This window comes from Pelodiscus sinensis, chromosome 13 (genome assembly GCF_049634645.1).
Source record: "Pelodiscus sinensis isolate JC-2024 chromosome 13, ASM4963464v1, whole genome shotgun sequence".
NCBI classification, from domain to species: Eukaryota; Metazoa; Chordata; order Testudines; family Trionychidae; genus Pelodiscus; species Pelodiscus sinensis.
In genome coordinates, this window is record NC_134723.1 from 46,801,980 (window position 1) to 46,944,079 (window position 142,100).

A 142,100-nucleotide genomic window follows, 5' to 3' on the forward strand; every position below is an offset into this window, starting at 1 on the left:
CTTCATGAATGTACCTAGCTCTTTTTTGAACCCTGTTGAAGTCCTGGTCTTCACAATATCCTCTGGCGAGGAGTTCCACAGGTTGACTGTGCACAGCGTGAAGAAAAACTTCCTTGTGTTTGTTTCAAACCTGCTACCTCTTAATTTTGTTTGGTAAGCCCTAGTTCTAGAAGTTATAAAAGAACTATAAACAGGCAAGGAAACAGACTCGAAAGGCCATCACAAGATATTAATATTCTATTTAGGATATCCACAAATGCCATGTGGTTAAGCAACATTTTGAATCAACAATATATTCCTCAGCTCCCTGCAGTTACATTTTCCCACTAAGTTTTAGTCCCACCAGGAAATATCTAGCTGGCAATAAAAAAAGATTTCTGACAGCCGCATACATTTTGTTATCTGAAAATTTCCACTGAGAAATCGACTGCAAGCCAGCCAGCATGGCAGGGAAGGGAACGGAGCTGAAAGCGCGGCCCTGGGAAGATGCCCAGATGAGTGGCTGAGGAACGGCTAGCTCTCCCAGGGCAGAATCCCAAAAGCAGACACAGAGCGCTTGCAAACAGCCAGTCAGCTGACCTACCTTGCTGACACCGAGCTTGTTACACAGAGTCAACGAGAACAGAAACAGAACATCCCTGGCTGAGAAACCGTCCGCGCTTGCCAGCCCGCTGAGACAGGGTAACCCCCCCCGCCCGGCCGGGGAAGCACACAGGCGGCTGCAGTGCTGCTGACCCCGGCCAGCGCAGAAGCGGAGGGAGGCTGGCTTGGAGAACAGCGCGCACCACCAAGCAACGTGCGCAGCAGTGTGCACGGCGGCACACTGGCTTGGGAGGGACTGGAAGGGCAGGGGGAGACACGCACGGCGACGGGAAGCGCACAAAAGAAAAAAGACGCCTTTAAAACGAGTGCAATCCGGTCTGGGGGGCGGGGGGATCCCGGGGTCATTACGGTTCGAGCGCAGGGATTGTGACGCTGGTTGTTCTGTTCCCTCGGCAGCGGGGGTCTGTTCTCTAGTCAACTGGGCGGGTTAGGCCGGACAGTCTCTCTCTCCCCGCCAGCGATATGAGAAATTGGCCCCCCGCGGCCTCTCACGCTGGCACCACGACTCAGACTCTCCGCTCTGGGGCGGGAGGAGTCACACACGGCCCCCCTCTCCTGAAGCCACCATGCCCCCAAGCAGCAATGGGGCCAGGCAGCCCGGGGCTCCCCAAGTATCATCCTGAGAAGAGGCAGGGGGGCTGGAGATGTCCCTACCGGGTGTGGGGACAGAGGCCTCCGAGACCGACGGCTTGTACGGGGGAGGGGGGAGGGAGCAAAAGGCTTGTCAGGCCCCCAGGCAAGAGGGGGCAGCTCTTCACTCCCTGAAGGGGCGGGCCTGGGGCAGCCCCCAGCACCGCCCAGAGCACAGGGCACTGCTCCCCCTCCCTCGCGCCACCCGGCCGTCCTCAGAGCAGCCCGGAGCACGTGGCATGGTGCTCCAGCAGCAACTTAAAGGGCCCAGGGCTCCAGCCACCGCCAGGGCTGTGGTAGCAACGGCCGGGAGCCGCGGGCCCCCTGTAAATGGCCTGGCCACACTCCCCCTCCCCAAGAGGCACCGTGGGAGCTGGGCCCAGACTTGGGATGCACCTCGAAGCGCAGGGCGGCCGGGAACCCCCCTCTCCAGCCCTTCGCAGAGGGGCGCTTGGGCCTAGATTCCGGGCGGGCCCCTCGCTCAGGGTGCAGGCTGGCTCCCAGGCAGCTCTGTAAGACGCCCAGGAGCCTGCCCCACTGCCTCTGGAGGCCAGAAGGCCAGGCCGAAGGGTGGCTCAGCCGCTCTCGTGCGTCTCTTAGCCCTCAGCGCTTTTGCCTCACCCATTCCCATCAACAGAGGGGGCCCGCGAGGGAACGCATTGAGCTCCCCGCCGGGGCGCCCGTCCGTAGAGGCGAACTAGGCGGTGGCCTGGGGCGCCAAGTTAAATGGGGCACCGAATGGTGGCGCAGCATCATCGAGGGGTTTGGAGGGGGGCGCCGATTGCGCGGCTCGCCTAGGGCGCCGGTTGCTGGCAGCTCGTCTAGGGCTGTCCCTGGGCCCCCCCATCATGCTGATCTTGCTCCTCTCACACAGCTGGTATCCAGGGAGGGGTTATCAGAACCCGCCAAGCCCGATACGGCTCCTCTGCAGAACTGGAGTCAAGCTGTCGTCCTAGCAACCGTCACAGGGAAAGGGCCAGAACCCGGCCAGGGCTGTCAATCAAAGCTGAGATTCACCTTTCTGCTCAGGTCCAGCTCAGAACCAGGGGCAGGCGGACACGACCCCAGGAGCAGCTTGGGGGCCTGCCTGAAACCTCCTCCGGTATTGGCGACGAGCAACACGGGGGTAAAGTGTCACCTGTACGATTTCTCCGCCCCCTCCCCCTGCCTCGATGGATTTGCTATTTACATTCCAAGGAGAGCGGGACCGTGTCAAAGCTTCTCTGAGCTGAAAAATGCACGTTTGGGTCAACGGCAATCCGCAGCCACGCTGTGACTAACTTGGCAACTTACTGTGGTAAAAAAAATGGAAACAAATCCAAAAGGTTAAATTAAAAACTGCTCAAACGGATCAATCGGACGCCTCAAACTCTTCCGTTAGAAATGGCTCTTCGTTCCAAATCTTATTTCAATGTTATAGGAAAAAACGGCAAATATTTCAGGAAGAAGCCAAAACGTCCTGCTTCCGCTCAAAAGCAAGATGTTCCTCCTGCAGGGACTTCCCCCTCTGCTCCCCAGATCGCCAGTTCGGGCACCGGCCCAAACACTGGCCATTTTCAGAGCCCTAACTCCACTAGCCCCCCGCCCGCCCCTCCGCCTCGGTGCCCTCTGCGCCCATACGGAGACACAGCGCCTGCCCTGGGGAGCGCAGACGTACGTCGAAGAACCCGGCCTTGCAGGGAGGTCACAGGAATCAGCTCTTCCAGGGTGAGGAACCTTTTTTGGGTCGGGGGTCACTGACCCACAGAAAAATCAGTCGGGGGCCACAAGTGAGAACAAAAAACCCAAACCACCCAAACCTCACTGACACAGCCCCCGACTGAGGAAACAGACACTGCCCACACTTCCCTTGCACCCCAGAACCTGGGGGGGCCCCAAACCCTCTCCACACTTCCCTTGCACCCCAGAACCTGGGGGGGGGCCCAAACCCTCTCCACACTTCCCTTGCACCCCAGAACCTGGGGGGGCCCAAACCCTCTCCACACTTCCCTTGCACCCCAGAACCTGGGGGGGGCCCAAACCCTCTCCACACTTCCCTTGCACCCCGGTACCTGGGGGGGCCCAAACCCTCTCCACACTTCCCTTGCACCCCGGTACCTGGGGGGGGGGCCCAAACCCTCTCCACACTTCCCTTGCACCCCAGAACCTGGGGGGGCCCAAACCCTCTCCACACTTCCCTTGCACCCCGGTACCTGGGGGGGGGGCCCAAACCCTCTCCACACTTCCCTTGCACCCCAGAACCTGGGGGGGGCCCAAACCCTCTCCACACTTCCCTTGCACCCCGGTACCTGGGGGGGGGGGCCCAAACCCTCTCCACATTTCCCTTGCACCCCAGAACCTGGGGGGGCCCAAACCCTCTCCACACTTCCCTTGCACCCCGGTACCTGGGGGGGGGGCCCAAACCCTCTCCACACTTCCCTTGCACCCCAGAACCTGGGGGGGGCCCAAACCCTCTCCACACTTCCCTTGCACCCCGGTACCTGGGGGGGGGGCCCAAACCCTCTCCACAGTTCCCTTGCACCCCAGAACCTGGGGGGGGCCCAAACCCTCTCCACACTTCCCTTGCACCCCGGTACCTGGGGGGGGCCCAAACCCTCTCCACACTTCCCTTGCACCCCGGTACCTGGGGGGGGGCCCAAACCCTCTCCACACTTCCCTTGCACCCCAGAACCTGGGGGGGGGGCCCAAACCCTCTCCACACTTCCCTTGCACCCCAGAACCTGGGGGGGGCCCAAACCCTCTCCACACTTCCCTTGCACCCCAGAACCTGGGGGGGGGGCCCAAACCCTCTCCACACTTCCCTTGCACCCCGGTACCTGGGGGGGGGCCCAAACCCTCTCCACACTTCCCTTGCACCCCAGAACCTGGGGGGGGGGGCCCAAACCCTCTCCACACTTCCCTTGCACCCCAGAACCTGGGGGGGGGGGGCCCAAACCCTCTCCACACTTCCCTTGCACCCCAGAACCTGGGGGGGCCCAAACCCTCTCCACACTTCCCTTGCACCCCGGTACCTGGGGGGACCCCAAACCCTCTCCACATTTCCCTCACACCCCAGAACCTGGAGGGGAGGCCCCAAGACTCTTCCCACATTTCCCTCACACCCCAGAACCTGGGGGGCCCCAAGACCCCACATTTCCCTCGCACCCCAGAACCTGGGGAGGCCCAGACCCTCCCCACATTTCCTTCACACCCCAGAACCTGGGGAGGCCCAGACCCTCCCCACATTTCCCTCACACCCCAGAACCTGGGGGGGCCAAGACCCTCCCCACATTTCCCTCACACCCCAGAACCTGGAAGGGGGGCCAAGACCCTCCCCACACATTTCCCTCACACCCCAGAACCTGGAAGGGGGGGCAAGACCCTCCCCACATTTCCCTCACACCCCAGAACCTGGAAGGGGGGGCAAGACCCTCCCCACATTTCCCTCACACCCCAGAACCTGGAAGGGGGGGCAAAACCCTCCCCACACATTTCCCTCACACCCCAGAACCTGGAAGGGGGGGCAAGACCCTCCCCACATTTCCCTCACACCCCAGAACCTGGAAGGGGGGGCAAGACCCTCCCCACATTTCCCTCACACCCCAGAACCTGGAAGGGGGGGCAAAACCCTCCCCACACATTTCCCTCACACCCCAGAACCTGGAAGGGGGGGCAAGACCCTCCCCACATTTCCCTCACACCCCAGAACCTGGAAGGGGGGGCAAGACCCTCCCCACATTTCCCTCACACCCCAGAACCTGGAAGGGGGGGCAAGACCCTCCCCACATTTCCCTCACACACCAGAGCCTGGGGAGCCCAGCCCAATAGACTGTGTGCACTCCAGCCCCACAGTGTGCCGGCTGGCGGGGCGGGGGACTGGAGAGCCAGCACAAGCTCCCCAGTGCTGGGGGGGCCCTAAGCCTTAGGGGCCGGATCTAGGCAAGCCGGGGATCACATCCGGCCCCCGGGCCTTAGTACCCCCCCCCCCCCCCGTCTTACACCTTTGCACAGCCCAGCTGGACTCGCAGTGGAGTCCAAGATCTCGGCAGCGCTGCGGGGGACGCGGGGGCCAGAGAGGAGGCACAAGCAGCAAGCATCTGGTTTTGCTCAAATACACAGTAAATCAGCCAGGCCTTATCTCGGGCAGGACCTTTCCCCTTGGCCAGCCTGCCTGCTTCCATCCAGGACCTTTCCCCTTGGCCGGCCTGCCTGCTTCCATCCAGGACCTTTCCCCTTGGCCGGCCTGCCTGCTTCCATCCAGGACCTTTCCCCTTGGCCTGCCTGCCTGCTTCCATCCAGGACCTTTCCCCTTGGCCGGCCTGCCTGCTTCCATCCAGGACCTTTCCCCTTGGCCGGCCTGCCTGCTTCCATCCAGGACCTTTCCCCTTGGCCTGCCTGCCTGCTTCCATCCAGGACCTTTCCCCTTGGCCGGCCTGCCTGCTTCCATCCAGGACCTTTCCCCTTGGCCGGCCTGCCTGCTTCCATCCAGGACCTTTCCCCTTGGCCGGCCTGCCTGCTTCCATCCAGGACCTTTCCCCTTGGCCGGCCTGCCTGCTTCCATCCAGGACCTTTCCCCTTGGCCGGCCTGCCTGCTTCCATCCAGGACCTTTCCCCTTGGCCTGCCTGCCTGCTTCCATCCAGGACCTTTCCCCTTGGCCGGCCTGCCTGCTTCCATCCAGGACCTTTCCCCTTGGCCTGCCTGCCTGCTTCCATCCAGGACCTTTCCCCTTGGCCTGCCTGCTTCCATCCAGGGCCTTTCCCCTTGGCCGGCCTGCCTGCTTCCATCCAGGACCTTTCCCCTTGGCCGGCCTGCCTGCTTCCATCCAGGACCTTTCCCCTTGGCCGGCCTGCTTCCATCCAGGACCTTTCCCCTTGGCCTGCCTGCCTGCTTCCATCCAGGACCTTTCCCCTTGGCCGGCCTGCCTGCTTCCATCCAGGACCTTTCCCCTTGGCCGGCCTGCTTCCATCCAGGACCTTTCCCCTTGGCCTGCCTGCTTCCATCCAGGACCTTTCCCCTTGGCCGGCCTGCTTCCATCCAGGACCTTTCCCCTTGGCCTGCCTGCTTCCATCCAGGACCTTTCCCCTTGGCCTGCCTGCTTCCATCCAGGACCTTTCCCCTTGGCCGGCCTGCCTGCTTCCATCCAGGGCCTTTCCCCTTGGCCGGCCTGCCTGCTTCCATCCAGGACCTTTTCCCTTGGCCGGCCTGCCTGCTTCCATCCAGGACCTTTCCCCTTGGCCTGCCTGCTTCCATCCAGGACCTTTCCCCTTGGCCTGCCTGCCTGCTTCCATCCAGGACCTTTTCCCTTGGCCGGCCTGCCTGCTTCCATCCAGGACCTTTCCCCTTGGCCTGCCTGCTTCCATCCAGGACCTTTCCCCTCGGCCTGCCTGCTTCCATCCAGGACCTTTCCCCTTGGCCTGCCTGCTTCCATCCAGGACCTTTCCCCTTGGCCTGCCTGCTTCCATCCAGGACCTTTCCCCTTGGCCTGCCTGCCTGCTTCCATCCAGGGCCTTTCCCCTTGGCCGGCCTGCCTGCTTCCATCCAGGACCTTTCCCCTTGGCCTGCCTGCCTGCTTCCATCCAGGACCTTTCCCCTTGGCCGGCCTGCCTGCTTCCATCCAGGACCTTTCCCCTTGGCCTGCCTGCCTGCTTCCATCCAGGACCTTTCCCCTTGGCCGGCCTGCCTGCTTCCATCCAGGACCTTTCCCCTTGGCCGGCCTGCCTGCTTCCATCCAGGACCTTTCCCCTTGGCCTGCCTGCTTCCATCCAGGACCTTTCCCCTTGGCCGGCCGGCCTGCTTCCATCCAGGACCTTTCCCCTTGGCCGGCCTGCCTGCTTCCATCCAGGACCTTTCCCCTTGGCCGGCCTGCCTGCTTCCATCCAGGACCTTTCCCCTTGGCCGGCCTGCCTGCTTCCATCCAGGACCTTTCCCCTTGGCCAGCCTGCTTCCATCCAGGACCTTTCCCCTTGGCCGGCCTGCTTCCATCCAGGACCTTTCCCCTTGGCCGGCCTGCCTGCTTCCATCCAGGACCTTTCCCCTTGGCCTGCCTGCTTCCATCCAGGACCTTTCCCCTTGGCCGGCCTGCCTGCTTCCATCCAGGACCTTTCCCCTTGGCCGGCCTGCTTCCATCCAGGACCTTTCCCCTTGGCCGGCCTGCCTGCTTCCATCCAGGACCTTTCCCCTTGGCCGGCCTGCCTGCTTCCATCCAGGACCTTTCCCCTTGGCCGGCCTGCCTGCTTCCATCCAGGACCTTTCCCCTTGGCCTGCCTGCCTGCTTCCATCCAGGACCTTTCCCCTTGGCCGGCCTGCCTGCTTCCATCCAGGACCTTTCCCCTTGGCCGGCCTGCCTGCTTCCATCCAGGACCTTTCCCCTTGGCCGGCCTGCCTGCTTCCATCCAGGACCTTTCCCCTTGGCCGGCCTGCCTGCTTCCATCCAGGACCTTTCCCCTTGGCCGGCCTGCCTGCTTCCATCCAGGACCTTTCCCCTTGGCCGGCCTGCCTGCTTCCATCCAGGACCTTTCCCCTTGGCCTGCCTGCCTGCTTCCATCCAGGACCTTTCCCCTTGGCCGGCCTGCCTGCTTCCATCCAGGACCTTTCCCCTTGGCCTGCCTGCCTGCTTCCATCCAGGACCTTTCCCCTTGGCCTGCCTGCTTCCATCCAGGGCCTTTCCCCTTGGCCTGCCTGCTTCCATCCAGGACCTTTCCCCTTGGCCGGCCTGCCTGCTTCCATCCAGGACCTTTCCCCTTGGCCTGCCTGCCTGCTTCCATCCAGGACCTTTCCCCTTGGCCTGCCTGCCTGCTTCCATCCAGGACCTTTCCCCTTGGCCGGCCTGCTTCCATCCAGGACCTTTCCCCTTGGCCTGCCTGCCTGCTTCCATCCAGGACCTTTCCCCTTGGCCGGCCTGCTTCCATCCAGGACCTTTCCCCTTGGCCGGCCTGCTTCCATCCAGGGCCTTTCCCCTTGGCCTGCCTGCTTCCATCCAGGACCTTTCCCCTTGGCCGGCCTGCTTCCATCCAGGACCTTTCCCCTTGGCCTGCCTGCTTCCATCCAGGACCTTTCCCCTTGGCCGGCCTGCTTCCATCCAGGACCTTTCCCCTTGGCCTGCCTGCTTCCATCCAGGACCTTTCCCCTTGGCCGGCCTGCCTGCTTCCATCCAGGGCCTTTCCCCTTGGCCGGCCTGCCTGCTTCCATCCAGGACCTTTTCCCTTGGCCGGCCTGCCTGCTTCCATCCAGGACCTTTCCCCTTGGCCTGCCTGCTTCCATCCAGGACCTTTTCCCTTGGCCGGCCTGCCTGCTTCCATCCAGGACCTTTCCCCTTGGCCTGCCTGCTTCCATCCAGGACCTTTCCCCTTGGCCTGCCTGCTTCCATCCAGGGCCTTTCCCCTTGGCCTGCCTGCTTCCATCCAGGACCTTTCCCCTTGGCCGGCCTGCCTGCTTCCATCCAGGACCTTTCCCCTTGGCCTGCCTGCCTGCTTCCATCCAGGACCTTTCCCCTTGGCCTGCCTGCCTGCTTCCATCCAGGACCTTTCCCCTTGGCCGGCCTGCTTCCATCCAGGACCTTTCCCCTTGGCCTGCCTGCCTGCTTCCATCCAGGACCTTTCCCCTTGGCCGGCCTGCTTCCATCCAGGACCTTTCCCCTTGGCCGGCCTGCTTCCATCCAGGACCTTTCCCCTTGGCCTGCCTGCTTCCATCCAGGACCTTTCCCCTTGGCCGGCCTGCTTCCATCCAGGACCTTTCCCCTTGGCCTGCCTGCTTCCATCCAGGACCTTTCCCCTTGGCCTGCCTGCTTCCATCCAGGACCTTTCCCCTTGGCCGGCCTGCCTGCTTCCATCCAGGGCCTTTCCCCTTGGCCGGCCTGCCTGCTTCCATCCAGGACCTTTTCCCTTGGCCGGCCTGCCTGCTTCCATCCAGGACCTTTCCCCTTGGCCTGCCTGCTTCCATCCAGGACCTTTTCCCTTGGCCGGCCTGCCTGCTTCCATCCAGGACCTTTCCCCTTGGCCTGCCTGCTTCCATCCAGGACCTTTCCCCTCGGCCTGCCTGCTTCCATCCAGGACCTTTCCCCTTGGCCTGCCTGCTTCCATCCAGGACCTTTCCCCTTGGCCTGCCTGCTTCCATCCAGGACCTTTCCCCTTGGCCTGCCTGCCTGCTTCCATCCAGGACCTTTTCCCTTGGCCGGCCTGCCTGCTTCCATCCAGGACCTTTCCCCTTGGCCTGCCTGCTTCCATCCAGGACCTTTCCCCTCGGCCTGCCTGCTTCCATCCAGGACCTTTCCCCTTGGCCTGCCTGCTTCCATCCAGGACCTTTCCCCTTGGCCTGCCTGCTTCCATCCAGGACCTTTCCCCTTGGCCTGCCTGCCTGCTTCCATCCAGGGCCTTTCCCCTTGGCCGGCCTGCCTGCTTCCATCCAGGACCTTTCCCCTTGGCCTGCCTGCCTGCTTCCATCCAGGACCTTTCCCCTTGGCCGGCCTGCCTGCTTCCATCCAGGACCTTTCCCCTTGGCCGGCCTGCCTGCTTCCATCCAGGACCTTTCCCCTTGGCCTGCCTGCCTGCTTCCATCCAGGACCTTTCCCCTTGGCCTGCCTGCCTGCTTCCATCCAGGACCTTTCCCCTTGGCCGGCCTGCCTGCTTCCATCCAGGACCTTTCCCCTTGGCCGGCCTGCCTGCTTCCATCCAGGACCTTTCCCCTTGGCCTGCCTGCTTCCATCCAGGACCTTTCCCCTTGGCCGGCCGGCCTGCTTCCATCCAGGACCTTTCCCCTTGGCCGGCCTGCCTGCTTCCATCCAGGACCTTTCCCCTTGGCCGGCCTGCCTGCTTCCATCCAGGACCTTTCCCCTTGGCCGGCCTGCCTGCTTCCATCCAGGACCTTTCCCCTTGGCCAGCCTGCTTCCATCCAGGACCTTTCCCCTTGGCCGGCCTGCTTCCATCCAGGACCTTTCCCCTTGGCCGGCCTGCCTGCTTCCATCCAGGACCTTTCCCCTTGGCCTGCCTGCTTCCATCCAGGACCTTTCCCCTTGGCCGGCCTGCCTGCTTCCATCCAGGACCTTTCCCCTTGGCCGGCCTGCTTCCATCCAGGACCTTTCCCCTTGGCCGGCCTGCCTGCTTCCATCCAGGACCTTTCCCCTTGGCCGGCCTGCCTGCTTCCATCCAGGACCTTTCCCCTTGGCCGGCCTGCCTGCTTCCATCCAGGACCTTTCCCCTTGGCCAGCCTGCTTCCATCCAGGACCTTTCCCCTTGGCCTGCCTGCTTCCATCCAGGGCCTTTCCCCTTGGCCTGCCTGCCTGCTTCCATCCAGGACCTTTCCCCTTGGCCTGCCTGCTTCCATCCAGGGCCTTTCCCCTTGGCCTGCCTGCCTGCTTCCATCCAGGACCTTTCCCCTTGGCCTGCCTGCTTCCATCCAGGGCCTTTCCCCTTGGCCTGCCTGCCTGCTTCCATCCAGGACCTTTCCCCTTGGCCTGCCTGCTTCCATCCAGGACCTTTCCCCTTGGCCAGCCTGCTTCCATCCAGGACCTTTCCCCTTGGCCTGCCTGCTTCCATCCAGGACCTTTCCCCTTGGCCAGCCTGCTTCCATCCAGGACCTTTCCCCTTGGCCAGCCTGCTTCCATCCAGGACCTTTCCCCTTGGCCGGCCTGCTTCCATCCAGGACCTTTCCCCTTGGCCTGCCTGCCTGCTTCCATCCAGGACCTTTCCCCTTGGCCTGCCTGCCTGCTTCCATCCAGGACCTTTCCCCTTGGCCGGCCTGCCTGCTTCCATCCAGGACCTTTCCCCTTGGCCGGCCTGCCTGCTTCCATCCAGGACCTTTCCCCTTGGCCTGCCTGCCTGCTTCCATCCAGGACCTTTCCCCTTGGCCGGCCTGCCTGCTTCCATCCAGGACCTTTCCCCTTGGCCTGCCTGCTTCCATCCAGGGCCTTTCCCCTTGGCTGGCCTGCCTGCTTCCATCCAGGACCTTTCCCCTTGGCTGGCCTGCCTGCTTCCATCCAGGACCTTTCCCCTTGGCCTGCCTGCTTCCATCCAGGACCTTTCCCCTTGGCCGGCCTGCCTGCTTCCATCCAGGACCTTTCCCCTTGGCCGGCCTGCCTGCTTCCATCCAGGACCTTTCCCCTTGGCCGGCCTGCCTGCTTCCATCCAGGACCTTTCCCCTTGGCCGGCCTGCCTGCTTCCATCCAGGACCTTTCCCCTTGGCCGGCCTGCCTGCTTCCATCCAGGACCTTTCCCCTTGGCCGGCCGGCCTGCTTCCATCCAGGACCTTTCCCCTTGGCCTGCCTGCCTGCTTCCATCCAGGACCTTTCCCCTTGGCCGGCCTGCCTGCTTCCATCCAGGACCTTTCCCCTTGGCCAGCCTGCTTCCATCCAGGACCTTTCCCCTTGGCCTGCCTGCTTCCATCCAGGGCCTTTCCCCTTGGCCTGCCTGCCTGCTTCCATCCAGGACCTTTCCCCTTGGCCTGCCTGCTTCCATCCAGGGCCTTTCCCCTTGGCCTGCCTGCCTGCTTCCATCCAGGACCTTTCCCCTTGGCCTGCCTGCTTCCATCCAGGACCTTTCCCCTTGGCCTGCCTGCTTCCATCCAGGACCTTTCCCCTTGGCCTGCCTGCTTCCATCCAGGACCTTTCCCCTTGGCCTGCCTGCTTCTATCCAGGGCCTTTCCCCTTGGCCTGCCTGCTTCCATCCAGGACCTTTCCCCTTGGCCTGCCTGCTTCCATCCAGGACCTTTCCCCTTGGCCGGCCTGCCTGCTTCCATCCAGGACCTTTCCCCTTGGCCGGCCTGCCTGCTTCCATCCAGGGCCTTTCCCCTTGGCCGGCCTGCCTGCTTCCATCCAGGGCCTTTCCCCTTGGCCGGCCTGCTTCCATCCAGGACCTTTCCCCTTGGCCTGCCTGCTTCCATCCAGGACCTTTCCCCTTGGCCGGCCTGCCTGCTTCCATCCAGGACCTTTCCCCTTGGCCGGCCTGCCTGCTTCCATCCAGGACCTTTTCCCTTGGCCGGCCTGCTTCCATCCAGGACCTTTCCCCTTGGCCGGCCTGCTTCCATCCAGGACCTTTCCCCTTGGCCTGCCTGCCTGCTTCCATCCAGGACCTTTCCCCTTGGCCGGCCTGCCTGCTTCCATCCAGGACCTTTCCCCTTGGCCTGCCTGCTTCCATCCAGGACCTTTCCCCTTGGCCGGCCTGCCTGCTTCCATCCAGGACCTTTCCCCTTGGCCGGCCTGCTTCCATCCAGGACCTTTCCCCTTGGCCGGCCTGCCTGCTTCCATCCAGGACCTTTCCCCTTGGCCGGCCTGCCTGCTTCCATCCAGGACCTTTCCCCTTGGCCGGCCTGCCTGCTTCCATCCAGGACCTTTCCCCTTGGCCAGCCTGCTTCCATCCAGGACCTTTCCCCTTGGCCTGCCTGCTTCCATCCAGGGCCTTTCCCCTTGGCCTGCCTGCCTGCTTCCATCCAGGACCTTTCCCCTTGGCCTGCCTGCTTCCATCCAGGGCCTTTCCCCTTGGCCTGCCTGCCTGCTTCCATCCAGGACCTTTCCCCTTGGCCTGCCTGCTTCCATCCAGGACCTTTCCCCTTGGCCTGCCTGCTTCCATCCAGGACCTTTCCCCTTGGCCTGCCTGCTTCCATCCAGGACCTTTCCCCTTGGCCTGCCTGCTTCTATCCAGGGCCTTTCCCCTTGGCCTGCCTGCTTCCATCCAGGACCTTTCCCCTTGGCCTGCCTGCTTCCATCCAGGACCTTTCCCCTTGGCCGGCCTGCCTGCTTCCATCCAGGACCTTTCCCCTTGGCCGGCCTGCCTGCTTCCATCCAGGGCCTTTCCCCTTGGCCGGCCTGCCTGCTTCCATCCAGGGCCTTTCCCCTTGGCCGGCCTGCTTCCATCCAGGACCTTTCCCCTTGGCCTGCCTGCTTCCATCCAGGACCTTTCCCCTTGGCCGGCCTGCCTGCTTCCATCCAGGACCTTTCCCCTTGGCCGGCCTGCCTGCTTCCATCCAGGACCTTTTCCCTTGGCCGGCCTGCTTCCATCCAGGACCTTTCCCCTTGGCCGGCCTGCTTCCATCCAGGACCTTTCCCCTTGGCCTGCCTGCCTGCTTCCATCCAGGACCTTTCCCCTTGGCCGGCCTGCCTGCTTCCATCCAGGACCTTTCCCCTTGGCCTGCCTGCCTGCTTCCATCCAGGACCTTTCCCCTTGGCCGGCCTGCCTGCTTCCATCCAGGACCTTTCCCCTTGGCCGGCCTGCCTGCTTCCATCCAGGACCTTTCCCCTTGGCCGGCCTGCCTGCTTCCATCCAGGACCTTTCCCCTTGGCCTGCCTGCCTGCTTCCATCCAGGACCTTTCCCCTTGGCCTGCCTGCCTGCTTCCATCCAGGACCTTTCCCCTTGGCCTGCCTGCTTCCATCCAGGACCTTTCCCCTTGGCTGGCCTGCCTGCTTCCATCCAGGACCTTTCCCCTTGGCTGGCCTGCCTGCTTCCATCCAGGACCTTTCCCCTTGGCCGACCTGCCTGCTTCCATCCAGGACCTTTCCCCTTGGCCGGCCTGCCTGCTTCCATCCAGGACCTTTCCCCTTGGCCTGCCTGCCTGCTTCCATCCAGGACCTTTCCCCTTGGCCGGCCTGCCTGCTTCCATCCAGGACCTTTCCCCTTGGCCGGCCTGCTTCCATCCAGGACCTTTCCCCTTGGCCGGCCTGCTTCCATCCAGGACGCGAGCGGGCCTGCCGGGCGCACGGGGAACGGGCCGGGGCGGAGAGACGAGAAGCGCAGCCAGCACCGGGCGGCAGGGGGCCTGTGGGTCTGGGACCCAGATGTGCCCAGCGGCGTGAGCCCAGGGCTGGAGGGAAGAATAAAGGCGATTTTCATTAGACCATTTAATCCCAGGCTCGCCGTCTACAGGCGACACCTCTGGGCAGCACCTGGGGGCCGGGCAGACGAGGCTGCGTTTCAATCTGCGCACGCGCGGCCATGGCGCAGTCACCTGCTCCCCTGCTGCTAGGCTGCCCCTCCCCCCGTTACCAAACTATCAGAACGGAGGCCGTTCCTGTTAGAGCCCCCACCCCCACCCCAGAAAGCCCTGTTGCCCCACCGGGAGCGCATCCGCCGGGGACGTGGGAGATCTGGGCTGCCAGATTCAGAGCAGGGAGTTGAAAGCTGATCCCCCACATCCCCAGGGAGCATCTGCCCCACTCTGGGGTGGGGTGTGTCTAACCACTAGGCTACCAAGTCAGTTTCTGTCTCTCTCACCAGGGGGCATTTCATTATTCTGACCAAGCGGCGCAGCTCCTGCAGCAGAGGCCGGCAGGACGAGGCCCCGGCCCTGATGGCGCTTTGGTTGTAACAGGGACGTGGCGGCAAAACGTTCTGGAATCAGTGAATCTGCACTGGCTGATGAACATGCTCCCCCCCCGCTGGAGCTCTGCTCTCAGCAGCACACGCTGCACCAGGCCGGTTCTGCCCCGCCCCGCAATGCCAGCGAGGAAGGGAGAGCAGGGCTGCAGCAGCTACCCCAGGCGATCCCTGGCCCGGGGGCACGTGCCACACTACGACTCGTACCAGTGCATGGCCAGAGGAACGTTCGTGGGACGCCTGCAGCCCCAGCTGGGCAAGCGCTGTGCACGTGCTGTACCAGGGGCTGCCTGGGGAGGGGGGGGCCTCAGGGCCTGATTACACGGGACGTTAATCCTGTGCAGCAGCCTGAGCCGCCCCTCGCCAGGCTGGCAGTGCCCACCCCGCTGCCTGTTGCCAGCTGGGACCGCCAGAGGAGCCAGGCCTGAGAGCCCAGGACACCCTGCTCGGGGATAGGACGAGCACGGGGCGGGGGGAGTGCAGGGCAGGGTTCCCTCTAAGCTGAGCACTTGGGCAGCTACCCAGAAGAGAGTCACATGCCGCCCTGCCGATTAGCAGAGTGCCCACAGCTGGCAGGCTGTGTGTCTATTGGTGGTGCACACCTGCCCAGGCCTGGGTGCACAGAACAACATTTATTCCGCACATGGATGGAAAAATTAGAGGGCACACACGTGCTGGGTTTTCCGGAGCAGGCCCTACAGCTACGCTGGCTGTTAATTAGCATCTCCCCAGAGAGGCAGGAAACCCCTGCCCTCCGTCTGACAGCGGCACGTGGGGAGCCGGTCAATTTCCCAGCAGGACGCTTTACAAACCAGAAATGCCTAAGCAGCTTTTGTCTGCCTAAGACCTTGATCCCCGGCGGGCTGCAGCAGTCACACGCCGCCTAATTGGATCTCCCCGGGGCTCAGAACGCAGCATAGCTCTTCCTGCAATGTCGGCGGGTCGCTTCTGCAGACAGTCCGGGCTCCCGTCTCCTGCCCAGCCTTTCGGAACCACAGGCCAGTAGATGCGGGGTCGGGCTGGTCACCGGCCATGTTCTCTCTTATTCTGTCTCTCTTGGCCTGTGCAGTGAGGCTTGGGCTGGCCAGGGCCGGGGCCGCCTGCCCCCGCGTCTGCAAGTGCTCCAGTGCCGACACCGTTCACTGTGCCAGCGCGGGACTGCGAACGCTCCCTGCAGAACTGGCGGCCTCGGCCGTCTCTGTGCGCCTGTCTGACAATATGCTCCGGGTCCTGACTCCCAGCACGTTCCGAAATCTGACTGCCCTCCGCAGCCTCTGGCTGGATCGCAACCAACTCACCTTCCTGTACCCGGGGACCTTCAGCGCCCTCGGCCAGCTACGAGAGCTGGATCTCAGCAGGAACCCCCGGCTCACGTTCCTGCACGCTAACACTTTCAGGGGGCTCTCCGGCCTCACCCGCCTGGATCTGTCGCGCTGCAACCTCTTCGAAATCCACCCCTTGGTGTTTGCGCCTCTGCTCTCCTTACGGGCGCTTGACCTCGCCTCCAACAACCTGCGCTACATCCCGCAAGCCTTCCGCGGCCTCGCCAGCCTGGCACGCCTCTCTCTGGAGAGAAACCACATCGAAGCCATAGGCAGAGCGTCCCTGAAGAGCCTGCCCGCCCTGTACGACCTGAACCTGCGGAAGAACGGGATCGGGACCGTGCAGCACGCGGCGTTCACAGCGCTGAGCAGGCTGGGGGTGTTGCATTTAGGACACAACCGGATCGCCGATTTGCCTAATCAGCTTTTCGAGGGGCTGAGCCAGCTCACGACCATGCATCTGGAGGCCAACAGGCTGTCCAGCATCAACTGCTCTTTCAACAGCCTGCCCAACCTGCGGACGCTGTACCTGAACAACAACCGCATCGCCTCCATCTCGCACGCCGCCTTCGCCCGCCTCCGGAAGCTGCAGTTCCTCCACTTAAGCAAAAACAATCTGAGTTCCCTCCCGGCGCCGGTGCTCGCAGCGCTGCCCCAGCTGAAATTCCTGCTTCTTGCCCACAACCCCTGGAACTGCGACTGCAAGATGGGGTGGTTCCCCAGCTGGAGAGCCACCTACAGAGGGGCAGTGGAGGGGTTACAGTGCGCCGGCCCTGGGTTCCCCAATGCAACCCTGCACGAGGGCTTCCCCCACGGCCCGGGCCCCGGCTGCTCGGCCCCCGCGCGCGCAGACAAGTGCGAGGAGGCGGAGGCCAGCGCCGCTGCCGTGCCACGCGCCCTCTCGGACACCTTCCTTTGGGCGGCGTGCGCGTGGTGCACGTGGCACGTGGCAGGGACCCTGGACAAATCGGCGGCTGGCCTGGGAGCAGAGGTTTCCGCATTTTTTGCCTGCGAGCTGTTTCTAAGAAGCGCACGATGGATTTCCTGGCAGGAACGCGCTGGGAGCGTGCGAACAGGCTCGCTCCAGGCATGCGCCCGTTCCATCTCGCTCCGGCATTGCACAACAACCCAGGCCAGCAACTGCCCAGGCGGCTCTGCTAGGATTGCAGCTTCCCGGGCCCGGGCGAAAAGGTCAGGCTGCTCATCTGTATTAGCACCGCAGGGCTGGCCTTAGGGAAAAGGGCTCCGGGGTGAACTGGTGTTTTGGTGCCCTGACCCCTGTGGGCATAGCACCCGCCCCCCCATCCTATGCCCCCTTTAGCACTAACCCCTCCATCACGCCCCCTTCGCCCCTAACCTCCGCACAGTGCCCCCTTCCCAAAATAGCCTCCTCCCCCCCTTACAGCAATGGAAGCGTCATGCAGCACAAGCCTGTACTTGGGTACTCGAAGATCCGGTTGGGGGGCCCATGTTCTAACCCCGATTGGGCCTGCGCCCTGTTATCACAGGGTGCGATTTCACCTCCCACGCCCCGGACGCCATCTCCAGCTGCAGGAAGTTTCCACACGGTGCCTCAGGACTCCGGCACCGGTCTCCGAGCGGCGCATTCTCCTGAAAGCAGCTTCGTTTATCTTCCCCAGAATGTGCCGTGTAGGTGGGTGTTTGACAACCACCAAGGCCGAGGCCCCCGCTTGCCCGCGGACACGCTAGGCGAGAGGGCGGCTGTCCTCGAAGTCCCCTGCTGTCCCCTCGCAGAACGGCCCGGCTGTGAAATAAACCTTTCCAGTTGCGGAACCCGCGCCCACGGCGCAGCAGTTGCCTGTTTAATCATTCGGTGCTGGTGGGCTTGTCTGAAATCCTTCTCTCTGCCTGTTCCTGTCCGCCTGGGCCCGCTGGACTCCCTGCCTTCCCCCCCAAACCTCCCATTCATCTCTCCGGAAATCGGTAGCCGAGTCCCCTCGGCCGGGAGGCTGCTCCCCGCAGAGCCGGGCGCGAAGCGACAGGCCCAGCGCAGGAGTTGCGGCAGGCATGGATTCCGGCGGGACAGCCGAGCCTCGCTGCAGCGGGAGAGTGCATCTGAAAGCGCCCCGTGTATGAACGCGCCCACTTTCTCCGCGCTCCTCCCCAGGCACCCCCCCCCCCCCCCCGAGGGCTTGCCCCAGACGCGGCGACTGCCCCGAGGGCCCCAGCACTGACCCGTGGTGCATGGGGAGGGCGGAGGCAGCCTAGTGGTGATGACCCCCCCGCTGGTCCAGCACTGAGGACTGAATCCAATAGCTCCTAGGCCAGCCTCGCGCCACCCCAGTGAAAGATGGGCAGCCGGCCTATGGTGGCGGACTCCGGCTCCAGGGACTCCGGCCGCAGGGCCATGAAAGTGCAGCGCAGGGGGTCGGGCTCAGGCCTCTGAGATCCCACAAGGGGGTTGGTCTCAGGGCCTGGGAACCGGCCCAAGCCTGAACGTCTGCCCTGCAGGCCCGGGCGGGAGCCGGACTCCGAGAGTCTGGGCTTGCGACTCAGTGCAGGGGGTGCCTTGCGGATGTGCCCGCGGGAACAGACTCCATAGGAACGGCCAAGGCTGGGTCGGCCCACAGGCGCCAGGGCCAGGTGCCCCAGAGGGAGGGAACAGAGCAGGGAATCCTCACGGGACCCCTCCCCTGTCGCCCATTCCCAGGCAGACTGAGGCCAGGGAACCATCCCGGCCAACAGCCATTGATGGACCCAACCTCGATGGATCTATCTGGCTCTTCTTCGACCCCTGTTGAAGTCCTGGGCTTCACTGCACCCTCTGCAACGCGGGCACCAGGGCCGGTGTGAGGCGGGGGCAGTGGGTTCCCCAGCCCGTGGCCCCTGCCTGCCCGGGTGACGCATCCTTCCTGAGGCGCGGCCCGAAGCTGCGGCTGTGCACAGTGACACCTGGCGGCCTGGTCCCCGGTGCTGCCGGCCCGGGAGCTCTTCATGCCGCTGAGGGCGCAGCCGCCGCACCCCACGCGGGCAGAGCCGTGGCCCCAGGCTCGGTGCGCAGCCGTCTGGGCTGCGGGCCCCATTCGGACTAGGCCCCGCAGTCACGCACGCCGGCCCTGCTGGGCACAGGTCGGACCCAGTGATCCTGGGCCGGCTGCGAGCCGGGCAGAGCAGCCCAGAGGACGCAAGGGGCCCCTGCGGGCCCTGCCCCACTGCTCTGGGCACCCGGGCTGGCAGACGCGCCGTTCCCAGCCCCAGGCTCGCGCAGCCGCTCTGCCTCGTAACCCTGCACTGCCCGGCGCTGGGCCGGGTCCCCTCGCGCCGCAGCCTGCGGCCCCCCGACGCACCTCGGCGGCTGCCCCCACGCTTCAAATGCCACAGCGGGACGCGGGCTCCCAACCCCACCGCCCCCAGCCAGAGCAGTGGGTGAGGGGCTCCAACCTGAATCCGAAGCGAGGCTTGGGGTGCAGGCAGCCCTCCCCTGGCACCCGCTCTCCAGGGCGAACCAGGGCCAGGAAGGTGCCGTGCAGACCGGATAGGAGAGGGCGATGGGGGGGCTCACCCCACCTCGAGCGCACCAGGCCGCGGCGCTCTCCTCCGGGGCGGGCAGCGCGAACGCGGCTGGGCCCTATTGCAAGCTGGAGCCCCTGAGCTCTCGGCGCATAAAGGAAGCCCCCACCAGAGGCCGAGCGTTCCGGGCGGGGGCAGCCAAGCAGCGAGAGATGGGACCAATCCGGGCTGCGTCGGAGGTGGGAGGAATTAGCGAGAGGCGACGAGCACACGCGCTAGCTGGCTGCTAGTTTCCGAAGGTGCAGAAAGGGGCGTTTCTGGCATCCCGAGGGAACAGGGAGCTCTGCCCACTAAACACACGAGCGGCGTACGAAGGAGCCCAGCAGGCCTCGATGCTTCCTTCACAGCCACCCCAGCCCCTCGGGCCGACAGCTCTTCGCCCCTCGCACTGCAGCCACAGCAAAGATTGATCAGCAGCCACGCGACCAAAACCGGCAGAGCAATGGCTCGCCGGCTGACCCGTGGCCCGGAAAGGTTGGGGCTGGCGGGGGTTTGCTTTGGAAACTTTTGGTTTGATGAGACTGGGCCCGGACTCTCACTGCTGAGCCTTCTCCGGGGCAGACAAAGCGGGGGGAAGTCTCCACGGCTGGGTCGAGACTGGCCAGTTTTTCTGGAAAATCAGCTGCCTTTGCGGAAAAACTTGCCAGCTGTCTACACTGGCCGCTTGAATTTCTGCAAAAGCACTGACTTCCTACTGTCTGAAATCAGTGCTTCCTGCGGAAATACTGTGCTGCTCCCGTTCGGGCAAAAGTCCCTTTTGCGCAAAAGGGCCAGTGTAGACAGCTCAGATCTGTTTTCCGCAAAAAAGCCCCAATGGCGAAAATGGCGATCGGGGCTTTTTTGTAGAAAAGTGCGTCTAGATTGGCATGGACGCTTTACCGCAAAAAGTGCTTTTGCGGAAAAGCGTCCGCGCCAATCTAGACGCTCTTTTCCGAAAATGCTTTTAACTGAAAACTTTTTCGTTAAAAGCATTTCCGGAAAATCATGCCAGTCTAGACGTAGGCCGCGAGAGGCGGCTTTGGAACACGCCAGTACAGGGCAGCGGCAGGTCGCCGGGGCCGGATGGGATTGGCCCAGGAGCTCCACTGGCCAGGGCAGAGGGCCAAGCGTGGGTCTCTAGCCGAGTCTTACTCCAGCCTCTCGGCCGCAGGACAGGCGCAGCGCTAATGTGATGCCGGTTTGGTAAGTGGGCCCCCAGGCACCCCGGCAGGTACGGGCTCACCTGGCCAGTTCCACGCCCCCGGCTCCTCCCTGCGCAGGCCGGCGAGCCAGGTGGCCTCCCGCACAATGCGGCAGCAGGGAGAGGAGCCAGCGCTTTCCCACCCCGCTTCTCCCTCCGTGCTGCCGGAGGGGCCTCTCTTGGGGGGCGTCGAGGGGGGAGCGCACGTCGCACTTCCGTGGCTGCATGCAGGATCCCACCCGGAGCCCGGCATGGGCTACGCGGGGCAGAGCTCGAGTGGGAGAGGACGATGAAAATCCTTCGTTTCCTGCGAATTCCCACGTTGCACCCGCGCGGCAGCACAGCTGGAGCATGTCCCCCGCCACCGGCCATAGCCTGCTCAGCGAGGGGACCGGGAGGCAGGTCAGCCTAGTGGCTAGAGCACTGGGCCGGGAGCCAGGAGGCCGGGGTGGAATGCTCAGCTCTGACGTGGCCCTGCCGTGGGGCCTGTGTGGGCCCTTCTTTCCCCTCCCAGCCTGGGTGTAGGCAGCAAGCTCCTGGGGGCAGCTCCTGGGGGTAGCCCCTGATGGCCCCTTACGGGGCAGGAGAGGGGTGAACGGGAGGGAGCCACTGCACACTACCAGTAAGGGCAGCTGGAGCTCTAGTGCTGGCTCACCTCTGCCTAGAGCTTGGGAAAAGCCCCTTGCCTCTGGCCTTTGCTGAATCCAGCCCCTCTGGCAGCAGGACACACCAGCAGTCCTGGCTTGGTACAGCTTCACGCCAGGTAGGAGAAATCAGTCAGTCCTGCTGCCAGTAGCATGGGGTGCGCGCGAGGTGCCCTGCAGGCAGCCTCTACAACGCCCTGTAGCGCGCAGTTAACCTGTGGAACTCCTTGCCAGAGGATGTGGTGAAGACCAGGACTTTTAACAACATTCAAAAAAGAACTAGATACGTTCGTGGAGGTTAGGTCCTAGCATCCAGGATGGGTAGGGTGGCGTCCTTAGCTTCTGTCTGGAAATAGGTGACAGTGGAGGGATCACAGGATTCCCTGTTCTGTTCCCTCCCTCTGGGGCACCTGGCACTGGCCACTGGGGGCAGACGGGGCACCGGGCTGGATGGGCCGTTGGTCTGACCCACTGTGGCCGTTCTGATGCTGTCTGTGGGTCATAAGACAAACCGGACTTTGAAGCGGGCTGGGGCGCTGGTGACAGGCGAGTTCGCTGGGCTGCCCCCTCCCGCCACGAGCCCGGCTCCCAGGGAGCGAGGCTTCCAGGCAGGAGAACGGCACGTGGCACGTGGCTCTTGGGTGCTTGCCTGCATTCCACCCCACCCCTCAGCCCCCGAGAGCATCCGACTCGCGCTGCTCTTCACGCGGGTGACAAGCCCTTCCAGATGCTGGATCGCCCCCTTCTCACCCCACCTGCTGAGACTCCAGGAGCACAAGTGCCCCCCGCGGGCCTGCTAGAACCAGGGCTGCTCACTGCTCCGAGTTCCTTCCCTTCCAGGCCATTCCCTACGCGCCTCTGGCGGGCAGGCCAGTGAGGGTCAGAGGAGAGGCAGGACTCGGGTCATTGGGAGCCGGAGCTTCCTTTTCTGGCGGCACGTGGGGCTCATGCACGTGGCTGCCCCTTGGTGGCGCCCAAACAAAGAACATCGATGAGCTACTCAAACAAATTCCCAGTGTAGCGAGCGGGGGCCTGCGCGCTTGTGCTGAGCTGGCCCTGGGAGCAGCAGCTCCCCCCCCTCCAGAGCTGAACAGACCGGCTGGGACTGCAGCCAGGGCCCTGGAGCACTGTTGTTGCCTCTGCCATCCAGCCCCTGCGCGGCAGAGCTGGGGAAAGCTCTCGGAGCCACGAACAGACTCGCCCTGCGAACAGGAGCTCGGGGGCTGTCTGCATAGAGTGCGAACGTGCCCGGAGCACACCCGGGGTGAGGAAACGTGCCACTCTCACGCTCCCAGAGTCGTGCGATGAACCTCGCACAAGGGAGAAGACGCACAGTCACCTGACAGCAACGAGCAACAGCGCAGGGCGGCGGCGGTCGGAGGGGGAGTTTCAGTGAAAGGAGGGTGCTGATTCTTTTGAACGGCGCATGGTTTGGGGGAACGCCCGGCCTTCCTCCAGCCCCGCTCTCCGGCTCCGAGGGGCAGCTACATTAAGAAAAGCAGATCAGCTAGTAACTCTGTCATCCGGCCCCTCCTCCCGCGGCGCTAGGAAACGTCAGCACGTTTCTCGGCAGCCACTCCAGCTCTCCCGACATCTGGCTCCCGGCGCAGCGTCTCACCCGCCCTCGGAGCTGCGACTGGACACGGCGCGTAGCCACTGGCCAGCGTGAATGACACTGCTGCTGGGCAAGCGCCCAGGGTGAGGGCGACAAGCCGCTTGCTCCGACGACTTGCCCCGTCGTCGAGCCGATGCCGATGAATTCCCTCCTCCCCTTGCAGCGAGCCTTTCGGGCTGCAGCAGACTGGTCTGGGGAGTCGAGGTTGGAGGGGGATGTATGAATCTGCCTGGCTGTCACAGAACAGAATAAAATCGCAGCCTGCCACGTGCGGCTCCAGGACAGAGGCTTTTGTGCAAGGCATCGGCTGAAGGGGGCTGCTGGAAGGGACTGAAGCCAGGAAGAGCCGTCTGGCCACCCAGAATTGCTGCCTTCTCTCTCCGGAGACCTAAGAGCATTTTGGGAGGGGGGGGGTCTTGAGGCCCCACGCGAGGGCTCTGTGGCTTGGCCGCAGAGTAAAAGTGATGTTGCAAAAGCTAAGCTAGCGAGAGCCGGGGCGCAGGGGATTGAAGCCTCCTCGGTGCTCAGTACACGGGGTGCCCAGGAACACTTCAGAGAGGCGAGGGGGGACGTGGCATTCCCAAGCCACAGCGCAGCCCACGGGCAAAGGTGGGGAGCAGGGCAACGCTACCATCATGACCCAGAGACTGGTGCCATCTCGACCAAAAGCAGCAGATTCAGGTGGGGGTTTCAGGCTTGACAGCTGCTGAGCATTTCCCCCCACGTCACGGCTGTTCCCCTGGGTGGGCGAAAGGCAGTGGGGGAGCAGAGAGATCCCAAGAGCTGCAGCGCACAGGCCTCGCACTCGGCCCCGCACAGGCCTCGCACTCGGCCCCGCAGCGAACGTCGCCCTGCGGCTCTTCAGTTGGACTGTTAGCGACTGCACAGAAACCTCGTCACGGGCTGCTAGAATCAGACTCAGAATCCCGGGGCGGGAAGTGATCCCAGGAGTCCCCGAGTCCGGCCCCCCGCCCAAAGCAGGACTGACCCAACTCAATCAGCCCCAAGCCTTAGAGACTAACGAAACCTGGAGAGGGTGTCATGAGCCCTCGTGGGCACCGCCCGCTTCATGGCACCCTCTCCGTGTGTTGTTAGTCTGCAAAGCGCCGCAGGGCTATTCGCCGTTTACGTTTGTTCAGTTACAGACTCACCCGGCTCCTCCTCTGAGACTTAAATCAGCCCAGCCAGGGCTTGGTCCAGCTGGGACTTCAAAACCTCTAGGGATGGAGATTCCACCCCTCCCTAGGGAACCCAGCCCAGCGCTTCCCCACCCGCCTAGGGAAATCGATTTTCCTAATATCCAACCTGGTCCTCCCCAACTTGAGCCCGTTGCTCCTTGTTCTGCATCCGTCACCACTGAGAAGAGCCTCTCGCCAGCCTCTTTGGAACCTCCCTTCAGGGAGTTGAAGGCTGCATCAACCCCCCCTCCCCCGCCCACTCTTCTCTTCTGCAGACTAAACAAACCCAAATCCCTCAGCCTCTCCTCTTGTGCTCCAGCCCCCGAATCATTTTGGTCGCCCTCAACTGGCCCCTCTCCAATGCGTCCACGTCCTTTCTGCAGTGGGGGGCCAGAACTGGACACAATGCTCCAGACGTGGCCTCACCAGAGCCAAATAAAGGGGAATAATCACTTCTCTGGATCTGCTGGCAATGCTCCTCCTAATGCACCTAATCTGCCATTAGCCTTCTTGGCTACAAGGGCGCCTGCTGACTCCTATCCAGCTTCTCATCCACTGTAACCCCCAGGGCCTTTTCTGCAGAACTGCTACTTAGCCAGTCGGTCCCCTGCCTGTAACAATGCTTGGGATTCTTCCGTCCCAAGGGCAGGACTCTGCACTTGTCCTTCTTTAAACTTCATGAGATTCCTTGTGGCCCAATCCTCCAATGTGTCCAGGTCACTCTGGCCCCTCTCTCTGCCCTCCAGCGTATCTACCTCTCCCCCCAGCTTAGTGTCATCCGCAAACTTGCTGAGGGTGCAATCCATCCCCTCAGCCAGGTCATGAATAAAGATGTTGAACAAAACCGGCCCTAGAACCGATCCTCAGGGCACTCGGCTAGAAACCGCCCGCCAACCAGACACTGAGCTGATCACTACCCATTGGGCCAGCTTTCTCTCCACCTTACAGTCCATTTATCCAATCCAGACTCCCTTAACCTGCTGGCAAGAATACTGAGGGAGAGCGTATCCAAAGCTTTGAGACAGGAGTTCAGACCAACAGTCCCTCCTGCCGCCGCCACCCATGAATCTAGAGCTGAGGAGGTTCGCACACCCCAGTGGTTCACTCACCCACGGCGAGCTGGCAGGAGGGGCGTGGAACCCCACGGAACAGACTAAGATATTGTTTAACCAGTTAACCGGTGAAAGGGAGGGCTCACGGGGGGGCTGCTCCCGCCCGGTTGGAGGCGCGCCCTCCCCGCCCCCGCAGCAGGCCAGGGCTGACCGGCGCCCCCAGGGCGTTCCGCAGGCAGGGGCTGCTCCAGCCCCCGGGGTAAAGCCCCAGGCCTTCAGAGTGAGGTTTCCCAGTTAACGTAGCATCCCGAGCTTAGCGCTCACTGGCCAGCCAGGAGAGGCGCGTGCCGCCAGCCCCAGAGCCGCGAAGGCAAGTCCAGCAGCCAGCTGTGTCCTCTCCCCCGCCGGAGGGTCCGTCTGCACCGTGCTCCCACACGACGCAGCCGGCTCCCTCAGCGCGGGGCAGCGAGGTGCCTGGCTGGGGTCTTCTGTTCTGGTTGGAGCTGCTGCTAGACCCGAACCTGCCTGCTGCTCCCTGGGGCGGGAACAGCCAGTCACAGCAGCAATCCAGTGGACTGACCATCCCCCTTTTGTGGCTGTTGCCGCCTGATGCCCCCATCCCCCAGTGGTGACTGTGGCTGAGGGGGGTTCTGCCGATGGACAACCCTCTCTCCTCGTCTTCTGCGGTCCCTACGCAGGGAACCCGGAGCCTCACGGAGCCGGCTGGCTGTCGACTAGCTCTTACCGGACGGTGGCCAGTGCTGTCAGACGGGGACCGGCGCTGCAGGACTGACAGCCTGCTACAGCCACCCCTCGTCCGCGCTCCAGCCCAGCCGTCCCTCGCTGCGACACCCGGGAAGTGGAACATCAGCCCCTGCAGGCGGCTGGCAGGGGCCACCTCTCCCAGGCGTGCCCCACGCTAATCCAGCCACCCCTGGTACCGGTGCCTCCGCTCCACCTGTCATTTCTGGCCCTCACCCCTCCGGCTCTGGGACAGCGCCTCCCCAAGGGGTCTGCAAGCAAACCGCCACGTATTCCAGTCATGGGCTTTTCTAACCAGCAGGCCACGTATGCAGGAGCATTCCCATGCATCAGATGGCAACCCACCCTGCCCCCACTCAGGCACTTTGGCCCACTGGCCTCTGTCTGCTACTGGTCTTCAAGGACCTTTGCTGTGCACGGCCGACGGACAGACACTCCCTTTGCAAGGCTGGGATTTGTGCCTCTCTCTAGAGCGCCACGTACCCGGCGCGGGGATTCACTTCCCAGCTGTCGCCCAGAGGAAGAGGTTTTCGATCGTTCCGACGGAGCAAAGAGACGCCGAGCCTGGCTGCCGTTTCAGTGCGATAAGCCGAGGCCTTTCGTGGTGAAAGCGGTTCGGCGCAAGATTTATCAGCACTGGGGATGAAGCCTGCTCTCCTCCTTCGTGGCTTCCAGGAATTTGGCCCTGCTGCGGTGGAGAACGGAAACCCTGGCAGCGCCTGGCCACGTGCTGCTGCCGGTACAGCCGGGGAGGACTGGCCATCAGGAGAGAGGACTCCGGCCCTTTCCCACGCTCACAGATGGGGGTTCGCTCTCCTACCAACACACACCCACCAGGCTCTCTGGGGCCTCATCCTCACAGCTCCCTCGGCAGGCAGGACTCAGGCCACACGCACTTGGCAAAGCCTTCGGGCTCTCCGGTCTCTCTACCCTCGGCTCCCTGCGGTGGGAGCCTCTTCCTCGCCGATGCTGCAGTCCTCACGGGGCCTGTCGGCCTTCGCTGCAGCGCATTATCGACTTCACCTTCCATGCAAACAAACCCCCGTGGCCTGCCCCCGGCTGCCAGGCTGCACTCCTAGCCCAGAAGGGGTGTCTGAGGATGCAGGGGAAACCAGCCTGGAGCCAGGACAGACAACAGAGGAAATGCTCAGACTCATCGTGCCAATGCACTTGACAAACGGTGACATTTATCAATGGGTGCGCAACACCCGACACCAGACACACTCGGCTTCAAAAGCTACAGACCTTTGCCCCTGTGCGGCTTCACATGGCCCTTCAGACACTGCCTCTCAGTTGGAACAGCTGTCTGGCGTCCCTCGGACGAGGGCTCTGCCATCTCCCCGGGCAAGGAATGCCGGGTGATGTTGACGGCATTCCAGGGATTCACTGTGAAGTCAGACGTGAGTGCAGAAGATCAGTGAACGGAGTGCGCGCAGTGAAGCTGAGCCTGCAAATTACCCTTGGTGCCTGTGTTGCTGCTGCAGGGATCTAAGCGCAGCAGGAGTTTAGCAAGAAAACCGGTAATTAAGAAAGAGACGACAAGACAGATGCATGTTTCAAAATGAAAACCTACAGACGCTAGAATGCTACTCAAAGAGCCCAAGGACGTCTGTACCTGCTGATACCGGGGAAATCCAACTGCTGAAATGTAAAACCTACCTCTGCACAGTACAGGAGTCGGGAGGCCCGGGCAGCTGCCTACAAATGCCTCCAGAGAGAAGTGGCAAAGGCTCACTCATTCCTAGGTCCAAGCATAACAAAAATGACTCTACAAACGACTCTTCCTAGATTGAGCTCCCCTTCTGCAGCTCTCCACGATGGCTCCCAAAGGCTACAACAACGTGCCGCAGCCAGTCTGTAGAGCAACAAAATAATCCAGACAGGGGGAAAGATGAAATTTGCCCAGGATTGGAAACGTTTGCTCAGTGTTACCCGGTAGCGAACACAATCACACTCACAACTGACAGCAAGCACTGGGGGGCGAACAGCCAAAAATAAAAACCAGCCACCCAGCCTCCCACGGCAGACAGAAACCAGACCTGGCAGGGCACATCTCTCTCCCAAGACAGCCTGGCAGCTTCAGACAAACCAGAAACAGATGCCCCGACAATGAACTGAATGATGCAGTCACAGGGTAAGTGCATCAGCTCAGTACTGTCCCTAGCATCATGTCCAAAGCAGCGTCACCCGGCTTTCCCCGATGGAAATCGTTACTTGGTCACAGGAGGCTCTATAGCCAAGCCAGGGCTGCAGATGTTGCCAGAGTTCTGCAAACACGATAGCTAAGAGAGAGGGGTCTAGGTATCCGTGTGCACTTGCACCATGGGGCATGCTGGCCAGGCCAGGCCCAAAGATCTCCCAACTGGCTTTGCCAACTTATTTATTTACAATTAAACCCCAAAGCGAGTCCAGCACGCCCTCTGGGTGGTTGTGAGTGGGGCAAAGGCTAATCCCCATGGAACGCACTCCTACGGAACAGACGCCAGTCACCTCTCTACGGAAAACCCGTGTGAAGGGCAGAGTGTCAGCAAAGGCGCCTTGCATATGTTCTCAATACATTTGCATGCAGGCCAGCCCTGTGGCGCGACATGCCAGTGACAGCATCTAGCCTCTGATGAAAGGTCAGTTTCCTTCCTCTTCTCAGGCCCCATAACACCTGGCTGCACGACCGGCTTCCGGCTGTTGCAGAACATGTGGGTGCTGGCGATGTGATAGCTCCACCAACCCCTGTGGGAAGTTAGACCCTGGCGCAGGCCAAGCAGCTACTTGGTGTTACCAGAGTCCAAATCCCAGGCTCCACTCCCCTTATTATTTGACCTTATTATGCCCTTTAGAAGGAGGTACTGCCTGACCTCAAAAAAAAAAAAAATCGGCATTTATCCAGCCTATGACCTATGAACTAGTCCTCCAATTCAAGAGGGTTCAGTGGCAGCTGTGACATCTCCAGAAGGCACCCTGAGGTGGAAGACAGCCACATAAGATTTCTAGTGGTTAGAGTCCTAAGCATCCTTTGTGGAACAGTTAAGGTGGATAAGGACACAAATGTTGGACAGGCCAGCATTCCTTATTTAAAGGTGACCAGCGAAAGGAACACACACCGTTATAACTAACAACGTTTTCACAAAGTAACTGGCTTGAGATGTCAACACGCCTTTCCTCCAACGCTACAGAGCCAAGGGGAGAGGTGGAAAACAGTATTTCTTATCCAGCTCCCAGAATGGATCAGCACAAACCATGGACGTAAGTAGAAAAATTGGATGATCAATAAGGTGAGACTGAGAAGCGTGAATCAGATTAAATATGCAGAGAGAGGCGCCTGCATTTAACCTTTTTTATTTCAACTAATGCTTTGCCACCTTATTACATCAGTTTGAATAGCTAAGAATAGCAGTATGATCTCAAAATATAGCAAACAGCTTGCCAAAGCAAGAGTACATCAACTCCTATGGATATAGCTCCTTTCTTCTTTGGTGACACCACTTTCTGTATAGTTGTAAAAAACAGTTTTACGTCTCGGCACTTTGCAGTTTGGTTTACCTTTGATTACCCTGCTGTGTGACACCTTTGCCTCTTCCCTTCTCAGCCACCCTGCAATGTTTTCTTGTTTTAGTTCCAACAGCAATTTAAATAAAAAAAAGTAACAGAAGTTTACATGCAGGTTCTGTAAAAATTATTTTGCAGGTGCACACAATTGAACCAAGATGCGTACAAAAATGCATTCATTTTCATTCTCAGATTTAAAGGATGCCAGCGGCATATTGTCTGATGTCACAAGATGTCCATTATTGCCAGAAAGGCAGAATTTTAGGGTGATATTCTCAAATATATTCTATCTTGAAAGACTTTTAAATAAAGGTAGCAAGAAAAAAACCCATTATGCTTTATTTGTAAAATAATCAAAATATCTGTTATTTGTATAAAAAAAGCACCATGCAGAGAGAATACTGCAGGAAGACCGATTTTCAGAAATACAATTTTCTCATTTAATCTTATAAATTGTGCTACAGATCCCAGCTGCTTCTGTAACTTTATGGTTGCAGAGACAAGGAACAAAAGCTCAAACCCAGAACATACAAGATTTGACCACAAGATGCAAGTTAAACAGTCTTTTAGATAGAAAGTGACATTTGGTTCTAATAAGATTCACGCCAAGCACCTTAGCACTCCACAGAAGAAAAACACCGAGTATCTGAGAACTAAGTCCAGTGCAGCATTCTAAGATGCTGGTCTGATATGAATGCATTTCCGTGAGCACTTGAAATCCAATGTCCATTCTGGGAAAAGAGCAAATCTGTTGGTTAACACTCCTCTCCCTGAGAATTTTGAGAATGTTCTAGTCTTGCAAAGCAAAACTGAGTCCTTGAAACGTCAACAGTTCTTAGGCCAACAGCATTTCATCCCGGACACAGCTGAGCTGCTAGTCATGCACTGGGGTGGCAGGCTGGGATTTTTGCACCCGTGTCAGAATCTTACACTTTCTTCATCCCTCTGCCCATCAAACAGGCAAACACGGTCATAACCATCTTTGGTTTCACCTCCACCAGGTCCTCTGGAAGGGCGTACACTCTGGCTCCAATTCTCCTAGCCATTGACACAGCATACCTAGCCGTCCGTCAAGAGAAATGAGCACATGTCAACATTTCACATCCCCTTCTGGCCGGACCTCGCTGGCCAAAAGCCCAGCCACTGCAACACGCAGTTTAAGGGGCTTTTAACTCTGGTTTCAAGGTGTGATTGCTTAGCTCTTGTAACCTCCACCAAGGTGGATTTGAACCTGGGACCTTGGGAGCTGACTATAGGAGCCTCTACCCTCTGAGCTAAAAGCCAGCTGGTTCCCAGCCTGTGCTGTAGAGGTCTCTTGATCTTAACTGTTGCAGTGGTCTAGGTGCCACTTGCATTGCTCAGTAACCACACTAAGGCTATGTCTACATGCGCGGCTTCTTGCGCGAGTAATATGCAAATGAGGCTAAGCATGGAATATCGCTAAGCCTCATCTGCATACCTAATGAGCCACCATTTTTTTTCAGAAGAGGCTCTTGCGCAAGAAGGAGTGTCTACACTGCCCCTTCTTGCGCAAGAAAAACCCTCTTGCACAACGCCGTTACACCCATTATTTTCAGGAAGAACAGCATTGTGCAAGAGGGTTTTTCTTGCACAAGAAGGGGCAGTGTAGACGCTCCTTCTTGCGCAAGAGCCTCTTCTGAAAAAAACAGTGGCTCATTAGGTATGCAAATGAGGCTCAGCGATATTCCACGTTTAGCCTCATTTGCATATTACTCATGCAAGAAGCCACGAGTGTAGACATAGCCTAGGCGTGTGGGTTACACTATCACAAGTAGATTTGCATATGCATTTGAATGTAGAGCAGCTGGTTTTGAAATGGCCTTACTACACAGAAATATCTGCTTATGCTATGAACGTTTCCTGGTATTTTGAACCTAGGACCATTCTACCAACAGTTGATAAAAAGTACAACACCTGTATCTTGAGTTATTCTTTACGGCTTTGTTCTACACTGCAGGGTTTTTGCGCAAGAAGCTTTTTGCGGAAGAGATCTTCTGCAAAAACTCCTTGTGCAAAAGAGCATCCACACCTCAAAAGCACATTGCACAAGTCACGTGCTTTTGTGCAAGACAGCGCCCACACTGCTTGGATGCACAAGGAAGCACTGATGGCCATTCACAGCACTTGTGCTTTTTCGGATAGGCTCTTTTGCGCAAAACCCCCCTGCGGAGCGTCCGCACCTGCCTTTTTGCGCAAGAGCCTCCTGACATGCAAAGTGGGACGTGTCCCGGGATGGCCCCAGTCTGGCAAAGGGCTGAGAACCAGGGTTTGGATCTCACGCATTTGTAGCATGAAGGTCCTGGCTATGAAACGCAGCATTCCTGCCCTACAGATACTTACATAGCATTATTCTGTTTGTCATCGTCCGACAAGGCACCCGTCTTTACAAGATCGTAGTTGATACAACCAGGCTGTATGGCATCAATTAAATCCACAACTGCCAAGCTAGAGCTGATGGTCTTGTCCTACAAGGATGAATGGTGGCATATAGTGAGGAGTCAACAAGTCTGGTTTCTGATTCCACAAGAGCAGAGCTGAACGTGGAGTGGGTAACAAACGCCAGGGTTTTTAGATAGTCACAGAATTGCCACCATCTACCAATCCTTAGGTCCCCCCCGCCCCCCGGGTCCTTTCCAGGCCGGTTACAATGCCCTGATACCAATATTACCGTGTGGAGCTGCAACTAAACGCTTCGACTGGGCTAAACAAACAGCGACCGGTTTGCAGGCAGCACATCTCCACCCATGTCCCTCTGCGGCCTGCGGAGGAGGCGCCCAGGTCTGTGGCGAACACTAACCCAGCGCACCACAGAGGAGAGGTCAGTCCCCTCCCCTTGGGAAAAGGAGCACGGTACCTTAAAGCTCTGAATGGAGCTAGACTTGCCAGCTTCTCTCAGCGTCCTGTTCACCCAACTGACTATGATGTCATCGTTGGCTTTCTGACCGTCCCCAAGGTCCTCGAGAACATTCAGGGTGTACCTGAGAAGGAGCAGGAGACAGGTCGTTACAAGCACAGGGGAGAGACTTCAGGGCTACAACCTAGGATCCAGCATGGGCGTGGGTGGCTACTGAGCCACGTAACCTACAACAGCAGGCCCGTCTTGGGAGTCCTGACTTCAGCCTCTGCTCCATGCTAGCTTGGGTGCATAAGAGGAAAGAAAGATTCTGCTGCCTGACTTCTTCTCAGCGTGCCCCACCACTTACGACACCACGAAAAATACCACGGAGCAGAGAACGGAGTCACGTGTTAAGCTGTGGGGTCACCACTAGTGCAGATGAAGAGAGCGACTGCATCGTTACCGACGTGCGTTCTCTCAGAGGGGTACCACACCTAACACACTGCTTTATTAGAAAGGCAGGTGCATATTTTAGAGCTAATCACAGACACGTAGGGCCAGCTCCTTGCACTGACCAGCCCTGACAAGTGTTTGTCTAACCCATTCGTCAAAACCGCCACCGAAAGGGATTCCACAACCTCTTGAAAGCCTGCTGCTTGTGCTCAGCCACCCGTAGAGCTAGAAACTTTTCCCTATTATCTAACCCAAAGCTCCCTCGCTGCAGATTAAACTCACTACTTCATGTTATCCGTGTCCCTTGAAGGGGGGAACTTGATTAGCTCTCTTTGCCCTTAACGCAGTTGAAGACTTAGAAGACCCTTTTTCAGTCTTACTGTTTTAAGACTAAACATGGCCAGTTTTTTTAAACCTTTCCTCGTAGATCAGATTACCTACATATTTTATCATTCTGGTTGCCCTCCTCTGGATACTAATTTTGTAGTTGTGCATTTGATATTTTCCTTCCTAAGTGGACTACTTTTGCATTTGTCTTTATTGAACTTCATCTTGTTGAATTCAGACCAATTCTCTAATTTGTCAGGGTCCTTTTGAATTCTGATCCTGTCCTTGAAAGAACTAGCAGCCCCTCCCAGATTGGTGTCCTGGGGGAATTAATACCTGAGTAAGCATACTCTCCACTCCAAGTTATTTATTAAAATATTGGCTGGATTACTGAATGCTAGTAAGTGACTTTGTAATAAATTCCTGGAAAATGGCTTTTAAACCAGCTCTACATGATCCTAGTAAGGTAGACTGGAAATGTGTATTGTACAGATAAAACAATCACGTAGATTTTGCCATTTAGTAAATAATTTGTCTTTAAGTTTTTCATTTTAGTGGAAAAATCCCACTTTATTTTATTCCTTTTCCCCTATAAGGGGTTGTAAAAAAGAAGAGACAGAAAGGGGGGAAAGCTTTTTAACCCCCATCATTTCATAACCAAACATTTCAAAGTTTCAAAAAGCTTTGAAGTTTGTTGCAGGTTTTCCACTTTCAGTTTCACCCATGGAAGGGGAGAGCGTGGGATATACCATGTCACACTCAAATCCCGCACGCCCAAAGTTCAGACATTTTAAATGAGCTGGTACCTCCTCATTAGCTGCCAGACTAAAGCAAGGGTCAGTGTTTGGTTTCCATCATTCAGGTCCTGTCCACCAATGCCCACCAGAGAGAATTTGGCTGGACTTTTCCCCAAATCCACTGCGTAGTTACAATTTTCTAGCTACATGCACAGAAAAAAAAAGAAGAAGAATTAGAAAGGTAGGTAAAACCAGCCTTCCAGATACTGTGCTACGTTTCTAATCCAGGCTTATTTTTCTTAAAGTATCCTAAAGTGCTCACCTTCTTCATGTTTGCACCGAGCTTGGGGTACGGTGGCCTGTTCACCTTATTCCAGTCTACAGGAACTTTGATCTTTTCATATAATTGTAATATTACCAGTGCATCTTGCAGATCACTAGGAGGGATTAGCATTGGTTAATCTGGGTGTCTGACTTTCCATAGGACACATCTAATGTTATGACCTATTATGCTATAACAGTGCACAAAAAATGCAATAACCACCACCTAGTAAAATATCAAACTCCTCCCCCTGACATAAGAACAGCCAGACTGGGTCAAACCAAGGTCCAGCCAGCCCAGTGTCCTGTCTGCCCACAGTGGCCAGTGCCAGATGTCCCAGAGGGAGTGAACAGAACAGGGAACCATCAAGTGATCCATCTCCTGTCACCCATTCCCAGCCTCTGACAAACTGCGACTAGGGACACCATCCCTGCCCATCGCCATTAAGGGCACTATCCTCCATGAATTTGTCTAGTTTTTTTTTTTTTTTTTTTTTGTAATCATGTTAAAGTCCTGGCTATCACAACATCCTCTGGCAGGGAGTTCCACAGGTTAACTGTGTGCTGCATGAAGAAATACTTCCTTTTGTTTGTTTTAATCTTGCTGCCTATTCATTTCATTTGGTGACCCCCTAGTTCTTGTGTTGTAGGAGGGAGTGTAACTTTTCCTTATTTTCTTTCTCTGCACCAGGCATGATATTTATAGACCTCTCTATCATATCCCCCCCTTAGGTGTCTCTTTTCCAAGATGAAAAGTCCCAGTCTTTTTCTCTATCCTCATATGGTAGCTGTTCCAAACCCCTCATCTTTAGTGTTGCCTTTTTCTGAACCTTTTCCAATTCCAAGTTTTTTGTTGTTTTTTTTTTAAGATGAGGTGACCATATCTATACATGGTATTCAAGATGTACACATACCATGGATTTATATAGAGGCAATATATTTTCTCTCTTATTCTCTATCCCTTTCTTAAAGATTCCCAACTTTCTGTTTGTTTGGTTTTTTTTTACTGCTGTTGCACACTGTCGCTCTTTCTCTAAAAATACCCACTCTCTGACTCCAAGATTTCTCCTGAGTGGTAACAGCGAATTTTGACCTCACCATTTTATACCCAGGGATTCTGTTTTTCTATGTGCATTCCTTTGCATTTATCCAAGTTGCATTCGAGTAAAAGCCAACTGCTCCAGTGGGAGAAAGATGAAGCCAACCTACCCGTACAGATGGTTTACGTGTGGATTCACACCAAGAGAGTTCATCCAGTTACGGAAGGTTCTTTCTTCACGTGTCTCCCCTACGTTAAAAGATGACAGATGTTATATGGCCTGTGCTGATACTGCTCTCCAATTCCACCCTTTGGGCACAGAGCATCCTACCTGCCCGCATAGAAGGATGTGCATGAGGTAGCTTATTTTTAAGGAGGGACAAAGAGCTTCCTCCATAACAATTTGTAAAGGACCAACTTGTAGGGGAGCCACCTGACCAGCTTTCTTCAGTGCTGAAAAACCGAAGTAGCATGGAGGAAGTGGCGCTGCAGGTCAGTAAATGGCTTATGAGGTCTGCACCCCCTGCCGCAGGCGTAACTCCCAGCCGTGAGAGATGGGCGTTGAGAACACGCAGCCCCGTGCTTTCAGCGATGTGTCCGAAAGCAAAATCTCAGTGTGCCAGGGAACCAATCTACACCCAGGCTCCTGCTTTCTCAGCCCCTCGGCACTCTATGGAGGGGGGGGGGTTTGAAAACACGCGACATGGGACTAAGTTCCAACTGCAGTGCGGAGCCTGTTCTCTCACCCCTCTACCAATGCACAAGAGTAGTCGGTCAGACATGCACGCTCCACGCCTCAAATCCATTGGCAACTGCTGAAAATAAAAGCCCCCAACTGCAGACTCTTTCAGTGCAGCCGCTCTGAAAGCCTGGCGGCTCAGCAGAATGCTAAAAGCCTTTTGTGGTGCACACATTTCCATTAGTTCTCCTCCTTCAAGCATCGTGACAGGAGAGAGGTTAGCATCACCTTCCAGTAGCGTCCAATCGATGTCCTGATTTTCCGGCTTGGTAAGTGCCGGATACTTATTGAATAGGTTTGCAACGAAGGCCAAGTTCAGTTTGGGGTTTCCACTGACTACGTCGGCAGGGGTAACAAACTGCCGGCAGCCCAGCCGGTCCGCCTGCTGAAGCATGTATTCTGCCCTCTTCAAGTCATCCTTCTCCTGTTGGGGGGACAGAAGCATGAATAACCAGCACGTCATCCAGGAACTTCTTCCTGGCCTCTGCCTTGCCTGGACTGAACACACAAGGCCACCTGCTTTCAGGAGGCCTGGGGCACTTATTATCCAGACTGACTAAAACCCAAGCAATGACTGAACATTGCAGTAATAAGCCATAGCGCTATGGGTACACCGGTCACCATTTACCTGCTTTGCCAGAAGGCCCCAGACTCCAGCTTTCCAGTAGCCAGCTAGAATAAGAATTAGAGCACACGATTCAACATGCTTGCAAATGTACCACCAGGCATAAGGCCGCTGAATTCGCAGATGTCGGATTTACTCCAGTTGTTGCACTGGCTGCTAATGCTCCAGTCTAAACACAGAGGCTGTGTCTACACTGGCGCGATCTTGCGCCAAAGCGGCCGCTCTTGCGCAAAAACTTGCTGCCCGTCTACACTGGCCGTGTGCTCTTGCGCAAGTAAACTGATGTTGTACTGTTTAAAATCAGGGCTTCTTGCGCAAGACGTATCATGCTCCCACTCAGGAATAAGCCCTTTTGTACAACTGTTCTTGTGCAAGAGGCCAGTGTAGACAGGAAACATGAATTTCTCGCACAAGAAAGCCCGATGGTTAAAATGGCCATCAGAGCTTTCTTGAGCAAGAGAGCGTCTGCACTGGCACGGATGCTCTTGTGCAAAAGCACATGGCAGTGTAGACGCGCTCTTGTGAAAGTTTTTGCGCAAGAAGCTGCCAGTGTAGACGTAGGCACCAGCATTTAGCTGTATGCAAGAAATGCATCTCTCTGTTTGCCCACTGATATTTTGTTTGTTCACAGTCCGATGGTCACCAGGGCCGTGTCCAGACTCGGGTTCTTTCGAAAAAAGTAGCCTTTTTTCGAAAGAACTTCCCCTGCGTCCAGACTCAAGCCGCGTTCTTTCGAAATAATTTCGAAAGAACGCGGCTTTTCTTTCGATGGCGGTAAACCTCGTTTCACGAGGAAGAACGCCTTCTTTCGAAAGTTCCTCTTTCGAAAGAAGGCGTTCTTCAATGTAAATAAGCCATCTTCGAAAGAGAGCATCCAGACTCGCTGGGTGCTCTCTTTCGAAAAAGCGGATTGCTCTTTCGAAAGATCCGCCTGCAGTCTAGACGCGATCTTTCGAAAGAGGCTCTTTCGAAAGAAGCCTGCAGTCTAGACATAGCCCAGGTGATTAAGAGGCCACAAGCAGACTGCCAGACCATACCCAGCATTCAGTTTTACAGCGCAAGGGCAAGGGGAAAGCCAACCAGACAGACTTACTGAATACTTACACTGAAACCAGACATGCTGATATCGATCTGCGGCTCGCCTTCCTTCTGCCCTTTGGGTGCAATTTGGTTGAGGAGATGGAAGTACGCTCTGGAATCCTGAAACGGAGCAAGCGGAACGTTCAGCTCTCCCGTGAGGCGCTGAACAGACTCTACCATTACCCTGAGACGCCTCTCAAGCGGGGCACTGAATAGGGTCAATGTCTGTACCTTTACGGAATCGCTGAAGTCAGCAAGCTGGACAGATAGGAAAGAGCAAAGAGGGAAAGAGCAGCACAGCAGAAGTCCCGGAGGCATGAGAGGAAAGAAGAACAAAGTTAGAAACATGAAGCCACTTTTAGAACCCCGAGCCAGCACTTAAACGACTTGTCGATATTTTACATCACTACAATCTGCAAAAGAAAAAGGGTAAGTCGAGGGCCTGGCCTTGACAACTGGCTGCAGAGATGCACTCAGCAGCCCATTTACATTCACCTCTCCAGTAGCTTGACTCCTGATGCCCATCTGCTATGTACTGGAGAGTTTGAGAGTCTGTCCAGGTGTGTCCATCTGTTCAAGAAATCCCCCTAAGCGGTAAGGGCTGGGACCACCCCATTCGGGAGGCAGCTTCCCCTCCCCTTAGCTTAAAGCAAGGTCGGGGTGGCTGTGTCCACAAAATGGGAGGTGCCTGGAAGGGGATTGGTTCTCATAAAACCATACAGAAGAGAGACAGACTCCCCAGGCAGGCGAAAGGACTGGCTGGGGGCGCGCCCTCACCCCAGTCCAGCACTGCCCCACCCCGAGCCTCCCACCCCCAGGGGCTGACGCTCCCCTCCCCCATCCCGATTTGTACAGGGACACTGCTGGCTGTTCCCCTTGGTCAGGGCGCGCAGGGAAAGTGCAGAGTTTGCTGCATCCCTCACTCTGGCTGGGGAGTGCAGGGGGCAGATGAATCTGGACCTGCCCCAGCCTGGGGACACGCACCCCTCCCCTGGCTGTGCCCACTGGAGCTGCAGCAGCCATGGAGAGGCATTTCTCACCTGGCCCCAAGCTGCTTGCAGTGAGAAAGGGCTGGGGTGTCCTCTTTCCCCCATCCCCCCAGGCAGTCTGCCTCCCTGTCCCCTCATCCCCAGCCCCTCCTCAAAGCACAGATTTAAATGAAGAAAACCAAAAAGCAATGAAGTTCGGGATCCAAGCAGCGGGTCTGTTACGAGGCAATTCCCGGATGTTTGGCACATCCTTCCCACCCCCAATCAAAGGGATCACTGTGCAGCGCCGTCAGCATCGCCAAAGGAAACCGGTGGGGAGAAGACAGCGTGTTGGTATTTTGCATACATGGGCCTGTAGGTTTTCTTGTGGCACCACATTTACACAACGCGGGTGTTTGGTTTTTCTCCTGAAGCAGATCCCAGACAAGATACGAGTTCAGCACGGTCACATGAAGGTTTGACGCCCGTTTTACAGATCTGTGCAGGTACAGACCTTTCATCCACTGGGAAGCAGGGCACATCACAGCCTGAGCTTGGGTTTCTTTCTCCTCTCTCTCTCTCCAAAAAACAGAACTAAAGCCCTTTTCCCTTACTGGCACCATGAAATGGTCCCATGAGATCCGACCAGCTGGGAGTCTGCACTGAGCAGAGCTCTTGGTGGAGTTTTTCTGATTTTGAAAACGAGGGGAAGAAATGAAAAGCTGATGCAACATTCTCTGTGCCCCCAACCAGCCTGAGGCATCGATTTCCTCCCCGCACTGAAGGAAACTTCCTTTAGGCAGAAGAAAGTTTAAAATATTTTACGAGTCCCATAAATCTCTTGCTTCTAACCCTGAGAATCACAGACATGTCATTGGATCCCAGGCATGCTTGGAGCCCCCCTTCCTCTATCAAGTTCATAAGTGACTCCCAGGATGGCTGATAGCTGAAAGGAAGCCACAAAATCAGCTGCTAGCATCCGAGTGGTGGCAAGGAGCCTGCTTTAGCACGTCGTCTCCTGTCTCCCCCCTCCCCGCCCATTTCAGCAGGTCCCGTGTGAAGACTACAGGACTTCATGTCTCTGCAGTTCCTCAGCCTGTGCCGCTCTAGGGAAAGGATCCGTATTTGCTAATAAGAGTTAGCCTTTCCACACAATTAACGAGCTTGCCCATGTCGAACTCCTTGAAACATTTTGTGAAAAGTTTCCCTATGGTGTTGGATCAGCTCTATCCAGTGCTTCCAAAAGACCCTTGAAAGCCCCTCCCACAGAAACCGTCTTGAGACTGTATCTTCGGGGCACACGAAAGCATCCTAGCTACTCACTGCTTCCCTGTTCGTGCAGTGAACACTCTTACGGGCGTCTGCCGCTTTTAAAGATGAAGGCATCCATAAAAACCAGCAGCACGCCAGCCTCAGTTTCACGGGTGGGTCATCAGGCCCCGACAGAGGGGGCCGGCGGAGGCTGGTCGTTACTTCTCTGCTGGCCGAGGACTGGCTCAGCTCTTACGCTGCGGTAGAGCAGCCCTGGTCCTGCAACCATTAACAGACGCGTCGCTGTGTTTGCAGGGTCAGGCCCTAGCTGGTTAACAATTGACATAAGCGTGCCGGAGAGAAGCAAGTACCGCCCCGTCAGCCACACACACTCCACCCAGCAACCTGGCTGAGATGCTCCTGCCCACTCCCGACAGACGCAGAACTCCCATTACCTTGATGTCAGAGCTGAAGTTATTGATTTTCTGCCACCCGGCATTTTCCAAGTGGAAGTTTGCCCATCTTAGCAGCAGTTCTTCTGGGGACAGTTTCATAAGATCCTCCAAGGTCTCCCCATCGCGAAGCAAGGCTGCCAATGCTAGCAGAAAACAGACGTGCATAAGTACAGGACAGGATTCGTTTGGAGAGAGACCCTCTTCCCCGTTACAGTTAGAACTGGCTGAAAATGTGGCCCAAACATATCCGGACAAAAAATGACTTTGATCAGATCAAAGCTTTTCTTCTAAGAATTTCCGAACCTGCCAACATGCCTAGGTTTTGCCAATAGACAAAAACATTTCCAAATATTCAATATAAATATTTTCGAGAAGCGACGCTCCCCTCACCCCGAAAATACTTTGTAGCTCAGCTCCAGTTGCAAGGCTCCAGGTTGAGGCAGTTTGATTGGCCTGTTTGGTACAAGCCCTTCCATTTTACAACCACAAATACGCCACCGGGGCGTGGATCGGGAAAGCCTGTTCCCAAGTGCTACTCATGTTGTAGCAAAGGGAGAAGGGGCAGGTAATAAAAAGGAAACCAGAGTTGCACACAAGCATTGGGATGACACGGTTAGTCCACAAGGATCCTGGAGTTTGCTGAATGGTGAAACCGCTTGTCCTAATGAATCTGGCAGTTAACATAAGAACATAAGAACGGCCGTACTGGGTCAGACCAAAGGTCCTTCTAGCCCAGTATCCTGTCTACCGACAGTGGCCAGCACCAGGTGCCCTGGAGGGGGTGGACCGAAGACAACGATCAAGCGATTTGTCTCCTGCTATCCCTCCAGCCTCTGACAAACAGAGGCCAGGGACACCATTTTATCCCCTGGCTAATAGCCTTTTATGGACCTAACCTCCATGAAATTATCTAGCTTCTCTTTAAACTCTGTTATAGTCCTAGCCCTCACAGCCTCCTCTGGCAAGGAGTTCCACAGGTTGACTACACGCTGTGTGAAGAAGAACTTTCTTTTATTAGTTTTAAACCTGCCACCCATTAATTTCATTTGGTGTCCTCTAGTTCTTCTATTATGGGAACTAATAAATAACTTTTCTTTATTCACCCTCTGCACACCACCCATGATTTTATAGACCTCTATCATATCCCCCCTCAGTCTCCTCTTTTCTAAACTGAGAAGTCCCAGTTGCTTTAACCTCTCCTCATATGGGACCCGTTCCAAACCCCTAATCATTTTAGTTGCCCTTTTCTGAACCCTTTCCAAGGCCCAAATATCTTTTTTGAGGTGAGGAGACCACATCTGTACACAGTCGTGTGTGGCAGGCACCGTGCAGTATCACCCTGCTGTCGCTTGCAAGGGAAAGGAAAGCTGCTACCCTGTCAAATAATGCCGGGGGAACTCAGGTGGTTGAAGCACCACACAGAATTCTAGAACCAGAAGGGACCTCGCGAGGTCATTGAGTCCAGTCCCCTGCCCTCGCGGCAGGACCCAGCACGGTCTTGCCGACACCAACAGAGGATGTCTCCCTTCCTGGCACTAGCCTGACCCAATGTTGCCTCCCCTAGAAGAGCTGATGATGTCACAAGTCCAGGTGCCATAACCACCAGGCAGCCATAAATGTTGCTTGATTTTTAACAGCCAAGCCAGTTTCCAAATTATGGTTCCACAATTACAGCTTTTATTGTAGCCAGCTGGCTACATATTCAGTACACAAGATCGGTCTGGTAACAAACTTCAGCAGCTGGAGAGACGCCTCGTGCTTTAACAGAAGAGCGAGCTAACACGCTTGTTCTTTGGTGCCTGGCGGTTTAACTCAGGTTATAATCAGTGGCTGAATAATTATAGACCTGGTTGAATAATTTTCTTTTGATTTGACCCCGCCATCACTCCCCCAAAAAATAGCAAGAAAGAATCCGTTTTGGGAGGTTTGTGTCAAAAAGCGGGCAAAGTTTTAATTTAAAAAAAGCCCCTATGAAGTCTGAGAAAAGGTATGCTTTGTGCCAGCAGCAAGCATCGCACTGTAGTGCCCTGTGACGGGAGAACACATTCCTGCAGACACACAGCTACTTAATGGCATGTGTGTTCAGCGGTTCCCCCCTCCCAGTCAGACGGTGTCGTCGCTCAGAGAACACGTGGCCAGTCACACCTGTCGCTGTTTGCCTTGCCTGAGCTCCAGGTAGCCCCCCTGCAAGAAAACCTTGTCGCTACTGCTGCATCGGAAATGCAAACACACACACACACACACACACACACACACACACACACACACACACACACACTTCCAGTGCAGGCCCTCCAGCCTAGGCGAGCCAGCTCCAAAAAGTGCCAGGCGGGCTCAGGACCTCTGAGGCTAAGAACCCAAAAACGTGTCTTCACAATCGCAGTGATCCGTCGGAGGAGCCCTAGTGCAGAAGAGGGGAGGGGAGTAAGAGCAGGCTGGCTGGAGGAGAATGCGGCACGAAGGGCGTGTTGCTGAGAATGTGACCCACACACAGGCCTGCATAGGGAGAGGGGGCAGGAGGAGGGCAGCCGGCTTCAGCAGTGTTACCGAGCACATGCAGTACTAACCACGCAGCAAATCTAGGTGGGTATGTGATCCCGCCTCCTCCCCCGTGCCTCCCCTCTCCAAACACACACACACACACACACACACACACACACACACTAAGGAATGGCACTGAACTGAGTAATTTCAAGACTCACTCAGATGCCCCTCCTCCACACGGGGCAGCAATTGAAGTTTAGGCAGGGTGACGAGATGCCCCAATATTACGGGCTCTGTCCAATTACTCATCACCTCCACCCCAATTCACACTTGCTGCCTGGACATCCTAAGGTCAGGCTTGGCTACGACAATCACTGACAGCTTGTTACCTTCATTTCTGCTGAGCTCGATGTCGGCAAACAGGCCAATCTTAATGATCTGCCACAGCAGCCCCAGGACCAGATGGGGTTTCCCTTCCCTCAGGTCCTCCGCTCCAATATTGACCACATGGCACCCAATGGCGGAGGCGGAATTCAACGCCAAGTTCAAGTTTTCCTGTGAACAATACAGCGGCGTGAAACCCGAGTCCCCTCGCGTGGCATCGGCGCGGTTCAGACTGGCACGTCGTTAAATGTTCTATGGCACGCACAGCTCTGGAGTTTGGGTATTACAGCATGGATCGGTTTACGAGTTTGGGTATTACAGCATGGATCGGTTTACGAGTCTGGGTATTACAGCATGGATCGGTTTACGAGGCTGTGTGTTCTGATACAGATACAAATGCACGCCGACCTGCCTCCCTTCTGATAACAACAGAGGTACAGAGATTGCTCAGCACTCCAGTTTTAATAGAGTCTGCAAAGAGAGCCTGTGCAGTTTGGGCTATTAAGTCATTGCTACTGCTCTTAGGAATATTTACAGAACATTATCCTTTGCACTGAAGGCACAGCACAGAGATTCCTTTAAATTATTAAATACAATTAAAAGCGATCTCTGCTCTGGACTACAGTCCTTTACTAATCTTCCCTCCGAAACCCTGCATGATTTCCACCTTCGGAAGAGGTAATGGAAGTGTACTATACCATACCTGAATTATAAATGGTGTGAGCTTTTTCTTGTTGATTGCTCTTTCGTCAATTGTATCCGGGACAGAAAGATTGATCATTTTACTGACAAAGACAAAAACATTCAAACACCATTAAGCGTTTTATCCCAACACAAGTGGTTGCAAATAAACAAAAAATGCGATTTGATCGGATGCTTGGTACTCAGTTGTTTCAATAAAAGGGTTATATTGGTGACATCGAGAATGTATTTGTCATAGTTAAGCCTGATGAAACTTTAAACACAGTCACAGCCACCAGTGAATTAGACCAGTTGCTTGAGTACAAATACATGAATTATTCATAATACCATCAGCCATCTAGTAAGGACCCACTATTCAGCTGTAAATTCTAAGGTGAAGATTTGTTTTCTGCCAATGGAACCATGTCATGTGTTTCAGTAGACAGGAGAGCCCCTGCTAATATTAAACATGAATTCTGCAATGGAAACCCAGGCAGTACAAACATTAGGAAGAGGTGGCGTAGGAACCGAAATCACAACAGACTGAGAACGGGTTTTCCTACCACTCAGCATGTAGCGCAATGCTTCACGCATCTCCTGGACAGATGAACTGAAGCAGAGTTTCTGTTTTACATTATACATTAATTCCCCATTCAGGTGAGTCCTACTTCTAGATCACAGACGGGCAGGTGCCAAAACAAGACAGGTGAAGACATCACCCAACTGAAAACAGGCAATTTCCGCTGGAATACCATTTGGCTCCAGAGTTTCGCTTAGTCCTAGACTGGAGCCTAATCCAGGAGACCCTACTGCTAGACACGTTCATCCTTAGCCGCCGCGGAGGCTTGCAATAAGGGACGCAACAGAGCTTCGAGATGCAGGGGCGTTAGGAAAGTGGCCTGAGATCAACACATCCTTCCACCGGTCCCGGTCAGACATTTCTGTGCAGTCGTGAGGGCAGCTGGCTGCTTGTAGGGCTGCCTTTTCCCAAGTCACTGTAACAGCAGGAGTTCGTGCCAAGCTCAATTTTGCTAATACACGATCCAAGCCTATGGGGGAGGGGGGGAGGGGAGGGGTAGGGAGTGGTACCCTTCAAGCCCAAAGAGGGCGAGAGCCCACATCCAACTAGCCCCAAAGCCAAAGCACACCCTTGCACCGACAGCCCGAAGTGACTGCGTGCCTCTCCTCTGAAGTGGACAGAGGGTCAGAAAAGCATGCTGGATCGAAGAGCCAAGTCCCAGCGATAGGACTTTATAGGAAACTGACTACAACTTACCAGAGTACAATCCCATCTCCAACAGCCTTGAACAGGTCATCGGTGTTTGGGTTCATTGGGATGACATGCCTGCAGTCGGGATCGTTTTCCAGGGCCTTGTTTATCCAGTTCACAAAGGCATATTTCTCTTCCTCTAAAACGAGTGCAGTCATAAAGCACAAGCAGCGTTTTACAGCCTAGCACACATTTGAACAGCACACTGGAATTATCCCACAACATTTTCATTTTACTGGCCACGTAGCTTAATCTGTGCCAGGCCCTGCCAGGACTCTACCCGAGCACCTCGGGGCTTGCTGCGGAAGTTACGAGTGTAAAACAACAACATGAGCCCTGACACCTAATTGCTTGAGCCTCTGCACCTTTGTCATTACTAACTAAGCACTGATTGGTCCTCAAATTCAGAGGGGTTTTTTGTACTCCGTAGTAGGGGAATTTTCAATTACAATACAGCACACAGCGTAGTACTCACTGGGCTGACTACAGTCAAATGCAACGCGACGACATCAGCCGACTGAAATCTCTACGCCGGGGTGGGCAACCTTTTCAAACTAAGGAGCCAAGCTACATCCAAACCACAACACTGGTCAGCAAAGTGCCTCTAAGAATGCCCATTGGCAGGGCTCAACAAATAGTACAATCTCCTCACCCGTGGCGAATAGATTGCAACCCGGAAGAGCCGGGTTTGGCAGCTGCCGAGCGGGGCTCACCGCGGTTCGGCGAGCCCTGTCCATTGGCATGACTGAAAACGCACAACTTAATATTATTGGTAAGTGACGTGATGATTAACAGCAGCATAAATGAAAGACTGTACGTGCAGACTGTATCGAATGGGACTTCCGCTGCAGCATCTTTGCACGTTTCTTTGACGTTTACATCGTAACTCATCAAATCCAGCTTCACGCCCCCATTCAGGCTGCCTTCTGTCAGTCTGGCAGGGGATGTGGGGGTGCAGGAGTCGGGGCTGAGGTGTATGAGGGGCTCAGGGCAGGGGGTTAGAGTGTGTGGGAGGTGCAGGAGGCAGGGCACAGGGGGTGGGCAGTGGATTATGTGGGGAGGACCAGCAGCAGTGGCTGGACAAGGGCTGAGCCAGGATCACCACAGCCGGATCATGGCCTCCCCTCCTACCCATGCAGCAGCGGCGGCCAGGGGGGCACCAGCCCTTCCTGCAGCCAGATGGGGGCTGCCCAAGGATCAGGGCCGGGATGCTGCCTGATTGGGAGGAGCTACACAGCAGCCCCAGCCCCAGCCCCGTCCACCACGTGGCCTGTTGTGGGAGCACTGTGGCGGCAGCACTGTGGCCCGGGCAGTGCTCAGGGCTGACTGCCCTCAGCCCTGCTCCTTCTGGGGAGGGTGAGGTGCCTGCATCCCTCCACTTTGCCCTGGGGCCCGTGGCCCTGCTGGGTACAGGGGGTCTGTCCAGGAGGGAGGGTGCAGGAGCTGGCTGGGGTCCTGGGGATGCGGGTCTGGGGAACACCACCTCCTGAGGCGCCTATTGACAGCAATGTGACCGGGGGGGAGCCTGGAATTTTTGAATGAATTTTTTATTTGGGGTTCTGACCCGAGCCATATTTGGCTGGCGAGCCAGAGGGAGCTGAGCCCTGCTCTGGGAAGACACGTCTGTGCAGGTATGTGGACACACTGAAGTTAAACGGAACTAACGGACGTCACTCGATATTTAATTTGCTCTTCTTTCAATCTCACTGGTCATGAGAAAAGCGTGAGCTTGGTTTCTATTCATTACACTTGCTAATTGGCGGGTTTGGTTTGTTGACGCATTCCAGCGTCAGAGAAGTAAATACCTGAGTAAGAGTGCTGAGTGCCTTCGCTGGAGAGCTCCGACGTTCCGCCGATAGCACAAATTCCCTCTTTCCTGTTGATGGCTTTTCTGAACGTTTTAGCAATATCGCTGCTTTTCAGCTCTTGGAAAATCTACAGTTCAGAAAGTTTTGTTCAGACAAACGTTTATTTTTATAAACCAGAAAACACACGTTCAAAGCAAACTTTGCAGTGTAATCAGTGAACACAGAAGACTGGCCTAGCAAAATAATGCGGGGTTCAAACTCACGATGGAGGAAAGCAATGCGGTTCCATTCGAGTTACTTAAATTGCATAAGCACCTGCTCCAATGGAAGCCTGAAGAAGCCAGTCACTTGCATACATTTGTTATTTGAGTTTTGCTTCAAGAAGCAACCACACAAACTCCGAATTCTGCGGTCTGGAAGTAGACATGCAGTCTCTAGGTGAGCCAACAAATTCAGAAAGCTGTTGTGCAATTTTAACCAGTGTGTGCAAGTGGGACAGCTTGTCTTTAGTTCATACAGATGTGCCTGTCTACACGCCCCACTGAAGACAAAAATCAGACGGTTTGAAGCACGCGTGCAAGTGTAAAATATTCCATCTTTCAGAGGGACTGCAGCGGTGACTGTCCACTCGTAGCGGGCTATTGCTATGTAACAAACCTGTCAATAGTCCAGAGCAATATATACCCTGTACGTTTGAGTCTGAGAACCTTCCGCATGGAAAAAGCTTGTGCGGGGGTTTCTTTGCAGATATTAATGCATTGTCCGGTGAGCTGGGTGATTACAAGGAAAGAAACATCGCACTATTTAAACATCAAGTCTCAGAGCTGCCGCTGCCTGTAACTCCCGGAGCCTAATCAGCTGTCCACACCTCCACCAGCTCAGCACTTTGCTTTCCTCTTGCCCGTGCCTGCTGAGCCCCAGACGAGTCTGCTCCTCCCTTTGGGCTCTCAGCGATCTCAGCAGCACGCCTTGTATCTGCCTACGTGAGCCTCAGCCAGCTCCGTGGAGCCCGGGCCATCGGCAAGTCCTTCTGTTTACTGAAAGCGGAGCCATTGGTTCCAGGCACTGCGCCACGGAGCAACGCTCGCCACGCAGGACAGCTTTGCCTCCTTCCCTGTGGCGTTCAAACTGCACAGGGTCCGCCGGCCTTTCCTTTTCCTCTTTCTGCGGTTCCCGGGCACACATCCCCCCGCCCCGCAGTAACGCTGCCCGCTCGGCTTCTCTCGGGCATCACATGGGCGCCGGATAAGCCTCCCTTTCTTGTACAGTCGGGGCTGTTCCCGGGGTGGCAGAGCAGCAGTACTGGTCGCATGCCAGAGGAAGTCGGCCACAGCCCGGCTAATTCGAAGCTACGGCGTCCCCCGGTGCCCTACGCTGGGCAACACAGATGAACCGAGAGGGCAGCAGCCCAGACCCCTGTGGGCATTTCAAACTCGCCCAGAATCTCAGCTTCAGTCTAATGTTGGTGTGGAGCTGGTAGCAACCCCGCAGCCTGGCTGAGTGCTTCAGCCTTCCCCAGCCAGCACCGAACGCCAGTCCGAGAGCCAGGGTCTGGCAGGAGCTCAGGAGGTGGCAGGCCACCTCTCCCAAAGCCCCGAGGGCTGGGACTCTTGGAGAGGCAGCGGAGACGGAGCGCATTTTAACAGGCGGCAGTGCGCTGTCAGAACACCCTACCCCGCCAGACCCTGCGGACGGGTCTGCCCTCTGCCCTCACCGAGGGGCGCCTGCACCCTTCTTTGCATCGCTCTCCACCTCACGTCGGTGGCACCCAGGGCCCGGCCCTCAGCACGGGAGAGGCGCCGAGTCAGCTGAGCACCAGACGCTATGCAGAACCAGCCCCGCATGCCACCAGGACGGGATCGCGCCAAGGCGGCAGGAAGCACCCGTCCCCTCTCCCTCCCACGCCCCAGGCTCGACAGGGCTCGCGGGGAGTTGGCACCGCTCTTCTTTTCTCTACAGATTTGGAACCGGGCAGCCGCAGGCAGCCAGACGACCCAAACCAGCCCTTCTACATCCTCTTTTATAAGCCCCGCCCTTCAGACGGCCATCGGCCACACGCCTCTCAAAAGCAACCAACCGCCGCTGACTAGAGGAATGACTTGCACTTTAGTAAGTTACCTGGCTGTTTGGTTTTATTTTCATGACCAGTTAACGAGCTGCTCCGTTATCCAACTGCTGACATCACTCAAATGAACAAGGCTCACCAACCCTTCGTTTTAAGGCCTCTCTGTAGGCAATGCAATTTTGGTCAACCGCAACTAAATCTTCCTCCTCCTCCATGTTATTTATTCAAGTAATTACACTGACGCTGTCACACCCACTCTTCCTACAGTTTGATAAATAAACTTTCAGAGAACTGTTCCTAACTCTGATGGCCTCCCCACAGAGGTTAGCTGCCGGTAGGAGACCTCCATGTTATTAACATACAGCCTTTGCATTTTGCAAGAATATTAAATGTTTCACGTAGGTGGAGGCGAGTCTTTTAAACTGTGCTTGGGTGCAAGTTAGTGCAAGCTGGCCTCTGGAGCATGCACCCAACATGCAAGTGCTCACAAACTGGAAACAAACTCCAACTTACTATTCAGCTCCGAACTCAAGAGTTCAGAGGGTCTGGAAATAACCGAGGAACAAAAAGGTGAAGCTAAGTTCAAGAAATGAAGCAAAGTAGCACGTAAAAACAGCTCTCCTCGTCATCACGCCATACATTCCACGGCGTGGCTGTCACGTCGCTGTCCGATCTCCAGCTCATCTGAGGAAGTGGGTCTTTCCCACGGAAGCTCATGATACTATAGATTCGTGTTGGTCTCTAAGGTACCACAGGACGGCTCGTTTTTAACGTTACAGACTCCCACGGTGACCCCTCTGAGAATCGCTCTGAGTGCAAAGGCGCTACAGGGACACATTCGACCAATCTTTCAGGGAAAAAGCAAGCCTTTGCCAGAAATACCAGATTTCTCTTGAACCAGCGTTAGAGTCAAAGGCCGGATCAGACTAACCCGTAGAAATTATCCCTAAGTGTACCGTATAAACCCCTCTCCACCCTCATCTGTAGCAGAGAAGATTCTCAATAATCTACACTCCCGCGGTAAGAAACTTTCCCTTCCTTCTGCGCCCCACAAGCACTAGCTAGCCACGACCCAGGAATGAGGACAGGCCTTACATCAGGGGTGGGCAAAAGGGGCCAGATCTGCCCACAGAGGCCGCCAAGTGGGTTGATCCGGCCCACAGAGGCCCCCCCCCCCGCCGCTCCCCGCCCCCAGGCTGATCAGTGTGCGGCACTTAGAAGCGGTCCCGATTGGCCTGGGCGCAGGGGGAGTGCGAAGTCTCCTCCTGCCCTGCAAGGGGCACATGGTGTTTAGAGTCATCCGCCAGCTACTGCTCAGCTGGCGGGCGACTAAGCGTGACGCCCCCTTGCAGGGCGGGGCAGGGAGCAAGAGATTTTGCATGCTCCCCCTCCCCAGGCCCGGATTGACTTGGGGGCAGGGGCAGAACACGGAAAGTCTCCTCCCATCGCCAAGGGCACAGGTGCCTTAGAGGGAACCACCAGCTGTTCCGAACACCTGGCAGTTGTTGGGGTGGGGGGGGGGGGCGCAAAGATTTCACAGGCTCCCTTAGACCAATCAGGGTGAGTGGGTGGGGAAGCACAGACGTGTCCTGGCCCCGCCCCTCCTGGGGCAGCCCAGTGCCACGCCAAACATTTCTGAAGTGGACCCTGGTCAAAAATTCTCGCCCACGCCGACGTAGGGCCGATGTACACTCGAAGGCTGTGACTGCGCGCTACGCTGCTGTTGTGCTTCACTGCAGACATTCCCTCCGATCTAAACAGGTATTCTCCTGCCGGCACAGGTAATCCCCTCCCGGAGGGGCCGTGGCTAAGGGGTATGTAGCTGACCGGTACAGTTACCAGTTAACCGGCCCTCACCAGGGAACTCCTCGGGTGGCCAGTTGCGTCGGGACAGAACAACCCAGGCCATGGAGGGGCCCACAGGCCAAGTGGCAGGACCCCACGGCTGCAGGAGGACCGGCAGTGGGACCCCACGGCCATGGGTGGACTGGGCAGCAGGCCCAGAGTTTAAATAGTTACTATAATAACAGCCCTAGTCAAGGGAAGAACTCTTCCTTTAACTCAGCGCTGTCTACGTGGGGAGTGAAGTCGGCTTGCCTAAAGGCGCAGAGGTGTGGATTTTTCACACCCCTACTCAACATAGTTATGCCGACCTAATTTTCTAGGGGAGGCCAGGCCTTCGTGAGCCGTGAAGTGGCGGCAGTTCACACGTCTCATCACATCAGCTGTGGCTTGGCTTGGGGATCTGAAGTGTCTGGAAGGATCCAGTGGATTTCAAATCAGTCTCCTTTGAGGTTTGAGGAGTCAAAGAACTTTTGCCTCTTCTCAGAAAACAAGTCACCCTAGAGAAGAACGACCCTTCAGTCTCTCTAACGGAGTGGATACAAATCAATGGATTTAACTTTTTTTAATCAAACGTTTTATTTAAATCTGATTTTTTTGATAAAATGCTTTTTGAGGAAAACACCCATATAAACATAGTTTGAATTAAACTACAGCATAGCTCAAAGATACCTCATCATGGAATAGGGATTATAAATTCTAATTCATGTCCTGTTGAAGAGAAGTTTTGTAACTGAGTTCTAATAGTTCATGGATTAGGGACCCAATCTTATGGGGTTCCAGAGGCATCTGTATAGATGATTAAATTTAATCTTTCTATCAGCCCAATGGGACTTAGTGCTCAGTCTAGAAGATACCATCAAAGATGCTTAGTTTTGCAGTTCTCAAACTGTGGATTTGTGTTCCCAGAGCTAACATGCCTGTTAACCACATGAAATGTAAATAAATAAATGTGAGAAATAACAGACCTCAACCCTATTGTTCCTCTGCAATTTTGTGAACAGTGTCAATCCTTTACCTTTCTCTAAAAGTGAAAAATTTCAAAAAAGTACAGAGAATAGAAGCCACTATTTAAAATCTCTCATGATGATCTAGCTGGCCTAGTCAATTTAATTTAAAACAAAATATTTCATGTAACTATTTTAGTTAAAAACAATTTAATTAAAAACAAACTTGATTTTAAAAAACTTGAACGTTTAACTAAATTCAAAAAATTAGCTTGTTTTGTTCAAATATGATGTTTTCTGCTGAAGAAAAAAAAATCCAGAATACATAATGTTGTTGTTTTAATTAAATAAAACAATTTAAATTGTCTGTCTGGTGGTGTTCTCCTACTAATACAGCATGGCAAGAAAATCCACCCACTATTAATGATTAACTGTTGAATTGGAGCTAGTTCACCTCCCAATGACTTCATAAATATCTGCTTCAATTACATTGGGTAAATGAAATAACCAAATAATCATTCATTTTCCAATCTAGCTGTAAAATTAATCGGAAAAGTTTTCAAAATAAATCAGTTTAAATATGCATAGTGTGCACCTTCTAAAAATGAAACCCTCTACCTCTGAGTTGTGAAGAACATGTCGTAAGGTTATGACAACCAACAAGAATGCACTTTTATGTAGAAAACCATGATTAAGTCAAGTCTTCCTGAGTAGTGATTTATATCAAATCCATCCTGCTCTCGGAGGCAGCCTGTTTTCAGGATGGGAATCTGGCTCTTTCCCCTTGGAAGGCCTGCACTTTGGAGGGAAAGGCTGGGCCTATTGAGGCAGTGTTTCTAAAAGCACTAATTATTACTGAAATCAAAAATCCCAAGCCCTAATACAAAGTAAACAGTCTGATCAGGGTGAAAGGAACGAGGAGGAATCGTTACACCTATTATGAGGCAGTTCAGACTGCGTCCTATCACCAGGACTACAAAAGCCTACAGCAAACACACCGCCCGCTCAATTCAGGAACATGAAGGAATATACTTACAAACACAAATTCTTCAAAGCTAATTTTCCCATCTTTGTTCTTGTCACTGTCAATCATAAGCTTCTGAATGATCTCTCTCACTTTGTATCCTGGGAGAGGCAGATTAGCTTCCTTGAAGAGTTCATGCAGCTCATAATCACAGATGAATCCATTGCTGTTGAGGTCTTTAAATAATAGGGGGAGGGAAAGGAGAATTGTAAAAACAAGTTAATCCTCTTGGAAGTACATCCCCACTGTCACAAACATCAATTAACTGCAAATCCCCCAACATGCTGTAGTGAAAGTATGAGTAACCCAAAGAGATCTGCCCATTTGTTTGGTCATTTCTGTAAGGCGCTGAGATGCAGAGATGCTGAACAGGGGACAAATATCTTAAGTAGTGTACTCATTTCAGAGCCAAACCAACTTGCTTCCCCCAAACTTGCTGTTCATCACTAAGCTGGAATCACAAAGAATATGAATTAAGCAGAGGGAACTAAAGAAAGGGTTGCCCAGACTAAAAGGAGCAAGCGGTCACACAGAGGTGATGTGTCAAGGGCCAACCCAGGAGCTAGAGGTACGGGTTGAACCTCTCTAGTCCAGCACCGTTGGGTTCCGAACCAGACAGGTGCCAAACCAGAGAATTTGCTGAACCATAGGAGGTCAATGTTGTCTATCAGTATTACCAATACTTCCGATACATTTCTTCTGGAATGGAGGCCAAACATGAAGGGACATAGGAATATTTAGTGCATCCGGCCTGTAAACCTTGCAATGCCAACTATAACAGTGCCATGTGAAGGCCTGTTCTTACCGCCAGGTGGCATTGTAAATAAGAAGCAGGCAGCATTATCTCCCATAAATGTAAATAAACTTGTTTGTCTGAGTGACTGGCTGAAAAAGAAGTAGGACTGAGTGGACTTCTTGGATGTAAAGTTTTACGTATCTGTGCTCAAAACTAAACCAATGTAACAAAAATATTTGTATTTGTGACACTTTCACAATAAAGAGATGCCCCTACAACACTGTGGGAGGTGAATTTAAAAATACTATTTTTTGTTTATCATTTTACCGTGAAAATATTTGTAATAAAAAATATAAAGCGAACACTGTATCAATATATTTGAAAATATAGAAAAACATACAAAATAATTAATAAATGTTCAATTGATATTCTATTAACAGTGCAATTAATCAGGATTCATTTTTAGTTCATTGTGTGAGTGAACTGCAATTGACAGCCCTAATTGCAAGCCTCTGAGGGTGATCCTCCCTCCCTTCCCCGCCCCCCCATTATCAATTAAAAAACACTTTTTATATATTTACCACCATTAGAAATGCTGGATGCCAAACAAGGTTTGGGGTGGAGGCTGATAGCTCATGACCCCCCATGTAGTAACCTTGACGGAGTCCCAACCCCCCCCCCCCGTTTGAGAACCCCTACTGTAGTAGCTCCCAAATTCTTCCTTCCACGCAATACAATCAAAAAAAATATTCCAGAGTGATTTACTAAAAGATTAAAATCCATTGTGCAACTGCAGCACTTACAGGAATGCTGACAATGTGCAACGTGATTTGACCAAAAAGAGTAATTTGAGAGAAACATTGCTGTCGGCCTTCAATTTTAGAATTTTATTCCAAAAATATAAGCTTACAAAGCAAGCTTTATTAAGCACAGCAGTTGGATGTCATCAGCAAGCTATTTCCCCTGGAGATAAATCATGGTTCTTTCATTAAACCGTCTCATTGCACAGACTAGCTTCCTTACTACAGATCCTTTCACTGCCTAGTAGCCAATGAAAATGCACAATGCATGAAGAAGGCAATTCACTCTTGTGCAGGGGTCCAGCTCCGGCCTTGAGCACTTCAATTTCACCCCCAAATACCTCTGCACATCAGTGCTAAGGCTTGAGTCGGGGTTCATATTGACCCCCCGGAACTTTCTGCAGTTGAGCCAAATGACTCCAAAAAGCCCAGACACCCCCATGCCGGTTTTGCTGACTCTTAAGCTAACATTTGTCCAAGTCCTGACTCCCAACCTTCCTCCACACCGGAAATAACCAAGGACGCGAACACCTGAGCAATTGCAGCTTTACACGCAGAGCTCTGCCGAGACCGCAGAGCGGGGTGATGTCTATTTCTATTCCTCACTGATGTTCACTTCTGACCCCTCAAACGTGTATTCAAAAGGAAATACTCAGCCCCGGTTTGCCGACAGCACAGCTGTTTATCCAGACGTATCCCGAGACAGACGGCGAACGGGAAGCTGGCTGGAAGGTACTGAGGACGTTTCACTTCCAAAATCCCCTACCCTAGAGCTCAGGAAGGCGGCTGGCCAGCTGCCTTGGATCCCCACCCAGCAACGGGGAGCAGGAAGTGCCAGCGGGCATTAAAAGCAATCTGGAGCTCACGCCTATGGAAGAGGTGCAGCAAGTCCTCTGCTCCTAAGGGGACCTCCTGCTGCCGGGATGCCACCAGTGGCTGGTTCACAAGGACAGCAGCGTGTCGCGTGCACGCCACACGAGGGGACTGCACCGCGGTGAGTAGCCACGCCTGCCGAGGAAAGGCTCTGGCAGAGGGAAGGCTGGAGGGAAAGGCTGCGGGAGGCCTTTCACTGCAATGGGGAAAGGCTGGAAGAGGGGGCAGGCAATGGGGAACGGCTCAGCTTCTCCCTGCTGCTTCCCCCACCAGAGCCTTTCCCCGCTGCCCACGTCTCTCCCTGCAGCACAGGAGGGACTGAGGAGCTTAAACATCTCACTCACAGAAAATAGGATTCGGGCCCTTTTCAGAGTTTTCCCCTTTGTCTCACGTCCTCAGCCCTTGTGCACACTGATGGGTAACACACAAGCCCTGAGCTTACCGATAGGGTCCTGCCTCTCAAAAAACATCTCTTGGTATTGGGAAAGATTCAGGAAAGGGTGAGGGGTTTGGAACGGGTCCCATATGAAGAGAGATTAAAAAGACTTGGACTTTTCAGCTTAGAAAAGAGGAGACTGAGGGGGGACAGGATTGAGGTCTATAAAATCATAACTGGTATGGAAAAAGTGAATAAGGAAAAGTTATTTATTTATTTATTCCCATAGTATAAGAACTAGGGGCCCCCAGATTAGATGACTAGGTAGCAGGTTTAAAACAAACAAAAGGAAGTTTTTCTTCATGCAATTTACAGTCAACCTGTGGAACTCCTCACCAGAGGATTCTGCAAAGACCAGGACTTTAATAGGGTTCAAAAAAAGCACCAAAGACATTCATGGAGGTTAAGTCCATCCATGGTTATTAGCAGGGCTCAACAAATAATGTAACCGACTCGCTCGTGGCGAGTAGATTACAACCCGGAAGAGCCAGCGCAGAGCGCAGAACCGCGCAGCTGGCGAGCCCTGGTTATTAGCCAGGATGAGTAGGAATGGTGTCCCTACACTCTGCTCTCTCCCGCTGGGGCACCAGGCATTGGCCACTGGGTGCAGACACTGTGCTGGACGTGTGGTCTGACCCAGTCTGGCAGCTCTGATGTTTTTATAACACATCTGACCACCACCCTGATAACTCTGCAGGTTTGTTCCTGCAGCCAGGGGAGTGTAAGCGCTAGGTTGCATCGCACACTGTGCGCTAACAGGCACACATGGACCCTACTGGTGCTCGCTATCAGTTCCCTAGTGCCTGCTTAACGAGGACTGCTTGAAATGGAGCGATGTGAACGTGCACCAGGGGACTTGCTGTGTGCACCAGCAGGGTCCATGCGGGCCAGTTAGTGCAGCTCATGGGGAGGCTGCCTGGGATTGTACAGTGACATGCCAGGATCTCCTGTTTGCCAGAATTACTGCTCTGATCTAAAAACCAAACGCTTACAATAGTGTTGCCATTGCAACTTATTTTAGAAGGCTCTCGGCGTCCCGGCTGCTTTGCTCTTGGGATGCACAACTTAAATAAGTCTTCTGGCTCAGCTGCAAACCACCATTCTGTGCAGCACAGGGTTTACAATACAGAGGCTTGCATTTTGAGTTTTAACTCCTTGGCAACAGAGCAGCGGATTTGGGTATTTCAAGTCTGACGGATACGCTGCCCCAGAATGTAAACAGTTTGAATGCAGAGTGCAACCCAGGAACACCCTGTTAGTGTCAGGAAATTCTAGTGCCTGAAACACTGGACATTTTCGCCTCCAGAGCCTTACTCCGCATGGTTCTGACATTGTGAACGAGAGATTTTCAAGATTAGAAGAGCACAAAAGATTCAAGCCTTGTTTCCAAGAATTCTATTGTGTGCTGGCAAGTTTTGCCAGGTCATTATATACCATCTCCAAAAATTCACTGCCTCTTTGCTGCATTTCTGGATGCCCTTTGCTATTTGACCAGACTTACGACAGGAGGTTGTCTTGACTTCAGCTCATTATTAGTGAGGCAAAGCACTTGAAGTACTCCTCATTCTTCACCGGCTGAAGGTCCCAAGATAGAAAGCCTGTTGTGGAACAAATGCGTGGGCACCAGAAGAGCCAAGACTACAAGTGGAGGCAAATACGAAATCGTTCTACCAGGCAAACTACAGCTGGTGATCATTACACTCTGACAAAGGAAACTGCAGCTCATCCAAAGTTTCCTGTTTCTCCTGAAAGATGCATGCATGCCAGCAGGCTGGACCCAGAAAGGTCACTGCAATGATATATGGCATCGGGCTCTGCCCATATGCAGGTGGAGCAAGAAAACCACAAGCAAAAATCAAAGCCACTGCAGCTCTGGCTCAGCTTCCTCCAGACAAAAAACTTAAAAATAGCTTAAATAACAGGATGCAAGAGGGGAAAGTAACCCGCACGCTTCCTTTTAAGGGCATGTGCTCTTGGCGTGACAAACTCCTTCAGGATCTCAAATCCTCCTTTTATTTGCTTTAGGTTTGCTTCTTGGAGCATTATTTTATTGCTTTGCCGAAGCAAGCAAAAAAGTGGCGAAGTCCATGAGAAATGTGAAATCCTTGGTGTTTCCAAGCAGGAGGGCCAACGCTGGTAGAGAAGTACAAGGAGAGAGAAAAGAAGTTCTGCAGATTTCATTTTGGGCCGATCTCCTTGAGGGGGAAAAGCCCCACACAACTGCCGAAGGATAAAGAATCTGTCGTTACAATGAGACGGCACTTGTGACACGTGGGACAGGCGCGGCGAGCTGTGCATCAGTAAAAGCCTGGGTGCAGCCAGTCAGGGTGCTGAACTCCAGCTGCCCACACTGAGTTCTTACCATACGCTATTGCATTACAAGCGCATCAATGCGGGCGCCATGTCAAAGACTGCGCTTTCAGCCACTTGTCACTGCAAAGCTGCCGGTCGCTTCCATCCTCCCGCCCGACTCCCAGTGGCACCTCCTGTGTCTGCAGGGCTCCTTGTCCGTGCTGTAGCTACCTCCCTTGCATTTTAACATCCCAGACCACCCCTGGCGCTCCTCTGCCTGCAGTGCAGCTCCAGGAAGGGTCTCTGCCCCTCACTGCTGTAGAATTACGGGGAAGATGGCACATGTTCCCGAAGGCCCTCCGGGCATCCCTGCAATGCTAACGGGTCTGATGGGAAAGGAGGAGATGGGAGCAACAGTTCTGCACAGTGAAGCTGGCCAGGTTGCAAGTCCTTTGAATTCTGGATCAAGCCGGTTAATCACCTTTCCCGGAAGATCTCCTTCCCTGATTTCTTCATGGCAAGCAAGATCTGCAACCCACCAGCAGAACTGAATCGAAGGGATCGGCTACCCATCAGACGCGACAGTGGCACAGCTGCCCTGCGGTAGAGCTCGCAGATGCAGGAACTAGGAGTAAGGAGGTTACCTAGTGCCCGGGTTCCCAGGGTCCTGGCTGCCCGTCTCAGCTGGGAACGGGGGTGGACAGCAGCACGGGGACTCAGCACCCCCACTTTTAAAAATGTTCACACTCCTGGCAGCGCTCTACTGTCAACACAATCTATGCTGGTGGGAGGGGCTCTCCCATTGGCGCAGGTAATCCACCGCCAGAAGGGGCTGTAAGCAGGCCGGCAAAAGAATCCTCCCTAGCTCTACTCCACTGAAACGGGACAGCACTTTGCTAGATGCGATCACGCAAGCAGTTCTGCCTAGGAAGGTTACATTTTCAGGGCTTGACAATGATGGCGAGCCCCGCTCGCTAGCCGCGTGGTTTGGCGTGCTGCGTGACCGCACCAGGCTAAAATCTACTCGCCACGGGCGAGTAGATTGCCCTAATTGTCAAGCCCTGTATATTTTGATTAATTAACTAATCGAATAGTCGATGGGATTCCCAGTGGGGGCTCTTGTGCATTTCAAAGTGGAAGTGCCACATGGAGCCTGGGGTCAGCAGGGGACTCCACATTGGCCCTGGGCTCCACGCGACGTTCCAACTTTGAAACGTACAAGAGCCCCAGCAGGGAATCTTGTACATTTCAAAGCTGGCCACCGCCGCGCCCCTGCCCCCTCCCACGGAGCTGGAGCTGGGGGGAAACGGCTTTTAAATCGGCTCCCTCTAGCACCTCCTTCTCCTCCTCCTCCTCCACCCCTTTGCTGCCTCTCTGTGATAGCGGCAGCAAGGGCAGGAAATGACTAGTGGACTAGCCCAGCATCTATCCGATAAGCTTTTGCTTTTATCAGGCAGTTGATTAGTTGCTTACATCCCTAGTTCTGACACGCACACACCATGTAATTTCACTTCATTTGCAGGATGCTAATGAAGATCAACCCCCTTCCTCCCCCACAGTATGAGGTGACTTATCTCTTATTCCATGGAATTCCTCCCCCTCCGACACACACACACACGGTCAACCATGTCCAAGGATCTTAGCGGGACTCTCCATGGTGAGAAAAGAACTTGCTTGTGAGGAGAGTGTTACGTTTCACATACCTTCCCCCTTGCTAAAGAAGCTGAAGATTCCCAGAAAACCAGTCATACCTCCTGAGGCAGAAATGCCCCTGTACTTTAGACAACAAAAAACCCCATGACACCAAAACATTTCAGATGGCTCCAGGCACTTCCATTGTTGAACAAGCCGGCTCAGTGTGTTGTGCACACAAGCTGCAGAAGAGAGAGCGGAACGAGAATCAAAGGAATCTACTGGGGCACAAGCTCCGAATTATCTTCACCAGCAGCAGCTGCCAGCCCCGAACTGCCAGGCCTCAGGGCGATAGCCCCCTCCCCTTCCCCCCTCATTTTCCCCGGATCCGGTCTTACAGGACAGGCCTTTGTCCCGCCTTTTCCAGCAGGCTGAGGTGGCTGTGGCGCCAAGCGTGCGCCCCACCCAGGCCAGGGGGATGCAACCCCAGTGCCATGCCCGGGCCCCGCACTCACTCCTGGCTCAACGCTCGTTGCCAGGGCTATGGCTCGGCAGCCCCTCGCTCCCCCGGCTGCATGCCCACCTCTGCCACTAGTGGCACCGGGCTCCCGTGGCCCCGCTCCCACCTCACCCACCCAGCCGAGGGCCCGAACCTGCCTGCGGCCCCTCAGGGCTAATCGCGCCCCTCAATCACCCATGCAGCAGAAGCTCCCCTTGGCACCGCAGCCACCCCCGCCTGTGGGAGAAAGGCCGGTTGGGTCAGAACGTTTTTCTACAACATTCTGGAATGCTCACTCATTCTGGCATTTTCTAGAAATGTCTCAAGTCCTCCAATGTTCTCTATGACAGACGGCGCTCGATCGAGAGAGCAGTGGTACAGGCCCACGACCAGAAATCCATAGTCAGTAGATTACAAGCTTCCCAAAGACACCGTGCCATGAGGAGTTTGCATAATGCATTGTCTAGTTATGCATATTCAAACGCATATTTTCATAGAGCATAAGGAAGTCCCGGTCACACCCGGGTTTTGCCTGCCTCTGTAAACCAGGCAGACTCAGTCGAGTGCTCTCTTACACACATCTATGACGGCGGGCGGTCACAGACGACCCCTCGGGGATGCTGACACGGCCACGGCCACTCGCCTTCCTGCTCTCTGGGGCTCCTCACTGCCTGGTCTCCTCCAGCCAAGGCCCCGAGCTGAGGTCCCTGCCCTCACGGAGGAGCAGCACAGACACTGAATCTCTTCAGGTCCAAGGAGAGGGCAGTTTAGGGCCCAGCCTCCAGGGAGAACACTCCCCAGATGGGATCGAACCCCAAAGAGTTAGGTGAGCCCCTTTAGCAATGAAAGGGGGCATGTGACGCCGGTTGCCCCCCGCGGTACAATGGCTTACACTGGGTTTGATGGAAAATAAAACTGGTTTTATGAAGTGGAAGCAGCAGGATTGAAGTAGTGAGAAGAGAGACCAGGCAGAGCAAAGTCGGTTACAAATCAAAAGAAACAAAACCGCTTGGCTAATTCTCCACTGACAAACTTAAACTCACCCTAAAACCTCTTTTCCAGCTGCCCCTCTAACCCAGGGCTCTTCCCCACCCTGGGTCCCTGGCCCCTTCCTTCAGGTGCAGCCCAGCCGAAAGACCCCGGCCTCTCCTCTCCTATTCTTGTTAAAGGATTGAGGCCCCTCCCTACCAACCACTGCTCGGACTGAAGGACAAAAGAGCTAGTTTAACAGTTGAGGGTAACACCCTCCATGTCTCTCATTCACATGTTTGAAACCCACAAAGTATTCCCCACTCCATGTGTCTAATTTTCCACACACGGTACGTACAGCAGAGTAAGACAAACCCAACCAGCAGATCATGACATGCAGATCGATGGGTTACATGAAATAATTCGCTCCAGCCACCTTTGAGTGACGTATATTCATGTCCATGAGTCCATTTCATAAAGCATGGGGGGAGGGGTCCGTCACAACGTCACACAAGAGTTAAAACACTATTGTGGGGGGGAGTCAGCCTCCTGCATAGGGGGCTGATCTGAGGTGACCGTGCACGGGGCAGATCTGCACTCCCACTTCAGTGGCTTCTATGACAGAACTGCTCCTTTTCACCAGCGTTCATTATTTCAAGTGACTGAGGGGTACAAATCAAAACCCGCACAACCTGCCCCCTTAACAGCCTTACCAGCATTTAATATCGGGAGATCCTTTACGGTGACTGAATAAGACAGCTCTAAGTAAACCCGTTTGAAATTCAAATGCATCTTTTGAGAACCTTCCTTGTTTCTTATGTATCCTGCCCACGTTTGGCAATTTTGAAGTGTGTTGTGTGTGTTTTTAATTGAATTCCCATTTCCATTCAAACGCAGACTCACCAATCATGCACAAAAATTGATCTTGTCAAAGAAACGCATTATTCACCGTTTTGTAACTGAAAAGTGACAACGTTAACTCGTTGAAGAAGCGCACAGTAAGCCACATAATGAAGTTAACTCATTGTGTAGCAAACCAGCAGGCAGCTTTCAGTCTCAAGAATGTGAACGTGCCCCAAAAGTTGGCTTTACGGCAGCAGCAACTGTGGCTGAAGACACCCACTTGAGCCAGACAATCTCTGTCACATTTAAAAGTGACATTTTGACCCTTTGGGTTCTACCTTTTGAGAGCACGTTTCTTCTTTGCTAAGCTACTGCTTCCTCTCCTAGCTCCAGAGACGCTGTTAAGCTTTTGTTTCCCAAGGCTGTGGCCAAGCGTGATCTTTTCATCGGTCCACATCCATGCTCGTTTCTTTGAGCTCACACTTGCACACACACCTGAAACACAATTTTGGGTGTCCTTTGGGACTTTTCCCAGAGGCCAACTCACTGTAGAGGATTGTCCTTCGGGATGCACCCACCCCTCAGAACGGGGAGCAATGGACTCAAGTTGCAGTAGGGGAGATCTGGGTTGGATATTAGGAAAAACGATTTCCCTAGGGGGCTGGAGAAGCACTGGGATGGGTTCCCTAGGGAGGGGGTGGGATCTCCTTCATCAATATAATGGAAGAGTGCAGTCCTTGACCACTTACCAAATTCTTGCAGAAATTATTGCCCCCACACCCCCAATCAGAAATTATTGCCCACCCCGGACTAGAAGAAATGGGTCCCTGCCGTCTTTGAAAGAAGGCTGAAGCATGTGTAAAACTGGGCCTTCCCAGCCAACGGACTGGCTGACGCTTCACTTCCCAAAGAGACTCAATTACTAAAGTAAATGGAACCGAAGGCCTCAGACCTGCTCATCTTCGCAATTCATGCTCATGGAGCTCTAGAGCTGTAACGACCGACACAGCCCCTAACAAAGGTGCATTGAGGCCTAACTCCATCCAGCAGAGGGCAGCTATGGCCACACTCACCAGAGTCCCAACACGACCGAACCTTTAACCGAAGAGCTCGCCTGCACAACCCCACACTTGGGTGCTCCCCACTCAGCTGAGCCCTCTCCAAGCGCGGTGGCCAGCCCCTCAGTGCGTGAATTCGAAAGGCCCTGGATAATCTCACATCTCACTCAATACCTCCCTTGTCCCCGTAGGGCAGAAAGGTGGCCCCATCCCACCGCTCTCCTAGCAAGCATGGAGCAAGTGTGAGCCAGGGAGAAGGAGCAAAGATGCTGGCAAGGGAGCGTGCCAACGAGGAACACTGCCCATCAGGCGCTCCAGCTTCGCAGGGTCCCTTATCCTGGACCAGGCAAGCTGGGCGGGACCGTGTTCAGACGGCAGACCCTCCTGGCAGGGGCTGAAGGATCTCAAATGGCACCCTGCCGGTGGTCCCAAGGGAGGCCTCTTGCCACTTTTGTTATGCCCCCATGTTTTAGCCAGCACCAGAAGATTCAGAAAACACTCGAGAAGTTGGCTACAGCATGTGGGAGGCCTACGTCACCCAACGTTTGAGAATTCCAACTCCTTTGGCGTCAGGAGATAACCTGGCCAAAAAGGGACCAGAGGCAGCCCTGCACTTGCTGGCTAAGACAGGACCGCTGGAGGAACAGGCCTTGCAGGGTGTTCCCCTGCCTTGCCCACGACACCAGGGATGGGGCTGTTACACACGAAGAGACACGAGGGCAAGGCACGAACGTGGTTCCAAAAGCCTGCCTACCTCTTCCTTGTGAGAGGACAAACCCGCCAGTCTGCCTTGGTGGTTCCGAGTGTGCAGATGCAAGCATGCTGGTAGGTGGAGCTCTGCAAATCTCCAGTTATCCCCTTCACACCCATGGATGGGGATGCCTGCGGCTCATTTCCGCAGATACGGGTACCGATTTTGTACCCGTGCCAGGCTCTAGTGGTAGGATCTCAGCTCTGTAAGCCACTTGTTACAGCAGCAGCAGCAGGAGCTACTTACCAACTTTGGCAAAGGCCTCTCTCAGTTCTTCCAGTTCATCTTTGGAGATCTGCGTGGTGTTGGCCATCTCACAAGCTTAATAAATACCTGCCGGGAAAGAGGAGATTTCATGAAACCACAGATACGTTCACGTGCATTTGATCCCATCAGTTATGCTAGGAAAGACTCTGCACACAGGGAAAGGGACAGGGCTTCCAAACACGTGTCATCCCAGGAGGTCTTGTAATTGAAGGCAGACAAATTAACAGCTGCTGAGCACGGAGGGAAAGGAACGCGCAGCCTTGTTAATATTTACCCGCCTGCTCATTTTACTAGAGGTGGCCACACCGCCGGTGCCCTTCAGCGTTCTGCAGGCGCGTACCATAGTCAGTGCTGCATGAAAAATCTCAGGTCACCTGCAACTAGAATAACCTGTGCGCCCTCCTTTCACCGATACAACCGTGAAATCCGTTTTCTTCAACCTTCATCCAAGCGTGGCAGCATAGGATTCAATTCCTGTCCACGTTTTTCATTTACCAATAGCTGGGTGTTGGCACAACAAACAGCTGGTCAGTAACTAGAAAAAGATCCCACCAGGGCCCCACGCCGGCACTGACGATTGCAGACAACAAAAACTGCTGCCCGGGGGGTCGCTCATCTTTGCGAAAGTGTCCACGGTCTTGAGCAGTCAGCAGGCTGAGGAGGAGGGGACGAGCCCGGGGCTAGCTCTCCCCGCGCCAGGCCTGCCGGCAGTGCGGCTCTGCAAGGCGTGGGCCGGGGCGGGCCTACAGAAGGGCCCGGGCTTCCGAGCGCCTTTCACAGACGAGCAGCTGGAAGCGGCCGTTTTGTTCCGACCGCCCGGCGCACTTCGGAAGCGCGGAGCACAGCGGCGCCTCCCGGGGAGCTGCAGCCCGTCCCGCCCAGAGCGGGCAGCGTTGGCGCAGCACACAAGGGGGAGGCACGCAGAGTCTATGCCTACCCGGCGGCCAGCCTGGGTCCGCTGCCTCTGGCTTGGGCGCCAGGCTGTTCGGCCGAGGTTAGGCTTGGGCCTGAGCTCCAGTACCCAAGAGGGGAAGCGCCTAGAGCCCCTGGAACATCTGCACAGCAATCCAACAGCCTGGTCGCCTGACGCCCGTGAGCGGACGTCCGCTGACCCAGACCAGCTGTGTTCAAGGGCAGCGGAGACCCACCGGGCCCCTTCTGCTCTGCCCCTCCCCTCCCTGGAACGGGAACAGCAGGGCCAACGCATCCCCACCCTTCAGAGCAAGCCAAAGTCTCCCCCTTCCTCCCGGCTACTATCCCCAGCCTTCCCTAGGGCAGGCCTGGGTGTCCCACTTCCCCTCCCCCCCCCCGAGTGGAGCAGCCCCCGTGCTCAGTCTACACGTGGTGGGCTGCCAAGGAGGAACGGCAGAGCCAGCCCAGCCTCGTTTGGCGCCGGGAGCCGGGCTGACTGTGCTTGGGTGGGACTCACGCTCGGAATACGCGCTTGCCTGGGGCTGCGGCTCTGAGGCGTTGTGTCGCTATGCTGGAGCGCGTGCACGGTGCGACAAGGCGGGGACGACGGGACCTCCTGGGAAAGACCTCCCCGTTGCCTTACTGCAACAGACTTGCAGGGGAGCGACTCGTTCAGTGACCAGCTCTCTGCAGCGCACGGGCAGGCAGAGCGTTAGTTACGCTCCTGTAAAAACCCGAACAACGCAGACAGGCCGACAGGCCCTTGACTACGGCAACACTGGAAACCTCATTGGCACACGCAGCGAGATCAGGAACCGGACTATGGGAAAGAGGGACAGAGCACAGCAGGGTGGGGGACGAACGCCATGGCAAGAGGTCATCCAGACTTCAGCAAGTTTCAATAGCCAAGCCAGACAGGCAGCAAAGGCTGAGGGTTCGCCAGCGGGCAGGTCCATGCCTGCCAGCTGCGTGAAGCCCTCTAGTCCACGGCCCACTGGCGCTCTCCTCTGTGTACGTCAGGTTGAGACGGGGCATGGTTACTGAACCACTCCTTTTACTAGAGCGCTCCCACAGATGGAGAGGAGCTTCGCAGGGTGAACGGGAGGCCTGGTGGCGTTTCCCCTGCACTGGGGCTAACAGATCTGGCCTCCGGTTGGTCGGAAGCATCAATGTAACATACACCTGGATGTGCTGGTTGCACATGTGGCTGAAGTTCAACAAACACCACTCCAAGGTCATTCGCTGGCGAGCACGGCCAAGAAAGCAGCGTGTTTGACCTGTCACGCTGCACTCGTTAAAGGAACAGGAACTGCAGCAGACAGGGAATTCTGAACTCGAGGAAGCAAACACGAAGACTGTTTGCCCGAGACTAATACAGTGCGGAGTTATTGTGCAAAAGAGCTTCAGGGCTTATTCTGCAGGTACAGAAGGTCTCTTATAAGTTACTGCAGATTTATGACACTTCCTACGTTGAATTACTGTCCTTCTCAGTCCCCAAACCCTGCCACCGGCATAGCTCTACTACTGTAAGCTTCTGCTAACATTTCTTAGAGCCCTTGGAGAGAGGTTTGTAATGTCACTACGCTGGTATCCAAGAACAACGTCAAAAACTTCAATCTGAAGGAAAACGTTTTCGCTATTATTATTACAGTGATTTGCATGTAGGGGTTAGCTACTTAGCTGAGTCAGTTTACTTTGTGCATGTGCGTTACTGGATATATACCGTGTCATTGACCTTTTAGGACAAACAGTCATTTCTGTGGTCCTTTGACAACATGGGAGGAAGAAAACTACATGAAAACTGGGAAACAGGTTGTTCTTTACACTAGGGCTGTAATATTGGCTAATCGACTACACTAAGCAAAAGCTTATAGCTTAATGCTATAGACAACCCGAATTTCCCTCCTCCCCAACCAATAAATTGTTTAGCAGGCTGGCCAGCAGCCTGGCTCAGTTCTGACTCACGCCGGGTCTGGGATCTTCCCCCGCTGCAGCTCTGCATTTAAGTGTATTAAGAGCTGGGCGGGCAGGCAGCCTGGCTCAGTTCCAGTTCGCACCAGGTCCAGGAGCTCAGACCACCCCGCCCCCCCCAGACAGGGGCTGCTACCTCTATCGGCACAAGAGGAGCTGGTTTTTAAACTGGCTCCCCTCGTGGACCAGCTCCCGCCTGGCACCCTGCACTGCTGCTGGCCCCGCCCCCAGAGACTATAGACTAATCGACTAACCGCTAAGAATTCACGAGGTTACTCGACTATTCACTTAACGATATTTAACATCCCTACTTCATACGTGTTCTGACAAGCAGGAATACGCAAGCAGCAGAGGGCATGGTTAGGTACTGGACGGGGAACGGGAGGGAAATTTGAGCGAAAGAAAAGAATTACGCTACTAAGACTTGGTCTTGTTACAGCAGTGATGACTAACTCCTCGGCTAAAGCCACGATCGTTTGTACCGCTGTCATGCTCCGGGTGGCTCCGAGGCGAGGAGGGGTCCAACAACAACAGATCGCTTTTGAAAGCTACGCTCCCAGTGCTACATCCACCCTGAGCTGCCTTGTCAAGTCCCAGTTCCTGTCCGGATTGCAATGTGAGACTAGCCCGGCGCAGTCCAGTCAGGTTGCACCCAGCTCCTTTCAGTAGTTTTTAGAAATCATTTGATGGGCAGTTTGTTTGGCGTGTGTCTACACACACACACACACACACACACACCCACACCCACACCCCCCCACGCTAGCGTTCATCCCTCTGGCCCTGTGCAATACAGCGGGCTCTCTCTCAAGCAGCCATCCACTGGAATGGACTCCCCTGGAGCTCACCCCCTCAGCGGGGGTGTGGGGGGAGAGAAATGGGGTCAGCACAAAGAAGGGATGCGCTATTTCCCGGGACACATCCCACCGAGCCAGCTAAAGACCACGCACAGCACAAGCCAAGATGGCGACTTGCCCAGTGGGGACGCGACTGACCACTGGCAGGCCGGCCCTTTGGACCCCGAACGGAGGGAGGCTGGAGGAGGAGTTTGGGCGTGGCCGTCTATCTGCTCCAGACGCCCTGCTTGGAGCGGTGTCTGCGCTGCCCCGGGGGCAAGCGCACGCCAGAGAGAGGACCGTGGCATGGCATGGGGAAGGCACAGTGCTGCCACCCTTCCTCCCAGCCGGAGGTGCAAAGCCGGGCCCCCTGCTCGCCGGGGCTAATCCGGCCCAGCAGAGCGCTTGAGCGCTGCACACACGCAGTCGGCACGAGGCAGCCAGAACCCCCTTACGAGAGACGGCCAAGCCAAGTAGAACCAACATCTAACTTCTGCGCAGCGCTTTTCATCCCCCGGGCAGGTTACCAGCGGGGCCTCGTCCCCATGTTAACGTCGGGGAAACTGAGGCACGGTGGCACCCTACCTACTGGCCCATGGCCAGTCACAGACGTAGAGATACAACCCAGCTCAGGTGGGACTAAAACCAAGCTCCTCGGAATCCCAGTCCACAGGCCTGTTCAGTGGGGCACTCCACCCTCCCCACCCCCAGTACCCTCCCTGACCTGCCCCCCCCACACACACTTCAGCCGTCTCTGTCCCCAGGTACCAACCTCGTCCCACCTACTCCGCTACACTTCTGTGGGGATCAAAGCGCCGTCAGGGCTGCGCAGAAGCGGATGAAGACTTGTGTGCAGAGCAGCTTCAGGATCTGTGAATGGAAAAGCACAGGGCTTGGTTACTGAAGCCTCACCTACGGCATTGAGCACCATCGTCCCGACCTGGCACACGTCGGCAGAACGACTCCTGCCCACGCACACGCCCCGCCTGAGGCTGGAGACCGTTTGCCTTTCTCTGCACAGCCGCGCAGAGGCAACAGAATACAAATGAGCAGCTGGCAGACCAATACCGCCTCTGCTGCCCCATACAACTCTGGTCATTGGCTGCCAAGAAGAATGGCTTTTAGTTCCTGTCCAGTTTCTGCTCCAGCCCAGCTGACTCCCCGGATGAGCACTGGGTCAGAACTCTGTCAGACAGACAGCTTGCAACGTCTCAGCAGAGCGCAGAGCCAGGCAGCTGTGGCATTAGCCACGCAGGCCTGGCTGCAATGGTGTCAGGGTCAAAAGCCCCCCAGGATTTGCATTAACAGCTGTGGGACACCCGGCTGGGGTTGAAGAGCTATTGAAACACTTCCCGGGTTTCCGCTTGCTGCACCGGTGAACCGCCCCTCAGAGCACGGCTCTGCAGAGAGGCGAGAGCTCCTCACCTAGGTAGCTGGCGCCACATCAGCCCTCAGCCAGACGCAGGTTGACTCTAGTCAGACCCACCTGGCTTCAGACAGCCTGTGCTCCCTCCCATTCCCCATTTCGCAGGTGTGACCCGGATTGCTCCTTCCGAAGTGGAGCTCTTTGCGTTTGTCCTTACTGAATCCCATCCTAGTTGCCTCAGACCATTGCTCCAGCCTGTCCAGAGCCTTCTGAATTCTGACCCTGTCCTCCAGAGCACTTGCAGCCCCTCCCAGCTTGGGATCCTCTTCAAACTAAGTGTGCTCTCCGCGTCGTTATCTATCAGCGAGGCAGGTATTGCTGATCCCTGCAAGACTCCACTTAGTATTCCCTGGAGCACGTGAGGATTTTCCTTAGTGCCTCAGCATGCCGGCCCACCCCACCAGCCCATCTCTCTCTGTGGCCAACTTCCGATGCTGCAGAGGAAGGTGAGAAAATCAGAATACATGTACCCAACTGTGCATCAAGGAGAGATGCTCCTTCCTGACCCTGCAGGCAACTGGCCAAAGCGCTGGTCCGCAAGATTCGATTAGAGTTACCCTAATTTCAGATGGTTTCTACCAGCACTAACTGAAGCAGCAAGTCTGCAAGGGGTAGCAGTGTTAGTCTGTAACTTTAAAAACGAGTTGTTGTGTCGCACCTCAGAGACTAACAAAACCATATTTAGAGTGTATAAGTGCAAGCGTTAGAAGCAGGCTTAGCAGAATATAGATTGCTATTACTTTTTAAATAACTGATGGACAACATCAGTCGTCTTATTTCAGTGTTTTCTTCTGTGATTATCTATTTAAATGGCCAGGGCTGCAGGGAGTTCTAGGCAGACCCGTTAGTTATTTAAGAAGATTCAAGAGAGTTAAAGCTTTAAAACCATTAACACACAAACTGTCAGCAGGACATGTCAAAATATAGCAAGTAACTATTGGTCAATCCAACTCTACGTTCAAACAGCACTGCTCTTACTCCGCCCCGTAAGATGGCGAGCAACGGCAATAGGAGTGTCTGTCAGTGAGCGTGCACTTCTGCTCAGTCAAACCAATACAGATATAATCCTTGCAACACCTAGCTAGTGCGAGCATCCCGTGGCTAATGCAGGCGGTCCTGGTTGCCCCCAGCCCGTTAAGGAAGGGACTAACATAGCACTCAATACAGCAGGACTACTCAACCTGCGGCCCGTTTGTTTGCAGCCCGCAGTGCGGTTCGGGTTTACGCGGGGTCAACACCCAGCCCACGGGCGGGATCCTTGGAACGTGGCCTCCCCTGGGAACACGCCCCACAGCGGCGAGGCGTCTCCCAGGCAGGGTGAGCACTGAAAGATGCAAGCGGAACAGGCGGGTGCAGGGTGTCGGTGTGTCTAGCCCCCAGGGAGGAGGTGCCGTGAGCGCCGGGGCATTGTGGGGCATGCTGGCTGCTTAGCCTTGTGGGCAGAGCCTGAGAGGGGCTGACTGGCTCCCACTGGCCACGTTTGGGTCCGGTGCCACGGCTTAAGGCTTAATCTTTGTACTCATGCCCGTCAGTGTGAAAGAATCTATTTGCATATCTATTTGCAAGTATATGCAACCACGCTTAAGTTACAGCCCTTGGTGTGTGCTGTGCGTATCATCATGGCCTGTGAGCTCCCAAAGCCGAGTAGCCCTGCATTACGGGTTCCAAGGCCAGAGAGGACTCCAACGTTCTGCCCCTCCGTGGCACAGGACCATTTGAAGGGTCTTCTAACGATGCTGAGCCGCCTCTGCATGGAATTCCACCTTTTGTAATTGTTTGCAACCAGGGCTCGACAAATCCATTTATCGACTCACCCGTGGCAAGTCGATTTCAGCCGGTCGCCCCGTTCACTGGCGGTGCGCACATGTGCAGTGCGGGTCTGGCGCATGCGCGGTGCGGTGCTGGCGAGTGGATTTCGCCGCGCTTTGTCGAGCCTGTTGGTGACCCAGCACTCCCTGTTTCTGCAGTGGCTCGCGGTTACTCAGAGTCAATGCCAGTTTGAACTTGGTTTACGGGACTCTGTCCTAATTGCCTCCCTCCTTCAACCACTCCCCATTTTCCTTCCTCCTGGGCCTAGGCAGGTCTCTCACCGCGGAAATAAAGGCCCTTGGATTTGTTTAGGCTGAGCTGCGGGCTCTTCAGCCCCCGACACGCAGGCCCTCTCAGAGCTCCCCACAGGTGTGCCTCACCTGCAATAAAAACTCCCAGCACCGGTCTGGGAGCCAGCTCAGTTGCCCGCACTCCCTGGGCTCGGACTGCCAGCGCAGACGTTCCCGTTTGGACTGGAGCCCACGTCTGCGACCCATCGCCTCCTAGGGTTTCACAGCCCGGGTGGGTAGCCCCACGCCCCAGCCCAGCCAGGCCTGCTGTGGCCATGCCACGTCACACCGTGCCACAGGGCTCCTGCGACAGCGTAGACATCCCCTGACGGGGGCCCGGGTCAGAGCGGAACGGGCCACACGGCCCGGGAGCACCAAATCCAGTAAGGTCGCCTAATGGGAGCATGCTGACAAATGCCACTTCCTCCATTAATCCTGCCACGGGGCAGCTGGCAAACCACAGAAGACCAAAAAAAGCTTAAAAAGCGAGTGGTCCTGCAGCACGGTAGAGACACAAGCAGATGGTGTCCTGAGCTTTGGTGGGCAAAACCCACTTCCTCCAACGAGCGGAGTGGTAGGCACTGAAATCTGGCAGAGAAGCAGCAGGGCGGGGGCTGAGGGGGGGTAGGCTGGAGCCAGTACACGCAGGGAGCTGGATTGAAAGCATCAGCTTCTGTGGACTCACCTACATCCCTATTGCTTCCTACAGAGGCCGGGGGGGGGGGGGGGGGACAACCAGGAACTGGGAGGAGCAGGCTTAAAACTTGGTGCCCCCCCATCCAGCTCTGCAGTGCCCTGCACACTGCACACTGCTGCCTCTATCAGCAGCTCCTGTCCGCGGGGGGGGGGGGGGGGGGGAGCTTGCACCCTGCCCCCCCCATGCACAGGGGCTGCTGCGACCCCATACTGCTGCCTCTGTTTCGGAGACAGCAGCGGGCTCCTCGGGAGCGGGATGGGCGCACGCTGGCTGCCGGCCCTGCCCCTGGGGACTATCGACTAGCCGTGTAAGCGCTAAGATTTCACGTGGTTACACGACTACTCAGTCACACGCTAGCTAACACCCAGAACGCCGAGACACACGCCCTGCCGCTGGGCTCCTCGGAGCGCAGACTAGAAGCTGTTTTGCTCCTGTCACTGCGGCGCTAGCTTCCAACGTGGGGGATCTGCGGAATCCATCAGAGGAGCTGCAATCCAGTTTGGAATTGGGGGCTGGCAGCCGATCCAGGCAGGATCTGGAGACGTGTCCTTGCGGGCCGGCGCGCGGCAGGATGCGCACTGCGCAGACACTCTTCCCCCAGCGGCTGGGGATTATGGAAATAGCTCTCCTGCTGGGATGTTTCTACCGGAACTTGCTTTGCCTCCGATAGCTTCCGGGACGGAGTCTTGCAGCGCTGGAGCGGAGGCACTGCTGCTCCTTCCAAAGCAAGGGATGGGGGCAGACCACAAAGAGGAATGTGCAGCTCCCCTCCCCCTCCAGCTCTCCTGGGCGGGAGAACCAAACAGGCTTTTCCAGATGTTCCTGGAGACTCCCCACACTCACACTTCAATGCAGGAGAGAAACAAAAAGCTGATTTGGTGAACTGAGAACCCTCACCTTGCGGAGCTGACTGAGAAGCGGCGTTGGCTTCTCCACACCAGCCGGGAGAAAACCCCAGGCCAGGAGCAGACTTGCCAGCACTTACTGCAAGAACTGCTCAGACAATTCCTGGTACCCAAAGATTCCTCTGGCCTAGCAAGTCTGACAAAGGCAGCTATCCCCATCGGTTACACAATCGGCACGCCTGGGTCCAGCGCTGGAGACTGAAACTCGAGCCACGAGGCACCGAGCCATTTAGCATGTTGGCAGGAAATCCCAACCTGAGCTACTGAGCCATCAATGAGCCTCCTGTTAAAAGCCTGGTTACTACGGGGAACGCAGCCACGGTCCTTGCACAGCCTGGCTGCACCGGTTTCAGCGGCAGGGAAGCCAGGCTCGCCTGCTGCGTGCAATCGGTAGCTTCCCAGCTGCTATTGATCTGGTCTCAGAGACGGAGAGCAGCGACCCTACTTCCAACATGCTATACAGGAAGGGCAGCAGTCCCCTCACTTCATGCACAAGGAGAAGGACAGACACTCTGGCGGGAGATCACAGGGCACGCAGAAAGGAGGCTGCACCGAAGGGCAAGCTCTAGTTGTTGAAAAAAAGAGCCTGGCTACAGAGAGAAGTGTTCCAGCTAGGGATGTCAAATGTCGATGAATCAACTCATCGAGAAGTCGATGGAATTTCCGTGGTCGATACGGGGGGTGCTCACTATCCCGCTGCGCCTCTCCCGTGGGCTTGGGTCCCCATTAAGGTCTCAGCTCGTGCTGCTCCCTTTGAAATAGACAAGAGCCGCGGGCTTTTAAGCCAACTCCCCCCAGCACCAGCTCCTGCATACACACACCAGCAGCCCCGTTGCTGCCTCTCTCTGATAGAGGCAGCAAGGGGGAGGGGGAAGCAACTACTGGAGCTTATGCTTATCAGGCAGTCGACGAGTTGACTAGTCGTGTACATCCCTAGTCCCAGCATTAACTCATTGCCACGGCTCTGGCCCTGCCCAGAAGGAAAGCAGAGGGTGAAGCACTGTAAGTCGGAATCCTCAAAGGCAAAAATATTCTGGGACAGCCAGCTCCAGATTGCCAGCCGAGCCCCCAGCGATTCAGCCCTGCTGTAAAAGCTCCCTTCGATTTTTACGCAGATGATTTTCCAACGCTGGTGGCAGAGACACGGCAGAATGCCACTATACAGAACAGGCACAGTCTTCTTACTGGGAGAGATTAAGAAAGCTGGAACTTTTCAGCTTACAAAAGAAACTAAGGGAGGATATGCTAGCGGTCTATACAATCATGACTGGTGTGGAGACAGTACAGAAGGAAACGGAATTTACTTGTTCCCGTAACACAAAAACTAGAGGTCACCAAATGAAATTAATAGGTAGCAGATTAAAAAACAAACAAAAATAAGTATTTCTTCATGCAACACATAGTCAACTTGTGGAACTCCTTGCCAGAGGATGTTGTGAAGACCAGGACTTTAACAAGGCTCAAAAAAGAACCAGATAAATTCCTGGAAGATGGGTCCATCAATAACAATTAGCCAAGATAGGCAGGAAAGGTATCCCTTGCCTCTCTCCGGAGCTAGGAATGGATAACAGAGGATAGATCACTTGAACAATTCCCTGTTCTAATCATTCCTACTGGGGCACCTGGCACTGGCCACTATCAGAAGACAGGACACTGCGCTAGATGGACCTTGGGTCTGACCCACTGTGACCGTTCTTATGCTCTTTAGCAGGACCCAGGACACATCTAACAGTGGGACAGAAATCCATCTGGACAAAAGCGGAAGAGGCAGGCAAGCAGGGAGACAGAAGCAAAGCGACATTGTTACAGCCTTGCGCTGCCGCCAAGCCAAGCAGGAGCGGATGCTGGAGCCATGCAGCTCAGGTAAATTCCGGCGAGGCTGCTCTAGTAGCGCTACAGCAGCGAGCTTGTATGGTGAAGATGTTCTCTCCTGAGGGCATCATAAAACCAGGCCCACAGGCCGCACTTCCATCAGCGTGATTTACATCGTGGAGGGAGGCTCCGTAAACCCTTGAGCAATATACACTCTACTGGCATAGCCTGTACTGCAGACAGGCACGCTGAGATAATGCCTACAGTGGGGAGCAATTCAAAAAGGGCTAATGTGCCAAGTACCCTGGACGTGGTCACAGAGGGGGAATATTGCTACCTTAAAAGGAAGGGAGCTGCTGGCATGTAATAACTGGAGAGATGGAGCAGAAAAGGGTCAGATTTCCATTTGTGAACTTTAAACAAACCTAATCTCTCCAGTGGTGGGACGACAGTCCAGAAACCTCATTTATATCTGAAGCATTCAGACGCTGTACAGTATGCAGTTAAAATCCTGCTGTAACTCAATCTCAGGAGACCGGCTTGCCAACTATTTCCAAAGCACTATGGTTTAGCTAACATCTGTACTGGAGCCACGCAGCCACGCCAGCCTTCACGCACGGACCCTTTGAAAAACAAAACCTACGAAATCCGTTTCCTTTACACCTGGATTACAGGGGGACCGATTCCCCTCAACGATGAAAACCCAACTAACTGCGTCACATGCTGCAAGGAGCAGGTGCTCCTTTTAAGACCTCTCCCACAGCTCCGGGTGTTGGGGGAGGTGGTGAGTCAAAGGGAGGAGTCCGTCTGGAATTGATGACACCTGACACGGGTATTCAGCAGGGGCAGGCTCTAGCACAGCCTCACTACCGTACCTTAGGCAAGTCTCATCCTCCCTCTGTCTCAATTCCTCATCTGTGACGTGGGGAGAGTAATTCCTTCCTCCCAGCATCTGTCTGGGAGGCAAGCTGTTCTGAGCAGGCAGCTCTCAGACGAAAGGTACGTCTGCTCTATGCAGCTTTCAGCCACACAGCGCTGGCGCGAAGAGTCAGGGTGAGGGATGTAATAGTGTTGTCGATTAACCGATACGCAAAAGCTTATCGGCTAATGCTATAGACTACACACATTCCTCCTCTCCCCCGCCAAGACATTTTTTAGCAGGCTGGCCAGCAGCCCAGCTCAGTTCCGGGTCAGACTCACCCTGGACAGGGGCTGCTGCCACCCCGCGCTGCTGCCTCTGTATCCGAGGCAGCAGCACGGGGCAACGGGCAGCCGGTCCACAAGGGGAGCTGGTTTTTAAACTGGTTCCCCTCACAGAACAGCTCCCACCTGGAATCCTACACTGCTGCCTCTGATACAGAGGCAGCAGTACAGAGTGGCGGGGGGCTCCCCAGGAGTGGGGCCAGAGTGCACCAGCCCCGCCCCCAGGGACCATAGAATAATCAAGTAACCGATGCGAATTGATGAGGTTAATCAACTATTCGATTATCTGACATTTAACAGCCCTCGTCAGGGTGTGAATGCCGCCCTCCTTGAGAAATAGAAGTCCGAGTGTACTGCCTCCTCCCAGAAGCCACCAGCCCTGCACATCAGGTCCTGCACATTGTGGGATCCAGACATTTTGCCCAGAAATTCCCCAGGTCGACCTTGCCAGCATTTGCATACAGGGACCCCATTCTAGAGGATGGGAAAGACACTGCCTCCCCCAGCCCTGTCCTCCTGCTCCCAACCCCGGTGCTGCCCGAAAACCTTCCCCTAGCACGGCCTGGCCTCCACACAGGAAATCTGCCTCTGAAGTTCATCAGACTCTTGACTCGACACACTGCTCCTGTGGCGTACTCCTGGACAGCACAGCACCAGCGACGGAGCCAGTGAACTCCAGAGCGACACACACACGTCTCTAGACTACAGACCGGGGTAGCGAGCCGGGCTCTCTGGGGACTACGACTCCTATCATCTTCTGAAGAGGGCTGTGACCAGCAGGTGGGGTACACTCACTTGCCAACACAAGCGGCTGAGCCCATGAGCTCTTTGTTTTATTCATCCAAACTTCAGACCATCTTCTCACCTATGGAGAGATCCCACAGGACTAGGTACCTTCCAATTTGTGCCAGCGAGGCTCACACTACGCAGCTTGCTCACTCTACAAGTCTCCCCTCTATTAAGCACACTGCCAGAGGAGCATGGCCAGCAGATCCAGAGATGTCATCATATTCGGCTTTGGTGAGGCCACATCTGGAGTATTGTGTCCAGTTCTGGGCCCCCCACTACAAAAAGGATGTGGACTCATTGGAGAGGGTCCAGCAGAGGGCAACCAAAATGATTAGGGGGCTGGACCATATGACTTATGAGGAGAGGCTGAGGGACTTGGGTCTGTTTAGTCTGCAGAAGAGAAGAGTGAGGGGGGATTTGAGAGCAGCCTTCAACTTCCTGAAGGGAGGTTCCAAAGAGGCTGGAGAGAGGCTGTTCTCAGTAGTGACAGATGGCAGAACAAGGAGCAATGGTCTCAAGTTGTGGTGGGAGAGGTCCAGGTTGGATATTAGGAAAAACTATTTCCCTAGGAGGGTGGTGAAGCACTGGGATGGGTTCCCTAGGGAAGTAGTGGAGTCTCCATCCCTAGAGGTGCTTAAGTCTCAGTTTGACAAAGCCCTGGCCAGGTTGATTTAGTTGGAATTGGTCCTGCCTAGAGCAGGAGGCTGGACTTGATGACTCCTGAGGGCTCTTCCAGTTCTATGATTCTATGACGTACACAAGCCTGTAGGCGTCTCACATACAGGCACTGCTTCCGCCAGCCCTGCCAACAAGCTTACTCAAGTCAGAACTGGGCCCGGTTCTATTCCCGACCGAAAAGGGAGTTAGATTAAAGCAAGCTGCAGCAACTGCTCTCCTGTCTCCATGGGTGTAACCCTTTCCAACACACACAAAAAGCTCTCCCCACAAGGTCTTATCAGTCTGAGAGTCAAACCAAAGCCGGCTTCAAGTTGAGAGACCAGGAACAAAATGCCACTGTATCAGAGATTTGTACCCATTATGCAGATTATAAACAATACGTTTTAAACAGAGAAATGTCAAACAATGAATGCATTCTTCAACTAGAAACAAGCCACTCGCTAACCCAGGAGACCATTAACGTGGCCAAGAACGTACTGTGTTTTCAAGGGTGTAAGTAGCATTCCAGTTGACAGCTTCCTTACCAGAGAGTGGTGCCAATCAAAATGTAATAGAGTAGATAGAAGAGGAAAACAAGAACTTTATTTTGAGGGAACAGAGACCATTCAGCCAACAGAAAAAATTCTCTCCCCTCAATACTAGAAAGAACTAAAGAAAACGAAAAGGGAAATAACTTCTTCCTTGCATTAAAGACTTTCCTACAGAGGGTCTTCTAGAAAAAAAACTGAGCACTTCTTTGTAACCCTCTTACTAGTGGGGGCAGGGCAATATTGCAAAAGCAATGATGCTCCTTTACTGTAGAGAAGTTATTAAGGGGGAGACAGAATCTGCAATTATACTAAGCTTAGACTGACGTACCAGTACCAAAAAAACCCTCAGCCAGCCTTTCCCTTCCAGAACACTGTAAGCTTTTGTGAAATAAAATCTGTATCTGCTGTAGAGAAATTAAGTTTTCTTCCCATATACAGCAGGGATTCCACTGTCCCCCTATCGCAGGGGTGGGCAATACTTTTTGGCGGGGGGAGGGTACTCCAAGATTTTGGAAAGCGGTCAAGGGCCGCACTTGTCTGTGGAGGTGGATGGAGGCTGGGTGCAGAAAGGTGCACGGGGTAAGGGACTGGAGTGCAGGAGACAGTGGGAGGTCTGACAGGGAGTTTGGGTGAAGGAGGGGTTGTGACCTGGGTCAGAGGATTGGGGTGCAGGGTCTGGGAGAGTGTTTGGGTGCAGGAGAGGATTCTGGCCTGGAGGAGGTAGGGTTGCCAGTGTCCGGTTTTGAACCGGACAATCCAGTATTTGAGCTTTCTGTTCGGGAAACAAGTTGAGAAAAGAGAAAAGAGAAAAGAGAACTGGCGGGTGTTTTCTAAATAAGATGTGACGTAGATTGTGATGTTATGTCAAGTGTGTCCGGTATTTTTGTTGAACCATTTGGCAACCCTGGGGGGAGGGGTGCAGGAAGGGGTACAAGGCCTGGGAGGGAGTTGTCACCTGGGGCAAGGGGTGCAGAGGGTTTGGACGGTGATCTGGGGGAGGGAGCTGGGGTGCCAGAGGCAGGCTCTGGCTGGGAGGTGCTTACCTAAGTGTCTCCTGGACAGCACCCCCAAGGCAGGCTGGGCTCCCCCCAGCACTGTCTCCACGGTGCCTCCTGCCAGCTATCAGAGGCAGCGTGGGGTGACAGGGGAGGCTGCTCCAGCAGCAGCCCCTGCCCACGGGGGTCCCAACGGAGAGCTGGGCACCCCCCACAAACAGGGGCTGCAGCCCAGGCTGGCTGTGAAGAGGGGCTGCTGGACTCGGCATGAGCCGGGACCGAGCAGTCCTGGCTCGCGCCGGTCTGGGACGCTGTGCTTCTGCCCGGCGGCTCTTACTCCATTTAAAACGTAGAGCCGAAGCGCAGGTGGCATCCGGAGCCTGCACGAGCCAGGACTGCTCAGACCTGGCTTAAGCTAGGTTTTGGAGCTCCCCCCACTGCGGCTGCGCAGAGAGGTCCTTATTGACTAATCGTGTCAATTGTATCGACTAGACCAGTGTTTCCCAACCAGGGTTCCACGGAACTCTGGGGTTCCGCGAGAAATCATGGAATAAATAAATAAATACATAAATTTTGTCATATATATCAGCTTACATTGTAACAGCTCTTTGCAAATACATTTTCTTGACAATAATTTAGCAGGAATTGAATTGCTCTCCCTGCTGTCAACTTTTTCTGGCCAAGCAAACGTTTTCATAGGTAGGGGTTCCTCGGGATATGAAAAATTATTTTAGGGGTTCCTCCATGGGAAAAAGGTTGGGAATCACTGGACTACAGGATTAGCCAGATAACCACGATTGAACATCCTTCACCGTCACAGCTCAGAGAGAAGAGATGCAACTATGAACCCTTGTGATACGCACCAGAAGTGAATGGTTCCTTCTATTGCTAAAATTCATTATGACCCAGTCTAACCCGCTATACAAAAACCAGACAACAGACTGTGTCACCCAGTGTATGCTGCATCAAATCCATAGCACCTGACTGGGTGCCTCAAGGATTTGCTCTACAGTTCATTGTTTCACAGAGAATACACCACATCTGAAGATAACTTGTCCAGGAGTTCGTTCCCCTGACCAGTAAAGCTGCACCTTAGTTCTAGTCTGAATTTCCTGAACTTCAGCTACCAGGGAGATCAAACTCAGGACAGTCTAAGCGGTATTGACTTGTGTGCAATTAATATGTGAAGAAGCCGTTCAAGATTTTGTTTGATAGGCAGCCTTGGAAGATGGCTTGTGCTTTCTATTAAGTGAACCAACCAAGGATAACTTTTTCCTGCAGGACAAATATTTTTAGGTACCTACTTTTTAAAGTTTGTCACAAACAATAAGCCACTTCAATCTAGTGCTGAGTAGACGTTTTCAGTTACCATGACTAATTTTGCCATTTTCACAAATGACAGCTTCTATGTAAGTATTTACAACTAGTGTACTATGGCTTTCAAATAAGTCAGAGGGCTACTTTTCACCATGAAACTTCTTATGGAATATGAGTGTTTCCGCCTTAGACATCAAAACACCCTAACCTACAATGGCAGATGCCTTTCATTTACCAACTACATTTTGTCTCTAAGGTGCTACAGGACTATTATTTGTTTAAGTTTTTTCAGATGCCTTCCATTCAGTGAAGCATAGTTTCATATCACGCCAGCAAAGAATTTGAACTGATGATCAGAGGGTACAGATTCTGGTTTGCTGTAATCCTCTGAAAAAGAGCATTCATATTCCAGAACCAGTAGTATTCCCAGATGTTCCCTTGAGAACTGTTCTTTATGCTTATATCCTGCATGCACAGGAGTAGATACACAGAGCTACCAGCACTAAACCTTTAGTACCTTTCAGTAAATTACAGAGGAATGAAAGCTTGAGTCAATCTAGAGTTGAAGCATTGTGGAAAGCCATTTAAATGCTTAAACGTGGTTAAGCGCTTGGGGGGAGGGCGTCTCGTTTTTAAAGAGTCATGTCACTTCACTTTCTACTGAAAGCAACTAATGAACACTGAATTATATTTACATCACAACACTCTACACAAAAAGGAGCCACAGCAAATGTACGGTGACATCTGATCGGGAGCACAGATGAATTCAGAAAGTACGTTCGCTAGGATCGGATTTGCTTCAGCTAAAGCTACACACTTTGCATATTAGGGGACAGAATCCGAAGCTGCGACATGCTGGCACAGACACAAGACTACAAAAAAAGCCTCTCTCAAGAGCATGCACAAATTCATACACAAACCAGCAGCATCCTGGGCTATCAGCCAGTGTAGTAAATATACGCTGAAGTTCTATTACTGCCTCACAGAATAAGACGTTCTTACCTTTCCTCCTGTTCCGAGAGAGGTGCAGACCTTCCTTGCTTAGACCCAGGACTAATGGCACCTTCTCCCAGTCCCACGCCCAAAAAGTTAATCTGGAAATCCAGCATTCCTCTTACAATTGCAGTGCTACAAGCAAGTTACAACACTTCCTGCCTGCAAATGAGAACATGCTGACAGACTATACTACAACTTAAAATACTCTTCCTGAGAAACTGCAAAACATTTACCAACAAACTGCACATTTCTCTCCTTAACGCTGACTTCTCCCACTGCCTCTCCAGAATCTTAGAGCACAAGCCGTTCAAAACTGGCCTGCGTAGTTTGTAAGAAATAAAAAAAGACCAGCTACTTTGTTCTTTAAAACCACGCTCTCTGTCCTATGACACTACAGGCAGATCTCACATCAGACGTCATGGACAAAAGGCAAGTGACCATATTTTGTATTACATCAATCTCTGCTGTAGAGTATACACAGAAACACAACCTCAATGAAGGGTGAGGGAGGCAGATTTTATATGCTACTAGAACATTTACCCGGCACTGCTCAGGTCCTTACCTCAAAGTATTTCTTCATTGAATTCATTGCTCTGGCATGGGGCTGGGAAGGAGGGGTGCAGGGTGCAGGCTACCTCTGGGAGAGGGGGCAACCCCTGGCCCCTCAAGGCAGCAGCTTGGGGCCAGGTGATAAATGTCTCTCCACGGTGGCAGGCACAGCCGGGGGAGGAGTGCATGTCCCCAGGCTGGGGCAGGTCCAAGTTTATCTGCCCCCCGAGCAAGGAATGAAGCAAGCTGCGCACTTTACCAGCACTCCCTGACAAAGGGGAGCAGCCAGCAATGTTCCTGAAGGAATCAGGAGGAGGATTTAAGTCCCCACCTTCCCTAAAGGGTGCTTGGGGGATGGGAGTCTCGGGGCTGGATGGGGAACTCAGATTCTGTCTCTTTTCGGGATGGTTTTCTGAGAAGCAATCCCATTCCAGGCACATCCCATCTTCCTGGCACAAGCAAACCCTGACCTTGCTTTCAGTTATATGAGGAAGCTGCATATTAAATTTGGTGGGCCTAGCTCTTACCATTAATGGACAGATGGGTGGACAGACAGACAGACACACTCAAATACATAGTAGATTCCTGTGTAGGGGTTTCATAAAAGCGAAGAGAGATTAACACTCTACATTCTTCAGTCACCTGAAAGTTGCACCCAAATGGAGTAAAGTGTCAGATTTTCATTGCATTTTAGTAACGAAAGTACTTCAACCAGGAAAGTGAATCTTCCTCCTCTGCCTGCGAGACCGGAGCACAACAGCTGAAGTTGGGAATGGAGCAAAAGAAACACACAAACGGCTTTTGCACGACCTTGGTCTTGCGCTGGCGGTGCCCCCGGGCCTGTTAGAGCTCTCTCACTTGCACTAGCACTAGCTGGAACAAACAGCCACAAAGACCCCGCAGCAATGCATTCGCTAGCAGTTGCAGGGTGGGCACCATAGACTGGAAGATCTGGTTGCCTGAGGAAGTATAGTACTGATGTCCTTCTTCTTGACTAAGGCGGTTCAGGAGATAGCGGGTGTTCAACCTGAACTTTTCCGGAGCATACAGGCAAGTAAGAAGTGTGCCAAGTATAGAACAAAATAGCCAGTCTAGGCAAAACTACTGAAGAAACTAAATAAGATTGACGTTTTGTTTCATTTTAATTTGCCACCACCACCTGTATTCACGTCACCGCGTACACTACGCTTGCTGTCCTATGCAGGGTCTTCCTTCACAAGGCTTTATCAATAATACAATGCATCCTCCAGGACAGCTAGTTCTTATAAGGTGGTTTTATTCCAGAACTGTAATTCTGGTCTGTTTAAACATTTCAGTTCACAAATACGCAGCAAAAAAGAAGAAACTGTCTCAGAAGGTCACTAGTCAGTGAACGGTTTTCGCCCTGGTCTTTGCAAGCTAGTCACACTGGATAGCAAGGCTTAGATACTGCAGATCTACCACACGGGCTTTCAAACATTTCTTGATATTGCTCGGTGTCCTTTGCATATTCTCTCTGTACCACTGAAATCTGGGTTCCATCGATTTTTTTTTTTGCCTGCTTCCAAGACAAACTCCGAGAACCAGCAATTTCTAGAGATGCTCTAGATAAAGATCAAAGGGGCTACTGAGCACTCAAGTAGCCGCTTTTCCTCTCCTCTCTCCTCCATTACCCTCTTCTCCTCTGGTTATGTGGATCTGATTGTACTGGAGACTGGAGAAGAAATGCACACCAGCACCAGTTCTTGTGCGGGAAAGGTCAGGAGACAGAGGCAGGCCAAAACCGAAAACTGATTCCAAACTTGGTTGGATGCTCAATAACGCAGCTCTTACTTTAATCCCGCCTGTCCCTAGACCAGCAGTCTCCAACCTTTTTACACCCAAGATCACTTTTTAAGTCTCAGAACAGGTGAAGATCTACTGCCCCGCCCCTTCCTTGAAGCCCCGCCTACATTACCTGAGGAAATCTAATGTAAATGTATTGTGCAGGTGCACAGTTCAGAGAGGGGAGCTACTCTTAGAGCCCCTGAGATCTACCGGTAGCTCGCGATCTACTGGTTGGTGACCACGGCCCTAGACAGTCCGATTCAGGCTCAGAACAGGATGCTGCCCTTGAAAACGAAGCATTGACAAGGCAAGGAGATTTGCACAGCAGCTCCTATGCCAGTCCCTTCACAGGAAAGCTAAAAGATGTCAGGCCCCAATGCTTTCAGTCTGCACGGGCACAAAGGGGAGCCAATTTTGAACGCTGGATCACTGCACAACATCATGCCTCCATGATCTCTTACCATCTGTAAAGCAGCGAGTAGGGGGCGGCTTTTTAGCGTTAGCTGTACCGTAAGCAGCAGTTACTTCTCCCTCTCTCTGAATCCAGTATTGTCAGTGCTGTGCAATTCCACTCAACCCTCCACCGGCAGGAACGCCAGCGCCAGTCATTCCTCCGTCACACTCGCCGACACAGCCCGGAGCAAGAGCATCTCGGGGAGCCAGTGGAGCAGACAGGCGCGGGAACACTCCCACCGGGGCATGCCTGGTCACATTTGGTTTCTCCTGCCCTTGCGCAACAGGAATCTCACCGCCCACGCAACCTATGACCTCAAGCAGAAAAAAGCCTTTCTGGGAGACTTCCAGAATAGGTCTGAAGTGACAGCAGTCAACTCTGTCAAACCCCTGCTTGAAGCCATTCTCCAAAGCAGGTGGTTCCCTACCCAAAGCAGAGGTGTTTACGCACACTCGCAACCTGCAGAGTGCGCTCCCCCACACGGAGTACTACTGGGGAGCAACGCCATTTGTCAATCAGACAGCACAATCACACGATCCTGAGCTAGTCAGCACAGACTCCAGTGACACTACACACCAGTCAAACACACACACAGCAGGAGCTCCAATTCTGAATCTCTGAACAGTCCCATTCACACTGATTTCACACAATGTAACTACTTGGACAGCAGTGCCACAGCCTTGCTAGGTGAAGTACATTTTTAGACCGAAGGCAAGGCAGAGAAGTTCAGAGACTTACGCAAGCCAAGGAGCTGAGTCAAGAACCAGGGATTAGAACTGAACTTCCTGGATCCCACAAGGTGCCCAGATACTGTCTAGCAGCAACTGGACAGACTAGCCATACTGGTAAGAGCCAGCCAGACCACCCTAAAGGCGTACAGAAAGCCTCAACAGTTTTACATTAAACACACTGAAGCCAAGTCTGGCCCAGAGAATTAAGTCATCCAGCATTTACCAAACTCAAAGGCTCTGGGGGTTTATTTTTGAGAGGCAAGGGAGAAGCGCTATCGGGCTGCATCTAGACTGGCAAGTTTTACGACTTGCCAGCTGTCTACACTGGCTGCTTGATTTTGCGCAAAAGCACTGACGTTCTACTGTCTGAAATCAGTGCTTCTTGCGCAAATGCTTTGACATTCCCGTTCGGGCAAAAGCCCTTTTCCGGAAATGTTTTCACCCCACCTCAGAGCCTAGGAGCCCCCACAAAATCTACCCCCACCTGGGCCTCCAGAAGAGTGAATCTTGCCCTGGTGGTGAGACCTGAGTCTCGGTGCATCCCCTTGCAGGGTTGGAGCATGAGGGGAACCCGGGTTGCCTTGAGCTGCATGAGTGAGGCGAGTGTCTTTTCTTCTCCTGTTTGTCAATGGGGGCGGGGGTCAGTGAGGGGTTGGGGGTTTCCCCCATTGGTTCTCCTGTGTGTGTGTGTGTGGCCCCCGACCCAAAACTGGCCCCCGACCCCAGCCTGCCTTCAAGAGAGGAGGTGAAGCTAGTAAGAAGTTAAGCTTGGGGTATTTTTAGCCAAGACCAAACTTCCCCGCAAGGTGCACTTTGCTCTGTAATCAGCGAGCACAGCAATTACAGTAAATCGGTTGCTCCGAAAAAGCACTTCCCTGCGAGAGGGAGGGCGAGCCGAAGGGGGAAGGGTTGCTGAAGTGGACAAAGAGAACAAATGCAAACGGGAGGGATTTAAAGGGACAAGCAGCCAGCCAGGAGGAGGAGGGGAGGACAAGTCTCCCAAACGGTTTCTGTGTAGCATGAAGACCAACAAGAGATACGGGCAGATTTAGGCTCAGCTAGAATTCCTCTCAGCACCATTCATCTTGCTGCTCCGGACTCCCCATCTTCACCGCCACACCCACCGCTGGGTTACCTGGGACGTTATTCGGCTCAGCCACAGCAGGTGAACACCGAGGGCCTGTCTAGGTGGGGGAAGCGACTGGAACAGCCCCTCCCGAACAGCTCCTTGAGCGGACACACGATTCTAACACAGGCCTCCCATCCATTCCAAAGAGTGTCCCAGGGCCGTTTTCCAGTGAACATGGGTCCTTAAACATTCACACCTTGACTCCGGCCTGTATCTGGATTCCTCACAGAGAGAGCTTCGCCTTTTGCAAACTAACCCAAATGTTCCTTCTCAAAATAAAGTCTGTAAGTAGCAAGTCTTCTTTTCACGTGCACCCAAAATAGTACAATTGTGATCATTTAAAACCAGTCAGAAACCACCAGGAATTACATGGGCTTTTAGTGTGGAAATAGACGGTCCTGCCTGTGACAGGGCGTTGGCCCTGCACTGGTCCTTTAAGGGCAAAACCTCAGCCCTGAGCATCGGCTGAGGCAGTTCTGCTAACGTGGGCCCGGCTGGGGGCTGTAGAAAGAAGGATTCTTGGGGGGACTGCCTGCTGCTCTGGACAGAGAGCAGGAGGGACCTGAGTGCCAGGGAAGCAGGAGGCTTCCTGGAGGTAGAGCAGGGCTGGGGAAGGCAGGCAGGGCTGGAGAGGCTCTGGCCAGGCAAGCGCCCAGGCTGCAGGGCCTGAAGCAAGCGCCAAGACTACTAGGGCTGTGGCGAGGCAGCCCTGGTAGACAGGGGCAGCAGGCCCACACCCCTTGGCCAGTGCTGAGTGGCCATGCCAGGCTGCAGTTTGCCCGAGGCAGGGGCTAGATGGAGACTGGCCGTGGGTCACTGAGGCAAGGGGGGTCCAGGTGCACGGGGTGTTCCCTGTTCCCTGGGAGAAGCACTGGGGCCCCTGGGGAGGGGAGGACCCTGCAGTGTGCAGTAAACAACCCCCCCCAGGAGGGGGTTCAGACACTGGAGTGGGCGCTGCAGGAGGGCTGTGTCCGGACGTGGACGCCGGGGTCCAAAAGGAACCCAGAGAGACACCCGCTTGAGGGAGGGGCCAGTGACACAAGCTAATTCCCAGAGCAACCAGATGGAGGCGCCATGCTGGTGAGTCTGCCCCGAGTCACTGTCCTTCGGGTTTCCCCGTACCAGGAGACGGTCTGCCACTCGAACGGCCGCAGCTCAAATCCAGGTACCAGGCCCTGGGGCTTGTACGTCACATTGCACAAATCCCCTTCTCAACGAAGGCAATGAAATACCAGCAGGGACTTGAAAGCGTATCCCTCACCTGAAGTCAGACTTCACGGACTGCGCCTCACACCTTTGTTCTGCTCACTCCTTTAACCAGAGCTCAGGCACTGAACGGTTTGGTTAATAAGCGACTGCAGAAGTGCTCTGTCAAGTTACCAAGCAGAGCCCACATTGCTGGAACAGCCCTGGCAGGGTTGCTAGTCAGGGAACAGCGTGTAACTCTCAGGGTGACTCATGAGCGCAGCAGGAATGGCAGAGGGATCTGACAATCTCTCTCTCTCCGGATTGCCAGGAGAGCTCTCTCCGAAGATACGGTTAGAGCAGAAATGCCCAGGCAGGTACCGCACACGGCGGGAAATGATGCTTCACCTGCCCATCAAGAAGTAGGGCCTTGACCACACCGGTTGGGGGAAGCATTCTTCTAGAGCAGTGGTCCCCAACGCAGTGCCCGCAGGCGCCAGAGCGCCCACTGGGGCGTTTATGTGCGCCCACCGAGTGACCAGAGCCGGCCCACGCCATTCTTGTACCCCAGACCCGCGGCACGTGCCCCACTGTTCTAGAGTGCCCACTTGTAAAACTGTACAACTTCTAACATAACCCCATCCGCCCCCACGCCTCCGCGCTGGATGTACACCGCCACTACGACAAGGGCAGACGTGGAACGCTCCGTGTCTGTGTGTTATGAACCCTCCTGTTTTATATGGCTAGCCACCAGCCACGTCGCTCTGGTAAGCGCCTGTACCGAGCCTACTGGTTCAGCTGGAGACAAACGGGTCAAGGATAAATCAGGGACCAGAACCAATAGCACTCATGCCTCAGACACCTCGGAGCCATTTCCAACTATTGAGTTCAAGACCAGTTCTTCCAGTTTCTACTAAAACTAGTTCTCTCAGGTTTAACCCCTGTTGGAAAACACACTCTGGCAAAGGCCTTCTGGCGTGGTTAGCTCCAGGCGGTTTGGTAGCCCACTCTGGATGCTTTCTAAATGCTTCCTGTGAATCAGACCGTCCCGGTTCACAAATCCAAAGCAAGGTCCTTCCCTGCCAGACTGAGTCTCCCAGGCAGCATAGCTCGCCTCACTTTGCTAGGTGGTGAACTGTTATACGCCCCCAGGCCCAGGAAGAACTGCAATCAGGCTACTGCATTTGGCTTCATCAGCCCTAACCCCACCGGACAGATCCTGAAGAGTTACGTCACCAATTACCACTAAGACATTTGCATTAGAAGTCAGGTAATCCGTCGTCATGGAACAGAGAAGCTGGGCTGCTCACTGCCTCTGTGCCATGCGGTTTGCCCTCCAGGACACCGGAGGAGCATTTCCTGGGTAGTGTGCAGCTGACCGTGTGTGGGCTCCGCTGCTCTGCCATGACATCTCCAGGAAATTTTGTATTTGAATATTAACTCTCCAGCTCCCCTTCCCCACACAGTCCCGGGACCTGCATGGACTAAAAACCAATGCCACCGTGCCCTGGACAGTCGGGTTGTCACACGCCCAAGGACTCCCGCGGCAAGGAGAAAGGAACATTTTGGGAATGCTTTCTGCCAGAGACTCAGCTCCCCCACAGGTGTAGGCCTGCCTCAGTTGGGTACCAGTGTCGGCGAATCTGAAGACCAGGCCAGAGCAGTAACAGCGCACAAGGGAGGATTCTATCAATCATTTCCTGATCCAACACCGCTGAGGGTTTCTGGGGGCTCTCAGGAAAATAAGTGAACATAACTCAGAAGTCTTCTTTTTTTTCCTTTGTCTGAGCCTGCAAACCTCTCGGGCGGCATCTCCACAGCTTCCCCTGAATCTGAGGTGTTTAATCGCACTGCACTTTCCTTTTCTGCTCTCTAGAGCATGCACTTCCCTGAAGTCATCTTTTTATAGCGTGGACTATCCATGCTATTTGAAAATCCATCTTATTATTTTAATCTCCTTAGAATATTTCTCCAGCGCGAGGAACATGCTATTTATTAGCTCACGCCGCCACTCGCCTCCTCCCCAATCTTCCTAACATACTCTGATGCCGAAAGAGGTCTGGTTTTTACAGGGTTATCTCTACCTCCAAGTCTCCACTAGCATTTTTTGGCACAAATAATTTACCTAGCTGTAATTATTAGTGACAAACCCTAGGTGAGTTTTGGGTTGATTTCAGCACACTACACTGAGGGAAGAGCTACATGGAACTTGTTCCGTTAGGATCACACAGTAAGTTAGCTCTCTCAGTACTACAAACACATTTCTTTTTGTCGTGTAGGCAAAGACTTAGTTGCAATCAAACCAGAGCCCCCTCTTAGAAGATTTGCTACTCGGTAAGTTTCATATTTCATGAAGATTTCCTCATTGCTTAACTACGACATACATAGAATCACAGAATACTAGGACTGGAAGGGACCTCGAGAGGTCATCGAGTCCAGTCCCCTGCCCTCATGGCAGGACCAAATACTGTCTAGACCATCCCTGATAGACATTTATCTAACCTGCTCTTAAATATCTCCAGAGATGGGGATTCCACAACCTCCCTGGGCAATTTATTCCAGTGTTTGGCCACCCTGACAGTTAGGAACTTTTTCCTAATGTCCAGCCTAAACCTCCCTTGCTGCAGTTTAAGCCCATTGCTTCTTGTTCTATCCCCAGAGGCCAAGATGAACAAGTTTTCTCCCTCCTCCTTATGACACCCTTTTAGATACCTGAAAACGGCTCTCATGTCCCCCCTCGAGCTTCTCTTTTCTAAACTAAACAAACCCAATTCCTTCAGCCTTCCCTCATAGGTCATGTTCTCTAGACCTTTCATCATTCTCGTTGCTCTTCTCTGGACCCGCTCCAGTTTCTCCACATCTTTCCTGAAATGTGGTGCCCAGAACTGGACACAATACTCTAACTGAGGCCTAACCAGCGCAGAGTAGAACGGAAGAATGACTTCTCGTGTCTTGCTCACAACACACCTGTTAATGCTTCATTACGTTTCATCATTACTAAACTAGCTTTCTAGCTAAGAAATTAAGAACACAACCCTATTTTGACTGGAAGAACACAACTCTGCTTTGCATTCCTTGTGCATTTTACCATCTAGGGGTGTGTCTAGACTACATGCCTCCGTCGACGGAGGCATGTAGATTAGACAGATCGGCAGAGGGAAATGAAACCGCGATTAAAATAATCGCAGCTTCATTTAAATTTAAATGGCTGCCCTGCTCTGCTGATCAGCTGTTTGTCGGCAGATCGGGGCAGTCTGGATGCGCCGCGTTGACAAAGAAGCCTTTCTTGATCGGCACAGGTATGCCTCGTGAAACCAGGTTTACCTGTGCCAATCAAGAAAGGCTTCTTTGTCGGCGCGTCGCGTCCAGACTGCCCCGATCTGCCGACAAACAGCTGATCGGCAGAGCGGGGCAGCCATTTAAATTTAAATGAAGCTGCGATTATTTTAATCGCGGCTTCATTTCCCTCTGCCTATCTGTCTAGTCTACATGCCTCCGTCGACAGAGGCATGTAGTCTAGACACACCCTAACAGTATTCTGACAATGTACCAAAAGCATCCAATCTTGATCAAGGCCAACATTAATGCCTATGCATTCTATACAGACAATGTTGCACAGCAAGGGATAATGTACATAGCACACAGCACGGTACTACTCACCTACCCTCTGCTGAACTTCTGCCTGCTCGCCTTACCCAAGACTGAGCCTTTACCATGGAGCCAATGCAGCGACAGGTGGGAAGATGTGGAAGAGACTTCTGGATACACCAAAATCTCCGGCTGTTCAGATGTGACAGAGCTCATATTTATCTAACCATTGAGGCCTTGCCTCCCACAGCCTGCTGGCAATCCTTCTGCTCCCTTTCTCCTTCCGATCCTCCCCAGTGCAGGGCCTTGCACAACCCCAGGAGAGAGACACCACCACCCAGGCCACCTTAGGTCTTTAGAGAAAGGACGGAGACAAACCCGCTTCACGTCATTCTGCTCCTCGCTTTCAGCGGCAGACACAACTTAATACCATCTCGGCCAGAGGGTTAGGGTTATGGTTAGAGCCACCAGCTCCCAAAGCTTCCCAGCCGGCAACGCACATTTTGAACGTACCACTCCCCAGCTTGCAGATGTACTGCACTTCCTTGCGCGCTTGATTTAATTACAGTGGCCAGTGCCCTAGAGAAATTCTGGCCTCCGAACTGAATGGACAAGGGTGGGAAAGGCAACGGTGGGAACAGAATCGTGCTGGGACCTTCCACTCATTCTCCCCAGGAAAGGGGCTGTCACGACCCTCAGCAAACAGGGCAGAGAGACTGAAAGCAGAAACCTGAGCTAGAAATTCAGTCGCAAGAGCTTGAATGACACGAGACACACGCCCAGGGGTCCAGATCTCCCGCTCTAATCCGCATTTATGCAAATCAGGGCCCAGGAATTTGCCTTCCCTGAGGCAGCACAGTGAAGGTTATATCTATACTGTGGTCACTTTACCATGGTCTCCTCTTCCTACCTACTTTGTGTATTGCCCCTACCCACGGAGTCCTGTCACAACCCAGAGCGTAAGATACTAAGTAGGAGCAGGGAATGTCTTTGTACTGTGTGTCAGAGGACTTAGCTCAGCGTGCCTTGCTCCCCACTCATACCCATGGGCACAACTTCAGTGCTAATCATCACGTTACAGGGCAAAACCCGAGCAACGTTCTTTAATTTACTATTTACGGCAAAACGCTTTGTGCAGGATGCATGGAAACAGGGGCTGAAAGGCCACACTGTTGCCGTTAGCTCAACTCCTAGAGCCACCACAAACAGTTGGAGATGAGCACACTGTTCTGCGCTTGGCTTCAAAGCAACATTTGACTGCGTTTTCTACAGTAGTTGGTACTCCGCAGGCCAGCTCCACACAGCTGCGTTACTTATAGCCGAAGACAAACACTGCTTTCACCCAAGAAAAACAGTGACAGATTGGAGTCTCCGCGCCTGCCCGCCCGACTCCTGTTCAAGATTCCAGAGAGTGCTCCAAAATAGAACATTTAAAAGCCTGTCTCCAGAAGAGTCAGTCAGCGTCCTGGAATCTCAAAGCCACAACCCTCTTTAAAACCCAAACTCATACATCCCACTTGATGAGTCTGTTTTGCAGACTCGTGACAGCCCATTCGCAGGGGAGAGAGTGGGAGATCTTCTGAAGGCAAAGTAAAGGGGGACCCAGTATTTATAGTCTTGCACAAACTTTCTTCACCAAACAATACCAGTCTGAGCAGTGCAGTCATAAGGTACAAATTCCAGTTACGGGGAATGAATCTTAATCCAAATTTCCATTCAATTTTGTTAGTGCCGTTTTGGACACAGTTAGCTCTGTTGCTCATCCGGAAACTTGACCTGCCTCGAGTCAGTACTCAGTTCTCACAGGGGCACTCAAGTCAGGCACTGCAGCCTTGGCAAACGGGTGGGAATTACTTAAAACCAACAAATGGCCCTGCAGCACCTTAGAGACTAGCCAAAAATGTAGACGGTGTCATGAGCTTTGGTGGGCACAGCCCTTCTTCAACTGGAGCAAGGGGGCCAGAAGGACAAATAAATAGCAAAAAAAAGAGGGGATGGGGGGAAAGAGAAGGATTTTGTTTTGTCAATTAGCATGCCCATGCCAAAGGAGGCTAACAGAGTGGGTTGTAAGTGCCCACTACTTAGCTACTGATGTCATTAGGGTGTTGAATGTAGCAGCCTATTACCTCCAGCAGAACTGCACATTAGGGAAGCCAGGTTTTCACCATCACAATAAGCAACAAGCAGGGCAAATAGGTTAAAAATTGCTTATGCTCATATTTAGGGGCTGTCTCAGCTGCTACTCTCCTCTCTGCAGGAAGACGATCTGTCCTACGTAGTCTCTCCCCCTGTGATGTAGGGTAGCAGCAGCTGCCTTGGCAGGTTATAGCTACAGGCAGTCCCCGGGTTACGTACAAGATAGGGACTGTAGGTTTGTTCTTAAGTTGAATCTGTATGTAAGTCGGAACTGGCGTCCAGATTCAGCTGCTGCTGAAACTGATCAGTTTCAACAGCGGCTGAATCTGGATGCCAGTTCTGACTTACATACAGATTCAACTTAAGAACCCCAGGCGTCCCCAAGTCAGCTGCTGCTGAAACTGATCAGCGGCTGATTCCAGGAAGCCCGGGGCATGGGCTTCCTGTAGTCAGCCACTGGTCAGTTTCAGCAGCAGCTGACTTGGGGACGCCTGGGGCAGAGCAGCTGGGGTGCTGCTGGGTTGGTCCAGTAGCGCCGCCACTCCTCGGCGCTACTGGACCAACCCAGCAGCACCCAAGCTGCTCTGCCCCAGGCGTCCCCAAGTCAGCTGCTGCTGAAACTGACCAGCAGTGGCTGAATCAGGACGCCTGGGGCAGAGCAGCTGGGGTGCTGCCGGGTTGGTCCAGTAGCACCCAGAGCGGCGCTACAGGACCAACCGGCATCGCCCCAGCTGCTGTACCACAGGCGTCCGGAGCAAAGCCATGGAGCACGGGGGCAGCGGGACAGCCCAGACGCGCCGTGGCTGTCCTGCTGCCCTCGGGCTCCGCGGCTTTGCTCTGCTTTGCTCCCCATCTCCCTGGTCTGCAGACCAGGGGGACGGGGAGCAAAGCGGCGGAACACGTGGGCAGTGGACAGCCCAGACGCGTCTGGGCTGTCCGCTGCCCGCGTGCTCCGCCGCTTTGCTTCCTCTCCCTGGTCTGCTGGAGACCAGGGAGACAGCCCCGTTCGTAACTCGGGGACTGCCTGTACTTCTAAAGGCAGCATCCACAAGACAACAAGGGGAAGCTGAAGGCAGGCACCCTATTTAATAGCACACCACCGACCTGCCACTGCTCTCATTTAAGCAGGTTACCTTTCTTCCTCTGCATGGGGGGTATGTCCAAAGTCTGACGGGCTAATACTAAATCACACCAGCACACTAACTACTGACTGACACGTCCAATCTGTTTGCACTCTCTTAACTTTTCCTGAGGAATTAATCAGTCCTCAAGAGACAGTCTCCACTGCCCACGTCAGGTCTAAAAGTACAGAAACACAAGTTCCAGTTTAGTCCGTTTTAAGAAGTTAGCGGGGATATTACAATTCTTGTTGCCATTGTGAAATAAAACACACACACAATCTGCTTTGTTGCAATGGCTACAGGTGTTGCAATTTGTTTTAGTTACAAGCGCTGATGCAGCTGAATAGTTGCAACATGTCAGTGTTACATTTGAATGAACTATGCAAGTTATGCCCCTTATCACTCGGTATTTTCACCACCCTGAGACAGAGCATAACTTTGCCTTTTCTCCAAGTCACTGTGGTGTCAGGTTACAGGACTGAGTTGAAAAAAGGGTAGGACCTAGCTGGGCTGTCTCTTCAAGGTTTTGTCTACACTTCTAAAACGGAAGGTGTGGCAGGGCGTTGAAGTGAAAAGTCTGACCGCGGTGGCAAAGAGCTCTCCGGGCGCTTTATATAAACCGCCTCCACAAGGGGAGTGGCGAACGGTGCTGGGACTCCATTCATGCTGGTGTTTTACAGCGCTGTGACCTGCTGTGTTTGGGGCAAGGCGGCTCACCCCGCTCAGCCAGATAGTTGTAGCGCAGCAGAGTGGCCCAGGCTTCTTCTGAAAGCAGAGAATCAATGCTGGAACGCCAGCTAATATTTCCTCAACTGAATTACCTTGCAAACCAACAGAAGCAGGTAAACACTCAGGGCAAGTCTACGCTACAAAAATGAAGCGAACCTAAGTTTTGTTGACCTGCAACCATCACGATAATTTAAGCGGTTTTAAAGCTCCACATTACACTCCGAGGGCGGAGGTGTTTGTCCCCATCAGGAACACTTATGACAATTTAATTGCCAGTGTGGGGCATTATGGGACAGTTTCTGAAAGACAGCTACACTCAATGTAAGCAATGCAGTGTCTACACCGACTGTCCATCTAACTACATCAACCGACGCCCCAAGACTCTCTCACAGAGGTGGAGTTATTAAGCCGCTGTACAGAGCAGGTTAGATCCATGAAAGCTACATTTTAGCATAGCTACTGACAGAGTTAAGTGGACGTGAACAAACTTTGTAGTGTAGACCAGACCTTAAGCATTAACAGCCTCACTGACCATAAACATTGCCGTTTCTGCTGACTTAGGGTATGTCTACACTACCCCCCTAGTTCGAACTGGGGGGGGGGTAAATGTAGTCATACGGAGTTGCAAATGAAGCCCGGGATTTGAATTTCCCGGGCTTCATTTGCATAAAGCCGGCTGGCGCCATTTTTAAATGCCGGCTAGTTCGGACCCCATGCCGCGCGGTTACACGTGACACAGACTAGCTAGTTCGGATTAGGTTTCCTATCCGAACTAGCTGTACGTCTCGTGGAACGCGGCACGAGGTCTGAACTAGCCGGCATTTAAAAATGGCACCGGCCGGTTTTATGCAAATGAAGCCCAGGAAATTCAAATCCCGGGCTTCATTTGCAACTCCGTATGACTACATTAACCCCCCCCCTCCCAGTTCGAACTAGGGGGGTAGTGTAGACATACCCTTAGTGATGAACAGGAAAAACTTTAAAAAAACCATGAATAGTCTAGTAGCACCTTAGAGACTAACAGAACATGTCAATGGGATCATGAGCTTGTGTGGGCACAGCCCACTTCTTCAGATGACTGGAGTTTTGAGTTTAGGATGTGCAGACCCAAAATAAATAGGGGAGAAGGGAAAGGGGAGAAAGAAAAAAAGAGGGGAGTGGGAAACAAGGAATCTATAAAGTGCTACCAGACCATTTGTTGTTTTTTTAGTCCATCTACTCACTGTCTCTTTTCTTCTCTCTCTCCCCACGCACCCCCCTTATTTATTCTTGGATCTGAACTTCTAACACTCCAGTCGTCTGAAGAAGTGAGTTTTGCCCATGAAAGCTCACGATCCCATCTCCATGTTTCGTTCGTCTTTAAGGCGCTGCTAGACTATTCGTTGTTGTTTAAGTTTTTCCTGTTACAGACTCACTCGGCTCCCCCGCTGAAGCTTAATAATGAACTGTTCCTCTGAGCCTTTCACAGGGAAAGGGCTTCCCACAATTCCTAGCCATCTAGATCCCTCTACCAAGGCGTGAGCACATCCCTCACAACGCCTCACTTACTGAAAAGAACAGTTCTTATCCAAGTTGAGATGAGGTGTGGCTGTCTCGAGCCGGGCCAAGAATATGCTACTCTGCTCTACCCTGCAAGGCTGACATCTGCGGACCTTTCGCTCTAGGCTGTCACTTCTATTTAGGGAGTATGAGCTAGATTTTTTTATACTAAACAAATCCAATAGCTATGAAAAGTGAACGGAAGGGAAAGGCAGATCTGCACTGTGAGTTATAGTTCAAAGAGACGGACCCTGTGTTTAGCTCAGGATTAGAAAGTACTTTTTCTGTTTTGGATACTGTACTTTATTTGGATGTTGCCTTAAACTTGTGCTTTTCAAGGCACAGGATACACAAGTGTATTTTCTATGGACAAGCACTATATTTAAGTTACAATTGCACACAAAAGCTTCAGTTGAGCGTGGTTATTTATATTCATAGATTTTAGAGCCAGAGCCAGAAGAAACCATTAGGGCACCAAGTCTGACCTCTGGTATAAGACAGGCCATTACATCTCACCCACTTACCCCCGCATTAACCAATAACTGGCATGACTAGTGCACAGATTCTAGAAAGACATCCAGTCGGATTTGAAGATGTGAGAATTTCCTTGGCCTTTCTATCCCCTTCTCCAATTGCCCATGTGAAGTGGTCTAGAACACCGTTTCTCAGCCTTTTTTGATCAAGTACCCCCTTTTTCCAAAACAAAACAAAAAGAAGAGTACCCCCAGTACCAACAAGTTTTCAGACTCACAATTTTTTTTTCTACCATTGCAACACATTTGTTTAAACAACTTAATCGTAGCTGGGCAGGCGATGAAATTTTGGGGTGTAAAAAGTACAAAAATAATAAAGCGCTGCAACACTTAAAACAAAAACTTCGTTTTCTCCACTTATCAGTTGCATTGAAGTACCCACCCAGACTTCTCTCGAGTACCCCTGAGGGTACTGGCACCACTGGTTGAGAAACACTGGACAAGAAGAGCAGGCAAATTGCTTTTGACAGTACCTTAATTCATTCCCCTACTAACCACCCCGGACTGAGGGCCACCCACTCCCCTTGCCCCTTGCCCCAGATTAAGCATCTCCAGAAGCCAGTCTTTATGGCAGTGGGCACCAAGCAGCGGATCAGGATCTACTGGTAGATCCTGGAGCTTCTGACAAGTGATCCTGATTTGGGAGGAAGGCTATCAACTGTGAGACCTTCGTTGTCCCCCCTCCACACACACACACACACACACACACACACACACACACACACACACACACACACACACACACACACACACACACACACACACACACACACACACACACACACAGCCGTACTGCTCCTGCCCTCTACCTTGTGGCTGTCCCCCATCCCCTGGGAGCTCCCTGCTTGCTGTGTAGGTTGGGGGAGGCAGAGGAGGGAGGTCCTGATGTTAGGGTGCCCTCCTCGCCCACCCCTGTATTCCATCTCCACAGAGAAGGGGCCACACTAGGGCTAAGGATGGAGGGAGCTTGCAGGCAGCTGCTCCTGTGTCTGAACTTGCTCCGCATACTGAAAAGGGCAACGTAAATTTCACACTCTCCTCCTCCCCCTGCACACATTTGCGGTGGCGGGGGCGGTACTTTCGACTTGCGTTACTTTAGGTCTCCGACTGGTCTGTGCATTTCATAATTATTCTCATAGTCCATTTTAATATCGAATCGGTTTGGTTTCTGCTGGTGCACATCTGCACTTCACCTCGATACTGCTGCACGTAACTGAATTCATTCCCATTTTTTCCATCCTCTCGCTGGGAGTCTCCTGGAATCCGGCTTGATCTCCTGCCGAATGCGGAAATTGGCTGCTAACCGCCCGGCAGCGCAATGGAGCTAAGGACAAATGGCGCCTGTAGATGGGGAAGGGGAGCAGCACTCAGAGCCACCTGCCCTCCCCCTCAGGAGTCGCTGCGGGACTTGCTGGCCACTCTCGGGAGTGGTACAGGGTTAGGGTGAACCTGCCTTAGCCCCACTGCCAGCAGTAAGCAGTGCCCAGCTGGAGCTCCCATTCTAAACCCTTGAACCCTCCCCTGCACCCCAACCCCCTAAACCAGACTCAGCTTGCAGCCCCTCCCACACTCTAAACCCCTCAGCCCAAGACCAGACCACACATCCTTCTGCCCCCCCCCCCCCCACACACACACACACACACAACTCCCTACCCCAGCGTGGTAAAAGTGAGTGAGGACAGAGGAGGAGGGATGGATTGAGTAGGGTGGGGCAGGACGCGGTGCACGTATGGTTGGGTTTTTAAGGAAATCCTGGATTGCACCTGAATTCAAAAAGGGATCTTGTACTTAAAAGAGTTGGAGACCCCGTCTTTACCTGGCCCGGGCTGGGTTCCTCGGTTGCTCAGATGAGGTCAGTGCATTCTGCCATTAGAAAAGGAAGCAAACGGCAGTGTCGTGCGCTAAGAGACGCTGCACTTCTGAACCTCCTCCCTGGTGCCGTTGTGTGTCCCACTGAGTCTTGTCACTGCACTCGGCGACCTGGCTACTCTAGAAACCCAACTATTTAGAGAAAGAACCGATCGAGTTCGTCATTCCCCTGTGCACGCTCTGCTTAGCTCAAGAGCACAGAGCAGAAACGAGAACGCCGGGGCTAGAGGCAAGACTGAGAAACCTTTACTACTGATTTAGTTGGGGGCCACTTAGGACAGAAAAAGCTTTACTAAGTCAGCCCCTGAAGTCGCAGTAGATGGTTCATGCTGACAATACACACACATCCCAGCCTAAACAAAATACAGGACTATGTAGCACTTTAAAGACTAACAAGATGGTTTATTAGATGATGAGCTTTCGTGAGCCAGACCCACTTCCTCAGATCAGATAGTGGAAGAAAATAGTCACAGCCATATATATCAAAGGATACAATTTAAAAAAAAATGAACACATATGAAAAGGACAAATCACATTTCAGAACAGAAGGGGGATGCGGGGGGGGGGGGAAAGGAAGGTGAATGCCAGTGAGTTAATGATATTAGAGGTGGGGAAGGGTAGATGTCTGTGAGCTAATAGTATTAGAGGTGATAATTGGGGAAGCTATCTTTGTAATGGGTAAGATAGCTGGGGTCTTTGTTCAGCCCCCTGCGGAGAGTGTCGAATTTTAGCATGAATGCCAGTTCAGAGGATTCCCTTTCAAGTGCAGATTTGAATGTCTTCTGAAGTAGGATGCAGGTTAGCAGGTCATTGAGACTGTGTCCTTTCTGGTTGAAATGACAAGCAACTGTTTTTTCTTTGTGATCCTGCCTAATGTCTGTTTTGTGGGCACTGATTCTTTGGCTAAGTGTCCGAGACGTTTGTCCAATGTACATAGCAGACGGACACTTTCGGCACATGATAGCATAGATTATATTTCTGGAGGCGCAGGAATATGTATTCTTGATCTTATAACTCACTTGGTTAGGCCCAATAATGGTGTCAGCAGAGGGACATCCCAGCCTAATACGTCCTCAGCAGAATCTTACGCTGGAGTCCTGGAAGCCATTTTTCACCTGATCCCTTAACTCCCAGCAGTTCAGTCTGGCGAGAGAGGCATTGGGCTGATAAGCTATATGTGAACTGGCAGAGGTTTTTGTTGTGAAAGATAAGCTCCTTGAGGAAGCTGTCATTCTCTGATCATTGTATTGTCTGTCCTATCAGCAGCCTAATCTACTCTCTTGCTCAACCCTTCTTAGAGGTTCCACCCTGCATTTAGCTGTGACTTGGAGCACCTTGCCAGCTGGGTACGCTTGTCTCGCTCACCAGCAGAAGTTGGTCCAATAAACGATATCCCCTCCCCCACCTTGTCTACTCCTTAGCTAAGAACCAACAGCCTGGGTGTAACCAGCAAAATGATAAATCTCAAACTGGGAATCTCATCTCTCTGCCTGCACCAATGGGTTTTTTTTTTTTTAAATAGGTGCTTCAAAATACCAGCTCATCTCTGCTGTAGGGTTAGCTGGTCAAGGCCCTGACATACAAGCCCCTGTTTTCTCCGGGATAGTATCACAGAAAATAAACCTCCCGCAGGCACCCCGCTGACAAGCTGGAGGGGACCCACATGAGCACTTCGGAAAGGGGCGACTATTTGTGCCCCAAAGCCTGCTGAGGAGCCAAGGAAAGGACGACGCAAGGGGCCAAGCCAGAAGGCTCATTTGGTTCGTGAAGATTAAACACAAGAGCAACGCTCCACAGCGCTGAACTTCCCACGCTGCCCTCCCCATACACCACCCAGTGTAGCACCACGCTGCGTTGGCCCTCACTTTGGTAAACCCTTGTACGTCTCCCACGTCGCTGCTTCCCACGCATCAGCTACAGACCAGTACATAGCTAGTGTGTAACTGGGGGGGGGAGGGCCTGGCCTTCGGAAGGCAGAGCTACCAGCAGCACCGTACTGCAGTGTGGATGGCACGGTATGGTATTGCCACCCTTACCTCTGCGTTGCTGCCTGAGAGCTGGGCCTTCAGCCAGCAGCCACCACTCCCTGGCCCCCCAGCTCTGGAGGCAGCGATGCAGGAGTAGGGATGGCTTGGTATGGCAGTGCCACTCTTGGCACTGCTTTCATCCTCTAGCCGCCCAGCTCTGAAGGCCGTGCAGAAGCAGTAAGGGTGTCAATACCAAAGCCCTCTAAAATAATCTTGTGACAACTCCCCCTCCCCCAAACACCCTTTTGGGCCAGGACCTCCGCCTGTGCGACACATGGGTCTCCCCTGTGAAATCTGTACAGTGCAGGGCACAGAGCACACAGGGGACCACATTTCACAGTGGGAGACCAGATCTGCAGCATGTTCCTCATGACGGTGAATTTGGCAGGGCCCTGTGGCAGACGGCTGGCTAAGCCAGAGCTCTGCCGCTGTAGCCTGGCTAAAGAGGCTGAGAGGAAACAGCTGAGCAAGCCCAGGCCTGAAGGGCTACTAGAAACAGCTGTGGGCCTCACTGGGCGAGGGCTAGCTAAGGCAGAGGAAGGAAGCCAGGAGGGGGCAAGGAGGAGCAAGGAGCCAGGCTGTGCATGTGCTCCCAGGCAGACAGAGGGGCTGGCTGACTTGACTGTGAACTTTGTAAACAGGAGGTGGTGGGAACGGACAGTAAAGGCTCAGGTGACTGCACCAGGCGGCTCTGGCTGCTTTCTGGACCAGGTGTTGTCCCAGACCAAGGGGCTGAGCAGGGACTCCACCACAGGCCCTGATCAGAAGGTAAAACTGAAACAGCCGCTCCCAAGCCATACGCTGTTGCTACAGTCCCTAATAAATTCCCTTTACATGGTCCAAGGTGCTGGCTTGGAATTCAGTAGCACTGAGACACCAAATCCCTACGCCAGACAGTACCACGCCGGCGCAATCCCGGGGGAGGGGGCATACACAGCCTGTGCGCTTTAGAACTCACTCAAGAGAGCCACTTCTCCGCAAGGCACGTTGCCAGCTCCGGCGCTAGACACCCCAGCAGACTCCATCCCGGTCCCACTCAGCCCCCTTTCCCCTTCTGCAGGGATCCCAGACCCGCCCCCTCCCCTCTTAACCGCACAGTACACCAGCTGGTGCTGCCAGGAGTCTGCGTGTTAGGTCACGCCACCGCTGGCCAAACTTTGACCCAACCATCTCCTGGCTGGACAGAGGGGTGGCCAAGTCAGATGGTGGTGGCGTTGCAATCCCGAAGCCTTAGGGACACACCAGGCTGTTCCAGCAGCTGCTAGAAAGGTATCATGGGGAACCACGGTCTACAGCATATGGAAATGTGACAAAAAGTTTCCAAAGCTATTGGGGGTAACAGAATTCCCCTTGAGCCTAAGCCTAGCTGACAAGCCACACATACAGCAGGACTAACGCTGTCTGCTGTCAGAGTAGCCACGTGGCTTAGGATGACATGCTGTGGCCACTGAACCTAAGCAAGACCCACAGACTGTGAGCTCAAGCTCCGTGCATGGCAGGTTTCCGAGAACGCATGCCAGGCACATTAGCTCTTCTCTGCCTGCCTTCTGCCGGGGCTTCTTTTGGCAGCTTTGCCCTGGTTTAAGGGGAAAATGTTCTATCCTGCTCTAAAACCCACTGGCAGGCTCAGATTTGACTTTGGAAACGCTGCCAAGGAAATTAGCTTTAATGAAGTACAGGGAATCAGAGAGACTCTAGTAATAGGGCAGGCACACTCAGGCCTCAGGGCTTCAAGGAGCCAAATTAGCGGCCAGCGTTACCCAAAAGAGCCACCATCATGTGAATTCATTGTCGTCTTTACTACAGTGCTACAGATTAACACTGAAACCGTGTGGCAGGAGAAACACGTACATTATTCTCACAGCAAAAGGACTGAGTAAGGAATATTATTTTACCAGTTACAATTAGTTAACATAGTAAAAGAATCTTTATTTGTTAATAATGAAAAGCACACAGCGTTTTAATAGCATGTGCTGCAAAGAGCCACAGGAGATGCATTAAAGAGCCACTAGATTAAAGGCCAGAAAACATGAGCTATGAGGGAAGACTGAAAGAATAGGGTTTGTGTAGTGTGGAAAAGAGAAGACGGAGAGAGGACACGATGGCTGTTTTTAAGTATCGAAAAGGGTGTCACAAGGAGGAGGGAGAAAACTTGTTCATCTTGGCCTCTGAGGATAGGACAAGAAGCAATGGGCTTAAACTGCAGCAAGGGAGGTTGAGGTTGGAAAAACTTCCCGTCGGGGTGGTTAAGGAATCTCCGCCACTTGAGATATTCAAGAGCAGGTCAGTCAGACACCTGTCAGGGATGGTCGAGATTCGCTACTGCTCTAGTGAACTAGCCACATGCAACCGGACAAATAGCTACACGTGGCCAGTGTGTTGGACACCACGGATCTAGGTGGTGCCTGGCCCTGCACTCGATGACCTCTCGAGGTCCCTTCCAGGTCTATGACGGTGACTCAGTCAGGAGCCTCAGCCAGAGTGTCCCTCTGTTACGGCAAGGTCAGCACGAATCTTGCCCCCCTCCCTTTTTCCTGAGAGACGGGACCGAGCATGAGCAAAGGCCGGCGAGAGAGGGAGGAGGAAGGTCGGCAGGAGGCAGGCTCAGGCTGTCTGCAGCCACTGGCCCTTCGGACGGTGCTCCCAAGGAGCCCGCACACCGCTAGACAGTGACCTGCTAGCGCCATGGTGCAGCCAGACGCGAGGCGCCTGAAACTCTGATCTGGTGAGAACGCTGAAGAACTCTCTTCCCAGGAACACCGTTTCCCATGAGCCCTCAACTATTAAGGGACCTCTCCGAGGGGCTGCCTTGGTTTCTGGGAGCTCAGCTATGCTGACAGCAGCATCTCTGTGGGGGGAGCTGGGCACGCGCTGCAGTGAGCCACTCAGAGGGGAAGGGAAACGTAGCCTTCTGTGCCTTCCCCATCACCCAGCAACCCTAGGGCGGAGGGCTGGGGTCGCCCCACCTCCTCTGAGGAGGAGAAGGCCCCCAGGCCCCCCACCAGAACCCTGCCTGGATACACAATTGCACCTGCAAGAATGGTCCCTGGAGACAGATACCTGAGGATCGAACGCGGACGGGCAGGGTCTGCTCCCCAGCTGCCTCCTGCACTAGGCTCACCTTCCCCGAGGCTGCTGTTTCTAGAGCAAGGGAGGGCAGGGCCATGCTGAGCACTGTGAGGAGGCTAGAAAAGGGTCAGAGCTGTCCAGTGCAGGGTATCGGGGGTTTCTCCCCATACCTATGACCACTCCTCCATTTGTTGCTGCTTCCACACCCATAGGCGCCAACTTCCCTTCTAGCTGGGGGTACTCCATTTCCCTGGCCCAGGCCCTGCTCCCCCTCCACTCCCTCCTAAGCCCCACCATCTTCCCTCCCCCACACATCCCTTCCTCCAGTCCCCTGCAGCCACCCCTTCCCTATCTCCTCCCCCAAATGTGCCCAGACCCCACTCCTCCCCTCATTCCCAGAGCGGGGAGGAAAGAGGACCCGCATGCATTGGAGGGATAGGAAATAAGGAGATATTGCAGGGGCAGTAGAGGGGCTAAAAGGCATCCAGCGTCTCCTGTGCCAATCAATCATTGCCCAAGAGTCAGAGGAAAAGAGACAGGCTGTGCGTTAGATGCATGCTGAGAAATTATTTCATCCAAACAGACAAGTTCATGGCTCAAAAACTTTATCAGCTCAAAGTTACAGTTGCTTAATGGTGATTCTCTGGAAAGACACAAGTTCAGCTACACTCAAATCTCTGAAAACCCTAAAGCAAAAAAGGTGAGATTCACACCACCCCTGCATCATAACCTTAACTCTGCCCTTTTTGAGCAATGCCCCAAAGATAGGCTGGCACTCTGCCCCTCCAGATGCTACAGAACTCTGAGGACAGAGCACACAAGCATTATAGGACTACAAAGGCAAAGACAAGGTAAGGCAGAGCAAACAGGCTTTATTTACACCCCGCCCAGCTACATTCAAAACTCTACACAAATCACTGCCCCCATTCCCCAGCTTGCAAAGTGTTGATACTCCTTCGCCCTTGCTTTGAGGGTTTTTCTGTGACAGCACATTGCCTTCACTTCCCCCCCCCACACACACACACAGACACACTAAGTCCTGAGACCACTGTTACGTGTGTGATTGACTCCTGACAAGTCCCACAACAAAACAACCTTGTGTACTCCAGACAGAACTCAGTACTGAAGTGAGGCATATTTGAACCATCAAGATATGAGCAGTGCTCTTCCCCCCAAAACTTCTCACCCCCCCTCGCATCTCGTTTCACACCCAGATCTCTTCCCACTTGCTCAAGCTAATCCTTTCACCATTCGATACAGCTACACAACAATGAATGCAGCTGAAGTACAGGCAAAGAAATGGTGGCATTCAAACCAGTGGCACACAAACGTCTGTATCTACTTATGGCAAAGCCCTTATTGAAATATTCCCAAAGGCTACTACCAGCTCCCGGAGCAGAGGTAAGGTAACACCGCAGGGTGTTATTTCTTATTTTTTCAGACATCTGCATGTGACTGAGCCGTGTCTCCTGGAAAAGCACAAGACATCCCGGCGAGGCAATCCACCTCTGCATTCAACTTCCTGGGCTGTTATTTCAAGCGGTTTGACATCGTGCTCTTTGGCCCAGCTAACCAAACTGACAGGTGTGCATGCAGGCACCCTTCCCCCATATATTGACAGAAGCACTTGTACACAAAATTCATCTGAGTCAGTCATAGCAAATGCAAATACAGTCAGATTGCTTATACAGTAACCTAGCTCCTCACAGGTCAGTGAGACCAGATGCATCAGGATACCGACAATATATGCCTGTCTAAATATCTGGGGTGGGAATGTGGGAGAGATGTCCTGCATTCATTAAACAAAGACCAAAAGCACAAAGAGAAGTGAGTAGTCCAGTCATCTGAAGAAGTGGGTTTTGCCCACCAAAGCTCATATACCATCCACATGCTGTATAAAGTGCTACCAGACTATTTGTTGTTTTTTAAAGAGAAGTGAGAAACTCATGAGCTGCCCCAACATAAGATAGCTTCCCTTACTCTTCAGTTTCAAGTAGGCTGTATCACTAGATTACTTGAATAAAATACATTCAAAAACAGCTTTTTTTTCCTGGATTAAAAGACTTACTACCGCTACAGTGCTTAATTCCAGTGTGGACTAAAACTGCCTTTCACACATGGATCCAGAGCTGAATGTTTCTGGAGAACGGTTGGTTTTGCTTTTATAGACCAATTAAACTTTTTCAAATGACTCTTATGAATGCAGCTATCATAAGGTTACACAGAACACGGCTTGCTATATAGTAACTACTGTGTAAGTTAGTCACATGAGTAGTAACACATACTTCACTTAGCAGCTGTTTCCAACATTTGTTAGGGGGAAGAGAGCTTCTTTGTTACAAAATTGAAAAAGCTGAACCTATCAGGTAGCCCTGGTTATCAGTCATATAACTGGCATTGATCATAAGCATGCCTCACTGATGAATTCTTTGATTTTTATTACTGAAGTCATAAGGCGCCTTAATGTACATTACAGCTAAGTTTGGATTTAAACCAAGATACAAGGCCCTAATTTAAAACACTTTGTTTTGTCACATTTCCATTACTTGACTACAATAGACTGATAAAATTAAATTCCAGACAAAGTAAACCAGACTTTATAAGGAAGTCCTAATTCCAAGGATACAGTCAATCGTATAATAGTAGGGCCCACCCAATCAAATTCACAGCCAGGAAAAATATATCATGGATCATGAAATATGGTTTTCCGTGAAATTTGGTCTTCTGTGAGTTTTTATCCTAGAGTATATAGATTTCACCAGGCAGACCAGTGATTCCTAAATAAAGGCCCTGGCCCAAATGGGAGATGCAGGGAGGGCACATAATTATTTGGAGGAGGTGGGGGAGGGCCACAGTATTGCTATCCTCACGTCTGTATTCCCTTCAGAGCTGGCCCGCAGCAGTAGCACAAAAGTAAGGGTAGCAATACCATCCCATGCCACCTTTTCTCCTGTGCTGCTGCCTTCAGCCCTGGGTGGCTACTGTCACAAGGACCAACTCTACAGGCAGAAGAAGAGAAATAACGGTAGCAGTACCCCAATCCCTCACACACAGTAACTTTGCAACCCTCTCCCCATCTCCCTTCTGGGCCAGGATCTCTACAATTATAATACCGTGAATGTTCAGATCTACATTGCTGAAATCATGAAATTTACAATTTTTAAAATCCTCTGATCATGAAACTGACAAAAATGAACCATAAATTTGGTAGGCCCCTATGCATTCGCATAGGGACTTAGAATATAATTCCTTTTTGCTTTCTCAAGACATTCTCTGACCATAATGCTAGAGACACTTTAATCGCTGGGATCGGGCAGTATTTCATGATCACTGATACCTGTTAATTTCACAGCTTGCATAGCCAGTTTAAACCTATTTCAATTCCTTAACCAGCATTCTGCTTTGGGGTGCAGTGCAAACTGCAACTGTTGTTTTAGAGAGTTGTCAGGGCTCTATGAAATCCAATCCATCACATCTGACCAGCACAGTCATTTCCTTCGCCACTGGCAGTTCACATGAAAGCTGTCTTGGGAAACAGTTCTCTCTCCAACAAGAGTCAGAGACGTTTCTCTGTAGAGTATTTTAAAAAGAAAAATCAATAACATTGTGCTTGGAGTGTTAAGAGTCACAAAAGCTCACTCACATCAACAAATCAGTGATCATCTCAAATCAGGAAGAGTTTTGACCATAGTGAATACTTCATTTTCTTTTTTGATTAGCTACACTACTATACTAGCGAAAAATCTGGATATGTATTTATTTGGCCTTTGCTGAAAATATAACCTGCACATTTCCTTAGCTCAGTAACTGAGAATCATGTAGCATTAAGTGCAAATCTCAGTTGGCAGTAAAGGTAAAACATTGTCCTTGACTTTAAAAGATTTGCTTGGCATTTTAACAGATTTACTGAACGAACACGAAAATCATGCTCAGAGGGTCATACTATATTAAGATTCCAGTAACTAAGATGATCAACCTCTGGAACTCCTTGCTAGGGATGTGGTGAAGTTCCAGTCAACCTGTGGAACTCCTCATCAGAGGATGTGGTGAAGGCTAGCATTTTAAGAGTGTTAAAAAAAAGAGCCAGATAGAATCTTGGAGGTTAGGTCCATCAATGGCTATTAGCCAGGATGGGTAGGAATGGTGTCCCAAAGCCTCTGTTTATCTGGAAATGGGCGACAGGGGAGGGATCACGTGAGGATTACCTGTTGTGTTCCCTCCCTCTGGGGTATCTGGCATTGGCCACTGTCAGCAGACAGGACACTGGGCCAGAGGGACCTTTGGTCTGACCCAGTGTGGCCATTTTTATGTTCTTATCAGATATTTGAGAGAGACAATTTGTACTTGTAATAAAATACAGGACAATGTAGCACTTTAAAGACTAACAAGATGGTTTATTAGATGATGAGCTTCCGTGGGCCAGACCCACTTCCTCAGATCAAGTGGGTCTGACCCACGAAAGCTCATCATCTAATAAACCATCTTGTTAGTCTTTAAAGTGCTACATAGTCCTGTATTTTGCTTCAGCTACCCCAGACTAACACAGCTACATTTCTAGTACTTGTAATAGTCATTTATTCTTTTTTCCCTTAAAGAAAAAATATAGGCTTCTTTCCCCTGTTAAGATCCACATATATCGGGGAGAAAAGTCACTAAGGTGCTGATCCTGCAAACACTTGAGTGCCTATCCTACTTTATTGGCACCAGTAATCATTCTAAAATTAGGTTCCTCAATACAGCTGTATGCAATTGTGTTACCATTTGCTGGGACCTCTGGCAACTGCTAGGAACAATAATTCCATTCAATTAATCCTTTAGGGATTAGTAGAAAAGGAGGATAGTAAGGAGGCAACAGAAATTGAACCATCTTTAACATTTAAAACTCTTGTTACTCCTGTAAGGCAAATTAGTTATTTCTTTAGAGCACAAGTCACCGAGAAAGTGACTATGTGGTCCTATCTAGCCGGTAAGCTCAGCAAGTAAAACCAATTACCAGGGTGGCAGTCACCTCTACAAACAATTTCTGAAGTGAAACTGGGAACACAAATTAGCTAAGAAAACCTCAAGGGAAGGGAGTTCCTCTGGATTTTTGTGTGAAATCCAAGGATACCATCACTTAGCTATTTGATGCTGTCATCAACCCTAATGCTCCACCCCATTCTGAAACCAAGGGCAGTAAAGCAAGTTAAAGCTAAAGCAGAACGAGTTCATTTCTAGAAACTTTGTTCTATTTATCCAGTGTTATGTCCCTGTTCATAAAAAGGAGAACATGGTCAGATTAGTTTTGATAAAAGAACAAAGAGAACCTAATTGAGTACAGTCATCCAAGGCTAAATATAGAGCAGTAAATTAAATAATCACTGCTGTGATCTTTTAATCTTAGACAAAGAATAAGTGATCCATCTTCCACCAAAGGAGAACTCCTTCAAAAGAGGTTAGTTACAACCAAGCAACATCCTCAAATTGTTTAAACAAGCATGGTTGGGAAGACTAGCACATTGTGATAAGAGCAGTGCCGTAAAACTCCTTCTAGCAAGTCATTCAGCCCAATATAGCATGACTGGAAGCATTCCAGTCGATCTGGACTCTGGGATCTACCATATATACACAACCGTACACTAACACTAGGGATGAATAAACAGTTGCAGAACATTACACTTAAAATGATCATGCTTCTATCCATTAGCAGCCAAGAAATATTGCCCTGGACTGCCAGGCTACCAACAAGCCCCCTTTGAACAAGGCCTCTCATCTTAAATATTGATAATTTCTGTACATTAAGGTCTGCCATGTTAATATATACATGTTGATCTCAGCAGCCATCTCCTAGCCACATCCACATTCCAGCTGTCTTCTATAAAATTAATGAACGTAATGCTGTCTGTATGAAGGTTCTCTTTTTGGATCACCTCTGCCTAGACTCAGGAGTGTTACTGTGTGAATGCATCTGAACTCTCAAAGAAAAGTGTTACATCTGAGATATCTATTATATTTTCTAGTCCATCTGCAGAAGAGACCAAAAACAGGAAGCATGGCTTTGGTTGTGCACATACATTCCACTGGGATTCTGTAACATGTAATAATAGTCTCAAAGGTTGTAATTCAGTGGCATATTCTCAGAGCTATATCAAAAGCTCTTTAGGAAAAAAAATCAGATCAGTGAGGTCCTGATATAAGGTAAGGAAAGTACCATAAAGCTGACACCTCGCTAGATGAGGGAATGGTTAATATTAAACCAAGGCTGGGGGGTTGTTTATTTTCTTTCGGTTTTTTGGCACATTTACACAAAGGTCTCAATACGGATCCTCCGGGCCGGTCTTTCAGTAACCCCCCACCAGCATCTCCGCCCCAGGGCAAGATTTCAATTCCAGTTAAAACATGGAGTGGATCAAGCGCCAGTGAGGCGTTCACTGCTACAGCTAACTAACTAACTACGGGCTCGCAACTTCTTCACAGGAGGAAAAGTGTAACGCGGCACCTCCTGGAAAACGCTATGCCGTTCCAGCGCACCCGCGGATGCTCCGCGCAGTGAATTGTGCCCGTGGGCATCCCGCGGATGGAAAGCGGATACCGGCGGATACAAAGCGGCTGCTGGGGAAGGCGGATACAAAGTTAGTCTCTAACTTTAAAAACAAGGAGCAATCCCGTGACACTTTAGATAGAGAGTCACAAAGAGTCTCTCTCTCTCTCTCTCTCTCTCTCTCTCATCTGTATCTAGCATCACAGCTCTGGGGGCGAGCCCCACTCCGCCAGGAGCGCCTTGAGAGTCATTGCTGGGTCCCTCCCAGGCGACACGCCTTGCCCACCCAAATGAGAGGCGACTCCCGAGCCCAGGCGCCCCGCCCAAGCACTCGGCTGCCCCGCAGCGCCCTGCGCGGCTACCCCCAGCCGCGCGCACGGCCGCGGAGACCCGCGGATGTGCCGCGGAGACGCGCGGGCTTCCAGGGCTCCGCGGCGTTGACCCCGGAGAAACTGGACAGCCCCCCCCAAGCAACCCTGCAGGGGTGGGTCAGCCTGGGGGGGGCGCGCTAGTTACGCGGGGAGGGGGTGGATTCCGCTCCCGGCCGGCAGGGCGCGCCCCGGCCCCTCGCTCCTCCGCCCGCGCGCCCGCCACTCACCCGCTCGCTCCGGCTCCTCGCGCTCCGGCCGCCCCAGCCAGCGCCAGGCACCTCTCCGCGGACCGGCGGGCAGCGCCGCGGGGATTGGCCCGCCCGCCTGCGCGTCAGGCCCGCCGCGGGCCGCCCATTGGGCGCCGGGCGCGTCACTCCGGGGGGAGGGAGCAGAGCCCGCTGGGGGCCCTCCTGGCCGGGCGGGGCGGACCCACGCGCGGGCCGCCGGACCCACGCCGCGTCTCTCCCCTCCCCCCCCCGCGGGGCGCGTGGAATCCCCCTGCCCGCGGGGCGCGGCGCGGGAGTGGCTGCCGCCGGCTTCCCAACCCACGCGGGACCGGCCTCGCGCGGGGAGCTCCGGGGCGCGTCTCCTCTGCCTTCTCCCTGCGGGCTGCGCTTGGTCCCCGCCTCCGCCAGCTCAGCTCCTGGGCGCCCTGGCGCTGTAAAACGGGGTGCGGGGAGCAGAGCCCACGCGTGCACTGAAAGCGGAGGAGCTGTGGAAAGGGCTCGAGAAGCCGCGCCCCGTCGAACCCGGAATAACGGGGGTGGGGGCAAGTCCACGCTGAAGTCCTGGTGTGCAGCACTAGGAGCTGGGGGGTGAATCATGTAACCATCGCTACTGCGTCAAGCAAAGCGGTTCTGGGGAAATGGCGGGGGGGGGGGGGTCATTTTGAGATTAATTTGCCAGCTGATGGGCTGGTCCCGTCTGAGCGGATCCTGTTCACAGTAGGCTAGGGGCCGGATTCGTGCCAAGCATTAGATGTTCTTCCTGTAGCCTTTTATATTTGTATTATATGGTCAAATGCCTTCTTGTAAGTCTAATTCTCTTGCATAGTCATCATCTCATTACATTAGTTCTTATGGGAATCATAGTGGTACCGTTATATTGATTTAATGCTGCCTCTCTGCTCTGTACTCTGTAATGGTGATGATGGCAGGCAAATGTTTCCCTTTAACGGCAGAGTTTATTCTAATGCTAACCAGATAAAAACAATGAGGCATCTGTGGTACCTTAGGGTACATCTACACTGCACGGCTCTTTCGGGATATCAGAGGTATGCCGAAATAGCTACCCCGCCTCTTAAAAAGCCACCTGTTAGTCTGAAATATTTTTGAAATAACAGGCGTGCTATTTCAGCGTCCCTAGGACCCGGTTAAGGGATGTTTCAAAATGGTGTGTTATTTCAAAATGTGGCGCAGTGTCGACGTGCCAAATTTCAATATAAGCTATTTCAAAAAAGAATTGAAATAAGATACTCAAATTGCGTGTCTTATTTAGAGTGTAGGGTGCTGTGTAGACGCAGAGACTAACAGATTTGTGAAGGCATGTGCGTGCGTGGGTAAAGCCCACTTCCTCAGATGAACTGGAGTGGAGTTTACAGAGATGTAGGGGTTTATTCAGAATCCCACATGTTTATCTGTCTTGGCTGGGTTCGTAACAAAACTTGATTTTTAAAAATTCCTGTTTGTCAAATTGTTGCAATTAGCAACATAAAAGAGTTTGAGAGGAGTGATGTTTGTAGATGCTGACTATTCAGAAAATGGAGACACTGGGTTTTTCTCATGTCTTTTTCAAACCCTAAACCATGAAGCAGGCATCCTTTAGTCCTGAGGTCAAAGTTTATAACATGTTGTACATCTACCAGTAGCCTTTTTGAGTGGCATTTTTCCTATCTCTTCAGATACCACGGAAGTTATTTCAGTTTGTGGATCTTTTCCTCTACGAAAGTGGGGAAGCACCCTTATTACAATGACGATCTGGAGTATATCCAGTGGATATATTTAGTGGAATCACTAAACTGTGTGTAATGCTAAGATACATCCTGATGTGACTCATTTACTCGGTCAATGAATCCCTTCCTTCTCCAAGTGCAACACTGAACATCCTTACATGGCTGTGTATGTTTATAGCATTTCTTAGTACAATACTTCATACAACAACTTCCCTGCCTGGTGTGAAAGTTGACACAATCGCTCCGTTTCGGTGCACTTCAGGGGACAACGTGCTTATGCACCAATGGGCAAACTATTTTCATGATCATGTTCAGAACAAATCTTAGGGTGAGGCGATAGCTATATCAATGCAGCCAAAGTGTATGAGTGAGAGGAGGAGAAACTTTAGCAAAGGCGAAACCGGATAGCAAGGCCACTAGGCTCGTGGTATTCGAACTGATCCTTTCCCAAGTGAGAGCAAAATATTTGTTTTGAACACAGTATAGATATGTAAACGACAGACTTTGTAAGTGGGCTAAAGGGGAAAGCTTTAACATGTAAAAGCGTGGCCATTAGGTTCAGGGGAAGGCAGCCAGCCCTTTGGCAATCAAATGCAAAGGTGGGCCTGCAGATCTTTATGGCCATCATTTAAATGGTGCAAGAAAACAGGAACCCAAACAATCCAAACCAACAGGTAGCGCTCCCTGAGGTCAGTTCCAAGACCCATTGTCTGCAAAGGGTGCAAGGTTGGTCCAATGACTGCGCATTGCAATGTTTGGGGTTTTTTTCTGTAATTATCCACAACTTTTCCAGCACTTGAGAGAGTTATTCCAAGAGCCTTAAAACTAATAACGTAATAAAAGACCTGCCCTCGGGTTATCGGAGACAGAGAACAATTAGAGTGGTATGCTGCAGATAGCGACACGCCTGCACTGGGGCTTTCTTTTGGTTTGTTTTATTTTCAACTGCAGAAAGTGCAGAAAAATCTCAATAATATTTTGCTGCTCCAGCAAATCGGGTTTGCCTCCTGCTATAAACATTTACCTGAATAGCTCTGGGCACTTCCCAACTTACAAACAACTTACGGAGAGAGCTCTGAGCGCCTGCTCTAGCAACCCTGACTTCCAGGAAGAACAGTTACTCCCGCAAGTAATTCTCGCGCTGCCCTTTGGTGCAAGGCCGACGTTCTCAGGAATGCAGGGGCTTGTCTATACTGCCGCTTGACCGCGCTGTAATGGTTTTGCTCACGGGTGTGATCGTGCGCCAAGCGCAGAAGTGACAGTGCGGCAAAGCGCCAGCGTGAACAGGCTCCCAGGGCTCTTCGTTACCCTCCTCGTGGAGGCGGTCGACCTATAGTGCAGGGTGAGCTCTCTCCCGGTGGAGGGGCCGTAACCGCGCTGCCCAGACTGCACACTCAGTCCATTGGGCTATGGGATGGTTGTTACAGCGGGCTGGCTCTCCACCCTGCACGGTCTCTTGCTTCACCAAGTCCAGGGGCAGATCGTCAATGAGAGTGAATTGTATTGTGAAATTACCGGCACGGCCTCCAGTGTATTCTGCTTGCGTAAGAGACGTTCACTATTGGCAGCTGGGCCCAGGTTTCACACAGTCTATATTCCGCACTCCACATTTGAGTCTCTCAACGTGCGCCGCTGGTGTCTCCGCTTGGAGCCTGGATTCAGCCTCGGCGCCACAGCATAGGGCCAAAGGGGCAGCAAACAGGGCATGGAGCCATCGGCCTGACAAGGCACAGGCCCCCCCTCTCGCCCTGACCTAGGAGGCATTCACCCTGCGGCGGGGGAGCCTTTCTTTGTAGCTCATGTCCACAGGCTGAACTTTGCTCCTTGCTAGCCCCGGGGTCCCGAATCAGTATTTACACCAACATGGAGCAGCTCTGGGAGTTTCTCTTTGCCTGACACACTATCCCCTCTCTCTGGGCCTTGGGTAACTTGCAGCCACCCTCCCTTCTTGCTAGGGGAGCAGCCACACAGCTGCCTCTGAGACCTCCTCTCTGGACAGTGCTGCATGCGCTGAAGCAGCAACAACAAGTGGCCAGCGCAGTCCAGATCAATCAACCAAGCGGCAAACAGTGGTGAAACACACTCGCTCCAGAACAGTGCGTGTGGTGCACCAGGGAGCCCTTGGCGTGCCCTGGAACCCTGCTGTGCAAAAAGCTGTGCAAACACGGACCCAGCACTGGCTGCTCCCCCACGTTCACGTTGCACGTTCAGGGACTTGGCCATTGTGAACTGAAGTGACACACCTGGTTTCGTGTTCCAGGGCCACTCGCGCACACAGCGGAACCCTGCAGCGAGCCCCCGGGGAGGCTGGGAGGAAAGGCGGGGGCGGGCGAGCGTTCCACGCACACGGGGCAGCACGAAGCCGGAAGGGAAGTGGGGACTGACAGGCCGGTCTGTGGCTGGCATTGCTGGGGGGCCAGAGGAGACGTGACCCAAGAAACAGGTGAAGACGGACTGAATTAGAGCGGGGGGAAGGCTGCGAAGGGGGACGCGCCCCATGCGGTGTGAAGAAGCAAGAGGGGATGAAATGCAGCCACACGGCAGAGAAGCCCTGAACACGGCGCACACCCCACGAGGATCCACGAGCCTGCTCTGCGCTCGCAGGAGATGAACTGACAGAAGAAATGTGGGATGCACCAAAAGCATCGCCCTAGGGCCCCTTGCGTGGGAATCGCCTGGCCCTTCGGAGTCTTTCTCCAGCCCAGGCTGCCTTTTAGAGCAGTGGTGGGCAACACAGCCCCCCTGGCACACCAGCCCCTCTCTCCCCGACTCCCTGCCCCAGCCCTCTGCACCCCTCCCCCAGGTCACAGCTCCCTCCAAGGCCCCACAGCCCCCCTAGAGCCCCCCAGCCCAGAATCCTCTCCCACACTCATGCTCCCTCGCAACCCTGCAATCCCGTCTCCTGCCCTAGATCACAGCCCCCTCCTTCACCCAAACTCCCTCTCAGGCCCCACAGACCCCTACCTCAAGCTCCCAACCCCGTCCCAGACCCCGCACCCCCGCCATAGAAAAGTGCGGCCTGTGACCACTTGCCAAAATCTTGGAGTGCCCCTCCCCCACCAAAAATGATTGCCCACCCCAGTATAGATTTTTCCTACCAGCATTACTAAAGTGACACGCACGTGAAGCCAGGGCCCACGAAGGGAGGTGGGGGCTGATTGTGCCCAACAGCGACTGTGGGAGCCAGACACTCCCAGCCCAGCCCAGCCCGGCACAACATGGCGGGGCACCGGGTCACTCGGCACAGCCTGCAAATTCTAGGCACCCACGAGAGCGGCTCGGTTCCAACAATCTTGTCTCCCCTACGGAGATGGAGAAGGCCCCTCGTGCGACCCGCTCACTAGCCACTGTCGGGGTTTCCCGCCCCAGCATGCCTTTCTGCCGGCTGCCCCTCTCTCCTCCAGCCGGGGAGCGCCCTGATGGCCAACTCCTGGGAAGGGTGGGGCTTGTCCCACGGGTGGGTTGTGATCTGTGCAGGCAAAGAAGAGTTAAAGGCTCCACTGTGGGTGGCCTGGAGGAAGAGGGCAAAGTGAGAAAGGCAGGGGATGCTCAACCTCCCCCTCCCCCTCCCCCAGGTTTTGCCTTCACTGCTGCAAAAGGGGGTGGGGGGGAGAGTTATCCGGACATGTTTTTTTATTGCATTGGAATTTTGATGTCCTAAAAGCAAACTGTGTTTCTCGGAGCGGATTTGGAGCTAATTGTCCTGGAATTTGGTCTGGTTATTGTCCTGGGTTCCATGACAAAGCGGCGAGTCTGTGCCACAGACTGATCCGGGAGGTTCTCTCCCGCTTTCTTTGCACTTCCTCCTTGTCTCGGCTTTCTTTCCTTCCCCCCCTTTGCTGCCTCTTTCCCTGTGTTAATGCTGGCACCGAGTCCCTGCCCTGCTCCCAATCCCCAGCCAGCCCTCAGACTGGCCCAGGGCGGGAGAGGGCAAGCCAGGAGCCGGCGGATAGCTTGGAGGCATGCCAGCGCTAATGCGCAGGGAACCACTGGTGACTTCATAAGGCAGGAAACTCACAGAGCAAGCTAAAGCAACCGGCCTGGCAGTTCGAGTCCCACACGGTGACTTTCAGATCAGAACGGTTTATTTACCCAATAGGTTATCTGTGTAACTATAAGCTTATGTCCACTGGTCCATGTGCCTGTTCACAGGTGGGTGGGTGTGTACCACTCCTATGGGCAGCACTAAGTGGAGGGGGGACTCTGCCTCCCTCCCCCATGTAGGCACTTCTAAAATACTTGCGGGGCCGGAGCAGGGTTTCTCTCCCCGGAGAGCAAACGGTTCAGCAGTGGCTGTTCCGGAGCAGCGGCCCTTGGGGATGCTCCTATCCAGCAGACAGGTGATTCCCTTCCCGAATGCTGGCTCCCTGCTGGACATGCACTAATTGGCTGATTGACGGGCAGCCCTGCCCTGGGACATGTGTCTGGGTGTGATTCAAGGACTTGTGAATACCCCCTCGCGTTCCTCCCAGCAGTCAGCGACCAGTCCGAGCGCCGGTAAGCAGGGCGCTGGCCCTTTGGGGGGAAATCAGAAAACTGGAAGCGGGGGGGGGGGGGGCACTGGGCACCTCTGGCATCTAGTTAGGGGACACAGCAACCTCCCCCATCTCTGTAGCTGGCTGTAGAGCGACGAACCAGTTCCCGGCACTCGGCAGTGCGGCAATGCCCCCGGTTCAGCTGTGCCCGCCCTCCCGCTACCTGGCATCCTGGCTGGCTTGTTTGCTGGCGGAGAAAGGAGGCGGGGAAGTAAGGGAGGAAGTGGGGGGCACGCCCGGCCTCTGGCAGGGAGGGGAGAATGAAGGCCCTCAGCGTGGGGCAGGGGAGGATGAGAAGCACCGAATCCCAGGCAGGGGGCCCAAAGGGAAGTGGGGCACACGGAGCCCCTGGCCTGGGGGGGCAGAAGGGGCGCACGCGGGGAGGAGGGGGACACACAATGCTGTTCTGGAGCAGGAACTCACCGGTGGCTGCACAGTGCGGTGCCCGAGGTACGAGTGGGGGAGGATGCCTGTGGCTGAGTTTACAGCAGCCCGCTCCTATGAATCCGGTGTCACTCCGGTTTCAGGGGACTCCTGGGGGGAAGCCTGCGTTGCCCTAGGCTCTCCGAGGGAAATCCGCACAGGCCGAGCGCCTGGATGGGCTCGCTTTGCAGAGACCCCTCCCCGTCTCTGTGCAGCAGCAGCAGCTCCCTCACCCGGGTCTGCTGCAAGAGGGGACGCTGCCCCTCTCCGTGTACCCTCCCTTTCCCCAGCCCCCTCTCCTCTGCGAACACACCTGGGTGACAGCCCCACTTGGGTTCACAGTGCCCACGGCGCAGGCTTCGGCCCCAAGAGCCGGGAGCTTCCTCCAGCCGGCCCCCGGGCCGTGCGTGGCAGAACCCCCGGCTCTGTTCCTGCCAAGCCCTCGGCGTTTGGTCCCCCAGCGAGTTCGACGTATCAAATTCCACCCCCTCCTCGGGTGACCCGCTCAGGAGCCGAGGCTCAGGACTGCGGCTGTCGAATGCTTTATCCCTTTGCATGAGCCGGGGGACTGGAGAGGCTCTGATTCCCTCCCTTGTCAGGCCTGACCAGTGTAGAATTCTCTCTCTGGCGTTGCCCGCTCCTTGCTCAAAAGGAACGCTCGCTCGCCTGCCTTGTGTCTGCAGAGAACGGGGAACGGATACGTCTGTACCAGGCCAGGATTCCTCATGAAGTAGCAGCTGCACCAGCACATTTGCTTCCTGTTTTATTTTTTGGGAACATATTCCAAACTCACTGTCACCATCCCATCTTGCACCTCCTGTCCGCAGCGGGTCAGCATGGCATATCCTATCTGGGCAGAGTGCAGAGCTAACCAGAGCTGTAATCATTTACCATCAAACCTGTCTCCAATTCCAAGTGCAAGCTGGAACGTCCCGCTGGGTGTGGCTGGCAGGCGTGTTTCCAAAACAGAAATGGAGTTGTGCAAAACCAGATCCCTCCCGAGAAGCGGGTGTGGGTTCAGGAGGACACATGGGTGGAGAGGGAGCGAAACCGAAGTACCCGGTGGGCTGGCCCGGGGCCCCCGTGGAAATGCTTGGTGTGCTGACTGAGGACAGAGTGTGTCGCAGGTGTGGGTCGGGTGGTTGGGGAGTGAACAGACTGTGGGAGGAGAAGAGGTTACATCTGCGGAGGGTTCTTTATGGGTTGGTGACTCATGGGGATGTGTCATAGAAGCTGGAGGCGATTGGCACGGAAAGGCATTTGTAATGCTCAGGGGAAACTTTTTGTAAGTTCTGCCGCGGGGCTGTCTTCAACTCCCTTGACAAGGAGCCGTCGCGTCCCACCAATGCGTCCCACCGAACATGACTGTAAGCGGCTTGTAAAAGCGTGTCCCAGCATGGCAGGAAAGAGGAACCTCTTCCATCCCACTGTTTCCATTCGTGTCGGAGAGGCCTGCGGCCAGGGGAAAGTATTAATAGCTGCCACGTGGCTTACAAAGCAGAAGAAAGTGAGGCTGTTTGAGGTTTTGGCACCTGTGGAATTAGAAAGCAAGTGGAGGAAGCTCTAAGAGTTCTGCTTGGAATCAAGGCCGCTGAGGACCCTCTCTTAAAACCGCGGAAGTTAGCGATTAAAAAAGGCCAGCTGGCTAGAGGGTCTGAGATGTGCCCTTCTGGGGGGCCCCTGCGATCCCCCTCCCCTGGATTGTCAGGCCCTTCATCTCTGTTAGCAACTTGGGGAGGGCCAGGTGGCCACGCCTCAGCCAGCACGTTCCTGCCTTTGCCAGGGCAGGACTCCATCCTCCCAGGAGCAGCTCGAGGAGAGCTGCCGGCAACTGGCACCCTAGGGGGAATGTGCAATCGGCACCCCCGCCTCCATAGCCCTCAATGGCATGACGTCGTCACTGGGCACCACGTTAAACACAGTGCCCTAGGCAACTGCCGAGGCTGCCTACATCCCTGGGCCGCCCCTGCCTCCTCCCATGTAAGTTCTCGTCCATTCTGCTTTCGCAGCACTCAGGGTAGGTCTCCACTACAGAGTTTTTGTGCAAAAACTCGCGGAGCATCCACACCCCAAGCGCGGTTTTGCACAAGTAAAATGAAAGAGCAGAGGGGTTTTCCCGGTGTCGGGCTTCCTCCTTCTAGGAGGAAGAACTCCAACTCCTTTTGGTGCAAGCGTTCTTGTGTAAAAAGGTGCATGTGGATGGGCAGGAGGGTTTTTTGCGCAGGAAGAGGCAATCGAAAAAAGCCCAGGTGCCCTGGTGGCCTTTCTGTGCATAGCAATCAGAGCTCCCTTTCAGGAGCGCATCCGCGCAGTCTGGGTGCGCTTTTGCACAAAAGCACATCGCTTTTTGGATGCACTTTTGCAGTGTGGACATGCTCTTGTGCAAGAAGCCTGCAGTGTAGACATAGCCTCCGTCTCTTTGTGCTAGGGTTGCCAGATGGTTTCAACAAAAATCCCGGACCCGCTTGACATGACATCCAATCTACGTTCCATCTGATTTAGAAAATACCCGACAGTTCTATTTTCTCGTTTCTGTTTTCTCAACTTGTTTCCCAAACAGAAAGTTCCAATACTGGACTGTCCGGTTCAAAACCGGACACCTGGCAGCCCCGCTTTGTGCTTGTGTCTTGGCTACTCCGTGCGGCCCTCGGGCGGGGTGACTCAGCCGCGGCAGTGGACAATACTAAAGGAACCTTCAGGCGATGCTGTGAGAATTTGCACCAAAGTTTCCTGCCTGTTTTGTTTCCCCAGGGCTGGGGTTTCTGGAGCAGGTGAAGTGAAGCAGGGGCACCCAGCACTGCTCTGCTAAGGAGGGGGGTGGGGATGTGGGGCATGAAGCACAGGGGCCCTCTGGGTCTCTGCACCAGTGGCCCCAGACACCTGCACCTCCCTTCTGATTTCCACTAGGAGAACTTGAAATCCCTGCCCCTCGCCAGCGCCTGGCTCTACCGGCACAGGGGCAGGGCCTTTCATGCCGCCCGCTTTCCCAGTGATTCCACAGCGAAGGCTCCTGACTGGCAGCGCAGGGCGGGGCAACAGGCTGCAGGCCAGCCGGCGGTCCAGCTGCGACTGCTGCAGCAGGACTGGAGATGACTTGCCCCGAGCCCGCAGACATGCCGAGCGAGCTACCAGACGCCCCAGTGAGCACTGAGTCAGACACGCCTGCTGGGACAGTACGGCAGAGGGAGTCATTCACGCCCGTGCGGCTACCACACTCGGGCCCAGCTGCTGACTCGAATGTCGGCAGAGCGGGGGGGGGGCTCAGGCCCACATAAAGCGTGCCTGTCGCAACCCCCGGCTCGGGTCAATATTCATTTACACGCACTCGGCGACTTGATTTGTACCTGAACGGCTGGGACGGAGTCAGCTGTAAAACGTGGGCCCCGGGGCCCGGCGCTCTGCTGCAACGCTTTTCTTCCCACGGCCCGTTCCCTGGAGGCCCGGCAAAGGGCCGTGTCACTTTCACGTCCACAGAGGCTGGTGGGGGTGGAGCACAGAAAGTGCCACTTTTTTTCCATGTGATAAAGCCAGCGCCGTGCTGAGAACAGCAGATCCAGAGCGAGGGGAGGCCCCTTTGAGTCGGGCCCTTTTTTCTATGGTGTTAAAATAGCTCTTTGAGGCTCCACTCGGGCGCCCCATTATGCGGTGCCCTGGGCAAGGACAAAGGTAAAGACAGGTGTCCCCACAGAGTTCAGAGTCCAGGGCCCCGATCCGGCCACGAGCGCCGGGCAGGTGGCCCCGGCGGGCTCCAGGGGGCGGCATGGGTTTGCCTGCCAGGAGCGTTCTGGAGCTAGGCTGGCAGCGTAGGCTAATGGGGAGAGCTGGGTGGATCTAACGAGAAGGGCAGGGAGGAATTGGATTTACACGGTGTGAGTGTGGCCAGATCCAAGGCTCTGTCTAAGGGCCGGTGGAGAGCAGGAGCCCTGACGCCAGGGGGCAGAGACGTAGGAAGGCGCCATTGCAGCTCCCCCCAGCGGGGGGCTCTCGGAGATGCTCTCTGACGTGACCCCAGAGCAGCCAGAGGTAGCCTGACTCCCGCACGAGACCTGCCCCCAAACGCAGGGTCCAGCAGAGCAGCAGTTCCCCTGGCTCCTGGCCGCACAGTGGGGCTGGCCCGGCTAGCTGTGTGATCCGCAGGAGGCAAAGCCGTCAGCTGGGCTGTGCCCCCCATCTCCTGCCAGGGGGATGGAGCCAGGGAAGCGTCCCGGAGCTTTTCTCCCCCCGCTGTGGGCGTGTTCACGGAGGGACGGCAGCGCCGCTTTGTGAGGCCCCTGCATTTCCTCCCACGGCGCCGCACCCTCCCCGCACAAACACGAACTCCGTCGCCTTGGATTCCCTGCGCTGTCTCTGCTCCCCGAGGGCGCGTATCTCCGCTGGGCGCCAGCGAGCCGCGGCTGGACGGCTGTGCCCAGGGGCGGGGGCTCGCAGGAGCTGGGCATGCCCACGGCATCCCGCCACGGGGACAGGGGTGCACAGGAGCAGTGCATGAGGGGCAGGGGATGGTCTTTGTGAGACAATGTCTCGGGACACTTGTGCTTTCGGATTCATCGGCTAAGGGAGTGCCTGTGAATCGTAGGACACTAGAACCGGAAGGGACCTCGCGAGGTCATCGAGTCCAGGCCCTGCCCTCCCGGCAGGACCCGGCACCGTCTACACCAGGGCTACTCAACACGTGGCACGTGGGCTGCATGCGGCCTGCGGCCCGTTTGTTTGCAGCCCACGGTGCAGTTTGGGTTTATGCGGGCTCAACGCACGGCCTGTGGGCGGGATCCTTGGAACGTGGCCTCCCCTGGGAACACGCCCACAGCGGCTCGGCGGCTCCCAGGCGGACTGAGCACTGAAAGATGCAAGCGGACGGGCTGGCTGGAACAGGCGGGTGCAGGGTGTCGGTGTTTCTAGCCTCCGGGAGCACCGGGGCATTGTGAGAGGTGCTGGCTACTTTGCCTTGTGGGCAGAGTCTGAGAGGTGCCGACTGGCTCACACTGGCCGCGTTTGGGTCTGGCACTGCGGCTTAATCTTTGTACTCATGCCCATCAGTGTGAAAGAAGCTATTTGCATATATTTGCATATATATTTGCATGCATATGCAGCCACACTTAAGTTGCAGCCCTCGGCATGTGCTGTGAGTATCATTGTGGCCCCCGGGGCTTCCAAAGTTGAGTAGCCCTGGTGTAGAGCATCCCTGACAGGTGTCTGTCCAACTGCTCTTAAATATCTCCAGGGATGGGGATTCCACAACCCCCCTAGGCAATTTATTCCAGTGTTTAACCACCCTGACAGGTAGGAAGTGTTTCCTAACGTCCAATCTAAACCTCCCTTGCTGCAGTTTAAGCCCATTGCTTCTTGTCCTGCCATCAGAGGCCAAAGAGAAACATTTTCCACGCTCCTTAGGTACTTGAAGGCTGTTATCATGACCCCTCTCAATCTCCCCTTTTCTAAACTAAACAAGCCCAGTTTTTTCAGTCTTCCCTCCTAGCTCATGTTCTCTTGACCTTTCAGCACTTTTCTTGCTCTTCTTTGGACCCTCCAATTTCTCCACATCTTTCTTGAAATGCGGTGCCTGGAATTGGACACTACTCCAGCTGAGGCCTAACCAGCGCAGAGCAGAGCAGAATGACTTCTCGTGTCTTGCTCACAACACACCTGTTAATGCATCCCAGAATCATGTTGGCTTTTTTCCAAGTGTCACATTGTTGACTCATATTTAGCTTGTGGTCCACATAACCCTTTGTGACGGGGCGGACAGGCCCCGCACTGACGGACAGGGGTAGCCCAGGCCCAGCTGGCGGAGGAAGCCCCGCCCCTCCGACCCTGCTGGGCATGCTCCCAGCAGCGGCCGGGTATAAAGGCAGAAGGAGCCCGGCAGTCGGGGAGGCCGCAGGGCGAGGGAGGAGCCCAGGCTGGGCCAGTGTTCCTGCAGCCGCTGGGACCAGAGTCGCCGCCCGTGCCGGACACTGACACGGAGGAAGCAGCCGCCGACCCAGGGCGGCAGGAGCGCGCCCACAGCCCCGGCAGGTACCGACTCGGAGGCGAAGGGGCCCGGGGGGAGCCGGGGCGCGGGAGGGAGCAGCCCAGGGCAGAGGATACAAAGTTTGGCCCGGCCTGTATCGGCCGGATCCCCTGCCGAGCCGGCAGGAGCCACAGACCCTGCCTAAAGGGCCCCGGGCTGGGGAGGGAGGGCCCGGGTCCCCTACCACCCGTTTTCCCTTCCCTGGATGAGCAAACCCTGGGCCAGGGGAGGCTTCTCAGAGCAGCGAGGCCTCTAGTACCGTATATGCCCTGATAGAGGGGCCTGGACTTTTACATTGAGACTTTGGGGTACTGTATAGGCCCGGTAGTAGGGGGCCGAACCCCTTGACAGGGGCGTACCCCCTGACAGCCCTAGATCCCTTTCTGCCATATTCCTTCCTAAACAGTCACTTCCCAGTCTGTGTGTGTGACACGGATTCTTCCTTCCTAAGTGGAGCACTTTGCTTTCGTTCTTATTAAACTTCATCCTGTTTACCTCAGACCATTTCTCCAGTTTGTCCAGATCATGTTGAATTCTGACCCTTCCTCCAGAGCAGTCACAACCCCTCCTAGCTTGGTGTCATCTGCAAACTTAAGAAGTGTCCTCTCTATGCCGATATCTAAATCGTTGATGAAGATATTGAACAGAGCCGGTCCCAAAACAGACTCCTGCGGAACCCCACTTGCTACTCCTTTCCAGCAGGATTGTGAACCGTTAATAACTACTCTCTGGGTATGTCTACACTAGCCCCCTAGTCTGAACTAGGGAGGCCAATGTAGGCATTCGAAGTTACAAATGAAGCCCAGGATTTAAATACCCCGAGCTTTATTTGCATCTTCCTGTGCGGGCGCCATTTTTAAATCCCCCTTAGTCCAAACTGACTGCCTGCGGCTACACACGGCACTCAAAAGTTAACTCGAACTAAGCGCTTAGTTCGAGTTAACTGTTACACCTCATGGAACACAACTAAGGGCTTAGTTCAAGTTAACTTTTGACTGCTGCGTGTAGCCGTGGGCAGTCAGTTCGGACTAAGGGGGATTTAAAAATGGTGCCTGCATGGGAAGATGCAAATAAAGCTCAGGATATTTAAATCCCGGGCTTCATTTGCAACTTAGAATGCCTACATTAGCCTCCCTAGTTTGGACTAGGGGGTTAGTGTAGACATAGCCTCTGAGAATGGTTATCCAGCTAGTTATGCATCCACCTTATAGTAGCCCCATCTAAGTTGTATTTGCCTAGTTTATTGATCAGAAGATTATGCAAGACCGTATCAAATGCCTTACTAAAGTCTAGGTGTACCATGTCCGCCGCTTCTCTCTTATCCACAAGACTCGTTATCCTAGCAAAGAAAGCTATCACATTGGTTTGACATGTCCATGCTGGTTGTTCCCTATCACCTTATTATCTTCCAAGTGTTTGCAGATAATTTCCTTAAATACGTGCTCCATTATCTTTCCTGGCACAGACAGTCACATGCTGATTAGCAGAGCACCCACAGCGAGGTGTGTTTTTCTATATGCGAGGTGTGTTTTTCTATATGCCCAGTGCATGTAAAATTATTCTGCACATGAAGAGATTAGCAGGAACATTGAGCACGGCTGGGTGAGAGCCATTCAGAGTTCTCAGTGTCTCAGGAGCTGGGAGCAAGCCCGTCTCTAGCAGGGGAATAATGTCTCATAAGGACCCGTGTTTCCCGTGCTGCTGAGAACAGCCCTGGGGGCTAGCAGGATTCAAACGGAGCACATGACGGGGCTGAGGACTGCACCACATGGCAGAGCCTCTGGCTGGCCCCGCCCCTCAGCCTGGGCGCACAAAGCACAGGAGCCACATTCTCTGCCTCTGTACTGCAGCTGGCAGGACACGGAGGGGCCGAGAGGGCCCGGAGCCCCCTGTCTGCCCTCCAGTGCCTGGCAGGGGCTCCGGGCAGGAAGGGCTGGCAAGGGCCTTCTCCCCAGGGAACGTTCCTTCCCGAGTCTCTGCGCATGTTCTCTGAATGGCCCTTCCTGAGCCAAGGTCCTTCTCTGAGAGACAAACCACGGAAATGACACGGGGGGGGGAGAGATTGTGCGGGGGCTCCGCCCAGGAAGCCCTCCGGGCCCGGCCGGGTCACGGGGTGGAAGAGATTCCCGCCTGCCAGGGAAATGCGGCTGGAACGCGGCGGGCGTGGGCAGCAGACGGACCGGACGGAACTCCGATGAGTTTGACCTTTGCCTAGAGCCAGCTCCTCAGCAGAGCAGGGGAAGTCGGCCTGACACCCGCGTTGCACCGAATAACCCTCTCCCCCGCGGCCCTTCCTACGGGAGACTCCGTGTGACGTAGTGGGGGTACCGTGCTGGTTGCTAGGCTGGGGCTGTGGGTGACCCCCACTGGCTGCTGCCTGTAGCACGGCCCAGCAGGACAGGAGGGGATGAGTCACTAGGCCAGGGTCTCTCAACCTGTCCGACCAGCTACCCCCCAGGGAGAGAATCAAAGGAAGGTGGAATGCCACCCTGGCTGGGGGGCAGGGCTGGAAGAGAGTTTAGTTTCTGGCTGGTATCATGGAGGAAGCAGCCTAGGCAACGGGCTGGGATTTAGGGGCCCAGGCTCCCCCATCTCAAGGGGGGCTGAGGCATCCTAGGCCTGCCCTAGAACCAGATTCCATCTGTGCTGTGCTGTATCCTGGAGCAGCAATAAACTCCCTCTGTTCTACTGGCTGGGGGAGTCTGTCCGTGCCATTACGGGGTGCAGGAGACGGGGGAATCCCGACGCGCCATCACACTCCGCCCCACGGCTCACGCTGAGCCCTTTGGGGCACTTCTGGATCGGGGCTGCTAGCGCCCTGGGCAACGCTTCCCTCTAATCACTCGCCGCCGCGCGACGGAAGGGGCGAGGGCCCTAGGCTGTCTGCCTCTTGGCTCTGCGTTGATACCCACAGGCGGGGAGTCCCACGGGCACTTGCGCACCCAACTCCCAGAGACAGACAAGGGGGTGTTGAGAGCAGCCTTCAACTCCCTGCGGCGTGGGGTGGAGGGGATCCAAAGCGGCTGGAGAGAGGCTGGTCTCAGTGGTGGCTGAGAGGCTGGTCTCAGCAATGGGCTCAAGTTGCGGTGGGGGAGGTCTAGGCTGGAGATCAGGAAAAGCTCTTTCCCTAGGCGGGTGGGGAAGCGCTGGGCTGGGTCCCCAGGGAGGGGGTGGAACCTCCTGGCTGGACAAGGTCCTGGCGGGCTGATTTAGCCGGGGTTGGTTCCGCTTTGGGCAGCGGGCTGACCCCTCAGGTCTCTTCCAGCCCTAGGATTCTGTGAGGCCCTGTGGGGAGGTGTGTGGGGCAGACCCTGGTGCTGCCTGGACACGCAAGGGGGCTGAGCGCGTGGGAGGAGGTGCCTTTTCGGCCAGGCAAGCGGCAAGACCGACTCTCCCCAGAGCTCTGGGGGGTGGGAGGCAGAGACCAGGGTCCCCAGTAGGAATGTGGTTGTCTGGAAGGCAAACCCAGTGCCCGAGGGGTTGCCCTGAGGGGTGCAGGGACGCGCAGGCCCAGGATGCTCACTGCACCCCCTTAGAGCAGCATCAAAAGGTGCCCTTGGCCCGGCCAGGGCAGGTCAGTGTCAGCCTGCGTTCCAGCGGAGGCCTTTATCCAGCCACCATCACTGGGGTGTCTGAGCTAAATGACTTGCCCAGGGTTACCTAGGAAGCCTGTAGCAGAGCAGGGACTTGAGCCCGAGTCTGCCAAGCCCTCGGGTAGCCCCACGAGCTCCTCTCTTCATGCCTTCCCCTGCCCTGGGCTCAGGATGTGCTCTCTGATGAAGCGGTGACCACGCTCCGCTCCTGGCCATTGCACGGCAGCGATGTCGGACTGACGGCTGCCGGTCTGCTCAGGCTCACAGGAGCGAGGCAAGTGACGCCCGCTGGGAGGGGCCGAGTCGAACGGCTGCGCTGGGCCACAGCCCCCGGGGGCTTGCTGCCGGCACTCGGGAGCGCCGTTTTTCCGACGAGCCGCCTGGGGAGCGAGCCAGCAGGTGTGTGTGTGTGGAGCACCAGGGCTGGGCGCAGGCTGCCCCAGGGTGCTCCCTGCCCCCCGCCGCTGCGCTCATCGGGGGGCCCTGTGGCTGGTCAGCTGTGTCGAGTGGGGGCCGAGCACTCGCCGTATTTTCCCCAGGGGTGCTCCGGCCACGGAGCGGGCACTTTTGTCGGGAGGGATTGGGAGCCCTTTGCAGGATCTGACCTGCCCTCAGATATTCACCTGCCCTCCTCACCCCAATGAATGCCCCTCCCCCGCCTCCGCTGCCTCCTTTGAGGTGTCTTGGACGGGGAGACCCCCACTGCAAGTCCCCTCTGGCTGCCTGGGGGGGGTCTGCTGGTGTTTGCCCCCGTTTGGGGGCTTTTTGAGCACAGCTCTGTGGCCTCGTCAGCTCCAGGGACAGGGCTTCCGTCACTGCGATAGGAGGAATCGAACCGGGCACCCCTGTGTGTCGCCTGAGCGACAAGCCAGCTGGCTGCCCGCGGAGGCTGAGAGCAAAGTCGTTATTCCCCCGGTAAGCGGTCTCGGTGCCACTCCACGGGAGTGCCGCACCCCCGGCAGCTGTGTGGGCTACACTGCCCAAGGACTGAGGGCCACGGACTGTCCTGAGGGAGCCGCCACGCCCCGGTGGACCCTGGCCGGCCCTCCCAGCTCCGCGCCCTGGGCGGGTCCCCGACAGTAACAGCAGGGAGACGGCTGGTGCCGCCAGTGCGGCGTGTGGTTTGCTGCTCTGGCTCAGAAGGCCGGTCGCTGCCTGTACTTTTGTGTCTGTACCCGGGCGTACGGCCGTCCTGCGCAGCCGGGCACGTTTTGTGCAGCCACGCAGCGAGGGCCCGGCTCTCCTCGGAGGCTGGCGCAAGCCAGGAGGAAGTCCGTGGCTATTGCAAAGGAGACGGGAGGGAGGGAGGTGAGGCTCGGGCTTGCAGAGCTCACCACCTGTGCCTGGCGCTGGGGGCGCTCGGGGGGGTGGGTTAGCAGTGCGTGGCGGGGGTGGCACGATGAGTCCACCTACACTGGCATGTGGCCCTTGGCAGCGGCCCGCAGTGGCCAGAGAGGGGAGACTAGCCGGGCGCTCCCAGTTGCTGCAGGGGGTGCGTTCCCACGTGGCTGGTGGGTGGCTCGTGCCCACATGCTCAGGCCTAACCGATGGGCCAGGAAGGGGCTTCCCCCCCTCTCAGACTGGCAGAGACCCTGGGAGGTTTCTGCCTTATTCTGCAGCAAGGGGCACGGGGCACGTACTGGGTTAGATTAGGGGCAGTGGTGGGGTTGCTGTAACTGTAAACCAGGATGCGAGGGCGTCAGTCACTCGGCCAGAGGCCGGGCTCAGTCCACGGGGTGAGGGAGGGTCAGTGACCTGTGATGGGGCAGGCGAGGGGATCCCGGGGGGCGGGGTCTCCTGACCGTAGAGGCTGTGAATCTGACTGTACGCGGGTCGGCGTGGCTCTCGGTGGGACTGGTCTCTGTGCCGCGCTTGGCCGGGGGAAGAGACGCGCTCGCTTAGCGAGCTGGGTGCACGGATGGGGCCAGCGTGGCCGACCCGGCGGCAGAGGGGCGCTCTCCGGCGCGCGAGGCAGTGGCTTGTGGATTGGTGGGAAGGCTGCAGTAAGACTCTGCTTCCTGCCGGGGGCACTGAGACCCGCCTGTCTTGCCGCAGACACCATGTTTGAATAAGGCCCAGCTCTGATATTCGCCTGGAGCTCTCAAAGCGCGGTACCGCGTAAGTGGCTTGCCCAAGGCCACCCAGCAACCCATATCTTCAGAGTGCTGCAACCACTGGGCAAGGCTGCCTCCCTTCCTTATATTTAACAGCATCAACATATCCCTCTTCTAGCAGGCAATCCACAGCGTGAAAACACCAGCATGCCCTTGATCACCGAACCCTGACACGTGTACCGTTCGGACTAGAAGCAGGATGCTAACTAAACGAAATTGGACTAACAGGCTCGTATTCCTGAAAGATGGTCTGCATTGACCACCCGCAGAACACATCGATTTCCTTAGTACCGTGGCCCTGAATTCCTCTTTACCTTTACGTTGAAAACTCTTTGAAGAGTAAATGTCAATTCCACTACACAACTAGGACACTTTTTTTTTTCTTTGATACCATCTGGCCTGGGCAAACTTTGGAGGCATAACAAATATGTAATGGGATCCTATGAAGACAATGTGACTACAAAAGAACAACCAGCCACACATGTGAAAACAATTATGCCTTGTTTCATGACTACAGTTTGGCTAAATGCTGTCAGGCAAGTGGGTTATGATAACAGTTTATAGAGGCCAGCTGCTAAAAATCCATACGTAATGTACTGACAACCAGTAGTATCCCTGACGTCCAGCTGCCTGCAGGAGAAATGTGGCCCATTTAACATTCAGAAAATGCCAATCAAGTCTTTGATACCAGCCCATACTACACACACAAAGCGCCCACTGAAACAAAACCGGAGAGAGGAAAGTTGTGCCCTGCCCTTTAATCTTATGGACTCGTCCCCAGGGCACTGTTAAATATTTGCAACACCCGAGATTTAAAGGAGTTGGATTGAAGAATAACCCGAAAACTAAACGAATTCTGGAAAAGCATGGCAACGGCTGATTGTTCTTGCAACACCTCCGTGATCTGAAGCCCATTTTCCATTCATCTAGAGTTGGCTGAAAACATGCAGCTGTGCATTTCCAAGTGACTTAGTGACACACCCGCACGGCGGTCGTGAACTCTGCCCCGCACGCCGATCATTGAACCCCTCCCGGAAGGGCCCAAAGTGGTAGCCAGCCCGAAAGCGCCTTTCCCACTCCCCCGGTAAGGCCAGGAAGGGACTGCCCGGGGCGTTGACACAAGGCGATCGGGGAGACCGGCCACACCCAGGCAGCATGCTGGACTTCCGAAGGCCAGTCCGACACGTTGCGGAGCAGCTCGTGCTGGCTCACCCTCTCCACTGCCTCTCGCGTGTGTGCTCAGACCAGTGGGGGCAGCCTCCACCCCAGGGTCCCACGCGGGGCCTGCAAGACGTTTTGTTTTCCCGCCGATATTCCGGAAGTGGCACGCGCGTAAGGCCAGGGCCCATGCAGAGAGGGGCGGGCCGAATGCAGAGCGCCACAGGCCCCCTCTGCCGCCATCCCCAGTGCTGCTACGGCGCGGTCGGCACCGCCAATGCTAGGCGCACGCGCAGTGAGCAACACAGCCCTCTCCCGGGCCAGCGGCGTGCTTACAACAGCCCTGCGGGCCCAGGCAGGGAGCCCACTTGTGCGGACCACTTGCTGCCCAGCGCTGTGGTACACGGTTACTGCCTTGTGAGGATCGTCTTCAGCTGGGGGCGGGTGTGTTCCCTGCCCCCTCTCCCTCCGTTCGCGTGGCCTGGGCCTAGGGAGGCAAAGGAATGGCTGCGCTTCCTTTCGAGACTTCACTCAAGCCAAGCTGACCTCGGCCCCAAAAGGCCATTCTGCGCTGGCTGCCTGCGGGCCTCCGGGCTGGAGTTTCTGGCTCCCGGGATCCATGCCTCTCACCCCATGCTCACGACGGGCGACACCGGGACCTTGTTTCAAGCAGGCTTGGTTTGCCGTACAGGCTTGGGTGCAGGCCATGCAGAGCCGCCGAGGGCTTTTACTGTCCGCGCTGTCGCTAGGTGCTTTGGGTTTCGATGAGCCTCTGCTGGAGTTCTGAGGGGCAGGGGAGTGTGAAGCACAGGGGGAAACCCGGAGCACAGCGAGGGAGTGACCGATAGGAGAAGAGAAGCTGCAAAGGGCTGCAGACCAGTGTACCCTCTAACTTTTTCCATCCGCGAGCGGAATAAATGTTGTTCTGTGCACCGAGGCACGTGCTGATGTGCACCACCAGTTAAACACCTGCTGCCAGCTGTGGATGTAGCGGGCTGGCATTGGAATCGCTCCTGCGTGGGCTGCCCAAGTGCCCAGCTTCCAGCTTGATGAAAATGAGTCTCCAGTAGGGTCACTAGCCCAGGTTTCGGCTTGCGCGAGCAGGGCCACGTGCCAATTCCCAGCAGCCGCAGTAACCCCAAGTGGAAGGAAGAAGGCAGCACGGCAGCAGAGTCAGCCTGCCCCGGAGGCTCACAGCAGCACATGGTGTGCGGGGGCGGAGCCTTGGGGGAAGAGGCGGGGCATGGGGTGGAGCTTAAGGGAGTTACCCGCCGTTCGAAAGGCGGCAGCCCTACCATGCGGTGACGTCGCTGTGCTGTTGCCCATAGAGATTAGAATCCCTTTTTCTAATCTCTACACGTTGTCATCCTTTCGCTGCGTCCCCCTGGCGGCGGGTGAGCGGGGTGGCTGGGTCTGGCGCAGAGCAAAGCACCAGCCACACCCGGTAAGAGCGCTGGTTGGCCGAGATGGGGGTTTGTGGAATGGACGTTGGCTGCCCCTTGCTGAGCCAGGGCCGGGGCTCTTGCGAGGAGCACGCAGCCGGTGTAAGAGTTTGCTCCGCTCGTGCAGCGGCGCCGCGCCCTTCTGAGGAAGGATGTGAAATGAAAACAAAGCGCCAGGAAAGGCCTCGGAGCCACTGCCCGGCCCTCCCCGCTGCACACTGCACCCTTGGCTAGGCGCTGGAGCCGCGGTGAGAGGAGGGCAGGAATCCCTCAGTCTGCCCAGAACGCTGAGAGCCAAATTCCCTCCGACCCCGGCGAGAGGGGTTCAGACAGGGCACGGGGCTCACCCGCCCTCTCCAGGCGGGCTCTGCGCAGCAAGCACTCCAGAGAGGCTCCGGCTCTGTGGAAGCCAGAGCGCCTCACTGTGACGGATGCCCCTGGCGGTGGCCTCTCCCCGCGTTAACTCAGGCAAGTTTTCTCAGAATGGGCACCTCGGGGTGGAAGACGAGTCATTGATAGTGAGTTAGCACCATGAATGGGCGCCTGTTTCTACTCAGTCACTCAGGTCTGGGCTTGGCCTAGAGATACCTGTCTCAGTTGTGCTTTGGGTTTCTGCCCACAACCCCCCTGTATGTGCACCACCACGGGCTAGAGGTGGTGGGAACCAGATTTTCTATTTCATAGGAAAGGTCATGAGTGTGTTTAAAAAAAAAAAAAAAAAACCCCAACCAAACAAAAACAACGTTCTGCAAAACGAACAAGACCAAAACTGAAATAGCCCCCGGCATGACATTTTAAAATATTACAGGACAAAAAACCCCAAACACTTTCTGACATTTTTATTCTTACATTTTTATTTTAAAAAATGTGAAAAAAAGTTTTGAAACAAAAAGTCGGTTTGCAAAGAAAAGTGGAGGTGAGTCCATGGAACATCCTTGCCAGAGGATGTTGGGAAGGCCAGGACTTTAAGGCTATGTCTACAGTGGTGCTGTTTCAGGATACTTCCGGTATCCCGAAATAGCTATTCTGCATTTTTTGAGCAAGCCCGTTATTTCAAAATATAACAGGCTCACTATTCCAATACCCCTGTAAACTTCATTCCACGAGGAGTAAGGGACGTTTTGGAATAGCACTCAATTGTGTAGACAGCACCAAATTTTGAAATAAGCTATTTTGAAATTTAACTCGAAATAAACTACGCAATTTGTGTAGCTCAAATTGTGTAACTTATTTCAAGCTACGGGTGCAGGGTAGACGCACCCTAACAGAGTTCAAAAAAGAACTAGACAAATCCATGGAGGTTCCGTTCAGCAATGGCTATTAGCCAGGATGGGTAGGAATGGTGTCCGTGGCCTTTGTGTCTCTGGAGGTGGGTGACGGGGAGGGATTACGTGAGGATAACCCGTTGTGATCATTCCCTCTGGGGCACCTGGCATTGGCCACTGTGGGCAGGCAGGACCTTTGGTCTGACTCACGATGGCCATTCTGATGTTCTTATTCAGAGCCCAAATCTTCCAGGGCTCCATGTCAGGCTTCCTAGTTCTGCCCGATGGAAGGACAGGCTCAAGTCCTGGTTCCGATGTCAGCGAATCCCATCTGGCTAACTCCCCGCATCCAACCTAAACCTCCCTTGCTGCACTTTAAGCCCATTGCTTCTTGTCCTGTCCTCAGAGGCCAAGGAGAACTATTTCCACACCCTTCTCCTTGGAACAGTTGTGATACACAGATAGGTCTGTTTGCACACTTGTCTCTGTTTGGTGCTTGTAAACACCTACACACTGACACACAAACAGTTGGCAAGAATTTGAAATATGTCACCAGGCTCATAGTTCTGAGGAACTCCTGACCTTTTGTATACTTAAGCTACTCCCACTGATAGTGTGAGAGAAAAGCACTGCACCGGAACACTGACAGGGGAGTGATTTTTCCTGTCCTGAGAAAATGATCACTCATAAGGAAACAATAAATGGATACATCTACAGGGAAACAAGTAGGTTAGCTCTATAAGCCACACACCCCTTTGGCAGGGTGAAATGTAAAACGAGCCCTGTCACTCTGGCACGGATGTAAATATTCAGGCGTTTAAGGGATGGTTTCAGCAGAATTTTCCCCTCTCGGGGTGGAAGAGTAAACAGATGATATTTTGATGAACTTCTGGGATGTGCACCATATAAATCCATATATATATATATATTTATTGCCCTCTGTGTTTGGTATCTGTCTAAGTCTTTGCTCATGCTCGTAAAATTGAGTTCATGATTCTAGACTACAAACCTCAGTAATCCCTGATCTACACCCATCCTTAGAACCCATCCTCCACACCGGCGCTTGTAAAGACTCGTTACCTTCCTTTGTTAATTGGGGAACAGTTTGTTTTGCTTTACTCATTGTGTTAGTCATTTCTATGTGCCGGGGCTTTTTATGAGCTAGCCATGACTTTAACAGCAATCCTAGGGAAATAAGTGTATGTCTACACTGCCACACTAGTTTGAACTAGGGTGGCTAATGTAGGCAATCGAAGTTGCAAATGAAACCCAGGATTTAAATATCCCGGGCTTCATTTGCATCTTGCCGGGCGCCGCCATTTTTAAATCCCCGTTAGTGCGGACTCCGTGCCCACGGCTACACGCGGCACTGAGTAGGTAGTTCGAATTAGGATCTCTAATTCGAACTACCATTACTCTTCGTGGAACGTGGAATGAGGTGTAACGGTAGTTCGAATTAGAAAGCCTAATTCGAACTACCTACTCCATGCCACGTGTATCCGCGGGCACGGAGTCCGCACTAACGGGGATTTAAAAATGGTGGCGCCCAGCAAGATGCAAATGAAGCCCAGGATATTTAAATCCTGGGCTTCATTTGCAACTTTGATTGCCTACATTAGCCACCCTAATTCGAACTAGGGTGGCAGAGTAGACATACCCTAAGAGACATTTCGTGGCTCCCCATCAAAGTAGGATACTTCGAAGTAAAACAGAAATTTGGATTTGACACAGGACACTCTATGGGACCATAGCGGTGCCTACATTGATACCTCTTTTGATTGATTACCTTTCCAAATTGGCCATAGATAGGTAACCAGCGTCTTCTACTTAGCCTCACCCGGCATGATGCCAGCGATTCTTTATTCCATAACACCCCTCCAAGTAGTCCAAACACATTACTTCTCCAGATGTACTTCACCTCTGCTTTCCACTCCCCAGTGCCTGGGGGTTTTCCATCGGGCTGTTAGTCTGCACAAAGCTTATTTGGTTAGATATTAAAGGCCTCCAGACTTACCTTACCTTGCCGAAGCTAATGTCTTACAGGATACAGGACCGTTGGTTACTTGCAAGACTGCTGCATCTAAAGCAAAGCAGAATAAAATGTAGCAGTGAGTGTAATGAAGCTGGAATACAGTAGCAATAAATACAACAAAGGCAAACTAGCCCACCGGCTGTAGGTTGGGATTTAACCATCTTGATTAGTTTTGTATCCTCTGCACATTCTGCCACCTCACTGTTTACCCCTTTCTCCAGATCATTTACGAACATGTCGAGCAGGACGGGTCCCAGTGCAGACCTTTAGGTGACACCTCTCTCCATTTTGAAAACTGCCCATTTATTCCTACCCTTGGTTCTGGGGACAAAACACGCCAGTGTGGACAAGGCCTAGGTTTGGGTCACATGTTGGCTTCTTAAACTGCCCTCTGCTCTGCTCTGTCCCTGGGTAAACTCACTGCTTTAGCAGCAGCATTTCATTGACCGGTTCTATTCAACCGGGGTTGGCCTGGCTTAGGTGTTCAAAGCAGCTGAGACCGCAACTCTTCGCCGCCTGCTCTTTGATGGCTGGACTTGGCAGAACCATAGAAACTGGCCTCTGCAAAATTGGTTTTCACTGATGACATGAAGCCCTTGATCAATAAACTCTACAATTACAGCAAGGTGCCTGAAGGTAAACCACAGAGTTGCTAGGCAGCATGTGTCCCGGCTGGGCTGTCTGCCTAATTAGTCTCTTGGGCGTCTCTTATTACAGAAGAACAAAACAGAAAATGTTTGCATCCAAATGACACACACGGCAGGCACGGGTCTGGTCTGGTCGGAACTGGTGTGAACGGGATTGGCACTACGGAAATCGGAGTCTCACGCCACTTTTGCTCTAGTGTTCTCGTGGAGACGCCGCACCTGATGTCTTCAGTTGTAACTGTAATTTTAGAACCCCCAAATGATTCGGGGGCTGGAGCACATGACCTATAAGGAGAGGCTGAGGGAGTTGGGTCTGTTTAGTCTGAAGAAGAGAAGAGCGAGGGGGGATTTGAGAGCAGCCTGCAGCTTCCTGAAGGGAGGTTCCAAAGAGGCTGGTGAGAGGCTGTTCTCAGTAGTGACAGATGGCAGAACAAGGAGCAATGGTCTCAAGTTACAGTGGGAGTGGTCCAGGTTGGATACTAGGAAAAACTATTTCACAAGGAAGGTGGTAAAGCACTGGAATGGGTTCCCTAGGGAAGTAGTGGAGTCTCTATCCCTAGAGGTGTTTAAGTCTCGTCTTGACAAAGCTTTGGCTGGATTGATTTAGTTGGGATTGGTCCTGCCTAGAACAGGGGGCTGGACTTGATGACTCCTGAGGTCTCTTCCAGCTCTATGAGTCTATGATTCTACGAACCCATTTAAGCCAATGAGTCTTTTGGAGCACACATGCTCTTTGGAAGGTCTGTCCCACTATCCGGAGCTTGCATGCGTGCACACAGCATACCACAGGGCTTTTCTGGAGATCCTAACTTTCACTAAGGCAAATTTTACACAACTTGCTTCCGACTCCCATGTGAACAGCAAGTACGAGGGGAATGGTTTGATTTTCTCAAAAGAACATATTGAAAATCCAACTGAACAAAATCATTTGAGTTCTGACAAGGATCCCCCTAATATATCTCCATGAAACAGCAACATACCCTGTGCATAGCACTATGGCACTTGGGGAGATGAGAGAGTTAATGAGGTTTAAGCAGTTTTATTCTAAGCTGCCAGAATCAAGGAATTAGAACCAAGCCGCCACAGTTTACTTTGGTCTAAAACGTGGCACAAGATGCTCTAGCCAAGAGAGATGATTATGAATAATTGCCGTATTAAAGATTGGGATGCCAGTTTGGTAGCCTTTGTGAACACAAAGTACAAAACAAACTGCAAGTGGCCATTTGTGAGCCAAATAAACTGGAATGCTGCCGTTACGCCTCTCAGGCCCTAATCTAAACGATCGGGCAGTCTGCTCATAAAACGAAAGGCTGTTTTAAACTGGTAAGTGTCTTTGGAACAACTTCGTCTTTTGGTTTTGCAGACCTTTATCTGAAAAATGCAAATGTATAAGATGTATCGATTGCCTGGTGAGATCTCATTAGTCATGTGCATCTCCACTCAGAACTAATTTTAATTTGTGACAAACTCAAATATAGAAGGGTATGCAGAGAAATGTTGTTCCAGTACAGAGAGTTTTGGAGGTTTTAAACATGTAGCTAAACTACTACATGTTCCTAGGTGCACTGAAGAGTATTTATATGCTGGTTAGAGGAAGAAATAACCAGAAACATATCAGACTTTGGGGAGCTAGGATTGCAACCTTTAATACTGTATATACATTTTGACCTATTTCCAATATTCGAGAAGGAAAGTTATCTTTTGTAGCCAGAACCAGTCAGACATCTACAAAAGAAGAGATGTAATCTAAATTGAAAGCTAGACAAAATATAAACACTGATACAATAAATGCTATCCAAAGGGTGCTGGTAAATTTCAGCATATTGTACTTTTCTGTGTATAAGAAAACCCAGAAATCCATTTGTCTGTTACAGTTGCACATAAATAAATTTATTTTCTGAGATCTGCTGACACATTTATTCATCACGCGTACCAATACAGAGTGGCTTGGTAACAAAAGAAGGAAAATAATTTGAAAGGCATGACAAATTGTCTGCCAGCAGACAATGGGCCGTTAGTCCTTCCCGCACCATGAATTCTACTTATGAGAAAGACATGGCCTAGCAGAGAAAACATGTCTGCAGATGTTAAATCTGTGGCGGGGTAGCGGGCAGGTGAGGATTACAAAGACAATTAAGGCCTTTCTAGAGAGACTCTAAGAGAGAGCAAGACCTGGAGAACATGACCCATACTGGAAAATAAACTCAGCCGCAGCCAGACTCTGCCCCCATGAAGCATGCCGGCTGCCAGACACACCGTGGCAGGATCGACTTTGAACTTGCTGAAGTGACGACAGAGCCACAACACTGGGCCAGGATATTTTTGATGAAATTTCTTTGGGCCAAAGTTGAAGCATTTTGCAGACTCTCTGTCCAGCCTGGCCCAGGAAAGCAAACAGCTGCCAACTTCTCCATGTTTGGAATCCAGTTAGTGACCCCATCCAGCACTTCTCAAACTCCCTGCAAGCCGCCTGAATTTAACCCCAATCAGCCTTCACTAGCCAAAACAAAAAGAGACTGGGGCGGGGGGAGGTAATATCTGTAACTGGACCAGTTTCTAGTGGTGAGAGACAGTCCTTTGAACTTACAACGCTGCGGAGCCAACACGAAGGCAGCTATAATCACACAACGCAAATGGCCACAGTCCAGCTGAGCCACCAGCCACACTAAGTGAAACATACAACCATCCATTGCACATCACCTGACCTGCCTTCCACCCAGCCAGGACCAGTCCATCAGTAGGAATAGCTCTCCATCTGACACCAGCCACAGACTGCCTGTCGTTAGCCCACAAGCCGCCTGGTAATAACAACAACGAAGACCTGACTCCAACAGGATCCGAGCTAAAATAACCCACAGACAGTGACATCAGTGCGAAATCACCCCACCCATTACAATAGTGTCTCCACACTGGCCTGCCTGTTACCTTAGGTCAGGGGCCTGAAACCGATGGCCAAACATGGCTCAGTGTGGAACCAAATCCGGCGCTTTTGTCATTCCCAAAATACAGCAACTTTTAAAATTCAAATGAGAAACTCATTCAGAAATTGAAAAACGCATAATGACGCGTGTAGCCTGAACGCTGCATGAAGCTGGGTTTGACCAGTTAAGATGCAAACTTCAAAGAAATGTGTGAAAAGATGCAGGAGCGGAAGTCCCATTCAATACAGTCTGTGAGTACGCTGTTTCATTTATGCTGCTATTACTCGTCACGTCAATTACCAATCACATGAACTTGCACATGGGCATTCTTAGATCATAGAATACTAGGACTGGAAGGGACCTCGAGAGGTTATTAAGTCCAGTCCCCTGCCCTCATGGCAGGACCCAGTATGGTCTGACCATCCCTGATATACATTTATCTAACCTGCTCTTAGCTATCTCCAGAGATGGAGATTCCACAACCTCCCTGGCCAAGGTGGCTCTTTGGGTATGTCTAAACGACATGGCTCCGTTGACAGAGCCATGTAGATTTGTTTGTTCGGCAAAGGGGAATGAAGCTGCGATTTAAATAATCGCGGCTTCATTTAAATTTAAATGGCTGCCACGCTGAGCCGACAAACAGCTGATCAGCGCGCTAGTCCGGACGCTCCCCTGCTGACATGAAAGCCCTTTATCGACCTCCCCGGTAAACCTCATCCTACGAGGCATAATGGGGAGGTCAATAAAGGGCTTTCAGGTCAGTGCAGGAGCGTCCAGACTAGCGCGCTGAGCCAACAAACAGCTGATCAGCTCAGCGCGGCAGCCATTTAAAATTCAATGCAGCCACGATTATTTAAATTGTGGCTTCATTTCCCTTTGCCGATCAGCCTAAGTTACATGGCTCCATCGATGGAGCCATGTAGTTTAGACACACCCTGTGTTGGCCACTTGTTCTGGATTTGGATGCCGTTTGGCTCTTTGTTTGAAAAGAAGGCCGAGCCTGCCTTAGCTTTATTCGCCCCAGAGAGAAGGCCCGTAATTTTAGCTTTCGTCATCGTCTTCAGGCCAGCGTTGGGAATTTGGTCTCCAAAGAGGACCTTCCAGAGCACAGTTACTGTGGCAGGGCAGGTCGAGCGTGTCTGCTCTGAATCTGACTCCGCGTCTCGGGGCGGGGCTGGGAGTTCAGCTGTCGACGGTTCGTTTCCAATGTTTTGACGGAATCTGGCTGTTTGGCTAATCGGGCAGCATGTTCCTGTGCCGATGTTCCGGGTTGTCGAAGCGTCCCCAGTTTTTATCAAAGCCCAGAGCACTGGCCGGCTCATGGACAAGCAGAGGGCCTGGGTTTCGGTTCCAGACGTGCCTGGTTTCTAGGAGGGGAGCTAGGCAGGGAAATGAGCAGAACTTGGCTCCGACTGCTGAGTGGGTGAAGTCCAAACCAAGTTCCTCCTTTGTTCCGGAATCGATCGTTCTCTAGCGCGTGTGTCATAAACGTGGGCCAGGCCCTATGGCAGTGCAAGTACGAGTCACTCCAGAGACCAGCGCCCTCCCTATCGGGGCACGGCCTGGGGCAACACCCCCTATCCCAGGCCCCACCCCACCTCTTCTGCCCCTCTTCCACCTGCCCCCCAGTACTTCTTCCCCCTCCCCCTTCCATGGGGCGATGTGACCTGGGGGGCCTGGCATAGGGCGGCAGGAGGGGTCAGCCCTCCCATGCTCACTGCGGCTGTGGGAGCCCAGGAAGTGGAGCGACCCAGCAGCCTGCTCCATCCCCATCTCCCAGCTGGGGCGCTCTGCTTCACGGCAGTAGCGGTAACCCCAGCCTGCCGCACTCCCCCGAATGCTGCATCTCTGGAGGATTCCCGGGGAAGGGGATCCTTGCTGCTGCCCTACATCAGCTCCCCCCCCCACCCCAGGTAATCGCCCAGACTCAGTGGCTCAATCCTGAGAGGGACTGAGCCTCGAATTCCCCGTGACCGGGGGCCAGGAGTGCACGAGGAGTCGGCCGTCGTGTGACTGATGTGAAGGTGCCCCCGGCTGTCATTTTGCACTCAGAGGCCAACCCAAGCCGTTGCATCGGGGGTAGCAGAGCACACCGCCCCGAGGCCTCCCTTTGCATGTGGCACCGAGTGCTGAGTCGTCGGCTGGCCTGTGTTCCGCTCGGGGACCACGGGCGCCAGCTGGGAGCTTGTGAAGTTTCCAGGTCTGCAGCTCGTACAGGCGGTTCACCCTCGTGGCCCATTGCTGCCATATTTACCTGCACCTCCGCAGGCAGGGGTGATCGCAGCTCCCATGGGCCGGGAACGCCCCTACCCACGGAGATGCCGGTGAATATGGCGGAGTGGGGGCCTGCCGGGGCTAACCCCGGGCGACCAGATCTAGCCTGCGGGCCAGTATTTGAGTTCAAATCTACATCTCCCATCTTGTCATCACCTACAACCCCCAACTTAAACCTGTCCAACACATTATCAATAAACTACAGCCTATATTGGAACAGGATACCATACTCAAAGAGGCTCTGGGAGACAGACCCATAGTCTCCTATAGACAACCACCTAACCTCAAGATGATTCTTACCAACAACCACAGGACATACCACACTAATACCAACCCTGGTACCTTCCCTTGCAACAAACCCCGTTGCCAGCTTTGTCCACATATTCATTCTGCTGATACCATTATTGGACCTAACCAAGTGAGTTATAAGATCAAGAACACATATTCCTGCGCATCCAGAAATATAATCTATGCTATCATGTGCCGAAAGTGTCCGTCTGCTATGTACATTGGACAAACATCTCAGACACTTCGCCAAAGGATTAATGCCCACAAAACAGATATCAGACAAGATCACAAAGAGAAAACAGTTTCTTGCCATTTTAACCAGAAAGGACACTCTCCCAATGACTTCACCACCTGCATTCTGCTACAAAGACCTTTTACATCTGCACTTGAAAGGGAATCCTCTGAACTGTCATTCATGTTAAAATTCGACACTTGCCAACAAGGACTTAACAAACATTTGAACTCTCTCACCCATTACCAAGACAGTTTCCCCAATTATCACCTGTAATACCATTAACTCACAAACATCCCACTCTCCCTACCTCTAATATCATCAATTCACAGACACTTACCTTCCTTCCTTCCCCCCCCCCCCCCCCCGCATCGCCCTCCTGTTCTGCAATGTGATTTGTCCTTTTCATATTTGTTCATTTTTTTAATTGTATCCTTTGGTATATATGGTTGTGACTACTTTCTTCCACTATTTGATCTGAGGAAGTGGGTCTGGCCCACGAAAGCTCATCATCTAATAAACCATCTTGTTAGTCTTTAAAGTGCTACATTGTCCTGCATTTTGCTTCAACATCTCCCATGGTTTGTGGAGATGCCGCTGAGGCTTGTCCAGGAGCCGCCTGGGATCTCCAAGCCGGGGATCTTTGGTGTGGGGTCTCCCACGGCAGGGGGGGGTGGGCGGTTGTGACTTCTTGTGAGTGCCACTTGGCTCGGCTCAGAGCCACTTTTGTACTGAGGAAACGGGCAGGCCATTGACTGCTGGGATTGGTGGTCCCCGTGCTATGGGATTTCCATGCAGCCCCGGGAGGTGGTGGCTTACCCAGCGTACTGCGTCGTTACTGCTT

At 53.9% G+C, this 142,100-nt stretch overlaps 2 protein-coding genes across 6 annotated transcripts; one reads left to right on the plus strand and one right to left on the minus strand.

Moving 5' to 3' along the window:
• Positions 1-15,544: 15,544 nt before the first annotated feature.
• On the plus strand, positions 15,545-16,852 carry LOC142831312 (uncharacterized; the record flags this gene model as incomplete). The annotated part of the gene is made up of 1 exon (XM_075941205.1): positions 15,545-16,852. A coding segment is annotated over exon 1 (1,308 nt), but the record flags the coding sequence as incomplete, so codon positions are not given.
• Positions 16,853-29,113: 12,261 nt separating this feature from the next.
• PLS3 (plastin 3) lies at positions 29,114-110,748 on the minus strand. Of its 5 annotated transcripts, none has more exons than XM_075941179.1 (18): positions 110,599-110,748; positions 68,341-68,438; positions 63,832-63,918; positions 52,709-52,872; positions 46,816-46,945; positions 45,017-45,149; positions 43,763-43,844; positions 43,065-43,230; positions 40,192-40,334; positions 37,749-37,775; positions 37,542-37,637; positions 36,041-36,236; positions 35,244-35,322; positions 34,036-34,150; positions 33,783-33,916; positions 32,215-32,338; positions 31,701-31,825; positions 29,114-30,398 (listed from the first exon to the last, which is right to left on the minus strand). In XM_075941179.1, exons 3-18 carry the CDS (start codon positions 63,896-63,898, stop codon positions 30,266-30,268), a joined length of 1,914 nt encoding a protein of 637 aa, XP_075797294.1. In that variant the 5' UTR covers positions 63,899-63,918; positions 68,341-68,438; positions 110,599-110,748; the 3' UTR covers positions 29,114-30,265. The 5 variants fall into 5 exon arrangements, with proteins under 5 accessions (XP_075797294.1, XP_075797297.1, XP_075797296.1 ...); XM_075941182.1 differs by lacking the exon at positions 110,599-110,748 and adding an exon at positions 83,832-83,854; XM_075941181.1 differs by lacking the exon at positions 110,599-110,748 and adding an exon at positions 81,578-81,814.
• Between the last annotated feature and the right edge of the window lie 31,352 nt (positions 110,749-142,100).

Bases quoted from the DNA above. Each gene is read 5' to 3' on its own strand.
- PLS3 (XM_075941179.1), bottom strand. From the start codon at position 63,898: ATGGCCAACACCACGCAGATCTCCAAAGATGAACTGGAAGAACTGAGA. The intron at 52,873-63,831 runs GTAAGTAGCTCC...TATTATTTAAAG, and splicing joins AGAGGCCTTTGCCAAAGTTG to ACCTCAACAGCAATGGATTC. The intron at 40,335-43,064 runs GTAACAAGCTGT...GTTTTCTGCTAG, and splicing joins CGAGCTCAGCAGAAATGAAG to CATTGGCAGCCTTGCTTCGC.